The sequence below is a fragment of the Spea bombifrons genome, chromosome 2, assembly GCF_027358695.1.
Source record: "Spea bombifrons isolate aSpeBom1 chromosome 2, aSpeBom1.2.pri, whole genome shotgun sequence".
NCBI lineage: Eukaryota > Metazoa > Chordata > Amphibia > Anura > Pelobatidae > Spea > Spea bombifrons.
Window position 1 is genome coordinate 26,392,076 of NC_071088.1, and position 105,372 is coordinate 26,497,447.

At 40.5% G+C, this 105,372-nt stretch overlaps 5 protein-coding genes across 7 annotated transcripts; 2 read left to right on the forward strand and 3 right to left on the reverse strand.

The window, feature by feature from the left end:
- Window positions 1–635: 635 nt before the first annotated feature.
- On the forward strand, window positions 636–9,765 carry VPS37D (VPS37D subunit of ESCRT-I). Its single transcript, XM_053455866.1, has 4 exons — window positions 636–887; window positions 3,713–3,884; window positions 6,729–6,811; window positions 8,133–9,765. Exons 1-4 carry the CDS (start codon window positions 636–638, stop codon window positions 8,916–8,918), a joined length of 1,293 nt encoding a protein of 430 aa, XP_053311841.1. The 3' UTR covers window positions 8,919–9,765.
- A 7,401-nt stretch (window positions 9,766–17,166) lies between these two features.
- DNAJC30 (DnaJ heat shock protein family (Hsp40) member C30) lies at window positions 17,167–18,329 on the reverse strand. Its single transcript, XM_053457256.1, has one exon. The coding sequence runs from the start codon at window positions 18,283–18,285 to the stop codon at window positions 17,452–17,454; it is 834 nt and encodes a 277-aa protein (XP_053313231.1). The 5' UTR covers window positions 18,286–18,329; the 3' UTR covers window positions 17,167–17,451.
- A 326-nt stretch (window positions 18,330–18,655) lies between these two features.
- On the forward strand, window positions 18,656–24,809 carry BUD23 (BUD23 rRNA methyltransferase and ribosome maturation factor). The gene is made up of 12 exons (XM_053457254.1): window positions 18,656–18,805; window positions 19,961–19,998; window positions 20,115–20,210; window positions 20,875–20,957; window positions 21,045–21,141; window positions 21,293–21,389; window positions 21,759–21,809; window positions 22,089–22,174; window positions 22,963–23,008; window positions 23,540–23,601; window positions 23,861–23,950; window positions 24,269–24,809. The coding sequence occupies exons 1-12, from the start codon at window positions 18,758–18,760 to the stop codon at window positions 24,321–24,323; spliced, it is 849 nt and encodes a 282-aa protein (XP_053313229.1). The 5' UTR covers window positions 18,656–18,757; the 3' UTR covers window positions 24,324–24,809.
- Window positions 24,810–28,981: 4,172 nt separating this feature from the next.
- On the reverse strand, window positions 28,982–80,245 carry STX1A (syntaxin 1A). Of its 3 annotated transcripts, none has more exons than XM_053457251.1 (10): window positions 80,062–80,245; window positions 51,783–51,860; window positions 50,267–50,366; window positions 39,091–39,165; window positions 37,750–37,823; window positions 35,994–36,102; window positions 33,232–33,305; window positions 32,608–32,745; window positions 30,981–31,091; window positions 28,982–30,121 (listed from the first exon to the last, which is right to left on the reverse strand). In XM_053457251.1, the coding sequence occupies exons 1-10, from the start codon at window positions 80,089–80,091 to the stop codon at window positions 30,044–30,046; spliced, it is 867 nt and encodes a 288-aa protein (XP_053313226.1). In that variant the 5' UTR covers window positions 80,092–80,245; the 3' UTR covers window positions 28,982–30,043. The 3 variants fall into 3 exon arrangements, with proteins under 3 accessions (XP_053313226.1, XP_053313227.1, XP_053313228.1); XM_053457252.1 differs by lacking the exon at window positions 28,982–30,121 and adding an exon at window positions 31,590–31,645 and having other exon boundaries at window positions 30,984–31,091; XM_053457253.1 differs by lacking the exons at window positions 28,982–30,121; window positions 30,981–31,091 and adding an exon at window positions 31,476–31,645.
- Window positions 80,246–88,368: 8,123 nt separating this feature from the next.
- LOC128474844 (techylectin-5B-like) lies at window positions 88,369–90,642 on the reverse strand. The gene is made up of 3 exons (XM_053457247.1): window positions 90,540–90,642; window positions 89,903–90,070; window positions 88,369–89,674 (listed from the first exon to the last, which is right to left on the reverse strand). Exons 1-3 carry the CDS (start codon window positions 90,541–90,543, stop codon window positions 88,671–88,673), a joined length of 1,176 nt encoding a protein of 391 aa, XP_053313222.1. The 5' UTR covers window positions 90,544–90,642; the 3' UTR covers window positions 88,369–88,670.
- Between the last annotated feature and the right edge of the window lie 14,730 nt (window positions 90,643–105,372).

A 105,372-nucleotide genomic window follows, 5' to 3' on the forward strand; every position in this document is an offset into this window, starting at 1 on the left:
ACTGTGTAAGTCTCTGTTAGCCAATTTGTTATATTACATGCTACTTGTTATGTCCTGTCTACCCATTGTACAGCGCTATGGAATTTGATGGCGCTATATAAAACAAATAATAATAATAAAGGTGGCAGCCCCTCTTTGGAGTAAGACTATAGAATAGGCATTTTTCAGCATTTAGTTTTTTTTTTCAAGTGTTTACTGCTTCGTGTCTACTAAGCAGGCACAAACTGCATATAAACTTACAGAATATTTTTGAATTTTTTAATATTTTGTATTTGTGATAAAAAAAAAAAATTTCTTTCGGGTTATAATCAATAATTGAATGTAATGTCACCTTTTTAAAAATAAATCCATTAATAATCTACTTTATGCCAGCCATCCTGAGCGGGGCCAGTGTGATAATGAATATATATAGCATGCCTGTTGGGGAGGGGGTATATATATTTATTTATGTGCGGTGAGGGTGTATATTTAGCCCTGTGTATAGGCAGACACAGCTCCAGGCGGCAGCTCCTACTCGCCGAGCTGGACACATAGAGAAGGCACTGGGCGCCCTCTGCTGGCCGCTCCGGGTATTGCGCCCCCCGCTGCAGACTGCGGGGACCGCGGGATTGAGAGTGGACCCGGAGCCCGGCAGCATGAACCCGGGGAGCCGCTCCCATCCGTCCCCGGAGCACGATAGCGCAAAGCCGGGGGTCACTCGCCCCCATCCATCCTCAGACGCCAGCAGCTCGAAGGCCACCGCTCGCTCCGATCCTTCCCAGGAGGCCAGCAGCAGCAGCGGTGGCTCCAGCCCATCGGACCGGTTCGGGGTACTGAGCACCGAGCAGCTTCGGCAGCTCCTGCAGGACGAAGGGAAATTGCAGCGCATCGTCCGCCTGAGCGAGCAGGTACCGGGGATGCCGTGTGTCTATATGTGCCTGTGTATATGTGCTGCTATGTGCATGTATCACCTGAGACATGGAGCAGCTGCAGACCCTGCCTGTTGAGCCTGGAGCCGTCATACACCCCAACCCATGATACATACACAATGACCCTATACACCTCCTCAATGCATGCAAGGTGCCCCCATCACCTATACACTCATATGGAGTAGGCACGTAGCCCGTGTCACCTATACACCTTCCTAGAGCACAGATGGAGCCTGTATAGGCTTAAGCAACCTCCTGGTGAAAATCAATGGATCTGCTGTTATCAGCCAGTCTATGGCTACTATATTTGCAGCTGGCATCACCTACAGACATTGCTGCTGTTGTATGTAAATGGAGCAGTCATTCCCTTATTGAGTTGTATTGTGTAAACTGTACTGTACAGAGGACACCCATAAACCATGTCTTCTGCTCAGCCTGATGTATGTCTCCTACAGGGCCCTGTCATCTCTATATGTGCAACTATTGCAGCTCGATCGTCACTTATTATGACACCATTTGTACACTGTTCTTCCTATAGGGTCAGCAGCAGGCACCCATTTGCTTTGTTTGTAAATAGCCGGGGCTGTTTACGAGCACATACATCCTCTGGTGCACAGGTTCTGATTTAGTGTATCGTGTGCCTGTAGGATGCCTACACCTGTTCGGGGCCTATAGAACTGATATACGGTAGAGATTCAGACTGTATCCACACCTAGTCTGTGTGCAGAGACCTTGCAGCATCACAAGCACAGATAGAGCCAGCTATTGTCTCGCACTGGGTTGTTTATACGAGGCATGTTCCGTCCATTGTGTTCAGATGGAGCCCAGAACCTCTAGTGTATGGTACCGGTGCGCAGACTTGATTGTCATGTACACATGTAGCTTGTAGCATCCATACGTATTTGTATGGATGGTCAGAGATTGTAGCAACCCCAGACCGGGCCTGTACCACCCACATATCCTTCTTATGATTACACGCAGCCTGTAGCTACAGCACTGCCTTGTGATGTACACACAGAACCTGTAGCGTCTTTGTGATGCTTGCTTCAATGCCAGGCCTCCAAATCTGTAGCGATGTAGGCTAGCCTTGTGCAGGCTTATCTGTGTTCCTTCACTAAATGTAGAACACACGTCCGCAACACGCTTGTCACACGCAGCACAGATGTTGCTTGATGAGGCTACATTGCTATTAATTTGGCCGGCAGTGTTTGTGATGATATTGCAGGCCTGCTGGTGACAGGCTTTGTACGGGTGAACTGATTTCACCAGTCTGCCTTTTCTTTGTTTCCCCTTTTTTTCTCTCTCTATGCTTTAGCTGTCTCTTCTTTACATCTCCCTCCTCTTACATCTTTTTCTTTGTTCTCTTTTTTCTCCTCCTCGTTATTGTCTGGACTCTTTTTCTTCCCCACCGGATTACAGCACATGTCATATGTCTGTTTACCTGCGTGCTTCTGTTTATCACTTTCTGGCTCCTCTTGCTGTATTTTTTGGTGTAAAATAAATGCATTTTAATACATAGTTCTAAGTCTATGTATTTCTCTCCTTTCATGCATCTATTTTCACCCTTCTTTCTCCACAGCTTAACTCACATTAATTGTGTATTGTGAAATGAGCCCAGTGCCATCTTTTCGGCATGGCGATGTGTTCTAAAATATTAGCGTCACAAAATCCTCTTAATGTTATTGTTCCAGATGACATGAATATCTCTTAGCTCTATACATATGTGTCAGGGAATACCTATGTACATGCCTTTACATCAACGAGGAAAGGGGAAAACTCCATTATTCCAGAAGTTGGTGGGCTACTGGTTCTATCTGCCCAGTAAAGACAATGGACATTTTCATCAATCAACAAAAGGCAGCCACAAGTTGTCCAATCCCGTTCTGTACTACTGGGACCTGTCTACTAATTTTTATGTTGGCAATATTTGGGCTTAACGATGTTGGCAGTCTTACAAGCACATAATTAAGGAGATGGTACCAGGCTAGGTGTTGCTGACAATTTACATGCATCAGCAAAAAAGTGGTTATCTCGCACAATAATGTATTTTACATTAATTCTGTAAAAAAATTGCCAAGCGGGCATCTGACTCCACAATGTACTACTTGTTGTTGTGCTCATATACACTTTTTTGTTTTTTTATACTGTTCCTTTCTTTATTTTTTTCCTTTTTTATTCTACAACTTGTTCTATTCCCCTAGATTTATGAAAGGTGCCTGGTTATATCGTCCCTTATCTTCTCACGCCATAAGTAGAAGATATGTCGGCCACCTTTTATAATTCTAGGTCACCATACACTGTTTATGTATCCGGTGAAAGTACCTATGTATGTATTATATTGTCATGCGCTCAAAATGCTTCTTGGCGAGCATTATGTGCATTTATCAATTGGTATCAAAGTGATCACTGGACGCCATTAGTACTGATCAGTTCAAAGGTTCCCTTTAAAAACATGGATTCTGTGTTCCACTATTGCAGCTTAATGCAAATCCCTATCTTTTCAGGTCACCTACCTTTTTTTGGCAGTACACTTTAGGTTTCCCCTTACTAGGTAAAGGCAAATCTCTCCCCACAATCACATGCACCATTGACGGCTACCAGAAGTCACGCATGCTATTATAGTGTTTGCCCTGCTGATGGAGGGTGGGGTGTACTTCCCCGATGGTGGTGTCTGGTACAGCTGCACAGGCCGCAACCCGAACCTGGTCTTGGTTGTTCATTTCTTTTTTGTAGCTTTTTCCTTTGTACATCTGTCTCTCTTTGCCTCTGTACCTTCCTCTGTCTCTTTCTTTCCTGTCCTCCAGGTGCAGTCACTTCAAGAGGAGAGGAAGGCTTCTCTGGCTTCTAATTTTCAGCTTGCTCAGAAAAACCTGTCTCTTCGCCCACGTCTCGAGACTGGAAAAGCCAACCTGGCGATCAAGTACCAGCTGTTGCGCGAGACATGTGCGTCCTGCCGTGGGAAGCTACGGAAAATTCGTAAGTGATGTAGCTGGTGCTGTACACTAAGATCCTTTTATTACATACTTAGGAAGCCATATTTACTTTTTATCCATGGCCAGGCCTAGGACTGAAAAAGCCATGTACCAAAAAAATGCAAGATGTCTGCTGCTGGCGTCAGGCGAAAGGAGATTTCACAAGCCTTCAATTATTTATGCCACACAACCTGATTTAAAATATAATTTTCTCTAAACTGATATTTAAGAAATATGATTTTTCAGTTTCATGCATTTTAGTATATTTGGTCTATTAATGTTCTTTAAATGAAGTGAATCATGGCGGACGTTCTGTTATTTATCTCTGCTTAGAGAGATCTCACTTTGCCTCTCTTTGTGATAGGGAACACGGAACATTCTTAAAAATACATATTGTTCCTTTTACATGACACACGTAGCCGTGTAATTTGGCCTAGGCTGACCGCTCCAGAGTGGTGGTGCAATGCAGTGCAGTTTGGGAGATGAGAGACCAACATTTAACAGACCCATAATGGACGAGTGTGAGGGAGCGGAGGTCTGTGCCTAAACTGGCTCAAACACCTGTAGCAAAGCCCCCCTTATTCTGCTTGCCCTCCAAAGATACTAACCTCATAAATATGACATCATATCCTGGTCCTCAGCCTCAGGAAACAATTAAAGCATAAGTGAGCCATGCCATAGCAGTATGTAAGAGGACCTACCGCGATCAGACACCAACAAGTGTTTGGCGGTAAGGAAAGGGCCCTACATAATGTGTCACGCCTGGGTAGGTAGAGGTGTGCAAGTGACAATATCGCTAGGGACTTTGTTTTGGCCTTGTATCATGGTACTGTTGGCATACCTTCAGTTTGTCGCTTATTCTTTTCTTTCATCTTATGCATCATCACTGATGGTCAATTTAATCCCAAAGTGGCTCATTTTCTCAAGCAGAAAAGCAGTATCCATACCGATATATTTTAGTTAGGCTTTCCAATATCGGTAGCTGTGGAAAATTCTGTTATCTTGTGCAATTCTGATGACATTTATATGTCACAATGCCCAACATTTCTTTAGAATTAATTTTTATCAACATAATTACCGTGTTATTCTTTAGCCAATAGACTTCACACACCTATAAAGGGGTCATTCAAGTCCAACTGCTTCTTGACTTTCTGTTGTACTTGTTCTTGTCTCTTGAGTGTCGTGTACTAGTTTCTTTTGGTTATAGCTATTACTTTTGAGGCCTCACTATTTTGCTCCTTTATTGCTTGGTATCGGCCAATCTTTTTCTTCTGAACATCTTCTCAGTTCAACATTTCCTTTTTGGATGGAGATGTATGTCTGTGTTTCTCCTGTACAACTCAACGTCTGTCCATGTGTATCTCCTGTACCTGTTGTATGTCCCCAGTTCCATTTTCTTCAGATGCAAGGATTTTGCATGTCTCTTTCTCTGTTGTCTATTGCCCATCAATTTGCTCTATATATTAGTTTCTTGAAAATTGAAAAGAAAATTGTCCAAACTTCAAGATTTCTGACCCTGACCTATCCAACTATCTAACTATCCGTGATCATCCTCCGTTATTTTGGTCACTGTTATTCCTTCATTTGCTCTGTTGCACAGTATATATTTTTGAGGTTCCATTCCATTTTTATTTTTAATATAAATATATATATATATATATATATATATTTTTTTTTTATATATATATCTTTTTCTGTCCCCCTTAGTATTGTACTATCTACTGCCATGGCTGCTGTTGGGACCCTCCTCGAATCCACTATTCTTTCAGCAGTAAATAAGGATTGTTTAAGGATCTATAAAATGTATAATGATTTAAGTTGACAGAAGTCTCTTGCACAAACACATGCTCCCATTGAACTTTATTTTCTGCTTGTACTTTATGCAAAGGTTCATCACACATCTGATTTTAATGCATATTCCATGGACGCCAGTGCGTTTTACTGTATGCAAATCAGTGCAGTCATCCTTCAGTTCCTGGAGTTAGGGAAGGAGACTTGTGTCTACTGAAAACAGGAATCATTTTAATATATACTTTTTTGCACATGTCAAACTCCCATTCTATTTAACGTGAGCAGCGGCAGCCAAACACATCTACGCCAGTAAAACATCAGTGTTCAGCTAGCATACCTGCGATTGGCTGCTGGAGTTGGAGTCAGTGGGAATGCTACTGAGCATGTGCAAGAAGTGTACATACAAATGCTTCCTGTTTTTAGTAGAGGCATCCGTGGGAGGAGTTTAATAAGATGGAAGTCTCGTTTTCCAACTCCAATAACTTAATGGCACCTTGAAATAAAATGCATCATAGTCCATGCGAAATGGACTCCTATGTGGATGTAACATGAAAATAGTGCTGCATTTGAAATTGAGCTTTAAGGGTTCAGGAATTGGAACTGATCTCTATATACAATGGAACCATATTCCAACTTTTGCATTTGTAATGTTTCAATGTTAACTCAAATACCTGGGAACCCTCTGATTGTCATGGTTAGGAGCAACACTTTATATTAATGTGTTACTTAGTGCCCCGCACTTAGATGGTTAATTTTATGAGAAAAGGCATTTTAATTCAGTATGCTTTCCACAGCACTTTATTTTGCATGCCTAAGAAAGCTAAATCTAGGACACCATTACCTCTGTTTTCTGTCATGTTCCTAACAATACATATGTAGACTTTTTTCATATATCCTCCACTCCCTGAGGTACCCACTGCTTCATACACAAAGCTCCTGTGAGTCAAAGGCTCAATAACGGGATCAATGGAAATGAGTCATTATACCCAGTTTGAAAGCACAAGTATGTCCACAGAAAATACTGATGACTTTTCTGGTTCTTGTTCTCTCTCTCCAGAGTGCCTCTTGCAGGAATGTAACCCACACGTTGCACTCAGCCACCTGCAGGAGGAGCTGCAGAGCACCGAGGCAGAATGTGAGGTCAGTCGCTGTGTTTTAGATCATACAATCTGCACATTTGATTAATTTGTAAGTTTAATAACATAGATTAAAGCTAGAAAAATATAAAGGCTTAATACAGAACGTGATCTCATTGGATTGTATATATGACTATTGGATCGGCTCGCTCACCTTGTGTACTGGGATGCAGTGGGGACCCAGGAGAGGTGCCCTATTGGCCCTTATGGTTAGTGGAATACTTATTAGCCCTTAAGAGGACTACCCACCGTGTAGTTTATAGGTCCTGCTAGCTAATTGAATTACAATTGTACATGTAATTCGTCTAAACGCTGCAGACATGACAGTTCGACTAACATCACTTTTTTTTTTTCTACTTTTTTACTTTTTTTATTTTCTCTTTTTTTCTCGCACCATTTCACATGATGGTTTGCACCATAGACTTAAAAAGGATTGGTTCTCCATATGGCTTTATTTTGTTCATTTATTATGTACTGCAGTGTAACCTTTTTTTTTTTGAGTCCTGACAAAATAAACAAATCTACTAAGACAGAAGACACCGTAGATCAGGAGTGTTTCTTAAGTGTTGTGCAATTTAAGGTGTACTTTAAGGTTTATAGTTAAAGGGGTAGTAGGTACACTGAGAGTAGCAAGGGGTGGGCAAGACCAAACACTACTCCCCTGTCTAACTCTAACCTGTAGTACGAGGGTATCAGCACCGCACCCAGGGAGTCCAGGTCACATCTGGCAGGTTCCTAGCTACACAAAAGAGAGGCATTTACTTACTATGGTTTGGAGAGTTGGGGTAGCTCCATGGAATAGCATTGAATAGTATAGCTAAATCTTTGAGAATTACAGTCTAGATTGTTTATTGAGAATTTATCATCACTCAATTGAAAAACAAACTCTTGGAATCATTGGCTTCCACTAAGAGCAGGCCCTGACTAAATGCCAAACAGACTCTTTGGTTTGGGTTTATGTTGAAAACAGGATATAGTCACCTTTTTGTTATTTATAAATGATGTTATTTAAGAGCCTTAGCGTGCCCTAATGCCCTATTAGACAATCTGCTTCCTACTGCCACCCAGGCTATGTTCCCAGGTTCTGTAGTAATTCTATTTCTTTTTTCCAACTATCCTTTTCTGAATATTGTTCTATTTTGTATTTTGATATATAAGTCACTAACACAACTGTTTTTTTTTCTTTTAATTTTTCTGTGTTGACTTCTGTAATGTCCTGCCTACTATACTTTACCGCTCCTAATATACTTGTTTTACTTCATACTATGTTCATCCTTTATTAATCTCCGTTTCTAATCCTTCAATCTCACCCTGCCTCTCTTCAGGCCCTTTCTCAGCTGTTCCTGGAGGGTTCCCTCCCTCTTCTTGTTTTCCTGGATTCTTATCACTTGCTCCGGGCTCAGTGTCACATACGCAGGATCCAAAACGAGAAGCTGCTAGAGCTTTTGGGAGAGACTCTTGACCAGGACACATCCCCCCATACCCAAGAACTGCCTCCAGACCGGGAATTACCCCCTCAATCCACCAAATCACCCTCTGACCAGAACCTGCCCTCCAAGCTTCAAGAACTCAACCCACCGTCCAGAAAACTGCCCCCCAAGCAGGCCTTGCCCCCTCCTCAAGCCACCAAATTGCCCCCCAACCGGGATCCTCAAGTGAAGCCTCGTGATGTAGCCCCTGGGGGGCAACAGCCTTCTCGACCCCGAGAACTGCCCATCCAGACCAGCAAACTGCCCCCTGAAAGAAAACTGCCTTCCAACCCCAAGGAAAAGCCCCACAACCCCAGAGATCAGGCTTGTTCTCAGTCAATTCCTTCTCCAGCTGCCCCTTCACAGATGCCCCCTGCTGTGTTCCGTTTGCCTCCACTGCCATGCGGGATGGCGCCCGCATTGCTGATCCCAGCGGAGGTGCTATCAACGTTTCAGGGTCAGTCTGCCCAGTCCCCTGGCTGTCTCCCTCAAATGGGTCGCCCTAATGCTCAGCAGCAGCAACAGCCCCCAAGGGCGCCTCTGCGCTTCATCGCTCGTATCTACTTCCTGAGCACTCGGCACCTGAGGGTGTTGTCCAGAGCCCAGCGGCAGCAGCAGCAGCAGCACCCTCCGAAGCGATAAGTGAGGGTCTACTGAAGGATAAGGGAGTGGAGCAGTTTATGGGACGGGGGACAGGGTAGTTGTCTGTGTGTGGGTGAGTGTGTGATTGTGTCTGCAGACGTAGTATGTCTGTTTTTTTGTCAAGGAAGGATATTTTAGTTACTTTCTGTATAAGGAAGCGTTGGCGTGGGTGTGCTCGGTGTGGCAGAGCGTGTAGTCCTTTGGATGCAGTGTGTGTACCATTGCATCCACGAAGCGTGCTGAGTGCTTCTCTTTCAGTGTGTTTATTTGATTGTAGACGCAGTATGTGTGCATCATGGGACTGTGCAGATTCACTGTGTATGTCACGAGTAAACAACCTCTTGCCCTCTAACAGTTGTGGGGCGGTAATTTCATTCACCCTCACCCACGTACATGGGGTTAAGGATGATGAGTGTTACAGCCCAATAACAGTCTGTTAAACGCCTCCTTTTGTGTATGCAGTCGTGTTTCTTTAAGTGTAGATGCAACCACTCCTCTGCTTATTACGTTCCTTTATTTTATGCTAATACTTGAAGAAAGCAGAAAGATGCGTCTGGGATATTTTGACGAAATATATGTGAATATTGCAAAACTGCACCTTATCCATCAACAAAGTGTATATCATATATAATCATTTTGAGTGGTGTACTTTGGTTGGGAGCCGGCCTAGGCTTGAGAACAACATTAGTTCTGCTATGTGTCTCCCCCACAACTTGCCTCTGTGGCTACCACCGTATCTGCTGAGCGCTGGGATACAACATCGTGCCACCGTAAGCTCAAGCCTTGTCGGCCTCGGCCACAATACACCACTGATCATTTTGTGTATCTCTTGTGAAGCTATGTCTCACCACTCTCCTCTATTGCTGGCCCACTTGTTTGAACCAAATGGCTCTTTTTTTTGTAATAAGATATATAAAGAGAAAATCCTGTCATGTATCCTGAGAATGAAGGAAATCTCTTTCCGCTGTATGCATAATTTGACTGTATGAGCGTAAATACATTGTAGCCCTCAGTGTGGGTTGCAGCTGTGTGTTGTTGGATTGTATGTGGGGGGGGGGGTCAATGTTCAGCTCTTTATTACGGCACTTCCACCCTACCACCAATAACTGTACCCTATAAAGCTTAAACTAATTGTGGTAACAAGTACACAGCCTATTAGGGCTGTTGCCATTGACCAGTGAATAGAGAATAAGTTTGCTGTCAACACAGTATCTTACTCTAGAGTTCCCCTGTGTTCTGATGTAGTTGCAAGAAAGACTTGTTCCAAATTCCTCCAAGCATTCCAGGTCAGGGGGAAGTCTTCTACACATCTTCATTGTAAGTCTTCCTTCAGTTACCAACCAAAAACCTTTTATTTTACTGACTGCTAAATATTAACTGACAGCAAAATGTATTAACTGGCTGAAACGAGTATAAATACATTGACTAAAGATCAATTGGGCCTACCCAGAAAGGTTAGAATTGCAGACAGCAGCTGAGTTGGCTGAAACTGAGCAACTCATCTGTTTATTAAAGTTAACTTGACTGTCAACTTGACAACCGTTCACAAAGTTGACTCAACTGCCACTTTGCTGCAAGTTTTTATAAAATCACAGCACCCGCCTACATTCACATAAATTCATCTATAGTCAATTTGAATAAACGTTTACAACCCCAAAAAATTAACTTCTTTTCTCAGGGGGAGTTTATCGTCAAACGCAATTGGACTGCCAAATGATCTCCTCACCTGACGGACTCATTCCTGCCCATACTTGGAAGACCAACTCATGTAACCAACTTGACGGTCAACTTATTGTAGCCCGGCAATGCCCAATTTGATAGAACCCAACACCAACCTGACTTTTTGTCAATACACAAGTCTAAATATTCTAGCACTGTCAAGAGGTTTAATTTACAACTCCAACCTTACTGAACCGACATGTGGCTTGGCTCTTCTCATTGATAACCCAATTTTTGTTTACCTACAATTATAACTTTTATATCACAATTTTTTTTCTGTTTGACAACCAGACAAAATAGTGTAAATGCACAATGTAGCTATGCCAGTGTAGCTACATGCAGAACACGTGTTGGGCAGTTTGTATATTTGGTGAAGCTGTATGGGAATGCAGTTTGGGATTGTGTAAATATGAAGTATATACAATGTAGCTGAGCATATGAGTGGGATCTGATTGTATTAGTGTGTGTGTGTGTGTGTGTGTGTGTGTGTGTGTAGGTGTAGTGCAGCTTTACATCAGATGTCTCTGTGAAACTGTTTAAATGTTTCAAATTAGAAAGCCAAACCTGAGTTGTGATGTGTAGATTGAAGGAGGTATAGCCATGTTGATGAATTAGTCATAGAAACAACATTCTTCGATAATTTGATTCTTCCTTTCATATCAAGTACAATGTGTTTCGTATTCTCATAATACAAATGGCATACATGGCGACATTTTATTTATAATAATTGTTTGCTGGTTTTGTTTTTACTCCAAAAGTTAAAAAAGAATACTCCTTTATACATATGAACCAGGTGGGGCTCTTCAGAATTAGCTGCCACTCTTACCCCGACCGTTTCAATTTTATAAATTCTGTACAAATTAACATTCCTTAATTTTTTTTAATGTTTTTATTTTTTTTTATCTCAAGATCAGCATTTTAATCTGTAGAATACAAACAATTAATATAGCGGGGAAATTGTTAAAATTCAGTCCCTTTGCCTAATTGGATTTGTTTTTGCACACCAGCTTCTACCTTCGCTGCGGACTAAATTATGTTATTTGTACTAAATCTAAATCCAGTATAGATGTGTGAATATATATAGATAGATGAACCATTAGAATGCTGTGTGTTTAACTTGTAAAAATCCCCTAAAAAGTCTTACTGACTTCTGATAGCTAGAACTTTCACTTGCCCAGCATTAACCTGGTTTTGCCAGGTGGCTCCGCTATTGAAGGAGCAGTAAAAATACTTATAATAGTACATTTTTATTGGCACACTCAGTATGTGTGGTGCAGGCCTGCATGGGTGAGTATGTGTGATGGGGTGCACGTGGTTTTACTAGTCAGTATGGTTATAGCTCTTTAACCCTGAAGTCATTGGTCCGTGTGTTTGCATTAACATCTGCAGCTATGGCTCTGTTTTTGTATAGTAAAAACTGCATTTATGGGTCTTGACAGATACATTTGTATGTTTCATAATAAACCTTAGTAGAAAATCTTTTTAGCTCTTACTCTGAAGTTGAATCTCATAAAAATGTTGTTATTGTAGTTCCCATGGCAACAACCTCTTTGCTTTTGCGCCCTGTGATGATTAAGAATTCCCTGAAAAATTACGAATGTTGCAAAATTAGTTTAAAATGAATTTCTGCATTCAGCAGCGTTACCAATGATGTTTCTAATACCGGGTTTAGTATTACATTTGTTTGAGTAGCTGGAACAGCACTTTTAAGAAGTTGCACGGTCTGTGCTGTGTTTCTGAACAGTGATCCATCTTCTAGCCAGTTGTAAAAATGTACTGATCTTATTTGCCCTGCGTCCTTCTTATCTACACCTGGTTACTCTTATGGCTCCGTGTATGTGTAATGGAATCCATTATACCATCTATCATACAAAGAAAGTGTGACTGTGGCTATGCACAGTGAGATCTGCCAGTCCGCAGTGATGCCAGCAAGAATGGCTGTTAGTTTGCCAGTGTGGCCGCCGTGTGTGGGTGAATGACAGCATTTCATGTGTGTGTGCAGTGCTGTCTTGCAAGCATGATTTGGTGTGTACAGTGATGTCTGCCGGTGTGCAGTGTCATGTTAAGAGTGGGTGTGTGAGCGTGCGCGTATACACAGCTATGCCTGTGAGTGTGAACGGGTTGTGTGTTGCAGCGAGGCTCTGCAGACGTGTGTCCAGGTGCCTCTCTCTTTTTGTTTCTGTGTGTGCACTGCGCGTTGCTCCGTCTGCGCGGTAGTTTGGTTGATGTAACTCTTTATGATCCTCTGATATATACAAATAAATCCTGTTTCTTTCTCATCTCGGTTTCCAATGAACTCTCTGTTTCTTTTATTTGACGCAGGGGCAGTTCTGCGCAGCATTTAGTTAGCATGTGTTGCGCAGTGCATACCACAATCAGATCTCTCTTTTTCTCAGCAGGGGACACGGAGCCTCTCTCCTTTCCTCTAATTGCTGCCCAGCAGCTATCAGTTACTTGACTCAATCAGAGACTAATTAGGGTGTAAACGATCTGTACACTTTCGGCAAAAGGTGAGCCAAAGTACTGTTGTCCTACCTCGGTCAGCCTTTGTGCGGACTGCTGACAGAGAATTGGCGACTTGGGGAAAGATGTCTTTGTAAAGCTCCTACAATACATTGGCTCTTTTCTCTCTCTTGTTGTGAATCAGGTTTTATCAGAAAATAAAAAGGGCAATTGGCTAATAGACTAAAACATAAAGTACAAAAGAAATGGTTTAAAAGCTCTGGAATACGAAGAGGAGCTGGCTAGGTTCCTATTTCAGTGCAGCCAAAACATTGCAGGCATCCAAAGAATATATTTACTAGATGATGGACTGGTCCACCATCCAGGGACAACTGATGGGAGCACGAGAAAATGTTCTACTTAAGGCAAAAGTCTTGTAGGAGTGCGAGTCTACAATTACGCTATTGACGTTTACGCTGTCAGAAACAAAGTGATACAACTTGCACGATACACAATGCATTATGAGGGCCCACATCAGTAACCATCCAACCCATGAAGAGCTTTGCTGGCCGTGTCTAGTGCATAGTTAAACTCACCTGCAAACTCAGGGGAATAACTCACTATGTTTTGTAATCACAATAAAAAGAATGCTTAATAGCACTACAAGGTTTAGAAAATAAAAGATAGACCTATGAATGCAGAGTTACAGGAACTTTATGGAGTGAAGACCTTTGTAGTGGACACTTCATGGAGTGAAAACTTTTGTAGTGGCTAGAATGTTTCTCGATGGGAACATACGAGTATTAATGAAGTTTTGAAAAGTTCCCATGTATGGTGTTTTCATGGGCATATCTGGCTGAATTTAAGGCACACACATAAGTCAAACTACTCGTAATATAAATGGTCAGAATGCTCAGTTTTGAGTCAAGCTACCTCATATTTATTGAGTGTTAATGTACTAAATATGGTGCTTATTAAAAGGGCAATTTTCTCCTTGGCCTGGCGAGAGGTACCTGAATGGACATGGTCTGTACCTGTACCTTTATCCATGTGGCATCACATGTAATCCCACTTCTTGAAGTTGGAAATGGCAAAGCCTTCTAGTTGTAAGAGAAGCTCTTCTAGGTGTGTCTTGAGGTTCCCATTGTCACTATAAAGTGATTAATATGTTATCTTTGCATTAACACTCTGGTTGCACATTCTGATTATCCCAATTCACATGAATATGACCACTTTTTTCAATAATAGTGTCTATTTGTGATGGAACAATACAGGGCTGCTCTGAAAGAACCAGCTACTGGTAAGTTGGGGGGGGGTTGACTAAAACGTGGCCAGGGTGCTGTAAATCAGCTAGATATTAATTCTGTGGCAAATAGCATGGTTAGGGGATGTGTGCCTTTATTATACCTTCTGACAAGTAAAAGAAGTGGATCAGACTAAACAGAGACTAATCTACATACAAAACAATGGACAACACAAACACTTTGTCATCGCACAAGTACAGATCTGACTGTGGTCCATTCGGAAATGGAACCAACACTGAGGGGTTAATTCATGAAAGTGGAAGTCTGGATTTATGATTAATTCGCTGACTGCACTGTATTTAAGAAAGAGCAGAGCTGGCCCATTACAACGGAAAAGTTAATTCACTGACCTGACTTTCAATAACTCCCTCTTATTTAAGTATATATTTGACGGGGCCAATAAAGCTTTTTACCAATGGAAGCTTTCTGGACTCCCTTCATAATGCATACTACTCCAAAAGTTCCCCCTTCTCCAAAGGTACAGGGGTTGGCCACACGAAGATGTAAGAGCATTTTATGACGTCCAACTACCAATACAAGCTATGTCAATGTCAATGGACGTGTTACAAAACAACATGTCCAATGGCAAGAAAACGTGACTCCTTTGGAGTTAACTGGTTTTCTGCATTAATTGTTCATAAAAAAATTTCTGATCTACATCACAGTCACAAGTAAAGACAAACACAATGTGCTTAAACTAGTAACATACAATGCTGCGGATCAGACCTGCACATCGCTCAGGAGGAATTGTATACCATTCTTATTTTAAGAGCTGCTTAAGCTCAGCCATACTAGGATTTCCAGAGCGTATCGCTCCTCTTGAGGTTGGTCCACAGCAACCTCTAATGGGTTAAAGTCTGGGCTCTGACTAGGCCACGCCAAAAGGGTTTCACAACTGTTCTGTAGATTTACTTTGTAGTCCTGCAACTTCTACTAAGCTTCAGCTGGCAGACATGACATTATCCTGTATGATAAACTTGCTAATGTATTGACCCCCTCAACGATGGCTTGCTGCCAAGAGCTGACTCAGCAAAGCAGCCCGAAATCATGATACTCCATCCACCGTACCTCACCATTGGGATGATGTTTTTATGTGGTAAGCAGTGCCCTTTTTACACCATACAGAGTGCAGCGTGTTCTTCCTAAACAATTCAATGTTAATTTCACCAGTCTGCAAACATCTTCCCAGTAGGGTTGTGGGGTCTCAAGGTGCTCTTTGGCAAACTTCAGGCAAACAGTGATGTTAAATGGAAGAGCAGCTACTATTTGTGTAGAGTACTTCCGTGGACTCCATGCCTGTTCAATGTTTTGGATATGGTAGACTCATGAACACATATGTTAACTAGCTCCAACAATTCCTTCAATCATTTAGCTGTTACTCCATGGTTCTTTTTGACCTAATTTAACATTCTACACTGTGGCTTTGGTGTCACTTTGGCTGGGCATCCACTTCTAGGGACAGTAGACTTTTACTGTTAAAGTAGCTCTAAAATATACCTCCAATCTCGTTTTATCAATTCAACTCCAGGTTTGCCAACTCCTGACTTAAATTAGCTTTTGTTGAAGTGATTAGCCTAGGGGTTCACATAGTTTTTCAACTCACACCATGAATGTTTGAATTAGGGATGCATCGATATATTGGCAGAAAAGGGCATTATCGGCAAAACGCAGAGAAAAAAACGGCCGAAAAAAATAGTCCGCAGGGGTTGCTCACCTGTGCGTTGCTCTGTGCGAGCAGCATCTCTTGTACTGGCCAGAAGCAAAAATCCAGCCAAGTCACGTGAATGCATGTCACATGACTCTGCTCTGTTCCCTCTTCCCCTGGTGGCAGGGCACAGGGAAGCAGCAGGGCCCCTGCAGAAGTCTGTGTGAGAGTAAGTTCAGGTAAGGGGGTGGTGGGTGTTTATAAGCAAGCATGTGTGATTAAGGGAATGAATGAGTATCTGTGAATGATTACTATCTGAATTAATGAGTATATGAATGAGGGAATGAATGTTTGTGAGCGCGTGTGTGTGTGTGTGTGTGTGTGTGTGTACTGGCTGCCTGGGCATGCTAGAAGTCTGATTGCTGTTAATTATTTTTTTGTCCAGTTTTGGCGAGTTACTTTTAGTAAAAGTGAAATAATGAAATTAGACCACGTGGACTGGTTTAAAGGCAACAATGTACGTTTTAATTACACAAGGCATTAAATATTTTACATATTTTTTACAATTACTATAGTGTATTTAACACTATATAAAGTGCAGCACACCCAAATGCATGGGGGAGGTAGCATCCATATGCTAATCAGAATCAAGGGTTGGCTTTAACATCGGGTACATTAAACCCAATGTCAGGAAAATAAAATGCATAAAATAAACCAATACACCCAACACCCATAAAATTAGATTTCTTTGGTATAATGAAGTCCTAAAATCAGAATAACTGGTATGAAAGAGGACCTGGCCAAAGCAGCCCAGCAAATAAATCTAAAAACAGTTTGGCCGGTTGTGTTCAGGGCAAAGTATTGGGAATATACTCCAATCTGATGTTAGCTGCTCCGGCTCGCTTCTACTATCCTCTGTATGCTTAAACAGCGTTAAACAAAATGATGGACGGTTAAAAACTGGTAACCAGCTTGACTTTTTTGCCTCCTAGAGCAGTCCATTCAACATACAGAATGCCCGATAGGTCTCGTTCCTTACAGTTTGGAGATGTGCAAAAAGGTACTTTACTCGGGTTCATAGCACCACAAACACAACGCCCGAGCCAACGAAATAACTATCACATACAGCAACACAGAGTAACGGTGATAGCGCACACGCGCAGCCAGTACGGCCCTGGTTTTATTACATGACTTGTGAGGTCACTCTTCTAGTCCTATGTAAGATATGAGGTAGGACAGGCAGCGGACATCTTCCCCACTAAACGCCAGGTGTGATAGAGACATGTTCGCTCCGGCTGACCCCACACTTTCAATGGCCACGGTTTACATGAGGCACTGATAGTACAGACTTAACCCCTTGTACCCCGGACTGCATTGTTTCTTGTATTATTACAGAACACAGCTAAGATATCATGCATCGGCCTCATTTAAAAGACACCAAGAGCGCAGCAGCAGAGACCATGAGCAGCACAGCAGCCATATTGCCCATTTTGTCAAATTGCCACCTCTGGCTCGGCTCCCTTTTGAGTTTCCTGTACAGTTCTCTTCTCTCCTTAAGGATCCGCTCCCTCTCCAGCTGCTCCCCGTAGTGCGCCTGGTAGAAGGCGTCGAAGTTAAACATGGGTTTCACGGGGGTCTTGGAACTGCTTGACACGTCCTTTCGGCCGGGAGATCCTTTCCGTGAGGGGCTGCTTCCCTTCCCGTTAGGCCTCCGAGCCGTACGGACATCTTCGAAGCTCAGGATGCCCCGGTCATACTTCTTCCTGAGACTGACACTGCCCAGAACATGGTAGGCCTCGGTCACTTCCCCAAATCGGTAGGCAGCCTCCTCACTACCGGCGTTCCGGTCTGGATGGTAACGGAATGACTGCTTGTAGTAAGCGGTCTTGATCTGAGACTGGGTCGCGTTTCCAGACACTGCCAAGATATCATAATAAGCAGTCCGGGACCTGTACAGCGGTGGGGTCTCTCGGGCGCCATTACCGCGGCGGCTGTTTTCGTTAGAAGCCTGAAAGCAGGTGCCCTGGGAGAAAAAACGCTTTCCGGAGCCGGTAGGGGGAAAGAGGTCCTCAGCAGGCGGCCTCTTAAACAACCCCCTTCCCCTGGAGAACCGGGCAGCTAGATCAATATCTTCCCAGTCGGTATCGCTGACCTTATCCTGAGGCGTTAGGAAAGGCAAAGATAAAGCCGTAGGGACCCTCTCGGTCAAAGTTTGCAAAACTCTCCATTTCGACAACCTACGGCTGACCTCCGCCATTTTCGCCGGGGCAGAGGCCGGCACGATCTCAACCAATAGCAAGACACGCTGGTACTGTGGGCGGTGACTGGATGCGTAAGCTGCAGTACCGAATTAGTTATTGATCATCGACAAGCGCGTTTGAAGAACATCAACCAATGGCAGATCATATTTGCGGAAAACCTAATGAGAACGAGGGAAGACACGCAAACCAGTAGTGACGTCAAGCGGTTTCGTCAATTCACGGCGACTTAGAGTTCTAAATCCTAGATATCACTTCGGAAGTGTCTTCGAATGCCGAACTATAGACATATGGAGATGAGCGCGGATAATATTACTCATTGATATGTAGATGACACGCATCCCATAAACGGTTTTGTTGAAGTAGACGTGACGCTAGTGTTGGGTCTTTCTCGAGTGTTTGTACTCTGCATCACTGATGATGTAATATGTGCGCGCCGCCCTGCACATGTGTTAGAGTACTGGTGGAATCATGGCTGGGAGTGTGCGGCGCCCTGAGCAGACAGGGCCTCCTGAATTGGTAAGAAGCAGCAGAATGATCCGATTGATTGTGTTCTTTATCGTGTAATACTATAATAAATCATAGTGGCAAGAAACTCGGTCTCGGATTTCATTTTAGTGTTTAAAAGGTGCTGCCCCATTTGGGCATAACATTTATTCTATTTTCTAGCACGGGCAACTCAAAATTAGCACATCTGGCCTTTTATTCTTCCCTCTTAGAGTTTAATTGCTTCAAAGCAAAATGTAATGTTTTAAGAAGCTATTTTAGTTTCTATGGCAACAGCCTATCAGCATCTGTGCTTGTGCCACATGCCAATTTAGTGTTCCCAACAAAATTATGAGGCTACGTTTTACTTGATTAAATGCTTATTTCTGGGAAGGTTTCATTATTATATTATACTTTATTTATAAAACGACCGCAGGTTCTGTATCACTCTTATTTTAGGGGAAATAAAGCTAAATTAACAATAACCGGAAAATTAAGACATTCTATACAGAAAGACAGGCCATCCTCTTTGTGAGTTTACAGCCTCTTATAAGATGGAGAAAGAATAATGAGGGCTGAGAGTACGTATAATGAAGCCTGACTCTGGTGGCTTTCAACTAGGTCTTGGAGTGTTTGCGTGACAATTTTTGCCCATCCATCCTGTGGAGCATCTGTGAGGTCAGGCACTGATGTTGGATGAGAAGGCTTGGCTCGCAATCTCCATTCCAGTTTGTCCCAAAGGTGTTAGAGAGGGTTGAGGTCAGGGCTCTGTGCAGCCGGTCAAGTTCTTCCACGCCAAGCTCACCCAACCATGTCTTTATGGATCTTGCGTTGTTCTCTGGGGCACAGTCGTGCTGGAATAGAAAAGGTTCTTCCTCAAACTGTTCCCACAAACTTGGAAGCATAGTATCATCCAAAATGTCTTGGTAAATCCTCTTCAGCATACCAAGACATTTTGGGCAATGCTATGCTTCTAACTTGATTCTATCTGTTGAATAAAGCGGTATTAATGATGGAAACCCATTGTGCGAATCTCTGTTTCTCAACTATATATGTGTGTGTGTGTATATATATATATATATATATATATATATATATATATAATATCTTTGTCTTTGAAATCCATATATAGAATTTTGCCTAATACCTGTTGGATAAATGTATGATTTACTGGTTTTTGCCTTTCAGTTTTATAATGAAGCTGAAGCGAGAAAATATACCCAAAAGTAAGACTTTTTTGTTGTTTTTTTTGTATCAAGCATAGATTGCGTATCGTTAGAGAGTATCAAGCTCTCCTTTTAATTGCCTCCCTTATTTTGTGCTCTCTGTTTTTCCTGCAAAGCTCCCGTATGATTGACATTCAAACCCAAATGTCTGAACGTGCTATAGAGCTCTTGTGTCTGCCAGAAGATCAGCCTTGCTTTCTGCTGGATGTGGGGTAGGTTATTTTCTAAAGCTCTTTCCTTCGCTGGAACCGTTGTATCCTGCCCTTCCAATATTCTACAACAAACATATTATTGTCTTTATTTATTTTTTTCTTTTATTCCACTCATTTCATTTTATTATTATTTATTTCATAGCACCATCATATGCCATAGCACTGTACACATTTACCACATACTTGCATGCTTTCTTATATTAATTATATTTTAACTACTCTAAATTTGCTTGACTTTGTTAAAATATTAGTGATTGACACTGTAGAGAATCCCTACAGAAAGGACATAATAGAATACATGAGCAAGTAACAAAGAAATCTAAAATATATAATTTTTTGCATGAAGTCCATTAAATACAATTTAAAATTTGCAACATAAAAACCTAATACTGTGTGGAGTTTGTAATAATGACGGCCGCTGTCATTATTATGTTTTTGTTTTGAGCGCTTGGTATTTTAGATTTCCTTTCTAAATTAGCTTGCTAGGTCTTACTTTACCAGGTAAAATAGTTAAACTCAACCATATCAAATCAAGGCTGAATGTAGCGTTTCGGGGACATGAGTGTAATATCATCAGGCTGTTTAGTAGTATTTTTCACCCCGTTTCATCGTACGACTCGTTCTGTATCATCACACTGTTTGTTTGCTCTTTTCCCCGTTACAGCTGCGGCTCGGGTCTAAGTGGAGATTATGTGTCGGAGCTCGGCCATCACTGGATTGGGATAGATATTAGCTCTGCAATGTTAGGTTCGTTGCACTGGCTTTACTTTTCTTCCCGATGGAAGGGTTGTTTCTGTTGAATGTTACATCTCGCCTTTCTTACTGTTCTTCCAGATGTGGCATTAGAGCGTGAAGTGGAAGGGGACCTGATCAGAGGGGACATGGGACAGGGAATCCCATTTCGCCCTGGCACATTTGATGGCTGCATCAGGTAAGGGGTATTTAAAGTGGCCAGGCGGGTTACTGATTGTAGGCATATTGCTAATATACAGGTGTGTTTCGTAATCATCAACTAAAGCTTTCCATGTGGTCGGTTCACTAAATGGCGCATAACATGGCGTTTTATTATTATCTTGCTCTAGTATCTCTGCCCTGCAGTGGCTCTGTAATGCGGATAAGAAGACACATAGCCCACCTCAACGTTTGTTTCGCTTCTTCTCAACTCTTTACTCTTCTCTGGTGAGTGTCCCTTCGTGGTGTTTGTCCAGTTCTACCTTTTGGAGGATTTACATTACAGGAACATTCTATCCAAATTATTGCCCACTATTTCCTATTATTATTGAAGTTTTGAACTGGAAATTGCTCCTTCCTTTATGTTTATGATAGACGTGGAAAGTAATCGTCACAAACTGCTTATCTCACCTTTTATTATGCCTCAATTCCCATTATAATTTTTTTTCCAGTTTCTGTGTAAGGTACTTCCAATTAAACTGTTTTAAAAGTCACACCAAACATAACCTTCTAAGTCTTTGGGTTTGGGTTCTGCCATGGACACCTTTTAATAACGATTTCTATGTAGTCATCCTGATTATGTGTAATATCTTATAGGCACGCGGCGCAAGGGCGGTTCTCCAGATTTATCCAGAGAATGGCGAACAGGTAAAGTACAATCTTTAAAAAGTGCCCATATGCCAACAATTATGTACATAAAATGTAACATCCCCCAAAGAATGTAGTGTTTAGTATAAAGGACGGTACTCTCACCAGCTTTATCAGCGGAGCGTAAAAAAGCGTGTGTGTGTGTATATATTATTATTATTATTATTATTATTATCATGTACAAAGAAGCAAATGTTACTTGTTAAAACTTATATTAGTGTGTTTTCTGATGTGCACGTGCCTTATTCTTGCCAACCTGTCTGTCTGCTTTCTTTACAGCTAGAGTTAATTACATCTCAGGCAATGAGAGCAGGCTTTACTGGTGGAATGGTCGTGGATTATCCTAATAGTGCCAAGGCTAAAAAGTAAGATTATATTATATATATATATATATATTATAATTTCAGGTGAAATATATACCATTATAGAATGACACCAACCCTCATCAGAGGTAAAGGTAGATCTGTATAATTGGCTTTTTTATTTTTTACATGTAGTTATTGCCGAAACCCCTTTTTTGTGAACAGCAGACATTTCATCACCTGATACTTTTGCTTATCGCTTTGTGACCGCTCACTGTGGACTGATGTATAGCGTATGGAAATTGTGACATCATAGAATTTAATTTGAGATATCACTCTGAACTTGATTACCTAGGATTCTATGTCCATGTTGGCCGTATTTTATTCCGGTTTTCATTATTTATTAGGAAATAAATAGTATATTTTAGTAGCTTGGCCCCCCTAAGGGTTTCCCTGATTTGACTCGGATTTTATAGTAACAGGAATGTGGCGATAGCATTTTTCTGCCCAATAAACTCCGCTGTAAACGTCTTGTACTATTTAGGGTACTCCAACCCCACAGAATTACGTCGGCTTCCATCTTTGCTTAATGTTCTGTTTTAACGTGTGGTTTTTTTATCATTCATCTGAACTCATATGTACTGCATCTTGCATAATAAGTGCAGATTTTTTTATTTTTTTAGTACATTGCGTTAAACATATTTACTACTATCCATTATTTCAGTAAAGGTATTAGCGTTTTATTACTGCTTGTTATATTGTCAGACGCTCACTATACATAGGTGATTGTGTTCTTATCGCTAGTGCGTACATTTAGTCATTTCATGAGTTGTTTCCAATCGTGTCCGCAGGTTTTTCCTGTGTCTCTTTGCTGGAGTCTCTGGTGTGTTGCCCAAGGTAAGTCATTTGCAGGAATCATGTTCCTTCACAGAGCATTGATCTACACAGTAAGCCTTGAGAAGCATATAACCTTTACAGAACGTGAGCTTTGTTAACCATAGACTGAGGCATGGATGATGAAACTCAGTTACAAGAAACACGTTGGATCTTAAAGCATCCTAGAATTCCTCCAACAAACTTTGTCTTCTGTTTCAACTCAATCCCCCACCCCTCCCGTCGTACTCAATGCTGCACACAAGACTTTCTCAGTTTTGAGTTTCTGTGTGTTGTAGCATCTCCAACGGAGCTGAGATGAAGTTATTGTTATGACCTATTCTTCAATGACCATATACACACGGAGATATACCATAACCATAATAGTGAGCAGATCTGAATGCACACAGCATCATGATCATTTATGAATTAGTAATTGTTCGGATCTTCCAATACTCACGCGGGCTCAGCCTTGATCTTAAATTAATGGCTTACCTATTGTTACGGCGTCAGTCTCGATCAGTGGTTGCTTACAGTAACTTTGTCTTGTTGTAGGGTCTGGGTGAAGAAGGAGCTGGTCACGAAACATCTCGTCAGGTTTCATTTACCAACCAGAGGTGAGTCAGGATACCAACCAGAGAGCGTTAATTTTGAAGAATTCATAGGGTAGCTCTGTCTGTCCATATGCGCTGTAAGGAGTAGACTCCCCTCTCAGCCCAAAGACAGACGCACAGCATAAGAGGTTTACAGTCGTGGCTGCTACGAGAAGCAGGCATGTTTTCCTCCCTCTCACACTTTGGGTAAGAAGGCAAATGATCCTTGGGGGGGGGTCATTTTCTGAAAATCTCAAACTACTAATTTATTATAATGTTGCAGAACACGATTTAGAACGGCTCGGGGAAAATCTGCAAAGAAGAGCAAAGACTGGATTCTTGAGAAAAAAGAACGAAGGAGGCGTCAGGGAAAGTGAGTGTTTTCTTGCACATATTACATAATACATTTAAGAATGTAGCCTATATGGATTACATTTGGATAAAAAGTTAAATATTTACATGTTTGTAGCTAGTGTTCCTTATTGTAATGCTCCTTTTCTTGTTGAATTGATGCGTTCTTTGTTTTCTTAACCCAATGTGGAGTTCCTGCAGCTCATTCATACTATTAGATAACCAAATATATATATATATATATATATATATATATTTCTGTTTATAAATTAAATTTAATAGATTAAACAAAGATTTTAAAAATAGGTTGTTTTTTTTTTTTCTTCTCGTCTCCCTACAGAGAGGTCCGCGCTGATACAAAGTTTAGTGGAAGAAAAAGAAGACCTCATTTTTAAGAACTTCAATGACTTTCACTGCTGGAAGAATGTTCTTTGTAGTCACATAAAATGGCATAGTTTCACAGGGTTTACCCTCACAAAAGGATGTTCCAGTGTTTCAAAATGTGAGAACAAGGGCAATGAGTGGCGTTGAAGAAGGTGTAGCTGCTATTACTTCTCCCTACGGAAATCTAAGATTTATGTGGGTTCTCCAGCAGTGGACTAGAACACCGCAGACTAGCAAATTACCAATTTGTGATTTAGCTACCATATTTGTACATATTATCAGTATACTTTGAAACTGCCATTACTATTTTAATGCATTATGCTGTATTTTTCCAAATTATATTCTACTGCTTGTTTTATTCTTCATTCTTATTCTCATTCTTTTGAGCTAGTTTCAAAAGCTTTGGGGGCCTTGTTGAAAATGTGCCTTAACAATGGCTGTATTTGTAAGCAAGTATCAGAGGAATTATGCCACCGGAATACAGCTGGTGCAGTAGTTTTATACCCTGTTCCTCATTTCTAACTAATTAATAGATCTCATGGTGTTGAATATCTTCACCCTGGTCTAGTTGAGTGAATAGAGCCTTTTGTGGCTAATCGAAAGCTACGTGTGGCTCTAGCCTGTTGGAGGGCCCATTGGTGAATAAAGTTAACCAAGAAGTCATATGGTCATGTCACAAGCTGTCCCTTGTTGGGGCAGCTTGTATGGTATTGATACCTTTTCTTGTCTACACAAAGCACTACACAAAGCACAGTCAGGTTACAAAAAGAGTAAAATAACTAAAACAAGCTGCTGTTGGCAATATCCATGCACCAATTATGGCTAGATCATATTTGACATTTTCTACTTTATTTCATGTCAAAATGAATACAGTTACATTGCATGCCTTTTTATTTGCTGTGCTAAACGTCTTTATTAAGTGTGTATAGTGAATACTGTTAACTTATAAAGGTGCCCATTTCAGGTATTTTGGTTGTTGTGAATCATTTATGTTGTTACACAATCAACAAAAAAAAATAACGTGGCGAGGAGCAGCATGATGGATATCCTCCGGGAGTAACCGTGTCTAAGCTTTACGGTCACGAGAAGTGATGTAATATCACTAATACATCATGGATTTGTTTAGAGAATACAGCGATAAGTGGAGCAAAAAGCACAATTATTCTTCACACATAACCATGCTGTCTATAAATTAAGTAAAAGTGGTGCTGCCATCACACTAAAGCAATGGGACATCCCCGCAGATTGCTCCTTTATCCTTAGCAACGTTATTTAATTCTTATTATTAATTCTAGTGAAATTGAGAAACAACCCAAACATCGCTTATTCATATCATCACCGCAGGTAAAGGCTGTTGTCGACTGAGGGTGGACACCAATGGTGTTATATGCTTGTTATGCTGCTGTTTAGCCACAAAGTGATGCTCTACTCCTGTATAATAATTCAAGCAAAACACATGCAGCTACAGGCCTACAGCAAGCATCCAGCCAGTCCTTTTGGAGAAATACCTCCGCAGCATGAGCTCAGCGATACCCAGGAGTACTCCACTTCCGCCAGCTCGCAGTCGCCAGGCCTCCTCTTGTACCATCTCCCAGATGTAGCCGCGGTTTGGAGTGTGGATCCACATGATCCCTTTTTATAGCAGTGGGCAAATTGACTATAAATGTGAGCCTCAGGTAGAATTTGCATTAGCCTGAAAATGCCAACAGCAATCTTAAACCTTGCTTTCCTGCTGTCTGCGGATTACGAGCTGTATTCTGTAGAACTTTTTGTAGAAATAATGTCTGGGTGGGATAAGTTTAGCAATATGTAAATTCTGGATTATAAAATGTCTGTCTGACCACAAATAGAGTAGAGAACAGTTGGTTGCTCCATCATCATATACCTTAATTGACTATTGTGTCGTTTTAAAGCATGATTAGAGTATCTGAATTGTTCTTATCTGCTGTCAAAGCCTATGTTTGTGTTTAAATACATGACATGTACACTGCTCAAAATAATAAAGGGAACACTTAAACAACACACTGTAACTCGAAGTCAATCACACATCTGTGAAATCACACTGTCCACTCAGGAAGCAACACCGATGGACAATCAATTTCACATGCTGTTGTGCAAATGGAACAGACAACAGGTGGTAATTATAGGCAATTAGCAAGACACCCCCAATAAAGGAGTGGTTCTGCAGGTGGTGACCACAGACCACTTCTCAGTTCCTATGCTTCCTGGTTGATGTTTTGGTCACTTTTGAATGCTGGCAGTGCTTTCACTCTAGTGGTAGCATGAGACGGAGTCTACAACCCACACAAGTGGCTCAGGTAGTCCAGCTCATCCAGGATGGCACATCAATGCGAGCTGTGGCAAGAAGGCTTGCTGTGTCTGTCAGCGTAGTGTCCAGAGCATGGAGGCGCTACCAGGAGACAGGCCAGTACATCAGGAGACGTGGAGGAGGCCATAGGAGGGCAACAACCCAGCAGCAGGACCGCTACCTCCGCCTTTGTGCAAGGAGGAGCACTGCCAGAGCCCTGCAAAATGACCTCCAGCAGGCCACAAATGTGCATGTGTCCACTCAAACGGTCAGAAACAGATTCCATGAGGGTTGTATGAGGGCCCGACGTTCACAGGTGGGGGTTGTGCTTACAGCCCAACACTGTGCAGGACGTTTGGCATTTGCCAGAGAACAGCAGAATTGGCATATTGGTGCTCTTCACAGATGAAAGCAGGTTCACACTGAGCACATGTGACAGACGTGACAGAATCTGGAGACGCCGTGGAGAACGTTCTGCTGCCTGCAACATCCTCCAGCATGACCGGGTTGGCAGTGGGTCAGTAAAGGTGTGGGGTGGCATTTCTGTGGGGGGCCGCACAGCCCTCCATGTGCTTACCAGAGGTAGCCTGACTGCCATTAGGTACCGAGATGAGATCCTCAGACCCCTTGTGAGACCATATGCTGGTGCGGTTGGCCCTGGGTTCCTCCTAACGCAAGACAATGCTAGACCTCATGTGGCTGGAGTGTGTCAGCAGTTCCTGCAAGAGGAAGGCATTGATACTATGGACTGGCCCGCCCCTTCCCCAGACCTGAATCCGATTGAGCACATCTGGGACATCATGTTTCGCTCCATCCACCAACGCCACGTTGCACCACAGACTGTCCAGGAGTTGACGGGTGCTTTAGTCCAGGTCTGGGAGGACATCCCTCAGGAGACCATCCACAACCTCATCAGGAGCATGCCCAGGCGTTGTAGGGAGGTCATACGGGCACGTGGAGGCCACACACACTACTGAGCCTCATTGTGACTTGTTTTAAGGACATTACATCAAAGTTGGATCAGTCTGTAGTGTGGTTTTCCATTTTGATTTTGAGTGTGACTCCATATCCAGACCTCCATGGGTTGATGAATTTGATTTCCATTGAGAATTTTTGTGTGCTTTTGTTGTCAGCACATTCAACTATGTAAAGACGAAAGTATGTCGTACGATTAGTTCATTCATTCAGATCTAGGATGTGTAATCTTAATGTTCCCTCTATTTTTTGGAGCAGTGTATGTGTCAGCTGAAATCCCTGGTTCAATGGGTGGTTCAGATACAGTCTGTCAGTGTTCTCCATAAGAAAGGAATGGGTTCATAGGGGACTAATAATGGCACAGGGATGATGCGGAGCTCCATCCAGCACCTGTTGTAAAATTTGCTGCAGGGCCATCTATACTGCAGAATGCGTTTTATATAATGGGAAGACTTAACTATTTCAGTGCTAAACTGTGCTCGCCAGTAGCCACCTTATTAACTCCTATAAATCACTATTTGTTGTCATATAGAGCTTCAGTGATCAGGTGGGGAGACTATGCAACTAATTTACCTATTCCAATTAGTTTCTTGTTCATCATCAACCCCCCCCCAAACCCACAAGACTACAATAAATATTTTTGTATATTGATACTTGTTTCCTGTTGTATTTTCTGAGACCTGCTACCTTGTAGCAGCACCGTTAACTTTTTTTTTATTTGTAAAATACACCACAGCGTGCCTCACTGACATGGCCTCTCCCCCAACTGTGGAAGAGGGTGTTTGTGGAAGTGCTCCAGGAAGCCTGGACAACAGGGAGAAAATGAGAGTAGAACGTGAAAGTAGAGAGACAGCATTAGAGGGCGAATGACAACCAATATATTTCTTAATTGAAAAATCCCTCTGAATTTCGTTCCAAACAAAAAATTTGAATAGTTTTTGGTCCATTTGCACAACTCTCCGTTATGAAGGGCTAACCCCAGTGAGTGTCAGTGTGTGTCGTTACATTAGCGGGATTTCCTTGGTCTCCTCATCCATTAAATCAGGCGATGTGGAGGAACAGCTTAGCGCTGGAGAAACCTGTCAGCTTAGGTCCTTATAATGAACAGTAAAGCGGGGGAGTGCAAACCACAAATCTCTCTTTAACGACAAGAAAGCGTTGTGTTTGCTTCACAAATGCCAAAGGGCACAATTACAAACTTTCTGAGGGGGGGGGGTAAATCCTTCTTGGAAGTGTAAGCCTTTTAAGTGTGCTTTTCTTTCAAGCGTGCATATGTTCTTATGTGTTCCCAAGGGCTAAAATATCTCTGTTTTATAGCAAAAACAGATTAACCCGGTGATCCTTTACAGAAAATCATCAGGAAAAAAACAACATGGCTCCGATCGCTAGTATCTTAAACTCACATCTTTTATTAAATGTCACACAAGGGGTGCAGACAAAAATACATCAGTAAGATATAACACCAAATATAAAACTCTCCTCACAAAGCATGCTGGTGATTAATCCTTTCAAGGCTGGGAAGAAATGAAATGCCTTTGCAGCCCTGAAAGAGTTAACTCCCGACTGGTTCAAGCCGTAAGGCACATCAGGGCTTGGTTTACCATCACAAACTCAGCTGATGGCGTTGCACTGCCCTACTGTGACATCTTCGCAGCTTCTGTAACTGTGGACTTGCCTCACAAGTCTGCATATGTGGAGTAGAGAGACACACAGGTGAACACCTTGCACACAGAATTACCAAAAAAATGAGGATGTATGCACTTAATGTAAAAAAACAAAACAAAAAAAAACAAAAAAAACTTTATGCCCCTCTCCAGGAGAGGTGTCGGTAAAGGGCAAGGGTCACACAAAACAGGTTCCAACCTTGAAAAGTTTAACCAAACACTGAGCCCCTATCATGCAAAGGGGAGGCCAACATAGTCTTTTCCCAGCGCTCTGTCCCAAAGTATTTTTATTTTCAGAGGAGGAGGAATGTGCGGTGCGTAAGTAAAAGAAAGTGTTGACTATGCTTGGCAATGTGGCTCAACACTGGTCTCTAGTTGGCTGCGGCAGAGATAAATCTTGGTCCAAACCTGAAAGGCATCAAGTGGGCGGTGGGACAGAATATAAACATAGTATTGAATGTCCAATCTTATATTGATCTCTTCAAAGTATCGGGATGGGCCCACTGCTGAAAGGACAGCTCCTCTTGATGGAAAGAACCAAGATGAATCCACCATGTGCTGGTTAGCGGTCGGAAATCGTTACACCTGTTCCTCCCCCTCCCACACAGAATAGTGAAATCTCTCACTGGGTATGTGCGCTGGGTTACACACGGGGTTGTCATGCAGAGGGGCTCTCCATTCGGGAAGCGTGTTTTCGCCGTCAGTCCCCCACGGACGGGTAGTGCGGCTCGCACTGTTAGGCCGCATTTCTGCTATGTCCAGAATATGCGATCTACAGAGGCCCCTATGCAAAAATCCCTCCAAACGTTGATGCAATGACAATACCAAGCACCACACAACAGATAATGATCATGATCTTCTTCTGCAGGGGGAGAAAAAAAGATTGTCAGTCATTATTCAGTGATCATTCTCTATCATGAATGCCAAACTATATGTTACTTATTTGTAGACAAAACAATAATATATATTATTGGAAAGATCCTTCAACAATTTCAGTTTACCCAGATTGCTAGGTTTTGTGGCCATAGTCATTGCAGATGGTGAATTATAATATAATTTGAACTAAAAATGTGAAATAAATTATGGATCTCATGGCATCAGCATAATGTGCCCCAACTGTAACTGTGGCTCCTGAAATTAGCAAGCTTTTGCGATCTCCTAAGTAAAATGGGAACTTTTATCATGGCCGATTAATGCAGTGGGGAGCTCCCAGAAACTTTCAGTTACTAGAGGTCTGTGGTGGGACGCATTGCTACGCCAAGCTTTGTTTCAAACAAGGCGAAATCTAGACCTCATGGTAGCCTTTTATTTACCCTGAGTTGTAAGGCTTCCAAAGCCGTTAGCTTACATAGCTATACATATACAAGGGGTCACGGTGTCCCAGACAAGTTGTGATTTCGTATCACCCAAATCCCACCCCCTCTATGCAATTTATTTAGCACTATTATCCTATCTCAATCTTCTGGAGCATCCTATCATAAAACCACAATATTTTTGTAGTAATTGTCACAGTGGCATCCATCTGGTAAAAAAGCTAAAATTAAAATATTTTTCAAATGTTGAAAATAAAAAAAGCTAATTGTTAGAACTACGAATTTTCTCCTATTTTGTTGACAGAACCAAATATTCAACATAGTCTGATTGGATTTAGTGAATAATTTTTATTTTAGTCCATTAGAGATACAAATGAAAAACACCAGAGCGACATGGTAAATACTCACCCTCCTGGCTTTGCTTTGGTACTTGACAGCCTTTTTGGTGTCCGAGACGGCTCTTTCCACATAATCCACGGCATGTTCCACATTGTACTCTATGCGGTCTATCATCTCTCCCTGATGAGGTGCACAAACAGGGAGACAAGGAACGGGAGACAAAGAAAAGGCCGAAAAGAAGGAGCAGGAGAGGTTGACATCGAAAGAGAGCAGCAGAAATACGACCCAAAGTGATGAGTAGTAGGTGTGTAGATGAGTAGTAGGTGGATACAGGGTAATTGAAGATTATGAATAGGAAATTAAGTACGAGAAATAGTGTAGAGAGATATTAGAGAAAGACAAGGAAGGCATAGGGTAAGAAAAAGATCAGAGAGATGTAGTTTTCAGAAAGTTGTGTGGTTAGAATGAAAGCAATAGAAAAAACAGTAAAGGAAAAAGAAAAGATAATGCACGACAACAAGAAGAAGTATAAGATGGACAATAACCAGAACGAGAAGAAAGACAGACATAACAGAGACGCAAGGAAGTGACAGAGGAAGCGAGGGACAACAGAAGAGGGACAACGAAAAAAAGAATCTTAATATGTTGGTTATTGATTCTCCACATCACGCTTGTTACCTGTTATTCTGAGGGGAGACATTCATCCCCCACCTGCTGCTCCGATTAGTTATAACCTGCATGCAGAAACAGAATGCGTAAGCAGATGGGCATGGAAATCAGAGACAACAGTACATAAGTCAAACACAAAGCATGCAGGCTTAATAGCATGACCAAAAGTAACACTCAGCTACTCTGTGGGCCCTCTCCACAAATCCATAAGAAAGCACAAAATCACAATTTTCTATTAGATGCCAACTTAAGTTGCCAAAATTGTGTCGTCAAGGCTCAGGGGGAAAATGTCTAAAATGGTCATCCCTCAATGTGAAAATCACATCATGAAACAGTCTTAGTAGCCACCACCTGAGCCCACTCAAAATATTTAAAACTGACTGACTAAAGTTTTTGACTGCAGAATGTTAGGTATGATAGTGTGCTTTTCACATGTAGGGATGGTTATGACTATTAGGTGTAATAAGACTAAAATGTGGCATTTCCCAAATTAACTCATAATTAGGTTCTCTATATAAGAATAGACCTCTGAGATCCCGAAAGCTTATATAACTTTACATGTTTTTCATCGGCGGCCTAATAAAAGGTATCAATTTTTAATTAAAGACTCCCTTTCTGCGACCGCCTTACATGCCAGTTTTGGGTGAGAAATTGAAAGAATAGAGATAGAAGGCGGCTAGGAGCATGCTGAAATCACAGCGCACGAAAACACCACAGTAACGTAGGCAACACAAGAGCAAGTACCTACCAGCTGAGGTCTCATCCCCCACGCAGCATGGGAAGTAAACACAGGAGGGAGGGTCAGAAACCCATTGTCCCAAAACAGGACAGTATCAATCAAAGCACCTCCTCCATTTTACATGTAAATGCAGTAAAAAAAACACCATCATTTCACCAGCTGGTCTGCTTCATACTATGTCATGGGTTAACAGGGGGCATTTATCATCATGCATTGTAAATTATGCTAATATGATATAAAATTATAGGGTTTCTCCCAGACCTACTAAAAAAAAGAGGACACACGCACCTGACTCTCCACCAACATTGCCATGTCCATGAACATGTCATGAAGCTCTCGGATGCTGTTCTCTAGTTTGATGATCTCACTATGCCGAGTCTCAATTTCATTTAGAGCCTGTTTAGTGATGTTGGAGTCCATGATTATCTGTATGGAAAAAAAAATATCTTTGCTACATGCTGTGCACTTCAAAGAGGTCTCCTTGGTCTAAAGTTTGCAGAAGGTTTCCAGGGCTGGCAACAGCCCAGGAGGGAAGTCTAACCACTTACCCATGTAATAAAACAAGGCATAACACATCTGGCAAAGAACATGCTCCATGTTCACTATCCAGATCTGTCCAACACATGTTTACACAAAGAAGATATTTAAACCCCAGAAAAGAGTACAGAAAAAAGGATTCAATATCATGCTAATTCCACATCATTCACTCATTTGAAAGCTAGTCTGTGAAGAACAGGTGAGTCCAAAGGTGTTGTGGCAACATGAGGAGCACTATACTGGTGCTGGAGCGTGGCCATAATTTGTGTGAGCTTGATAAATAGAGCTAAAAGTGAAATTTAAGGGGTTGAACCACATCCTTGGCTTCAGATTAGCCAGAAAAAAAGGGAGGTTCTTGTAACATTGCCCACTTACCCCGGAAGAGAAAATGGCAGGGTTTCCACTCTCCAACATATCCTCTAGCTCTTCACTTGTCGTGGTTCTTCCAGCTGTGAAAATCAGAACAGTGGTCTGTATGGTCAACTTTCTTACACACAGCTTGTCACAGTGTAAATAAAACACTGAGGCCTCTCTTTTACTCTTTTGACTGAAAATGGGGGAAAACATCTCCTTTAGATAGTCTTCTTTGCAGTGTGGAAGGTATCAACACAAGAAAGAACAAAGTTGTATAACTGGTACAGTTACTGATTTAATGTTCTAAGCAACATACCAATTTTATGACGGCAGAATCCACTTACAAATACAGTAAATTGCAAAGTTGGTACACTTACTTTAAATAGCTTGGCTTTTCTGAGGAATACTATTAACAATGCAGGTCACGCCTAGTATTTATTAACAATACACAGTATGACAGTACACGGTACCTGGATATTCCATTCCAAAACCACGGATATTAAAATGGAGTTGATCCGAGTTTTGTAGCTATAACAGCCTCCACTTTTCCTGGAAGGCTTTCCACAAGAGTTTGGAGTATGTGAGTGGAAATTTGAGCCCATTCAGGCAAATGAGGACTTCTCAGGCCAGGCAACGATGTTGTTTGAGAAGGCCTGGTATTCCAATTTACTGCACAGGTGTTCAATGAGGTTACGACCTGGGCATTGTGCAGGCGTTCAAGTTTGTCCACATCAAACCATGTCTTTATGGGCCTTGCTTTTTGCACAGGGACACAGACCTTTCCCAAGCTGGTATTACAAAGTTGGAAGCATAAAAATGTCTAAAATGTCTCTGTACACTGTAGAATTTATATTGGAACTAAGGAGCCTAGCACAAAACCTGAAAAACAATCCCAGACCATTATCCCTCCTCCACTAAACTTTACAGTATGCCACATTTAAAAGTCACTGAGCTCTTCATTTTGACCCATTCTGCTGCCAATGTTTGTCTACCGAGGTAAGTGTTTGATTTTATACATCTCAACACACTCACTTAAACTGAATGAGTGAGTAATCGAGTGAGTGAATCAATGTATAAATGTTTGGGGGCACAGGTGGCACAGGCAAGCTGTTTAGGGGGACACAGGTGGCACAGGCAAGCTGTTTAGGGGGACACAGGTGGCGCAGGAAAGCTGTTTAATGGGGCAGAGGTGGTGCAGGCAAGCTGTTTAGGGGGACACAGGTGGCACAGGCAAGCTATTTAATGGGGCAGAGGTGGTGCAGGCAAGCTGTTTAGGGGGGCAGAGGTGGTGCAGGCAAGCTGCTTCAGGGCACTGACAAGCTTCTTGGGGGCAAAGATGACACAGACATGCTGTTTGGGCAACAGATGGCATGGACAAGTTGTTTGGGGGAAGAGATGGCACGTGTTGCTTTTGAAGATGGAGTGCTCCAAGGCAATTTTCACACCGGGGCCTTGTGGTTTCTAGTTATGCCCCTAGTGTGGCATAAGGCCACATGAGCTTGACCACACAATAAAATACATGGGGCTGGTGTCCAAATATTTCCAGGGCTGCTTTTCATTACCAGTCTGGCCCTGGTGATCAGAATAATTGGTCATCCTCAAATTCCTGAAATAACTGGTCAGTAGAGCAGTTAAAAAAATACTACTACTCCCTTAGTTACAACCTATTAAGGCCAAGTAGATGGGAATGATTTCAACACTCTGAGCTTTAACCTAGTCTAGAGGAGCCCTGCACAGATTAGTGTTCTAAATTCAGCAAAATCAATGAAAACCCAAGTTTAAGAAGCTGGCTGGTTAATGAAGAGATCAAGGATGATATTCTGCATTAACTGTACGGAGGGTAACGCTTTAGAGCGAGCCCTGGTGAGTTGGGCTGAGTGGTCTTCGAAAAAAAAAAAAAAGATCAGAACATAACTGGCTAAAAAGCCTGAAGCTACTCCTGAACCAATCTCCCATAATCCTCAGTGAGCTGACAGACTGGTTGACGACCATGGGTGGTCTAAGTGCAGCAACAGCTAGAGGTCTACCTTTCAGCCAGAACAAGTTTGGAAAATACCAAGAAATAAGTTTTTGTAATAAATATCTTGGGCTGAAATCTTTGTTTGCTGAATATAGTGGATGCCTGTTCTTTATTTACTCTTTGGCCAGCTTTGTTATTTCTGTATTAGACATACAGCAGTCATTCTAATCTGTGCCTTACCACCTGTAGCCGCGGGAGGAATGTTGCTTATTAGTGGTCCATTTCAAAAGTGTATTACTGCACTACTATCTAGCTCCAATATCACGCAATCATTTTCTCTGTAAACCCCAAGACACCCCGTGGCACAGCTCAAGGACATTTCTACCCTTGTCAGAGAATCCGCCGTCTCATTTTCGTCAGCTCCCTGTCACGCTTAGCACACTGTCACTGGGTATAAGATCTGCCAGAGATTATGTTGTTTTCATAGAAACAGATATTCCCCGTTCCTACAGATCCATTCACCGAAGACTGAAGAATAGGCTACATGTACTTTGCATTATCCAAGGGCTAAAAGCATTTGGGGATCCTGCAAAATACCCCCACCAGGCATTTTCAAAACAAACCACACACCTATGATATGCATTAAAATGCATATGATGGCTGAAATGTCCTTAATAATGCATTAATGGAAACACTGTTCATAAAGGTGAAGTTATAAATTGTGAGCACTGAAACCAAATTTTTGTTTCCTCATAAATTACTTCAGTTTAGCTTGTAAAATATGGACACACTGATCCCACCATATCGCTCGTCCAAGACTTACTGATTTCTAGTTGTCTTTGGATGCGGCCTTTGCATCGCTCGCGGTAATCGGATTGCGTGGCGTTGTATTCAGACATCACGTCCACAAACTTCCGAGACAGAGTTGAATGCTGGGATGCAGTAAGTGAGTAAAAGAAGGAAAACCGTCAAATATCAGTAACCATAATAACACGGTAGAATATAAACCAGACCAGTGTTCCTAAACTACGCGAGATACAAAAAAAGATCATACCTAATAAACAACATTTTTGGGACTTTTTTTAATGGATGTTTTTATTTACGGAGGGGTACACATTGTCTAGTCACTGATCGTAGATTTTCCAGTCAGTTTTTCAAAACGAGCTGACTGGCTAAAAGCACCAGGAATAGGTTTTTTTTTTTTAATTGTATCTGGTTTTTTTTCAGTTTCATTACCTGCTTTCACAAAAATACAGGGTATCTTGCAATTGAAGGCAGTGAATGCAATCATTTTCACATAACCATATGGACTTTTCTCATGGTGCCGCGGTGTATATTTGTGTGTATACTAAGGATTACCGACCTTTTAAATGGAATGGTTCGGCTCCTGGCTAGTAAATCATTCCAAGGTAACTAATTAGGACATATGGTGCGCTGTCTCTTACCATAGGGTAACCATATGCTCCAGAATACCCAGTATGTTGCAACACTTGAAAACACTGTCACCATTTATTTTATTACTAATGATAAAAAAAAAATAATACGTTTTTAAAATATTGTGTTTTCATAATATAATGCAGCTATAAGCTGGATATCAGCGATTTGAATGCATTCTAGCTCCTGAAGATGGAGCCAGACAGTCTACGGAAGAAAAGACTTCATTATCTTCAGTGTGGTGTACAAAATGAGATAAAACCAAGTGTTTGTCAAAGCTCATTTACATATGTACCTACCTGTTTTCATTATTGATCCCTCTTTCCCTTTATTCAATAACCCCCAGTGTTAAAAAGGTCTCTACACATTTCCACAACTTTGATTAAACTATATATTTTTTCCTTTTCTTCCTTTTTTTTTTTTACTCCTTCGTCACATTGTTTTAACAACGGGGGATGCTTGTTGATCTAGCTGCAAGTTGACTGACAATAAACGTAAAATAACACCGGCAATTTAAGATTATATCCCTGACGTCTTGCATGCTGCTAAAGTTGTGATTCTATAGCGCTGATTACACGAAGTATCTAAAATAGCTCACTGTTAGATGAATCAGCTCCGCACAAAGACATGGTGCACACTGACCTGACCGCATGCAGGGAAAAGCGACGCCTTGTTAAATTAAGGCCAGCTTGTCAATGTACAAATACAGAAAAATGGATAAGTGCAAGAAATGGGGGGAAAATGGTAAAACCATTTTTTTAACCAAACTGTATAATTTGTTTCAAGGAGCAGTTATGTACTTTTTTCAGGGATCGGTTGATTTGACCGTGTTGGTTTCACTGACCTCTGCTCACATGCTCCTAATGTATTTCCCTATGGCCTGGAGTAAATATGTGGCTCCTTTAACGGGGTAAACTCACAAAAACAATGCAAGGTAAGCTCAGATGATGGGTGGTTACATCAGAATTTAATGTTTTCGTTCCATAGTTTTGTATGAACCAAAATTCACACCTTTACTGTATGTTTGTTTATTAATCAGTTTCTTTAACATACATTTTTTCCAGTGTTTCTCGTTCACAACATTCTTTGCCTTTGGACAACAAAACACATTTCTTCCTACAGAAACATTTTTTGGTATGACCCACCTGAGTCTTGCGTATACGTAGGTCGGCAGACGAGCGATTGATTGCCTCCTCCTGCTCAATACTTTGTTCAATATCTGGGCAGAATAAAAAATAAAATTGGTGAGGTAGTATACATCAGGTCATCAAACTATCTCACAGGGTCCGTATAGCAAATTCTCACACAATTCTCAGCCATGTCCTACTTTAGCGGGGCCTGCAGGACATTATTAAATTAATGCGTAATCAAAACACAACCCATGGGACTATCACACAAGGCTCAAACAATGTGCTAAACATTCTTATGTATGACCCGCTTTGTGTAGGCATCTTTTTCCTATTGCTAACCCATTACTTGGCAAAGAGGAATGCAATTCATTGGAGTTCAAATGTAATGTATTCCTTTGGCATTTTCTTAGGTATTGTTAAGCTGTTCTCGGTTGATTGTTACTTCTTTGTACTTTAGTGATTGTATTCCCCAAACTCATGACTTTTTTTTTTTTTTTTTAATATATACTTACCCGGTTTGCCCTCTGAATAAATCTACATAAAGCTGTTATTTGTACAGAGCTGTGTGCTTGGGATTTGCTTAATTATACCAAGAGGTGTGAAAGCTTAATGTTGCAAGGGGAATACAGATGTGTCAGGAGCGCATCAAAGCATCACTTTAATACACTGGTTTGTATGAGGGGAAGGTGTGATGGTACATGATGGATTATACAGCTATAACTTCAACTTAATATTGGGATCATGAAATATGCAAAAGTTCATATAATAACATAGGGTACAACATGCAGCCTAATACATTGTGTTCTGTTAACATATATCCAAATCATGTTCAGATCAGAGAGAACACTCTATAGTCAAACCTTCCACTGTATTCAAACAAGTCGAGGAAAACACATTCACCGGTGATTTTCGAAATATTTTTTTTTTTGGTGGGGTGTGGATATTGGCACGGCTTTTTACCAAGAAGTCTTATGTAACTTTGTTACCGATTGATATCTATTGATATACACGGGTAAGGGATTTAGAATAAGGTTAATGTATGTATATTAGATGCGCATATTCTGCCGCTTCTATATAGAGAGAAGATAGGAGTTTAAGTTAATGAGATTTATCCATTTTGAGGAACACTTACACCATTACTTTTCAAGCATATACACTGGCAAAAAGAAGTTTTGTTTCCACTTGTTAGGATTGGGCTGAAGCAGGGACTCACCCTTCTAGAGCGAGGTATTTGGTAGTTACATGACCATAGGCACCGGTGTCATCCCTCACAGAACACTTCATTAGAATGTCGTCATTTGAAACATTCTTTGTTCACAATACAAGCAAATACTAGAGTCAAGATGGGGCACTCACTCTTCAGTTTGGAGCGGACCTTGTTGGCCGTCTTCTTGATATCTGACATCAATTCCTCCAGATCTGCCTTGGTTTCTACAGGAACAAAACACAGGTAAGAAATGGTGGAGGACCACTGGCAGCTGTCCTCCTGTACAAAGTATAAGAATCCCTAAGAGAGAAAGGGGGCAAGGGAACCAAAGAGAACACAGACATGGAATTTAAGAATAAGACAGACAGACGTACATAAGGATAGACAGATAGTAAGAGAAAGACAGATCACAAAACCAAAGGACATCTGATAAATATGAGGTCACAATACAGCGAGATCTGATTATACACACAATGCATTGTTCGGTTTACAGGAGAAACTGTGAAATGATGTCACAAGGACAGAGTTTTGACCGTGTAACTGAACAAAACAGACCATTTTCACATGGACAACTGTATGTTAACAAGTAAGGAATGAAAATCTCAAATTCTTTATTATTTTCATAGTACTGTTTGTTTTAGTTTTGTATTCTGTAAGTACTATAAAAACTCAAAAGAAAACTCATTCCAAATGGCATTGCTTATACATAAGTTATCTGCAGATTTAAAAAGTATATTTCATTATATTGTATCTCCTGTTATTTATTTCATTTACAAGTATCCTGTGTTAAGAGACTTCTACCACATGGATTCAAAAAGAATATAGAAGTGGTCTAGGCATGCAGGGGGCTTCATTTGTGGGAGGGGGTACAGTTTTCAAGGAATTTAAACTATACAGTAGGCAACAAATCAATAAGCCAACATTTCAGAGCCTTCACAGTAGTTTCATCATATAAATGTATACATTCACACATAATTATATATATCGGTCTCTCTACAGTATACATTATACATGAATGCATCTATAGCAGCCACAAACTCTCCTGCACTGGTTAGAGCACATGAATTATTCATATGACTGCGTGAACACAGCAGCCCTAATTTGGACACCTATATTATATCAGGATTTGACACATCGATCATGTCTTTGGTGATAAAAGGCATTGAAAATGACAGGGAAAAATCCAGAGGAACGCATGAATGGTTTCAAATAGGTCTTTTACATAGTAACTGACACATTTATATACAGATGCAGCATGAGAAATAGCAATATATTAATCCTGAAAACATCTCTATATAAACAATGAGAGGTAGAGTAAAATGGAGAGGGGATATACACCTGTATATCACTATGTGCTTATTCAACCCCAGGAGTAGAAGAAGGAGTGTGTGGCTTTAAATGAAAAGTCAGCCATTATTTTTGGACGTTCCTATCCCTCTAATGGAAACCTGTTTTGTGCGAGTGTTTCCATGCTCTGTAGTTTCTGCGTGAAACAGTTTGCAGAACCACTTGGCCAAGCCACCAGGTTGATAACACATACGCCTATTGAGCAGCCCCAATATCTGCGCATGCAGTTGCAACATCACATGCGCACGAGTAATAGACCATAGAGTCACAGAATTGTGCAGCTAAATCAATGGAGGTGACAAAACCATTGAACCACTAGAGAAAAATCTAGGCCGTCAAAAAGTTCATTGAACAAACCATATCAATGGCAGCTTTTACTAAGTGCAAAATGCTTTGCTTGCTTCTGCTTTTCCCGATTCCCCACTCATTTTGATGAGGCAGAACCTAGGTTTTGATGGAACAGAAAATATATGCTTCAAAAATAAACAAGACTAACAGGGATCAAAGGACACCATATAAATGTAATGTTAATAAACACTGGTGAGTACACATTATCCTGGAACAGATGGTTAAGTGTTGCAGGCTAACATCTTTGATGAAAGTTTGATCTAAGCATATCAAGTTCCTATAGAGTCTGCGCATATTTCAGGGCAGTACTTTGTGTGTGTGGAAACGATAATAACCGAGAAGGCAACCATAAGCTAAACAGCTTCTGCCGCTAAAGAGGATGGATAAAAAAAAAATAGTCTGTCCACTATGAGTATAAATTCGCCAACCCTAAAGAAGCCATGGATCCCATGCCAAAGAAGCTACCTGGAAGTTTGATCTCAATATGAAATGCTGCACTCGGTGCATTGGCACCAAGGGTTAATAAACACTTCATGTAATATACAAGAACAAAACCGCCACCGCAGCTTGCCATGCAAGTGTGTATCGTTTGAGCACATAATATATTCCAACACTGTCACATACAAATAATGGGATTAGAAATATTCCTGCTCCAGCGACCCACTTCCATAGCCTTACATAAAGTACTTACGAAGTGCAAACATAGACATCGACTGATTCACATTTCTGATTCACAATGATGAAATCAGATTGTGGAGACACTGGGATGTAAGAATGTGATAGAGGAAGAACAAAAAGGTACCAGTTCACCAATTATAGGCCGTCACTGATTGCTTTACAGGGTTAAGTTCCTGCATTCTCCCTGAAATCCCATACGTGCGTAAAAGCCTTCAAGTTTCATCTGGTAGGGGACATGTTACACATGGAAAAACTACACATGCATGTGCTGCAGATTAAGAATGCTTCCTTCTTTAGCAGAAGCTGGCAGAGGACAAAGAGAATGACAAAGGAGGATCATTTTCTAACTACAATAAGTAACAAGCACTTTATAAAATGCATAGGCGTGAATGCAAAATGTATTTTAACATACATTCTACTTAAATGGGGGGGGAATCTTTAACACTGATCTATACATTAATACTATTTAATTTGGTGGAAGAATTCATATGGACAGATGGGAATCACAAACAAGCTGCAATATATACACAAGGAAACCGAAACAAAACAAGCGGACGGGAAATAACAGTTATGAATCACGCATACATGGAACTGAAGCTTTGAAATGACGGAAAGGCATCAATAAAAAAAATCCAGTGTAAAAAAAAACAAAAAACAAAAAAAAACAATAACGGAAAGAATTAAAGAAAAGCAGCAAGCTGTAGAAAGAGATGTTTTCTGGAAGCCGCTGCTGAGAGTTCTTCTCTGTTAAATAATTCAGTGCTTGCTACTTACACAAAGCTCCACAGGCCCATCTTACACTCCGCTTTCTAATAAATATTAGAAGATTTGGCAGTTGCGTGCAGAAAAAAAGATGTCAAACACCACCAAGAGAAATCAACATCAATGGCATGGTCTGTACCGACATCTGGCAAAATAACTCTTTATTCAGCATTCTTTATACTATAAAGGCTGGTCAGGGAATCTTCAAAATATACACCAACTCATTTAAGAAGCGTTTTTTCATAAAAAACTTCATTCTACCTCTAGTTAAAAATGAACGATCATTGCCTGTTCCAATCTCAAGTACCTCCGAGTACTTTATGGCCATACCTGGTCTGGGACTCTTTGGACATAAACCCTGTAATAGCGTATCACTATTTGTAGCGTCTCGCCAACGGTGGCAACCCTCGCCAGACAGAACGACACACTCCGGATTTGAAGGAGGCATATGACATATCTTTTCTAATGTAACTAACATCCAGTAGGAAGTACAATATAACAATAAAATCATGAAAAGAAACATACCAAGGATTTCTAGAATGTTGATTTTTTTTATATACATTTAAAAGTACCTCTGTGAATTTTTTTTATTAAACATAAGGCAACGTATGTGTTAATTGTATTTATTCCTCTAAATTACTGAGGAGAAAACATTTTTTTTCTGGTTTTCTTTAGTCATCTCTCAAGCAGTATCGCAGTGTTCAATGCCAACTGTTTGGAGCAGTTGACGTCCTGCAGCCAGGCATGTCTCCACTCTGTAAGGAGGTGACCACATGAGCCATTTTTTCCAGGACATCCATAGATTTCACATGGTACTAGCCAGTAAACGTAACGTGCTGCACTACGACATGTATAATGTATAAACTCACAGAGAATTGCAGAGTTTTTTAAATATGAAGGTCGGCAACATGTGAAATTTTACACGTGTTCTATAAAAAGTGGTCCATGCGGCCATAGACCTTGTAGCGCGTCCCTCCGTTAGAAGACGCTAGTTAGCCCAGGAGCGCTGCGTGGGAAGCAAACAGCTCTGTAGCAGCTGGGTGCCTATTCAGTAACATCGGGCCTCCCGCAGTGAGTCACTGCCTTCCAGTGACATGCTCCGCAGCTGCCACCTGTACAAAGTCATGATTCAGATACACACACACACAAAGCCCTCGCTACCAGCGACACGGGGAACACCCACTCCCAGCCTGACACTACACGCACCCCCTCCTACTCCGTGTACACTCATCTCCTTCCCTGGCTACATAGCATCTTGTTCTGGCATTTCCCTGCTTGCTTTTAGAATAAAACAAAAACATGTTTTGATGTCTCTTAAAAAGAAATAAATAGCAACTGTTCTTTGAAAGCTAATCCTCAGGCAGGGAACACCGCCAACCGGTGCCAGCGCTTGTAATTTCAGGTTTTACAAATTGGAAATCGAATTTAGAAGCAAAACGCACTCTGTATTCTTTGTACCGGGTTTAACAGTCCGATAGCTTGTTATAAAACGTGTGTCTTTATGTGCAATCAAAGGCATACGTGATCCATGGTAAACCATCTGCACGTTATGTTCCTTACACGGTTAATGCGGTTTTGCCAATTGACAAGTGAAAGTCTACACATGACAGTGCTGTGTCACAGAGGCATGTTACATTAACTACACCTGCACCCAGGGGTACTCAGTATTGGTCACAAGACGATATCAGTGGTTCTCTGACACAGACCATCGTCACTCTCTGGTACTGTTGCTAATCAGCGAGTCTACCAGAAGGAGCAAGTTGTGGAAAGCTGTGCTGGAAGAAGCAAAAATCCTCTCTCATACCCCACCAGATCCCACAGAAGAGCTCTGTCCTTGCAATATGGGATGCAGCGCCTTCCACGCACACATCACTGCATCCCACTGCAACATGAAAGGGCTCCCCACATCACACAAAGTTAGTGGGTCTGTGTTCTGCAAAAATAAATTCTCCATTGATGCGTTATACTTCCAACAACTGCACTCATCATGAAATAAAGCCACAATATTTTTTAACGTTCAGTGTTGTGCAAACATTTGAAGTCAAGGTTTATTGTGATTCTGTTTTCAATTGTAAGAACAGAATTACAAGTAAAGCTGCATGAGTGACCTGAGGAAAGTTGAGGTTACAGAAGCACAAGGAAAATAGGCTGGACAGAGAAGACCAGAGAGAACAAAAGAAAACAGCAGCAAGGTAAATTAGTGAAGATTTAAAAACCCATCTGTTTCTTAAAACGCTTTTGCCATTGGGAACAAGAGAACACAATCACAACTCAGGATTTCGCGTCACCACGAATTGTCTGCAGGACTACAAAGAGGATGGCTTGAAAGGATCAAGTTTGAAGAGTCAAGAGGGAGAAACGACAGAGTCCAGAGAATCCAAATGGGATTGAAGCAGTGCTTTTTCCACCTAAAACATGATTTTTTTTCTATTTTTGCCACAATTTAAGCCTTCAGATCAAATTATTTTTAATATTACATAAAAGAAAAACAAATAAAACAATACAATGCTGATTTCATGTACAGAAGGAAACAAAAAGTAGTGAAAAAGTAATTGCCTTCCTAGTTACCAAGTCAACCAATTAACCAAAAGTTATTGATAACTGGGTTGAATTTCAGCAGTCATAACTGGGCATGATTACTTCCAGCCCCATTGAATCTAAACATCAATAGAACGTTGAAATGTGAAGTATGCAAAAAGGTCTCAAAGAGCAGTACAGCTCAAAAAGAAAGTCAAGAACAGATGAGAAACAAAGTCATTGTCATCTATCGGTCTGTAAGGCCCTGGGACTCAAGAGCCTCGGCGATAGAGCTATTACCTTTAAAAGGAAGAAAACTTGGAACAGTGGTGAATCTTCCCAGGAGTGGTCGCCCTACCAAACTTCCTCCAAGAGCTTATCGATGACTCATACAGATGGGCACAAAATAATCCAGACTAACATGAAAAGAACTGCAGACCTCATTTGCCTCAGTTTAGGTTAGTGTTCACTATTCCACAATAAGAAAGAGATTGTGCAAAAATGGCATCCATGGGAGAGTCTCACATTTGCCAAAGCATCTTGATGACCTCAAAGACATTTGGGATAATATTCGGTGGACTGATGAGTCAAAAGCGTAACCTTTTGGAAGATATGGTTCCCATTTCATCTGGTGTAAGGCTAACAGCATTTCACAATAAGATCATACCAACAGTCAAACATGGTAGAAGTAGTGTGATTGTCTTGGGTTTCTTTGCAGCTTCAGGACCTGGCGATTTACCATAAATTAATGGAACCATTAATTCTGCTCTCTACCAGAAAATCCTGAAGGAAAACCTCCGTCCACCTAAAGCTCAAACACAGTTGTGTTATGCAGCAGAACAATAATCCGAAACACACCTCTGAATGTCTCAAAAGAAACAAAATGGATTGAGATGCTGTGGTATGACCTTAATAAGACACTTCACGCTTAAAAACCCTCGTTTGTGGCTGAAAATATAATTCTGCCAAGAAGAGTGCACAAAAAAAATCTTCCAGGTCGTGGGAGCGGGGTCTTGACATGCCCACTCCCCGCCCATTCCACTCTTAAATGAGGGTCTCTCCTGCAACATCAGCAGGAACACCCACTGACATCAGTGAGTAGTCTGATCAATTGGTTGATGCTAGAGGAGGCCCCTGCCAGCGACCAATAGTCGTTCTTATGGACCTTTAACTCCTGTTTCCCTCCCTAGGCCAAGTTTCAGCATCAGGGGTTAAAAGGTTGGTGCGAGCGCCTCTTTTGGTCGCCGGCAGGAAGCTCCTCTGGCATCAACCAATGAAGTGCAGCTGCCCTTTATTGGTTGGTGCTGAAGGAGGCCCCTGCAGGCGACTAATCGAGTTGTTCGTACGGACTTTTAACCGGTACTTCCGAAGGCCAAAATCCGTCATCAGGAGTTAAAGGTCTGTACGAATGAAGAGCAGCTGCACTTCATTGGTTGATGGCAGAGGAGGCCCCTGCCGGCGACCAATAGAGTTGCTCGTATGGACCTTTAAAATCACTTTGAAATGACCATTTAAAAGTTGCATTTTGTGTTTACTCGTGATGTTGGTCTTTATTAAAAAAATTGGTTGGATGATCTAAAATGTTTAAATATGACAAACATAGAAGAAATCAGGAAGGTGCAAATAGTTTTTCACAGCACTGTATGTCTGTGCCTGTACTACTGTTTATTTTAAGTTAACGCATACAAAATGCATAATTACAAGACCATAAGGACAGCGAGAAACCGTGGATTACACATGACTCAAGAAGCCCTTGGACTTTGATCTTTCCATTTACAAATCATCTGGATATAGTAGTGCCTATATGTCATGGGCGTAATTACAGGACTTTATTTACATATACTTACGCACTGTATATATATTAGAATCAAAGATGATAATATATATATTTTTTATGCTTTATGGGAAAGGTGACAAACAATTTATCTTGAGGCTATTCCATCTAAACTGGAACTGCTTTTTTATTACCACAGGTCTATAAGTAAGAGACTGTACGGTCCAACTGTGTTCATTTGAAAGATCTATTACGGATCTGATATTTTTTTCCATCACACATAGTATATGTGATCTAATCGTCTCTCTTATTCCCTGTATTCTATTTTAGAATGTTTATATCCTACATAGAACAATACTGAGGTCCAGATTCAAACCATACAATAATGTCATACCAAACAGGCAGAACCTTTGTAAGGACAAATCTTCATAAAAAATCTGGAAAAAGATCCTTCGATTTCACATTTGGACCAGTGGGGCAAGTGGCATTAGCCTTTTTTTTTTTTTTTTTATAAACTGACTTGAGTGAGACGCACACTGATAAGACAGAAGTGATTGTTGGCTAACAAGAAAGTTTTTTTTAATCTAAATGCTAAAGTAAAAAGTTCTGCAAATGTTATGTTTAATTAAAAAGGTAAGATTTTTTAAAATTCTTTTTATTTCTTGGGTTTCTTGCAAAAAACAATAAAATAAACAACTTACGTGGTAAGAACACAAGAATGCTCCCATTATGTCATTTGTCAAGAATTCTGCAGAGGGCTGAAAATTTTGCATAGCACGTGGTTAACTCTAAAATTGCCTTCAGCAAGTTGATTAATGAACCATACATAAGATACTCTTGTGAGTGTGTGAACCGGAGGCCCTCCAGATGTTGTTAGACTGGAAAACCCATGAGCTTGCCATTGGTAATAGAAGTCTTAATTCGATAACAACTGAAGAACAACATGTTGCCCAACACTCCTTCAACTATACAAATATATTGGAAACGGTTCTAGTTCCAGACAAAAGATATAATAACCAGTGTTTTTCCCCCAATTTCTAAATTATTATAGTGTGCAGCCTATGGGGTTTATTCACAAAATAATAAGTTGGTCCAAGAACAGACAAATTATTACATTGTCAACATACAGTATTTAAAAAAATATGTAAAGTGGCCCTACTGGTTGCTAGTTACCCATGTTTAGAGACCTCAACTCTTCAATTCATACCTTACGGGTATTTTAGTTTTGAACCATTATGATTATTACCGGCATCTCAGTTTTCAAGACCCAGAAAGATATTCATTCACTTTTCTATATTTCAATGCCAGCTTTTGAAAAGGACTGTTGGTTGTATCCAGGTGTTTGGGTAGTAGGGCCTGTGACTTGGCAATGATTTTTTTTTCATTTTTTTTAAGCAAAATTTTTTTTTAAGAAAAATTAAAGTACTCCATTTATCAAAATCCATTATATTATTGATTCATTGAGATTCTTTATGGTGTGTCATGATCAGAGAAATCGCACCAGGTAAGAACTCCTATACTGTAGTTGGTTTCCAATTTGAAAAATGATCCTTGAATGGATCTGTTTAATTGCTGAAGGTATATTACCAGTCTGATCTTTATAGATGCCTTCATAACAAGGAACAAGAGTAGAGGATATACTTTCATAATTCTTCAACAAGAACTTGGATGAAGACTTCTTTTAAATGAAACTTATCTAATGATCAGGAACTATAGACATGTGTTCTTGATTGCTTTGGGATCTTAGGAACATACCACGTGGGAGTTGAAAGAATTCCATTTTGACCCTGCTTGCATTAGAGAGTTTAGAATCAACATTTGGAGTATCCACAGACCTCTCATCCCTTGAACGGAGTTTACAAGGGTGCTTAAACGTGCTTAAATTTTCTGGAACAATTCCACACAATTTAATAGAAATGGAAGGGCTCAGCTTTTCTTAGCATATCCTTGAAACAGATTATCAGGTTTATTGTCATTCTGTTTTCTATTGCTAACCTTCCTAATACCTTCACTGGAGGAAGCACACACAATGTGTTAGCCACTCTCTTCATCAGAACAAACCGTTTCATAGAAGGGATGCTCTGGCCTATTGCACAGAAAAACGGCTCTGTCGAGAAGTGCGGAAAATAATTTAATAACTTTAATGGCTGAGTAGGATGACTAGAGCTACTGAAAATTGGCCTATAGCTCAGTGAAAAACCAAATTACCGGTATATTCCAACTCAGCTAAGGCAAGCAGAGCGCGTTTCCTTCTTAAGGTTTTCTTAAAATTCTGTCAGGTTAAATATTTGATCTACACTGGGTCCATCCTCCCAGTTGGAGCTTAAGGGCCCTGATCAGAGTACATTCTAACAAAAATTATAAAGGATGAAGAGAACAATAAGCTGCTAAGCTAAAAAAAAATATGAATAGAGATAGTGAAAATGATAGTGTTATATGGGGCAGGAGAAAGAGAAAATATTTGTAAAAGTTCAGATTCCTGATGCCCAAGTTAAGCAGCAATTCTGAAAAATACAAATTCTCAAACTTTTTTATACCCAGTACACATGCATCCGTTATGATTGTCTCTCTATACACACGCAAACAAGCAATTGGTGAATTAGCCTAAATATAGCAGCAGGGCTTGAAATAACACTGTGGAATCTCATCGTACAAAGAGATGTGACCTCCCCTCCAAGATATGAAAATAACTGTCAAATCAAATCTGTCTACAACAAATCTATAGCCAGGGCACTTCATGCATTCATTTACTTTCCATGATCTTTCAGTGAAGAGAATTAGACATTAGAATTCTGCTGTAAACCTCAGAAGTCATAACACATCTCTTGTAAGCACATTTACCAGACTACACATGCTAAAGGTCTAGTAAGACCACCTTGATATCTCAAGTGAGCCATCTCTGATCGGTCACAGACCAATCAGTTAAGAAGTGATATCAGATGGCAGCTAGAGTTGCCAAGTGGCCCGGTATTTGACAGGCCTGGCAATATTTTTTTTTAAATGGCCAAGCCTGCTGGATACCCTGAAAGATCTATACAGAGCTCTTTGTTAGATCAGCGACCATCACTCCTGTGTTCCAATGCCACTGTGTTCACTAATCCAAGTTTAAAGTTTAAAAGGCTAATTGATCATTAGAAAAACATTTTGCAATTATGTTACAGTTAGAAATGTCCTTGTTTTCCATTAAAACAGCTAATTGACCCCAAACAATTGAACGGTAGTATACATTCGCTCACCATCACACACTCATGCCGACACTTATGTTAAAATACAATCCCGCTATCACACACCTACATACATTTGTACTCATGCCAACACACACTTACATATACAATCCAAAATACATACTCCCTCTTCAACTCCATAATTACCTCTCTCACTCTCTGCATCCTTGCCTGACTCCTTCCCTGCTCTTACGACCTCCCCTCCCAACCCCTCTAATTTCTCGGAGGCTTCTTTCTAGCTTTCACACAACATCACATTGCATTACTCCTACTGCATTCAGTCCCCGCGAGTGGGCCTTCCCAACTCGGACTGACTATTTTTATGAATGTTAAAGCGCCCCAGGAGGCCACTGGGCCAGCCTACCTCTGACTCCCAATTCCTTTTCCATAGGTTTCTCCAACAAACAACCATTCAGCGTATAATCAGCATGCTTGCTAAATGCATAATATCATGCTGCCAGCATTTCTATAACAATAGTTTGCAACAATGTTAACTAAAGTCTAAAACCACAGCTCTTCTGGTAGGCTCTGATGAGCAACGTCAGAAAAATCACACCTACCCCACACATATGGTGGGTTGTTTAATACACTCATGTGATCTCACATCAGATCCAGCGATCTAGAATTTTTCCACACACGCAATTAAAGCAATTCCATTAGCGTTAGTCCACTTACTTTCATCTGGATTAGGTGACGCCAGGATGGCGCTGTGTTTTCGCTTGACTTCTTCCACATTCTCTGCTATCTTGTCAATGAATCCTCTGATCTCTTCCACCTGAGAACATAAAGGCGCATCATCTTTAGATAAGAATTTAGAAGAATACTCTGGGCCCAAAGTAAAGGGGGATGTTCTAAAAAGTATACTGCAGGAAAGACATGAAATTAGCTGTTATACTGAAACAGTCCAGACTGGAGAAACTAAGAGACCTATTACTACCTAACAGAGATTGTCCAAAACAATATATATGCAAACTGGAGGCGACCTTCTATGCACGAACCCTCATGTGACTGATCGGCAATTAAAACATTACTTTGGGAAAATACATACTATTCACATTTTTTTTTTTAATCATGCGGAATCACCTAAGACCTCCTTAGGCTTCATTATGTAATATAACTGGGCCTGCCATCATGTATGTATACTTTTATTTATATAGTACTGACAGGTGTGCTTTACAGATTACTGTATAATAAATGATGGCACAATGAATGAGGAACATTAGTCATACAGACGTTATCAGGGAAACATCGGTATGAAAACATAGGAAAGGAGGCCCCTGCCCTGAAGGTAAAAGAATATGAAAAGAATAAAAGCCACTTATATTTTCCTAAGCCAGAGGCCATATTTTTGGGGGTTGGTAAAAGCTAATATTATCTGAGACGTAAACATAATGGTGTATCCAACAAATAACCCCCATTAGTATGTTATGAATAAATTGGTATATATATATATATATATATATATATATATATATATATATATATATATACACACACACACACACACACATACATATACCGTATATTTATATTGTATATCATAAAGGCGTTACTTTTTGTGCACTGAACAGGAGTACAGCAGAAGAGAATTTTAGTGAAACAAAGTGATCTTGATAACGCTACACTTTTGCAGGTTTTCTTTTCTGGCCATTCTGTGACTTTATGTGGGAGATGTGTAAATGACGGTGCTACATCTAACATATGGAATGCTGCCACAGACTTTTTTTTTGCCTCTATGCGTTTACACTATGTATATAGTTAGCTATATGGGTTTTATACACAATGTAAGAAGCAGGTATTGCTGCAAGCTTCTCACTCATGCATTATGGCTTTTTTTTGCACTGCACTGGGGCACCTACTGTATTAGTAATCTATATGCTGCTTTAAATTTTTGAGATATTCTGCAACAAATTCGCTGGAATTGCAGTATTTGATGACAGCCTCTTTATCCAATTATTTAGAACCCCAAGGTAGAAATTACTAATCTTTATATCCAGTATATACCGGTATGTTATCCAGTATGATTGGAATTACAGTCTGATGATTATGGGTATTGTAGAGCATCCAGGTTAGGTTTGACTATCCACATTTGTCTAGGAACCTGGTGAAAAATTGTTGATATCCCGCATGCATAATAGTTGATTTTGTTATTAGCTTTCGTCTCCATGATATATTTCACTTTTGATCTTACCTGTTCAAAAAACTCATCCATAAAGCGATCTCGATCAAGGCTGACAGCCACTTCATCATCTTCATCGCTGTCCTTTGCCTGCAGGGTAAGCAATTCTCATTTTAGAGTTAAAATAAAGAGAATAAACCACAAACACACCAAAGCCATTTAAAAAAAAAATGAAAGCAGATTTTTTTTCTGTTGGTACTTCAGTTCTCTTAATTAACTCTAAGAAACTAATTAAACTCCCAGCTCTCTTTTTCACTTCCATGGCACGACAGAAATTCTACCTCCTAAAGACGAACATTTTAACAGCCTACAAAGGAAAGGAAACCTAGGGACTAATTTGCCCTCACAGCTGCACACCAAGAATCCATATACACTGCAATTTCTTTGATGGTGACCTTGACACGAATACTAATACGACCGCCCAATAACCCATGCTTTTCATTCATTGTATTGTTAAACGGTGCCTCAGCATGTTATGTAGATGTCAGATTATAATGCTGCTCGTATAAGAGTGGCTATAAATAACAGTGGCACACTGGCCTAATGCAACAATAATTACATTTAACTTTCCTTAAGTAATCTTAAAATATTATTGTGTACATATAGATTACATTTAATCTAAATTCAATTACTTACAACGTACCATTAGGATGCATTATAGACTGTTAAAGATAGAATGGTAAAGAAATTACTGAGCTGGCAAGAGGGTAGGTCCATATAAATCCTATCCGGGAAGCTGGATTGGGCCAAATGGAATTACTTAGGTGATCAAAGGGATACTTGCGTATGATAACGGATTAATCACTTAAAATTTTCAATTGGTCTCCAGAATATACCCCCCCTCAACGCATTTGCCTCTTCTTTAACCCCCCAACCCCTAATACATGTCCTGCCTGAGAAAGTGCATGCTGGCTCTGGCTCACGCAAGATTTCCAGGTGTACAGAAAGTGCTCTCATTGACCCCAATGGAAGCACTTCCCTGCCTATAATTGGCAACTTCAAGCAGCCCGCCATGGTGTGGAAACGGGGACCGCAGAGGGGACAGGGTGCTTCAGGTTCAAGTGCTTTAGCGTGCATCCTTTGTTGGTGGAGCATGTCCGTTTAACCGGAGGAAAAAGTGACGGAGGGACTAATGCCACATTAGCAAAATAATTTCTTCATTCGATCATTTGTGTTTTCCTTGCAGAGAAGCTGCAGCTTCAAAGATGCTACAGACCACACCCTCCCCAGTACCAGATTTTTGTATCAATGTCACAAAAGCACTAATGTAGGAGTGCTTTCTGCACATGGACGGGGGAGACGGGTTCTCATTAGATCTCCTGGAGCTCTAGAGCTGGCTGGAGGGGAGTATAGCTCACTGGAGAGCAGTAGATGTGTGAGGATGAAAGCATACCCTGCAAGCCAAAAAGCTGGGAGGCAGGGAAAAAGATCAAATGCGTAGGTGGGGGATTCAGGTGAATCTCTCCATGCATTTGGGAACAACAAAAATGTATTTTGTTAAAGTGCATATGATGACTGGAGTTTCGCTTTAACTGTCATGCATTGATAGTAGGGCTGCAACTAACGATTATTTTAATAATCGATTAGTTGGCCGATTATTTTTTCGATTAATCGATTAATCGGATAAAAAAAAACAATATGCAAATTTTTCGTTTATTTAAAATAATTTAATGAACTGGATGTTAAAAAACAACTTAAAATTTACATTAACATTCTTATTTTGTTATGATGTAATAAAAAACAATATTTTCAAAGTACAAGAACCCAAACACAATATTTATGAAACAAAATAACCCCAAACATTCTGAAAAGAGGTGGACTATTACTGTTCAAGAAACTTTGCCCCAGCCCTGGCACTTTGCACCCAGCACTTTGCCCCAGAACTTTGCACCCAGCACTTTGCACCCAGCACTTTGCCCCAGCCCTGGCACTTTGCACCCAGCAAGCACTTTGCACCCAGCACTCAGCACTTTGCACCCAGCCCTGGCACTTTGCACCCAGCACTTTGTACCCAGCACTCAGCACTTTGCACCCAGCACTTTGCCCCAGCCCTGGCACTTTGCACCCAGCACTTTGCCCCAGCCCTGGCACTTTGCACCCAGCAAGCACTTTGCACCCAGCACTCAGCACTTTGCACCCAGCCCTGGCACTTTGCAGCCAGCCCTGGCACTTTGCAGCCAGCCCTGGCACTTTGTACCCAGCACTGGCACTTTGCACCCAGCACTTTGCACTGTGCCCCTGCACCCAGTCTCCAACTCTGCCCTGCACCCAGCCCTGCCCCCACATTCTGCCCTGCCCCCACACTTACACTCTGCCCTGCACCCACTCTGCCCTGCACCCACACTCACACCCTGCCCTGCATCCCCACCCCCACTCTGCCCTGCACCCAGTCTCCCACTCTGCCCTGCACCCACACTCACACCCTGCATCCCCACCCCCACTCTGCCCTGCACCCAGTCTCCTGCCCTGCACCCCCCACCCCCACTCTTCCCTGCACCCCCACCCCCACTCTGCCCTGCACCCACACTCACACCCTGCATCCCCTGAAACCCCACCCCCACCCCACCGTGGACCCCCACCCCACCGTGGACCCCCACCCCCGCGAACCGCTCTGTGCGAATGGAGCCACTCGCACAGAGCGAACCGCTCTGTGCGAATGGAGCCACTCGCACAGAGCGAACCGCTCTGTGCGAATGGAGCCACTCGCACAGAGCGAACCGCTCTGTGCGAGTGGCTCCATTCGCACAGAGCGATTCGCTCTGTGCGAGTGGCTCTGTGCGATCTGTGCACATAGACATGAAGAATACTTACCTCCGGAACGCGTCACATCCGTCACGTAGCTAGAAGGCGGAGACTGCAGAGCGTGTAGCAGAAGCGGGGAACGCTCGCGGAGGTAAGTAAAAGGAGCCGAGTGCTCCAACAACGAATCGATCACTCGATTAATCGATAACGGAAATCGTCGACAACGATTTCCGTTATCGATTATTATCGATTTTATCGATTCGTTGTTTCAGCCCTAATTGATAGGTTTACTTCCATAGAAACTGAAATAGCTTCTTACTATTATTTATACATGCCAATCATATCCTGAAGCACTTCTTAAAGGTTTCGGTGATTTTTTTGTCATTAAGCATTCAGGAGGAAAACATACAGTATGTTGACAGATCTACAAAGGTTTTTTTTGACTAGAGAGTGACATTAATGTTTCGGTTTAAGGAGAAGCGTACTTTTGAAACTGAAATACGGTAAATAATTATTAAAAACTAAATAAATACACACAGAAATGAAGAAGGCACTTAGAAAGAGAAGGGAATTGGAAGTGATCTCATTTGAGGCTTGCATGCCCATACGTAAATGGCTTTACACCAAGCTAGTTGCATCATCACCACCGCACACTTCTTATGGATATTAGAATATACCGTATTTGCTCGTCTTATATTTGGTGTCGTCTTATAATCAGACCTCAAATAGGTCTGACTATGAGACGACTAAGATCCAGATCCCTCGCAGAGCTGCAGGGGACCTCCTGTCTCCACCCCCCCCGCCTCACTTACCGGTGCTTCTGAGTCCCCAGTGTGTAGCCGGGGCAGCGTGTAGAGCTTTACGCGATTCACATACACAACTTCCGCTGCAGCCGGGAGGAGGTGCGGCTAGCAGCAGGGGTTGTCTGCGTCCATCGTGCAGACCTTCCCCGACTGTCAGAGAGAATTCACCGCACCTGACAGTCGGGGAAGGTCTGTGCGATGGACGCAGACAACCCCTGCTGCTAGCCGCACCTCCTCCGGCTGCAACGTAAGTTGTCTACGCGAATTGCGTAGAGCTCTACACACTGCCCCAGCTACATGACAGGGGACTCTGAAGCTCCGGTAAGTTTGGGGGGGTGTTAAACGGGGGGGGGCATAACGCATTTCTGTAGGCAAAAAGTGCTCTGTGAAATGCCTTTTAACCCCCTTAATGCCTCTCTGCCTCCAGAAATGCCTTTTTAACCCTCTATACGCCACTCTGCCTCCTGAAATGCCTTAAACCTCCCTATATGCTACTCTACCCCATAATATGCCTTTTAACCCTCTAAATGCCAGAGTGGCATATAGGGGTATAGGCATTTCTGGAGGCAGAGTGGCACATAGGGGGTCAAAAGCCATATCATGGGGCACAGTGGCATATAGGGTTAAAAGGCATATCATGGGGCACAGTGGCATTTAGAGGGTTAAAAGGCATATCATGGGGCACAGTGGCATATAGGGGGTATAAGGCATTTCTGGGGCGGATGTGCATAACTGGGGGGTCAGGTTGGAAAATAGAAGGAAATAAAACCAAAATATTTTTCTCAATCATAGCTTTTATTAAAAAATTGTTTATATGAATTAACATTTACTGGTAAAACTTTTTTCCTATATATCTTATATTCAGGCTGTCTTATATTCAGGCTTTTTCTTTTTTCCTAAATTAATATTCAGATTTGGGGGGGGGGTCGTCTTATAATCGAGCAAATAGGGTACTATTAGAGTGCCCAAAAGCGTCGAAATGGAAAGGAATCAGGATATATTTTTTCTTAATTCCTTTCAAATAAATGAATAAGTATGATGTCATCTGGCTCAACACAGATCCCTAGGATATTTTGCCTTTAGTTCTCTTTGTATTTGTGTTGGTCATACACATTGTTCACAACTAAAATTCATATCAGACGCTTTCAATATGTATTTGAAACAGGCAGCCCTACAAAATAACACCCAGGGTACCAAACAGCGCATAATGTATGGGCGGAATACTTGGATGCCTTGACATGATCCACGGACATAAAGGTGGCGGAGTGATGACGCAGTCCTGATATTCCCAAAGAACAGCAAGGACACCTGGCATATCTGTTCTGTTCTTGTCACTAACGAGCATAACAGGTTAAACATATATATATATATATATATATATATATATATATATATATATATATATATATATATATATTATATATATATATATCTTATATATATATATATCATTTATCATATATATCATATATTTAGGTATATACCGGTATATAGTATGTAAAAAACATGATTATGTAGGCGCATGTGAAAACAGCATTGATGCTCATTAACTATGAGGAACTATCAGTGGAAAAAGTCATTAAAGCCTCCTTGGAAACCAAACATCTGGTTTTACATTAATAAAAAATACTTCATGCATTTAACATGATCTTAATTACACATCAAGGTCAGAGGGAGACCGGATAAGGGCCCACAGCACAGCCACACACGTTCAAGCTGTACGAATCGCGAATGAATCATGCTATGATCAATTTTATTTTCTCAACGTAATATTCACAAAAATAAAAATGGTAAAATAATAAGAAGGGGGGGGTATTATCCAAGAGGAAATCTGAAATGTTCGTACTCTGCTTCGGTTGTCAATGAAAAGCAGATTAGTCGGTTTTTACTCTTTTAGCCAAGGTGAGGTAGCAATCAGACACGCAGCCGGCTGTAATTGCACAGCTGTATCAAAGCAGAGCCATGTCTCATAGACAAAGGGTGATAAAGCTTGGGAATAAAGCGTGATGTCAGACCATTGTTAAAGGAGTGGATATGGATGCCTTTTTTCCCCTCAAGCATTAAAGAAGCAAGCTGTTAAAAGGGATACCCCAGCTGTCATATATACTTTAATGCATATGATAGCTGGGTGGTCCTCTTACATCTTAACTTGGTCCCCAGTGTATAATCCCCATCTATGCATTTGTGCATTTACCCAGCTACTAAACTTGCGGAAAATGTATTCGGCAGCTACTGAGACTGCAGAAAGCGCTTCAACCAGCCAATAGCAGTGCACAAAAAGGGACAACGGAGCTCTGACGCTGCAGCTTCTCCTAAAGTTAAGTGATGAACCATGTAAGATCTAGCACATTTTTTCATAGTTTCTTGAATCTTATTGATAACGTTTCTTAATATAGCACCGACAGTTCTACTCAGACTTTGATATAGTACATTAAAGATGGCAGACTCCTATTGACAGACCAATATTTAAGGCATGTGTTCCCAAAAACACATCCTTGTGCGGGCTTTATGAAAATCCCAGACTGGGTAGTCAAAAACTTGGAGTTTTCATTGTAAAGGGGACTGGAGAATTGGCCACCTTGCTCTCCAACTGCACCACCCAAGGGACACACATGCATTATTTGTATAGCACTCACGCACAAGCGCCAAACAAATCATCTCTCTGGGGCTTACAGTGTTTTATATATATATATATATATATATATATATATATATATATATATATATATACACACACACACATATACATACACACAGTCACGCAGCCGGCTGTAATTGCATATTATATATATATATATATATATATATATATATACATACATATACATATACATATACATACACACACACATATGCATACACACACAAACCAATAAAAACACCCATGACACAGCATAGCCACAAGTGTAAGAACGGACGACTTACAAACTAAAAATGTTTGTTTGGGGTTTTATATATAAAACATGTTTCTGGTGCATACGTTTAAAAAGTAGTCTTATTGCCACAGCAACCAATTGACAGAACATTTCTGTCAATTTGTCCAAGTGAGAAGCCTACTTTTTAAACTTTCCACCGCTATCATGTTTTATACATAATGTTTCTTACAGTCCCAAGCCAATTAAATTATTTCTGTCCGCTATATCAGCCAACACCATCTGGCACACCTAATTGCTTAATTATTATAATTTAGTTATATAGTGCCACCATATTCCACAACACTGTACAAAATGCTCAATCTAATTATTTCTTATTAAAGCAGAAAAAAGAACTATGAATACATACAGGTTATAGCAGCGTCTAGTGAAAAATTATAACTGGTTTATTCCATGGCATTACAACCCATTATTAACTCTAGAGATAATTCCCATGATACTCTGCTGTTTAAATAAATCTCCAATAGAAAACCACAAATAACAATGACGTGGTTGCTGATTGACATGCGAGTTCCATAATGCAACAGACCAGTGTGAGATCTGTCAGCCATTTTGAACTCCCAAAAGACTCGAGAAGATCCATTACCTACAGCAGTATAGGCTGGGAACAGGAGAGCTGAAAATAGTATAGTAGTGCTCCAAAGGGACAATTATGGCTGTGGAAAAAAAAAAAATCAATGCTAAAAAGAATTATCACCCACAGCTGTTCCTATAAATGTCAATGACAACATCACAAGGATATTTTATTTCAGCTAATTAAACTATATGCATGCCTCATTATCTACCAATCACTGTCTGTAACTTTGCCTCAGTCTCTAGAACTAAAATATATTCTCTCGTTATTCCATTTATGATTTTTCATTAACGTTCGCTATGTTTTCTCATTGGATGTAAAAAAAAATAAAAAAATAATAATAAACAAATTTTGAGATGACATTTATGGCAAAGAAAGGCCTATTAAAAATGGAATTCCCATTATAGTATCTTGTTACTACTGCGTTTAGAAAATAGAAAGTTTGCTAATGTGTAATAGCTTACCGTAATATGGATATAAGAAACCTTTGGTCTCTCTTTTACCCTTTAAGTACTGGGGGCCTACACAAATGTTTCCCCTGTGATGCCCGGCCAAGTTACATTTAGCTTATAATTTACAATAAGCAGCTTTCACTTAACAAATGAAAACATATTTTCTCAGGATGAGTTATGCATTTAGGTAGATTGCACACGCCACCTGTGTAGGTGATAGTACACAATACAACATGTTGTAGACACACAAAAGGGGTTCAACTTTCATTTTATTCAAAATCTCCCTCTTGCTCCTTTGTAATCCATCACGAATGCACCTGCTAGACTTTTGTTCCTCACCCAACGGTTTACCGACACCTCTCAGTCAGTCTTTTTACTGTCCAGCACTCCAAAATACGATGGCGCTATATATAAAATAATAATCTCGCATCACCTTCACCGTCATTCTGACTGAAGATAATAAAAGTTGCAGTAAAAGGTAAAACAGCTTAAAACAATAAAAAGATAGAAGATCTTACAATAGATCAGCTGTCGGTAAAGCACTTTTTTTAAACTTAGGTTGCTATGGTAGCAAGCAGCCACTTTGGTTGTCTACACCATGAACTGATCCCTGTCTAACTACAGAAATCCGATTTCTCAGTCCTGCCATTTCTTTACTGTTAGTGAACCAACCAACCAGGAACATTTTATTCACTGCAAAGTACAATTATACATCAAAGACTGTTGGTTGGTTCAGAAGCCGATTGCCAGGCCCACTACACTAAAGAAGGTTTTTCTGTAGTGTAATGTCACCACGCACAAGACAGGCGGTAGGATCCTGAGCTCCGCTCTGCCAACCATGTATCATATACTGTGCTCTTTATGACACTATAAATAATGGTTACTTATTTTTTTTAAAGTCAGACCTTCACTATCCAATTCCATGAGAACGGGCTACTGAAAGGAACGTGTACAATACTCACTGTAAACCCCCTCCAGCTTTCTTACTTTAGCTAGGTAACACCGCTTCTGTGCCTTCTGTAAGATTTTGTATTTGGACAAAAAACAAACACGAGGCCTTAGTACTGTAAATTTGGATTTAAGAGTAGCCACTGTATTCTCGGTGGATTAAGCATGGCTAAACTTCAAGCCATTACATACACAATGGGAAGTTGGAATTGAAGGCAGACGTGTCCCTATGTACAAAGCAACAACGTAGTAAACTGCACTACTTTCTGTAACAGGGAGAAGGAGAACATGACCTGTAGGATCTTCCATCCAATCGTACCACCAAAACAACATGTTAAAATCATTTCCATAAACACATAAGCCATATATCTACCCTGCAGGGGTTCAATAAGGAATAAAGATGGAGTGACTTCCAGAAATAAAATGAAACTTAATTAGAAGTATACGAATATAGTTTGTGTGTCAATATCGGTCTATAGATGACACAGGTAAGATTTTTCATATTTCCTATACTTCACATGGTTCCAAAAGGATTTTTCAGATGAACCGTGTATCTAACAACCAATCTGCGGATCACTTACAAGGATTTCGAGTTATTAGGCATTTAGTTACAAAGGAAATAAGCATCAAAAGGAGAGAGACCGAGCTACTATGCACTGCAGTATTCCCCAGTGAAGAAGAACAGCCCGTGGTATATAGAGGACCAGAGAGAAACTGTCATCAAGCTATAGATGTTGTAGGAGGAAAGGCAGGGAGGCTCCCACCTCCCTTGCAATACAACAAAAGAATTGCTGGCGTGAGAGAGCAGAACTGACACTGTCATAAATCATCCTATCTAAAGGAGCTGAACTGCAGATGAATCTTTCCTCCCACTTATGTGTCACTGTGTATGGAAGGCATGCCAGGGCAGCCTGTTACACAAAGGAGAGAAACCAGGAAAAACGCTAGTCACTGAACAGTCACAAGCAAAGCCGCAAATGCACTGGAGACAGCGTCAGCCTCCCCCTCCATGCAATTTCACAGACAGACAATTATCCTACACTTTGGGTTGGGCAACTCAAATGCTTTTTGAAAATTCTTTCACGTACAGGGACGGGGCCCAGATCGGCCCCTGGATTCCCACTTCACAATGGACTGGTTACAAGAGAGGTCTCCCCAACTGGCCTAGTTACACTGTGGTTGCTGTGCCGGATCAGCATAGCCTCCAGTAAAGGCACTGCATTTCTTTTAGACATGGGGCACTTGGGACCACGAAGGGGGCAGCGGCTGGGGGTCACTGCAGTATGTCAGGCCTAGGGTGTCCTCAAAAGGTAAAGACATCACTGACTCTGCCTCATTAATATTTACTAACTTATATAGCATCATCTTATTCTGTAGGGCTGTACAATAGGTCAACAGGGCATAACAAGTTGTGCATCACGTAACATTCTGGACTTGCGGAAATGAAAAGCATGAGGATGGCCATGCTCAAACGAGCGTTACAATCTTCAATGGGATGCTGGCTGTGCACCATAAGAGATGCAGTAAAACAACAATTAAAGAGATGCTGATGCCCAAACCAGAAATCTATGTAATTAAAATAGGCAATAATTACTTCCATTTAAGCAAGGGCGCGTTACAGTGCGCCTTCTAGAGTTAGGAAGCCCGACACAGACCACTTAAAGCATGAAAGATACATTGTGGGTAGCTTAACTAACCCTTAAATGCCAAATACTTATAGAGTGGGACCCTGGCGTCCGCTCCAGAACACTTTTCAGCAGGGGAGCCAAAGCTGGACAGGGGACAACCAGGCAGCACTGGAACTTTAAGGCTGCCGATGGCTGGTTATGAGAGGTCGCATGCTACGTTTTTATGCTCAAGCCATCTCAAAATCAATGCGTCTAATCAGATGAAATACAACCAGTAAAAATGTGAAGTTTAATAATGTATTAATAGAGCCACAAAAGTGTGCAAATTGTTGTAGGGTTAGAGTTGTTATTTCTGTATAATCTTGTATTTGTGGTGATTTACGGTACAATTAAGACTCTTATAGTTACATAAAGTTGGTATTAAATTAAATTATGATTGGTAAAGTCAAGGTAATACAATTTTTACAAGTAATACACTTGTAAAAATTGTGTTGCACAGCAAAGGGTTAAATTGTTCCTAGTACACTATATTACCTCTGTGCACGCGTGCAGCGTGGCTTTTATAGCTTCCTTTACGCATTACATATCTAAAATTGAGTTTTATGGTCTAGATTGTATGTGTAAGTAGTTATTTTGCCCAATATTTAATAGTTTACTAAGATTTCTTTTCCATTGGTCTCGGTGTGGTTGACAAGCACGCTCCATCCTAATTAGCGGCAGCAATCGTATTAAAAGAAAGACATATTTAAGAATCTTATGTTTCTTTTTTTATAATATGCGTTACCAACATATTTGCCAGAGGAGACAAGAAAAAAAAATAAAAAAAAAAAAAAAGGTGAATATGGGTGTCTTGGTAGTGAAAGAGTTAAGCCTGCTGAAAAGCACGCTGGTTAAGGCTGTCTTCAAAATGAAACGCCATCTGTCCTGGGGAACATCTGGTGTAGGTTGCCGCCCATCCTTTCTCTGGACTTGTGCTGCAGGTGCTCAGAGAAGCTTCACCTATCCAGGCAGACACTAATTACACACAGGTAACAATGTACAAAACAGCTTCGTTGAGTCTGCCACGAGAGAAGCTTCATTCCCTCCCCCATCTTTTTAGTGATAGGACTACCTACCTCAGAACAGGCATTCTGTTCATACCTAGGAACATTCTAGAGGTCTCCAAACCAGTTCTCAAGACATGATAAAGGTTCAGAATTAAGAAGTTACCCCCTATAGGTTCATAAGAGCTGGATGGTTGGTGTGCCTTTTAGACAGCGTTGGGAACCACTGTCTTTAAAATATTACCCATTTTTTAATCTACTTCATAAGTTCGATTTTTCAGCTGGATCATACATGGTTGATGTCCCATTATAGACAATTTGAAGGGGTTACAGTTGCAATACATCACATGGGGTTTTTTTGGTTAAACATTGAACGTTATGTTATACATTGCACACTGCCTTTCCAAAAGCACTGAGCCAAACCCCACTATATATGGGACATCAATGATGTCATACACACCTTGACGCATAATACCCACTAACAGCCCAGATCAAGGTGACCTTAGTATTGAAGCCTTATAGAAAACTAATGAGCGCGTTGGGCCTTTTATTGTGCTGATCTATTAAAGTGATTTTAGCTTTGATAAACATTGAAAACACTGAAAGAGAATCTGCCGGCAGATAAGTAGTCTGCTCATTTCTTTTCTTAATGTAAACACCTCAAGCCTCATTTGGCCATTGGTCTTGACTTATATTCAGGATATCCTTATACCATGCGTGAATTACAGTGGAATAGTTTTTAGAGGTGCTATAGCTGTTTTGAATGTAGCATTTTCCATAATTGCTCTGCAGCCACTATAGTCTTGGGGTCTGCGGGGAAGGCTTTCCAATTTCTTTATGCCTAGGAATCCTCTCAGATGTAGATCCAGCTTTGAATTTTCATTTAGCTTGGTTTCCGCCTGGAAACATTTCTGCTGATGATCATGCTCATACTAACCTTCATCCTGTACTTCTCGGGCATGTCTCTTACGGCTGCAGCAGGATAAGAATCTTTGCAGTTATTAGTGAGAAAAGCCGCTTACAGAGCTTTAAGTAATTAATGCAATTAATAAAACAGAGGTATAAGCACACTGAGAAAACTCTTTATGCCTTAGGTGGAAAAAAATAGAATTTAGAAGCCAAGTAGATGTATTTAAGACACAACATGATTTGTTTGGAAACCAAGGAAAAAGCACATCCATATAGCTCTCAATAAAATAACAATTCAAAAAAATAGTCTTAGGGGGTCATGGCTTCATAGACTCAAAACTTTTGTATGTTCCGTGAAGTCAACAGGAAAGGACTGTGCATCTGTGTACTAACTACCCACTGGTCTGGGCTTACACAGAAAGTCCATGCGCAGTGAAGTTGTGGTACCACTAACCGTTACGGTGCACAGTCGCTGACTGTAGGCTGGTAGCCTTCCTATACAGAGGTCGAAAGCTTTGCTGCTACTGACTTTCAAAAAGGTTTAAGGGAGGTCTGGAGGACTCCGGTGTAAAGTGATTAGGTTAGAGAAGGAGGAGGATAGCAGGGTGGATGTAAAGGGAGAGAAGGTAAGCAACAGGAAATAGTGGTGGCATACATTTGAAGAATATGGGAGAGAGAAGAAAGTAATCTTGGAAATATTGGTAGAGAGGAAAAATAAAAAAGCCAAAACTTTTTAGGCTGGTTATTTTAATGACGGGCTAGTTAGATTTTTTTTTTTTTTTTTTATATAACGTCTGGTCTGCATACACGCATCGCACATGGAATATCGGATTACAAAATCCAACTGCAAAAAGGAGCGCTGGTTTAATATTAACGTAGTTCTTGTTGGCAAACCCGTACATTAGCACAAAATATTTGGGATAAAAAGGTATGCCTTCACTTTACTGATGCGTCATCAGAATTATTAACCAATAATGAACAAAAAAGGGATGCAATGGACATGAATTCATGAATCACACTCTCTCAATCCCTGGAGGCCACCAAAGGGCTCGCTGCTCTCTATAGCATACATACTTTCTTTTATCCCTTCATAGTCAATTGCACATACGAATGTTTGTCTGCCCCAGTTCTCTGCCATCATTGTGCCACCCCCACCGCATCTTGTAATGGAATTGCAGCCTTGAACATTGAGAGCCTGCAGGATCTCTGCTAACCACACAGGCCTCTCTTGGCTTTCAGAAAGATAGCAGCCTGTGACCTACTTCTGGACTGCAGTGTTTCTGAAATTCACTGAGACAGGATCCTCCTCTAGAATCATCCCCGTGCGAGCGAGCACACTAAGCATACTAACAGGGTTTAAAAAGGATGCTTAAGTCAGGGTTCATCAACCTACATCCTTCCAGGCGACTACAACTTCCATCATTTCCATCCAGTCCGACAGGAACTGGAATCCATGCTACAAAGAAACCCAGGCAAGATAACACCACCACGCCATAAGGACTGATGAAGGACAGAGACTAGATTAGCATTAACCCAATGCATCCTGAAGAAGCAGGCAACATGCAGGTACACAAGGAGTTAATAGACAAACTGTCCTTTTAATGACCTCTAACTGAACTAACAATAGCAACTGGTATGTTTGTCTAATTTATACAGGGAACGAACAGTGTAATTTCTATTTTCATTTATGCAATTACATTAGAACAGAGTTTTTTAAAAAAATGAATAAAGCTGATGTTACAAAATCAGACTAAAAATACAATACATATTATATATATATATACACACACACACACACACACACACACACACACACACACACACACACACATATACATACACACACACACAGAACACAAAAATAGGCAGAACTATAAAAAATAGTACTCGGTTATTTTTGTGCTATTTGCGGTCAGATGAAAGAAAGTAAAACGCAGGCTTTGATGGAGCCCTTGTAAGGTGAGTAATTAGATAGGGGTTGAGTCTGAACCTCCCCCAGCTGATCTCCCGCAGTCTTGTGCTGACGTGCTTTATATCCTGTAGGACTCAAACACAACAATCTGAACTGCTTTCTAGCAAAGCCCTATGTCATGGAGAGAAAACTCGGTGTATATTACTTTGTAATATACAGAATAAGTACCTTATACAAAATACATTCTGAAGGCATCGATGGTATAAATAATAAGCACTAATTGAGCGCTGTGTGCTCCCCCCATTCTTTGATCTGGCACATGAAATTGTGCCAATGTGGATGGGTTCAACCATGAAACAAGCTGCTAGGGGAGACCGAGACTGCATTGGTAACCCTTTAACATCTATGCAAACATGGGCAGGGATCCATTGGGTGGCAGCCACAGGAAAGTAAATGGGTAAATAAAACGTGGCTTTTCACATAGTGAATATAAGCCTAGTAACAACACCGATTAAACCAACAGACTCACACGACAGCAATTTCAGAACCTCGGACAGCTATTTTGTATGTGGATAGGGATTAGTTACAAAGAAACACAGAATTCGACAGCAGATATAAAGCATTCGTCCCATCTAGTGTGCCAATTGTAAGAATACCATCTTAATCAGTCCTTGAACTTGTCTTCAATTCAGGATAGATTTATGTTTAAATTCACTTACTGTATTACCACTTCTGATGGAAGGCCGTTTCACTTATCTACCACCCTCTGGGTGAAGTAAAAACGTCCTTACATTAAATCTAAACCTCTTACCTTCTAGTTTTAGACTATGACCTCTGGTCCTAACATTTCTCCCCCTTTGAAGTTAACTTCTGTACAATTCATGTAAGTATTTAAATGTTTCTATTGCATCTCCCCTCTCTCTCCTTTCCTCCAAGCTATACATATTGAGATCCCTTAGTTTCATGATCATTTTTGATCCCACAAATTAGTAGCCCTCTTCTGGACTCTCTCCAAAATGTTTCTATTCTTCAGCAGATGTTTAATTCGTTATTTAAAAATAACTGTAGAATTCAGGAGCCAGACAGGAATATTTAGGAGACAAGGAAGTCAAAATGTTAAGTAAGAGCTTTTAGCAGTGTAATTATTTTGGGCATATTAACTTTACAGAAGACTGTTGCTGGGTAAGCAAAGTGAAGATGGTATATGCCATCTAGTTATAATAAAAGGGACACTATGGCCACCGTTTGTACTTTAATGTATAGGACATCTATGTCCCCTTTAAGGAAACCTTTTAATTCTTTGCAAATGCATAGCCCACCAGCTTATGGGAGATGGGTTCAGCTAAACAGACTTCCAGATTGCCAGGGTGCATGCGTTACGCTCACTGCCAACCAGTCACGTCAAGTAGGTCTTTTATATTTATTTCTTTAAGCTAAAGAATGAATGGAAAAGTATTTGAAATGCATTATTTGTTGGTGGGGCTGCATGGGAAAGTGACATGGTCCCTTTAAATCGATCAACCCAATGACATAACTATCCAAACCCAGACAGACTTAAATGCATAATGACAGCGTGTAAATGTATGAATGTACATACATAAATATATAATGAGCAACAGAAAAAGTAATATACACTTAAATATTAAACGTGATCCCTACTCAAACACACTGAAAACAATGAGTATTTATCTGCCGAGCTGTTGCCGGCACCTTGTCGGACGGTAGATGAGAGACTCAGTTAAAAAGGAAGCATCTGTTGTGAGCAACAAGGAGATTTTTGTTTTATGTGCTTTAAATATTCGTTTACATCATACATCGATCCTGGATGGGATGAGTTTGTCACATAAGAGGCTCTCATTGTCTTAGTTTGGGGCTCAAAGAAAATAATTAATAATGTGATGGCTCCATTAGTTTTGGAGATCATTTAAAGTACACATTCACTTACAAAGAATATTTATATTTATATTTGTTTTGCAACTACTAGCATCATTCATCAGTATTGCGCTTATGGCGTAGGCATAAGGTTATCCTGAACATGAGACAAGACCGATTAAAGTTTGAGGTTCTCACTTTAAAAATTGCCGGACTAGATGGATATAAGTGTAACAGCAGAAAGTAGTTGAAGCAAGGGGAACATGGTGCGAAGGATGTCCCAACGATGATGACAACGCTCCTGGTGAAATTGGTAAAAATCGAAGCCTTCCTGAACATGATCTGTGAACATTTGAAATCAAGATAAACGTTATCAGATATCTACTGCTGCTTCTGATCCTCCTCCTTGTACTTCAGTGTTGGCAAGAAAACTGAATGCTGAAAGCATTAATTACTCTGTGGCCAACAAACCCATAAACCATGCTGAGTAACAAAAAGCTGTCTTTGTGTTGTAGGTGTATGTTCCAGCAGATCATAAGAAGTTAGAAAGATCCCTGGGCAGCTTCAGCAAATCAGACTGGAATTAACTGGGTCTTCATGGAAAATGAAAATGTCACGTTTTGCTCACCATTAGCTTACTTAATTTGTTGCATACAGTCACTGAACAGATAGTAACGTTGGCCTTCACTGATGGGATCTAACAGGATTGAAACAGGCTGTTTGTAGGTGGAAGTATCCAGATTGTGCAGTTCTACTTTACTGTGTTCTAAAGCTAAAGCTGGGAATGGCTGAAGTCACCCAATGATAGTGGCCAAACATGCAAAATAGTTGATGTAGTCAAGTCCAAATGGAGTGCACACACAGGGACAAGTGATTAAACTAGCGTATAAGGCCCTCATTAAAATGGCATTCCAAAAATATCATACAAATGGCTCCCAATCTGTGCATTGTTTACTATGACCTAACAAGTTACGCATCCTTGACAGCTGCTTTTATAACCTCTAATTTATTAGTGGTAAACTACTTTAAGTAATATTTGTTAGTAACGTATTTACGAAAGAAAAATTGGGGGACATTAACATACTGTGATTTGTCTTCTTAGTCAATAGTTCAATTTTTGTCAATATATGCTTACCTTGTGTTGATTTTTTTTGTTTTTGAAGATGCTGCTATATACTACACCTAAGTATCTACAAATTAAAGTGACAATGACAAAGTATTAATTAAACATGGCTATGGTTGTATGAAAAACAAGGAGTTAAGGTAACATAGGATTAAGTGTTTTCACCCTGCATGCTATTAAGATAAAGTAAGGCTCTTAGTCAGATGAGCCATCTTATCTGGCAGCCTTATGGTTCTCCCTACTACAAATCTCTGGAGTTTTTCACTAAAGAATGGAGTTCTCGGGGAGTTCACGCAAGAGAAAATATTTAATCTCCATTCAAAATGTCAAGGGTAACTGCCAATATTTTTTTCTGTATATTTTTAAGTAGAGTACCTTGCTGAAGAAGAAGAACTGGATAGACACAACACAAATCAACTTTCTAAAAGAATACAAGACCAAAGACATCCCCCAATGAGCATAGAAACAGAATTTTTGCAGACTCAGCTCGATAAGCTGTACTTTGCCAATGACCTTGCACTCCTTCCACACAACAAACAGCAGATGGAAAAGGAGACCAACACAGCAGTAGCCAAGCCATAACATCCTCAAGATAAATTTCATCAGCAACGACCCAGCAACACTAAATGGAAGCCTCTTGGAAGAAGTCCAGTCCTTTACCTATCAGGGCAGCACTGATGTAGATGTTAAGGCAAGGATTAGCAAAGCAAAAGTGGCCTTCTTAGAGCTCAAGAGCATCTGGCGCTCTAAAGAGGGGCAACAGAGATTTGACTGTTCAATTTCACAGTGACGCCAGTCTTACTCTATGGAGCAGAAACCTGGAGGACAACCAAAACAACCATCAGGAAGGTCCAGCCCTTCATCAATAGGATTCTCCAGATCTGCTGCCCAGACACCATCAGCAAGACACATCTTTGGGATAGAACTTGCCAACTCCTAGCAGAGGAATAAATCAGGAAGAGAGGATGGGGGTGGACAGAGACCACTCTACGCAAGCAGCCAACAATCGTCATCAGACAGGCACTAAAGCAGAATAGAGACCATCCAAGAAACACCTGGTGACACCAAAAACACCTCAAACCAGCTAGGCAGAGTAGCACATGAGAGAGGCCTCTGGAGAGATATATTTGCGACCCATAGCCTAGCAGGCCTGATAGGCATAAGTAAGCAAATAACCTAGCAATGTGTGCCAAGTAGGTAATTATTATTTGAAGTAGAAGGGCAGAAAAACAGGCATACATTTCTGCACGGGTGAACATGCATGGGGTAACATGTAGTATAGTAAATCCAGTGTTCACTACAAATGACCATCCCCTTTTGAGATGGGCTTCGGACTGTAAGGGAAGCTACTACCATTATCTAAAGTCAAGGACCCAAAACATCAAACCCTTTGTCGAAAATAAAGCTGTTTGATGCTATTTGCAGCATCAACATGTATGCTATATTGCATGTAACGTAATCGTGCAGTGTTCCAACATCAAAGAGGCTTCCAGGTCACAAGCAGGAGAGGATAATGGGTGGTTGAGTATGCGCATGACATATCGCTGGCTCATTTGTGTGCCATCCAACACTGAAACATCCATTCTGGATTCAAGCTTTTCTACCTATACTGTATTTGTTACATCCAGAGTTAAAGGTGCATTATATTATCCTAAATGTAATAATGCCTAAATAAATAAAGGTATGTCTGCTGAAAGAAGTCTTTATTATTCAGTTACAACTTGTTGAAAAAAAAAGTTATCACAAAACAATAAATCAGACTGCAGCTGCAAGATGGAATACAAGATGGCTGCCACCTGTAGTCTAATACTGGTAAAAATGGGTCACAATAAGCAGCATACTTTTCAGAAAATTTTTTTTTGGGGAAAACACTAAATGTATTTTAAAATGGGAGAAATCTGTAGTGTACAGGCAGGAGAAAATGTACAATACATTTTCTGTGTATTAGATTCTACTTCAAATTATTTTTGTGTGAGAAATTCGAATCAGTCTTATCTTGAGCAAAATCACATTTCAGGAAAATGCGTATGCAAGTTTTAAATTTTTTTTGCTAAATAATTAAGAGTGTATACTATAAACCAATAATAAAATAGTTACATCAAACGATGTAAATTGGACTGGGTTACCACTCACAAAATCTGAGGTTCTTAAACTTCCCAACGGAAAAATGATATTCCATGTGTATTCCTGTATTACGGAAAGGTTCTTCACAATCACCAACCTCTGAGATCTCATGATGGAAAATGAAGTCATGTGATGGGAACTGCATATTAATTCCAAGAGGTTAATACTGCATGACTCGTGAAGAGCTGCTGCTGATTTACCCACTAATGCGTCCTGCACACGCAAAGTGTTTAACGGCATCAGCACAAAAAGCCATTGCTAGGAATATCGAACTATTTTCACTCTTCTGCTTGTACATTTTCATATACTACAGTGTCATGTATCCACATTTTGGGACCCAAATCTGTTTGCCTCTCTTTCCTCCCCAAATTTGCTAGGAGCCCAGAACAAGCGCGACAATAGCATATATCCAAAGTGTCCTGGTTTTCGGACGCTGTCAGGCCAGCTGTCCTGTATAGCTGCTCCTCTATCTAGTTTTTGCAAGCAGCCGAGAGCACGGGCTGGTTGAGGAGATCCTCTGATATTCCCTAACCAGTGGTATCGCCAAGAAGGCCACTAGGGCTGAAGCCCGAATCTCAACGTAGCCCCAAACATGGAGACTCTTCAAACCACACCAAGTTTTCATCCGGCCTGCAGCACTATGAGCTGCCACCAGTAGGCCGCCTTACCTGGAGCCGGTCTTGAGGCCAGCCATCCCAAACTTGTATTTCTGCAGCCGTAAAAGATACATCAAATCCGGTGTGGCATTAACGTCCAGACACGCCGAGCAAGACCGCATCCCAGACCTGCAGCCAGACTGAGGGACTCAATAGCAGGCGACAGGAAGGGGAGATCAAGGCATGCTGGGAGAGGGAAAATAATTTCATTTGATCCATACCCACAATCCAGGGTTTGTAAGTGTTGCTCAGTTGATCTATACCTGCAATGCAGGGTTTGCATGTATCATTCACATGCAATCTAACACAAACACACACACGTTACCTTTCCTTGGAGTTTGTATCCCCTCCCTTACTGTAGTGAAGATGCATTAACAACAACTATATAATATATTTCTTATATATATATATATATATATATATATATACACACACACACATATATACATACATACATACACATACATGTATTTTTTAATGTGTATGCCTTCCCAAGAGCGTGAGCTTCTTTACTCCACGGCCATGAAATCTGGTATGGGGCCCGGATCATTTGGTGACCTACCACCACCCCTGACTGACCCAGAAAGCGGGAAAATTGATCGTGGTCTGAGCTGTTGCAGAACAGACCTCCATCTCAGTCCCCATGTAGCCACAATCTGAAGCTGACCACTGAAAAAAGTGGCTCTTAGGGTGACATGTGTAGGCGGCCATGGCTCCAGCTGCACCTACTACCCGGCTCCAGCAACCACTGGTGTCCCAATTTGGACCCAATCATGTGTATTTAAAAAGCAAGTAAATATTACAAACAATATCTAGTATTCTCCTAATACTAATACCTTAATCAATTACATAAGTCTATTAAAAGTCTTTGTAAAGCCTTGCCTAGTAGCCACGCCTCTACCCATACCTTATAGAGTAAAGGGTTAAACATATAGCTATACAGATCTTTGTGCCTAGACATTGTATGGGTAAACCTCCTTCCCCCCAATCCCCATGTGAGATATTGCTGCCTGATGATATTCATAGCTTAATTCAATCAGATAATTTGCAGACAGCTTCAAATCAATAATAAAAAAAGAACACCATTCTTAACACCTTCGACAGATGAGGCTCCTGTTGTATGGTAGGGGATCAACAATTTAACAAAGGTATGGTTATGTAAGCTGTATAATAGAAAGGAGCACCATTATTTATTTTTTCATTTAGATTTTATTGGATTGTAAGCCATATAACACACTTATTGGTTGGACAACACCAATGTGTATCAAAATAAAATAATAAACCATTGTAGAAGAGGGATTGTCTGATCTCTCAGTTGAGAGAAGTCATATTGGCTTGACAGTTACCAGCTAGCTTAACATATAGTGCTTTATATAACAAAGTAACATGGGAAGAGGCTTTGGTTAATGTTTTATAGCATCCTATAAGGTTCCTAAAGCTACGTGAATGCTGGTTAAATTGAGGACAAGCCAAGGCAGAAGGCCATGGCTCCCAGATCTACAGAAGGGTTTGAGGTGGCATGGACAGAGTTTTTAAAGTGTCCTCTATATAAGAGGAGGTCTGTTCATGTTATCATACATCCTTGAACTGTAGTAAAGGAATATTCATTAAGATGTTTTAACAACAGTACCAACATTTATATTAAGAATTCTATATTTTAGAAATCATGCGCGTTAAATGAGTTACACTTCACAAAGTCTTGGTTTAAGCCACAACTGGATGAGCCAACGTAGGCTTGTCAAGAGTGGAGGAGTTCTTGACTGAGCACAGCGGTCTCAAACGACTCCTCTTTCACAGTATTTCGGTCCTTGTGAGTACTTTCTTATATGCCTCTTTATATTGTGGGCGAGTCTGACGTGGTTCTCAGGCAGCTGGGCAAGTAAAGTTTGGGCCATACCATGTGCCGCCTCTCCCACACCTCTAATTTCAGTGCACTTTTGTTTTCCCTTTACCATTATTACCATTAGTGGCAGCTGCAGACATTTTCCAAGGCCTCCACCACTGATTTTGTGAAATCAAAGCTGCCATAGATGTTATTGACTTGAAGGACATCAGTCCTGAGATTATCAAACCATAAATGACAGCTCAGGGGCCAAATGTGACCTTTTTACCCTCAGTAATGACTTAAATAAATAAATCCATGGTGATCACAGCTTGAATGTTTCAAGCCCATGTGTCCCTTTGCAAGGTACAGCTATTAAGAATAACATTTTAAGAGATAACCCTATATATGTATTTATTTATTCATATACCACATAGCTTAGCTTTCAGCAAATCAACACTGCACCAGAATTACAATCCTCTTATTCCTGTCTTGTTGCGATTGATGGGACAGAGATCTACATACATTTTCAAGACTAGGGATTACACTGCAAAGATTGCTTTTTTCATATTCAAAATGACAGTGTGGTTTAAATGAGACTGGGAAGGAATAAAGAAAAAACTGTAATTTAAAAGGGGCTGCGTCATTCATCATATTCAAAATACCCTCAAAAGATCAAGTCCAACATAACGCCTTTAAAACAAATGTGTTTTTGTGAGCCGTTGGCCAAGACACAAATGTCCTGTGAGTTTGTGTATTTGTTTAGCAGAGAAGAAGATGCCTGATCTTTGATTTTTCAGTCCAACTAGGCAATTCAGTTGTAATTAGCATCACCCCTGAGAGGAGATCTGTGAAGTCTGCGGGGCCTGCCACCAACCCAGCAAGCAGATTTGACAGTAATTTTAGGGATGGCTCTTTCATTGCTTGTCGTGATGTGCTTCCCCGCGCTGTGTATGAAAATGACTATTGATGTACAAGTGACTGATGTGCCCTCGCGGTGTTCTTACACTATACGTAAAGAAAGAAAGAAAGAAAAATCCGGTAACAAAAATAGAAGACATGCCTATTCACTGTGGAATAAATAGCAGTTGCCAAAGGAGCTTAAACCCCCCCCCAGAATTTTACATACGAGTCAGCACTGCCGAGGCTTGTTCATATTCTTTAATATACTACAAAACTATGACAAATGTATACAGGTATCATGGGAAAATAAGTAAACATTATAGAAAATAAACATTTTACACAAAATATCCTAGTTGCTGCTACATTATAATAAAATAAAACAAAAGGTCTAATAATTGTTATCAATCATAGCAACGTTTGGACAACTTGGCTGTCTGGGTTATGGATTCTTTCGTCATTTCACCAGGAGAAAAAAAAGCTGGGGATTTCACTTAAACAGATACCCGCTCAACAGCCTACTCTGTGAACCTCTTTACACACAGTGCTGGACAAGCAACCAAGACGTTCTACAATCAGGCGCTGAATAGGTTAACCAGGAGCTGACATCTGGAACACAGATACTAAGATCTTCAGGGTCCTGATCTGAGAATAATTTGGTGTATATCATACATTACATTCAAAATTACAGCATTCCCTGCTGCCTTCCACAAGTGGTAAAATTAAAATTTTTCTTATATATCATAGATTGCATGATGTGTATAATTTTTTTTATTTTTTTTCTTTATCTCAGAAAGGCAAAGCTAATTGGAGTAAAACAACTAAATGTAATTGAAATATAAATATAGAAATTGTGGCTCAAGGCTTTCAGATCTATTGTACAAGGCACACTTCAATTGCAAAATTTTTATTAAAAAAAAAGTGCATTTAATGGAACTGTAGCAGAATTGCATTTACCCAGCCCAATAGTAAAACAACCCTCTATTAGGCAGTCTATTAGCCTATACGTTAAATAAGTAATCAATTTGGGCCAGCTGCTGGTTGACAGTGATGAGAGTTTCAGTCCACCAACCATTGAGAATATAGATTAACTATGCCTGTCCTAGAGGAAATGATGCACCAGCGTGTCCACGGGACATAATCTGCAAATCACCGCTTGAATTAAGCTCTCAGTTAAATATGCCATGAAGCGTTCTTCCTGTAGAGATCAACTGCATTTTAATCACAAGAAATAATTTCTCCGATAACCGAAGTCTACTCATTCATAGTACATGACTAAGAAAACCGTCAGATATGCATCGTTTGAACGTCAGATCCCCAAATCCTTCTCCAGTTCGTGGGAGTCCCCCCCTCTATAAAATGATACGTATGCATATACAGCACCAGTTCCTGAGGCCAGTAAATAGGATCATGCTAATTGCATGTTTAATGGTGCAGAAAATTAATCGGAAATCTCGTTATATGTGCGTATAATTTAAAGCAGAGCACCAACAATACAGAGAGATGCTTCACCTCGGAGGTTTATATTCACTAAACAGACAGCTTAAGCAGCTATGTATTATCAATGGCTAACCCTAAAATCACACAGAGGGTTTTTACAACTCATTGTTTAGTGAGTAAGTGCCATATGTACACTAGAGAGAGGCTAGGTTTCCACTTGGGTTTTTGTCCTGCGTTTTTTTCTTGATGAAAAACGCCAGGAAAAACGCCAAGAAAACTGCCACTGCATTTACCTGCGTTTTGGTGTTTTTTCTGGAGTTTTTTCTGGCGTTTTAGCCTTTCTGTGGAAATTGCTTTTTTTGACCTTAGGCAGTTTTTCCAGCCTTTACAAGTTAGAAGTTTCACCCAGCTAAAAGGGATCAGGATAAATGGCAAGTATCTGCCCTCTCCTGATGTCATTTACTTGGTAGACCCTGTGGTTTGTAAGGCATGCTTTATTCCGAATGTCTGCTCCTCTGGGAAGATTGGCCCCCAAATGATGGTGCAAATTGTTTGCTTTTGGCACGCAGGATCCAGTTGATGCGTTGGGTATGTTTGTTTGTAATGGCATGTTTGTTCCAAATGGTGTAAAATTCAATATGAACCAGTCCAGGACTTTGTTTTGTGTGAAACTGTTTGTTTTCAGCCTATTTCTCGTAGGACACACAGATACTGGGTCCATCCTCTGCATTGTAACTGTGGAAAAAAACGCCAGAAAAAACGCCAAGGCAATAAACCCACATGGCTTTTTCATGGCGTTTTTTCTCTCCCATAGACTTCTATTGGAGAAAAACGCCAAGATTTCTTGCAAAAAACGCCAGAGTGTCAACATGCTGCGATTTTGAAAAACTGCCACAGAGCCCAAAACAGCAGAAAAACGCCAAAGAGGACTGAAAAAACGCCAAACAAAAAAACGCCAAGTGGAAATGGCATTTTGCGATTTCCTATTGAAGAACAGCTAACATCTGGCTGCAGCCGTTTTTCACTAAAAAAACGCCAGGTGGCGCTATTGGCGTTTTTATGGGCGTTTTTAGCAAAAAAAAAAACAAGTGGAAATCTAGCCAGAGTCTAACTTCAGCATGCTTAATCTCTTTTTTCTGGTGGTCCTATACCAGACCCTCTATGCTACTGTATAGACATTGCCAGTTCACAACTGGTTGCTGCTACCATTAACTTCGGTGAGAGTGCTACACTTCATGTGCAGGAAGCATACTTAGGTACACTTCCTGCCTTCGGCAGATTTATCCAGGGGAGGATGAAAATGAGACAGAAGTCTTATTTTCTAGCTACAATACTAGCAACACTACAATACACATGGAGAAAACTGTAGTGCAGTCCATGTAAAATTAAAGTGGTTTAAGGTAGATCCAGGGGCAGATGAGGGAGCAGCCTTGTGTCAGGCTTAGGACATTGCTTCTCTAATATATACACTACATTCTACATGCACTTTCTTAGGAGACATGATTTCCAAGCTCAGGCCCACAATCAGTATACAGCATTCCCATTTAAAATCCCCGAAAGCACTGATAACAATCACTAGTCCAAGATATGCATGATTACGGCTGGCGGGCGTGTTTACTACCAAAAGCGACATGTTTGAACCATCATCACAACACTCTTCCAAGGGGCAGACACAACTAATAATTACAGACAACACAATATGTACGCCTGTACGCCTAAATCTGGTGTGTGCCCCGTAACTATCATAACACCTGTTACTTGCGCAGAAATATTAGTCAACCATTATGACATCTGTACAGCATTACTATAGTCCTAGTTTTGAATTATGTCATTTCTTGGCATTACAGACACCTGTTCCATTACAGTAGGAATGTATCATTGAAAAAGCAAAAGAATACAGCGCTCAAATGTGACCAGAAAAAAGAGAGTTGTATAATAGCCCCACAATAGATAGATAATAAGAAACCAATAAGTGAAATAACATCAATTATATTTACCAGTATATATACATACATATATATATATATATATATATATATATGCACACAAATAAGGGCTAATATAAGGAAAACAGTAACCAATAAAAGACAAAGCAGCTAGTCTTGATAAATACAGATTCTCCAAAAAGGTAGAGAAAACCTATAAAGACAAAAAAATAAAAGACTCAAAAAGACAGCGCTAAAAAATATATAAAATAATTGACATTTTTAAATGATTTTATATTTATTTTAATGCTGTCTTTTTTAGGAATGTATCATTAACATCAAAGGATTGTACCATTATGCCAGTTATAGGCGAGTAATGCTGCAAGGACTGCTCAAAATCGGTTTGAGTAATTTGGGCAGAATGAAAGAAATATTTATTACAGTTAAGGTGACCCCAACAACTTCTTTACGATCACAATCGTAATACACATATATATATGCAATTGATTACCATTTTCAATGTATCCCAAGTCATTCTGCAGCAAAAAGGCATGATTATTTTGCATTGAGCCCAGGGCTACAAAGAATAAACAGTGTCTACTTAACATAAAGCATTAAAAAAAAATCAAATTTGTGGTCCTTTTGTGCCGCTATCAATTACCAACCCACAAGAGCATTACACCATTGCGCAACACAGTAGGTAATGGCATAATGCAACAGTCCAAGGAAAAAAAAAAAAAGGTATGGCGCCCCCTGTTGCTGCTCATTTGTTACTGCTGCCTGAGGCTATTTGCTCTTTAGAAGGCTACTCCCAGACAAGAACCATTATATTGTTAGGTTAGTTACAATTGAGGATCTGTAACTAACACACACACACATTAACATATATACATATAATATATATATATATATATATATATATATATATATTATATCTCTATATAATCACTCTTTTACTTAAGACCTGTGGGCTAAAGGTGGAGAGCAAGACGCCGCAATCTAGTGGATTGAAGAACTACAGTGCTAAAGTACATTAATACTAACGAAATATCATCTCGTTCTAAGACATAGAGCTTTTCCACCCCATGTGCAATTTAAATAGGTATACATACACCATTCTACTGTGTTCCTACAAAACGTGCTCAATTCATTTGTTAAATACAGCCCAGCCAATAACAATACAGATATTCTCATATTAAATTCGCTTAACCTGCTCGAAAAAAGCACTTATGAATACATACCGCTGACGGTGTAACCTGTGCTTTATTAATAAATGTACAGTTCGGTGCTGTATTCCCTGATTTGTGGCAGTAATTGGGCTGCCATCGGCTCAGCGGGCAAAAATAAGTGTATAAACCATAGTCTATAGAAGGAAACTTCCAAAAGCTGTAACAAGCGAGCGAATAAAACCCATTACACGGCAGACATAATATCACGCGGAGTATTAACCAACAGCCAGCCGCCTGTGTAATCACAGATCCATGCATGCAAACATTGTACTGTCATTTCATGGAGAAGAGATATTTATGTGCACAGCACAGATGGTATAGCTGTGATTTCAAATATATAGGGCTGACGGGAGGCACCAGACACAGCATGGAGGATTTAGTAAGGTATGTGGCTCGCGGACAGCGTCGGTTGACTGGCATCAAGCGAATCGTGCTGTATTCCTGTAGGGATTGTATTGGAACACCTCCGAGTGCCAGGCAGTTTGCCAATAAAATGGTAAAACATGTATTTTGCCTTTTTTATTTTTTTTATTTTTTTTTGCTACGGTGTAACTTATGTGTTGGTATAGCAAGCTGTGGCTTTCTACGTAATTTAGTTGAATAATTGCAATTAAGTTAAATACTGGGGGGGAAAAAGGCTTGATTGAATTAAAAGGTGAGATGAGCTCTATTGTTTCACTGTTGCCTGTCACAGAAAGTCAACTGGTTTGATCAACAGGCATTGTCCTGGCAATGCACAGGGGACTGGCAGTAAAGGGAGATCTGTTGCATTAGCAGCCAGATAATGTTGGCAGTGTACACACATCCCAAGCTGTACCCATTGAATTGCCGATCACTTATTTAGATCACTGCATACACAGTGTGGTAAAGAGCTCACGTACGACCATTTTTAGTGCCAGATGGTCAGTGTTAAGCAGACCCCTCTGGGATATATACACATATATATATTTAATGACTGGCTTAATGTATTAATTGGAGGGGGTTACCAGTACATTTTTATTGTGTTTAACCCTTTGGATCGCCTCTCTGATTCACAAGGGTGAAGGATACTTAGTGTTCGTTCTCATGTGGCTACTGGAATTACTCATCTATAACCCCGCACTAGATGCGCAGCACTCTACTCGGCGCTGGACGTGCCTTAGATAACGCCCTGCTATAAAATCTGGCCCGAACACCCAACATGTCATCGATTCTAATCCTGCATCAGCAGCCTCTAAGGACGCAACAAGTAAATACTAAGTGATGGGTATACTCACAGCACGCAGCTCCCGGGTGCGATCCTTCATCCTGAGTCCAGTGACCACACAAGGCGACGATCAGAGCTTCCTGGAAGCAAGAGACAGATCTCCTCCACACCACTGCCTGGGTGACTGTCACTGTCTAGCTGTCATATGTTCCAGAATTACGCGAATACATGTGAGTGTGCGCTATGATGTAATGACCCCCCACTTTAGAACCCTGTGTCTATTAGACGATACAGATCTGTAATATGGTTTCTTCCTCCCTTTTATAATATATAGTTATCTTCTACATACGATTGCTACAGTCTTCAGTCCCTCCATTCACTCTTTAGCACCCCCCCTTTATACCCTAAGCGTTGCTGGAACGTATGGAATCCTTCGAGTTCTATAGCACAGAACACACTCCCGGCTGTAATCACATCCCTCCTGCCCGTGAGCTAGATGTGCTCAGGTCCCTCCTGCTATCTCATCCTCTCCCAGTCTGAGGATTGTGGGAGTGGGTGGAGCTTGCAGGGAGCACACAGCTGATAACCAACCTCCTTCATGATCACTTGCTCTAAAAGGATTTAGGCATCAGAGAGCTCTTTGATCAACTAAGAAGTAGGGAGTGATCCATCCAGATGATAGAATAAGATTAGAGGGATGGTTGTGATGGGCAGGTATATATATACACAAAAACAGGCCGCTATATAGCATATATATCCTTCTAGATTGTAAGCTTATGGGCAGGCTACGTGTCAAGCTCACTGACGGGGTCGTCAACTCCTGTTGTATGTGTAAATATATCTTGTTTATGTATTGGTTAACCTCCCCATATTTAAATTCTACACTGCTATGGAAAATGTTAGAGATGAATAAATAAAGAACAATAGGAGACAGCAGCCGTGTCTGGTTCACCCGCACCAATGGCTTAGACTCCCACTTCCCACGTGGTAACAGACAAGGCTGATTCTCGGCACTAAGCAACAAGCGAATGTCTGAACCACGACACTGGCTGAAATGAAAGGTGGATCTATCACTTTTCTCAAATATTTACCAGACTGGACGTAAAAATAGGGCCCCTGTCACTTTAAGCACAACCGCCATAAATCACAGGCAAGCGGCTGCGTCGGCACAGGCTTAGATCATAATGCGTGCGGTCAGCTTTTACATCAGCCTTCTCTACTGGATGTAGACGCGCAGCGTGCGTGTGCAGTAGGTAGCTGCATGCTATAGTATTTAATTGACCGTGTTGGCAGCCTTAAAACTATTGTCGCTGTGTGGAAGGAGAAATCCGGCTTCAGCTCACGACATATCTGGCCGGCGTGCAGCCAGTTTTACGGACTTTTATATCAGAAAATCAGTTACAATGGTACAGGATGATGTATTAACTCCACCATGCTGCCCCTCGAACATCTCCTAGCTAACGGTGGCCGATCTAGCTGTGGTCTGGCTCTCTCGAGTTGTAAGCAAGTCCTTCAACATGTGGTCACGGACCCAAAGATGATAGGGGCAGGCATTTTGGCCAGCTCGGTGTTTGTGCAAGCCCATCTCTACTCCTAAGATACCAGGGCCAAAACTTCCATGAGCCAAGAGGGCAATGTTATGGAGTTTTTACACGTATAGTGTAACACTATTTATGTTATGGAGTTACAAAGCATATGTTGTAACACTGTTTATGTTATGGAGTTATTACGCATATATTGTAACACTGTTTGCTTATGTTATAGAGTTATTACACATATATTGTAACACTATTAGTGTTATGGAGTTATTACGCATATATTGTGACATTGGTTACGTTATGGAGTTTATACTTCCTGTTTCCTGCTCCGACCTCCAACCTGGATGCAGTTCTGTATCTGAACATGGATCCTCACACACTAACAGCTTTTTGTGACTTTATTGCAATACATGAAAATCTCCGATAACAAGGACGAAACAACAGAAAACGTATGGCAAAAGCATCAACATTTTGGTCACATTTGTCCAATCGTTTGGCACGTGTGGTCGGCACCATAACAAGCTGTCTTGGCGCTCACTGATGAGGTAAAGGAGGAGGGACTGCGTATAGGAGGGTACATAGCAATGACTGAAGTAGAGAACAAAGCGGGGGTGGTCTCATTGATGGTTATGGCTGTGATTGATGGGTCCAACAGCCTGTAGATTTTTTTTCCGCATTTTTTTTTCAGGATTTACACGGGGACGGCACGCATTAGGTATATAAATGTACCGCCTGATGAGAGTTGGAGTGTCAGTGACAGTTAGCAAAGGCTGAGATTGATGCTCAATCATTACTCATCTACTGTACTGCAAGTCCATTCAATAGAGCATTGGAGAAGCTGTAGTGTACTGTATATAAATTCATTATTGATATACAGGGACTGCCGCAGACATTTCCCCCCATTTTGTGTCACTTCAAAAATGTAGTTAATTAACATGTAATTAAATTATTTAAAAATTAACAAAACCTCTAATATGTGTGCAAAACAATAACTGGTAATAATATTGGTGACAACCTTAGGCATTATGGTGTGCTTGCACACAGTGTGTTTTACTTGTTGAAAAATTGTTCCTGAATTGTAATTTAATTTCTCTGTTATATGTGTTGCTCATTTCACTCTGGAGAAGCAGCAACTGTAGGGTAGCTATACCACTCGTTCACTTACACCGGCACCAGTACCATCACCATCACTAATACACACGAACAAAAAGTATCACTACTACCTCACCTGATGTATAGTGCCTTAGTTAAGTGTGGGATTGGTTTGAGAATGTGGGCACACTGCAAGGTGTGTCACAAGGAAGTGAGCCTGGGTAAAGTCTTATGACATCTCACCAATTCTGGTATAAACCAACACCTCTGTACACACAACAGCACAGCTGCTTCAGGGGCAAACTAGAAGTGGTAGAACCTTCGTTTTTTAATTAAATGTACATTTTGGGCTCCAGCCATCATATGCACTTTAATCACTTTACATTTTCGTGTGGTCCGTAAATGCATAATCCCCCAAATGGATTTGCCACTTTCTCTACCCCTAGTTTTTGAGGGCACAAATATCCCTGCATGTAATGTGCTCACCTTAACTCGGCTTTGGCTCTGGTGAAGACTATGTTCAGGGGTCTGTTCAGGCCTCAGGGAGCATGAGTTGAAATTCCAGTGGGTGCACTTTCCTGCCACTGATTGGCTACTTGAAGCTGTCAATCATTGCCAGGAAAGCACTTCCATTGATCTTAATTGATTTGACAGCTTCAAGCAGCCAATAAGTGACAAGAAATGTTGGATCATGGAGAAGGAGTGCTTTATTTTTTAGATTTTTTTTGTTTGGAAGAATGTATGTTAAAGTACTCACAGAGTATGCATTGTTTTATAGTAGTGGTGTCAGTGACGTACTGTGGCTTTAATCCCTTGACATACTTAAAGGGTTTTATTATATCTGCCCTCTCTCTTCCGTTTTCTAAGGTGTACATATTAAGGTTTGTAAGCCTTCCCTGGTTTGGTGCACTATTTTAGTGGCCCGTTTTAAATTCTTTCTAAGTTATTTATATGCTTCTGGAGTCACAGTCTTCAGAACTGGACACAGTAATCTGAATGAGGTACAAGCAATGAGCTACAAATACGTCTTTTTTCCTGGTACCGATAGCTAGAACATACCTAGGAATTTCCCAGTGAAGGTGAGAGGGAATGCAGATGAGTTGGGGTTAGGCCATCCCCAATTGATTTAAAAGTGTAATTGGCGGAGCTTGCCAAAGAAGCCCCTCACCCATCCAGAGGCAAATGTACACATCAAGTAAGATTTCTGAAGCTTCCAGGCTAAAACCCAGATAATGTTGAGGTATACACCGTTCAGCCATAACTTTATGACCACCTTCCTGATATTGTGTATGTCTCCATTTTGGCTCCAAAACATCCCAGACCCGACGACGCATGGACTGCACTAGACCTCTGAAGGTGTGCTGTGGTATCTGGCAACAAGACGTTAGCAGCAGATCCTTTAAGTCCTGCAAATTATAGATGTGGGGCCTCTATGGATCGTGTTTGTCCTGCACATCCCACAGATGGTCAACTGGCCAAGTCAACACCTTCAGTTCGTTGTTGTGTGCCTCAAACCATTCCTGAACCATTTTTGCATTTTTGGAGGGCGCATTATCCTGCTGAAAGGTGCACATGGTCTGAAACAATGCTTAGGTAGGTGGTACATATCAAAGTATCATCCACATGAATAGCAGGACCCAAGGTTTCCCAGCAGGACAGTGCCCAAAGCATCACACTGCCTCCGTCGGCTTGCCTTCTTCCCATAGTGCATCCTGGTGCCATGTGTTCTCCAAGTAAGCAACACACACGCACCCGGCCATCCACGTGATGTAAATCCCACCCATTGACAGGTGCCATAACAACAAGATGATCGGTGGTATTCAAATCACCTGTCAGTGGTCATAACGTTATGGCTGATTGGTGTTGTTAAAAATCATAGTAATAGGGATACTATGAAATTCATATTTTAGGCTATTTCCCTCTTTTGGGGAAGTGGCTTTGCAAATCACTAGCCATGCACGGGGCAAGGCTAGACCCACACAGCATTAAATGGACATGGGCTAAGGACTCTACCCTTCCTGAAGTAAAAGGAAAGTTTCCCTTGAAAGCACCACTTCACATGGAGACTCTGGGTCAAACAAGTAGCGGCCTCAGATATGGTGTTAGGTCAAAACTAAAATACACATGAAACATTCAATTATACTAATACTAGTAACAAAACAGTTTAGTAAAGAAAACCAAATTGGATCAATTTAAAACAAAATACATTTGCAATAACTACACAGAATCACAATTTCAATTTTATTTAATGAAAGTTCCTTCTCAGTGTAATGAGTTAATAATAGGAAAAGCGTAGTGAATTCTCTCATGGAATGTCTTACAGAGTTGGCTGGAATCCTCTTCCCAGGAGGAAAATTATGTTTTTATGTTGTATGGTATAGCACAATAAATCCTGTTTTATGTAATCTGGCTTGCTGCCTATTCCTGAGTCTTTTATTTTTATGAATTCTGCACACATGATGATTCTTTAGAAGCTCATTGCATTTATGTACTGGTTCACCACATACCCATAGAGACTATCGTCATAACGCCTGTGTTCACAATTACTTCTAATGCTGTCGACTGTGTCACAAATGTGTCTTAGAAGTTCCCCTATAGCTGTGAGGCAGCATAATCTAGGTAGGGTTTGGTCCGCTTGCAGATCCACTTGAAAATGGTATGGGTGAGGCCCAAAATTGATGGAGATTTGCTTCTGTTTAATGATAACATGACCCCAAGCTCAAGGATACACAGCATGTCAATACAAGGACACAATACCAATTACAAGATTTGTGGAAGCCGTCGGTACATATAGGACATTATTTTCAAGGTGCCACTCCTAACCCCTACCCACACATTGGGCCCAAAAAGTAGAGTAGGATGACTAACCTTTGTTTCACTGAGAAAAGTCAAATCCATGTTGACTATTATAGTATAACATATATTTTTATGGTTCAATTATTTGTGTGCAAGCCTTCTTTTAAATTCAAATGCTAAGTACATCAAGCCTGCTTTTATGTCTAAATTGTTAACGGTCCCTATGGACTGGAGACAGGAAATGCTATTTCGCTGCTTTATGTTTGTGCATGTAAGTAACTTGCTGCTACTGAATTGTTTTCAGCTGGCCTCTCTGACTTGAAATAAAGGCTTTTAATCAAGGTGATTGTAAATAATGATGGATACTCTTGATTCAATTCTACTTTTAGCTCTGCTGTGTAGGTATTATGTGAAAATATTTTTTGGGATATTCAGATATTTAGTTGTAGATAAAACATAATTAAGAAAAGGAAGTGTCCGTCAGAGCTTATTTATTCATATTCAACATTATTTATATACATTAAGGGTCGATCTGCAAAAGTAGTGTTTAATATGATTTATGCAGGAACGTATTAGTCAGAATGCCAAATGTGACTAATGAATTAGAGAGAGAAAAATACCCCATCCTTTAATAGAATTAGAATCTGACAGCAGATAATAAGCATTTGGCCCATCTAGTCTGCCCATTTTTCCTGATGTAAGACTCAGGTCCCTTTCAGTCTTTGATCTGGTCTTAGATTCAGGATAGCTTTATGCCTGTCCTATGCATGTTTAAATTCCCTTACTGTATTAGCCTCTTCCGCTTCTGATGAGAAGCTATTCCAATTATCTACCAACCTTTCACTAAAGTAAAGCTTTAAGCATTTAAATGTTTCTATCGGATCTCCCCTATCTCTCTTTCCTTTCCTACAAGCTATACACATTGTGGTCCCAGTCTTTCCTGAAACACTTTTATCCTGCAAGCCTTTCACTTTTTTGTTCTTCAAACTGTCAATATCCTTATGGAGATGGCGTCTCCAGAACGGAATACAATACTCTAGGTGTGTCTGACCAGAGATCTTTAATGTGAAAGAAAGTGGCTGTACATTATGTATTATAGTTTAAAAGAGGCATACGCCATACTGGCATCTGTCCTGACATTTTTGATCGATGTTTTCTACCCATGCCCCAAGTACAAAAAGGACATTTCCGGCAGTACCTGGTGTATGTAGGCTGACATCTATGTATAAGCAGTATTTCTTTTAAGCCAAGCCAGGCTTATATGATGCCTGGTACCATTCCTAGCAGCCCAGTAATATAGGGGACATTTAAGAACTGTTTTTAAAAGCACACACTCACCAATGGTCCTGGAGCAAGTCACCTATTCGTCGACAACCTTTTACTATTGGTATGTGTGCCCATGAAAAAGCCATCCAGGATATGACAGATTGTATAAAATATGCCGATTAATTACACATTTGTCAAAGTCATGTGCAATATGCATTGTTTAAATGTTAGACATGCTGTTAAAGTTGTACAAAAGGGCCACAAGTTACATGCATTCTTGTAGGATCTTTCAGGTGACGGACCATCATTTGGATCCTCTAGGCACAAGTTTGCTATATAAAGGTTACTATATTTATGTTCCTAGTTATTACACAATCATCCCACTATTTCAAAATCTTATGTTGAGACCCTAACGTCTGGTAAAAGTAATAACAAAAACAGAAAAGGGTTCTCCCAGAAGTCTTTAACTTCTATATGTGTTGAAAAAAATTAGGCGCTCACAATAAATACACCTTTTCACATAACCTGCCAAACGTAATTGCTGATATTTCATTTGAAGATTGTGCTTTATTTGAAATTTTGCAATTTTAAAATGTCTATGTCAAGAGACATAGAAAGGCGTTTTCCATACAGAATTCTTCCTTCCACCACAAAAGAATGCAACCCAAATGAGCTGAAAAAGGACATAAGCAGGAGCAGCTGATACCATAACTCTAAATGCCCTTCCCCGTTAAGCATCTGCAAAACAACGTGGTTACCACGCACTTGTGGAAAACTAGTCCAGAACCATTTTCAATGCAATGCCAGAACAAGAAGCCATTTTATTTAATATATTAAATGTGTTAATATTTATATATAATATTTTGAAGGAATTAAAATAGGTGCTAAAAGTCATTGGCACAGCAGCCTGTGAATGTTTTAAACCTATACAATGAAGGTTATGATCATACGTGGAAACTTCCCACGCTAGGCTACCTGGAGCTTACATTGTTCTGGAAGAGTAACTTTGTAAAGAGGCAGAGCTAGCAATGCATAGGGGCAGTGCCATCATCATGTAGCGGGCAGGCAGTGGGCAGGGAGTAGGCAAACAATGCTCCCCTGCCTGGAGAAAGAAGACACTGATCTGGAGACCCTCTGGGTGTTCCCAGATATGGTTAAAGTTTTGAACCTGTAACATCTCAAAAGGATTAGAAACCTATGCATTTGGGGTATTTCTGTTTTCAAGATAAATAAACACATTTCCCCATAGGCATGCTGCACAAGGTCTACTCAGCCTTGACCGTATACGTCGCTGTTGGTATCACTATTTATTTTATATGTTATTGCTTTTTGCTACTCAACACTATGACCTAATTGCATTAAATGGCATTTGAGGCCCGAGACTATATTTTGCCTAAATAAAATTTCATCAGTTCTTTTGGGGAAAAAGTCAGCTTCATTTTTTTTATAAAGTAGAAGAAAAAAAGCAATCACTTTTGTAATTGTATTTCTCATAAACACTGATAGTAGGGTGGGCTCAGAGTGACAGCCATGCCTGAAACTTATGTCTGTTATTTTCACTAAAGAGATTATTTAAACATTTGACACCTAAAACAGAGTTCCTGGCACCCCTTGTGTTAACTGCCATCTGTGTCTGTGACAGCGAGGTTATGAATTTAAGAAAAACTTTTACTCAAAGCCACAAGTGGTGTGAAAACAAACTCATCATTTATTCTATTAGTATAGAGTGTGTCTGGATCGCTAAAAATATACAGATTGGGTTTCTAGTGTATAAAGTCATAGAATCACTCTGAGATAACATTAAAATGGTACTGGCTTCAATAAGAGGGACCAAACCAGAAAAGAAAGCTCAGTTTACAATAAATTGTGCAACACAATAAAAAGGGCAGGGGTAGGCGTGAAGATTCTTCAAACACTACCAATCCAGGAGCTTATTGGAATCATGTGAAAAAAAAAATATACATGTAATAAGAAACAATGTGTTAATTTATTTATTGTCTTCACAAGGATTAGGTGTTGGGTCTACATTCCCTCCACCACCTCCTCCTCCATCACCGCCTCCTCCATCTCCGCCATCACCACCTCCTCCGTCTCCGCCATCACCACCTCCTCCGTCTCCGCCATCACCACCACCTCCGTCTCCGCCATCACCACCTCCTCCGTCTCCGCCATCACCACCTCCTCCGTCTCCCCCATCACCACCATCACCTCCTCCACCATCACCTCCTCCACCGTCTCCGCCATCACCTCCTCCACCATCTCCACCATCTCCTCCATCACCTCCTCCACCGTCTCCCCCATCACCTCCTCCGTCTCCCCCATCACCTCCCCCATCTCCCCCATCACCTCCCCCATCTTCTGGGCAATTATACACTGGCTGTATAAGGATCTCACTGGAATAACAGTCCCCTCGACATAACTGGTGCCAGTAAATGCCAGTACCAGAGTTAAGATTAGCAAACCTACAATTGTCGTACCACCAACCACCCCCTCCAACAGATGCACAGTTCACCCCAGACAAATCATTGTCCCTGTCATAGGTTGAAAATCTCATGTTATCATGTCCCGCATTAGGTTCTCCAGAAGTCATAGCATCCCCAGCATTTCCTGAGTAGCGACCAAGCCGAATCCGATAACAACTCTGCTCCCCTTCGAGGGAGAATGAGTCATAGTGGGCAGTATGCACTGTTTGAAACGATGTGCGCATTTTAAATTGTATACGATGCAACTGTTGCATGGTCAAAAGATGAATATGCTCATTACCCAACCAATAGTCACTTCGTGGGTCTCCAAACCCCCTCTTATAGCTCTCCCAGGAAGCTTCCCATTGCTTTGGGTTCTTTCGACAGTTCTTCTGTATGACTGTCCATCCCCCTTCTGCTGCAGTTAGTTCACAGCGGACTACTAATTGCTTCCCCGCCACAGGCTCGACCACATATAGACCACTTTGACCACTCTTTATGGCACTGCAGCTTTTTGGATAAGGTTTCGCTGTGAAGCAAGTCATAGATTTTACATGAATGCAATTATTAACCAAGCAGATTACATGATTATACAGATTAGTGGCAAATCTGTAGCATTACTAAATACAAACAGACTTCCAATTACCGTTTCTAAACATGTATATCATGTGTTTGCTGAAAAAATGTTTGGTCAATGGTTGCCAAAACTAGCTTGTTATAATCACTCTTGCTAGGATTGTTCTGCTTTAATACTCACCATTGCTCTCTGTTTGATAATTCAAAATTTCTTGTACATTTATTCCATTCAGAAAATGGCTGTTTTGAATACCGACAAGCACAGTTTTCTCCAGTGGGTTTCCATACACAGAACCTAAAGCCCCTCCAAGCAAGAGCCAGAGCAAAGACCCAAGCTTCCCTTGGACCCCTGTGTAGGACAAGACACCTTGTGAAGTAATATTCATTCAGCTAGTTAATAACAGGCTTGATTGCCTCTGTAAGTACAAACTATATTAATATTGAAATCAGGCATGAAACTACGGCCACCTAAAATTATACTTCTAGGAAGTCCTGTGATTGTGAAAATAATATAGATCAACATGAGGATACAATATAATCATGTCCATTCACGTGCCTTTTTGTTATAAAAGATACTTGAATTAAATAGAAATACTGAGTTAATGAACATTGCAGTTTTATGATATAGAAATGGATGGACAATTGAACAAATGCATTCAAGTATTTTGTTCACCTGAGTAAATGCATTTGAAAAAATACAAATTAATAATGCCTAATTTGAATTCAATAAATACTATTGCAATCTATATAATTTTATTCACAGAAAGACAGAACTCTTGAATTGTTTTGCACATCACTTTAAAAGAAAAGCCACTTACCCATTATTGTCCAAGAAGAGCTGGGCTTCTGTACCTCACACCAACCCAACAGCTATTTAAACCATTTATGCAAAGGGAGGGGAGATATATTATTGAGTCAGCACAGCTGCTAACCTGGGGTAAATGGTGTTTAATAACTGGGCGTGAAAGCCCAAGATGGCATGTTTGAGAAAATCTAGATTACATGAAGATATCAGTAGAATTAGACATGGATGTTGTATAAAAATGTTGGCTGTTTTTGATATAAGGCCAGAGCAATGATTCAACTTGAAAATAACACAGAGAACTGTGCTGACTGAGAAGTGATTCTGCATCTTGCAGTGACAGAGGGAGAGAGCAAAAACAGCTGAGTAGAACAGCAGAAGAGCAGATGGTTTGAAAGAAATGTATAGCTGCAAATTGTATACTGCGAGAAAAGAGCAAAGTGAAAAATTCAATTTCAAGACCCGAACAAACCACACACATAGCCAAAAAAATACCATGTGGTGACCCCGTGAGCACAGTGACTGGTATTTCAATAGAGAGTGTAGAACATCAAGAGACCACTACACAAATTTATATTACATGGGAATTAAAAGTGCTCTCCTGGGCACCTGTCAATATCAAGATTTAGCAACTCTTTCAAAACAGGAGGAGGAGAATACTAGTACTGAAAAACTCCTGAACCCTTTTCTCCACACATTTATATATAGGTAATGTTCTAGATACACTTAAAGAAAAAAACAAAAATAAGATTGTGTTTAAACATATAGATAATTATCGGGAGCATGCAGTGGAACAGAGAAACAAGTAAATTGTAAATATGTGTGTGTGCACATATACAGTCGTGTGAAAAAGTACACCCTCTTTGAATTTAATGATTCTACATATCAGGGCATAATTAACAATCAACTGTTCCTTAGCAGGTCTTAACAATAAACCTCAGATAAACAACAGCACATGACACATTACACCTTGCCATGATGCATTCAGCAAAAATAAAGCCAAAATGGAGAAGCCATGTGTAGAAAAACTAAGTACACCTTATGATTCAATAGATTGTAGAACCACATTTAGCAGCAACAAACAGAAGTTATTGTTTTCTGTTTGACTTTATCTGTATCTCACATCATGGTAGAGGAATTTTGCCCCATGCTTTAAAACGGTGCTTCAGTTAATTGAGGTTTGTGGGCATTTGTTTATGCACAGCTCTCTTAAAGTCCTGCCACAGCATTTCTTTGCATAGGTGTTTGACTGGGCGATTGCAACAGCTTGATTCTTTTCTTTTTCAGCCATTCTGTAGATTTGCTGGTATGCTTTGGATCATTGTTCTGTTGCATGACCCCATTTCAGCCAAGCTTTAGCTGTCAGACAGGTGGCCTCACATTTGATTCTAGAATACATTGGTATACAGAGGACTTCATGGTCTACTCATTGACTGCAAGGTTCCCAGGTCCTGTGGCTGCAAAACAAACCCAAATCATCACCACTCCACCACCGTGCTTGATGTCTTTCCTCCTTGGCACTGTGTTAACACATAGCTGAATGCTCCAGACCAGCAAACTGCTAAAACTTTGGCTTTTATAGAGGTGGCCACGCATGCTGATGCTCATTTAATCAAGAGCATTTAATTAGCAACACCGACTGCTACTTTGCATCTTAATTCCTATGGCAGCAGTAAGGGTGTACTTAGTTTTTCACACACGGCTTCTTCATTTTGGCTTCTTTTTTTATTAAATCATGACACAATGTAAAATATATAAAATCATGGAATTCAAAGAGAAGTACTTTCTTTTTCACATGACTGTATTTATGTATCTATCTATACATACTGTATACTGAGAGAGAGAGAAACATAGTTGCAGGAATCCGTCTTTTGACATCCTGTAGTGTTACTGCACCACAACTTATAAAACAGATTTACATCAATTCTCTTACAGTCTTACAACCCACAAATGTGTGATCTAGGCCTGATCTAATTAAATGCCAAATAGATAAAACTATTGTGATGAGGACATTTCCTAAGCAGTTTTGTGTAAATACATTTTCTGAAGCACATCCCAGACCCTTATACCCAACTAAACAGATCCAACGTCTGTCTCGCAATCTGTATCTGTCTTTCAGCTGCATTCTGGACGGCTGTCTTTGTCTCCATTCCCTAATGGAGAAGAGTGGGTTAACAGTGGATGGTATTGTAGAACTACTATCTTCACGGACTTTATAGAGAAAGTTATTTATAGGTCAGGTGTGGGGTAAAGTGTTATAAAGGGGGGAGTGTTTTACATAGATTATGTACATTGAACAGCTGTATTCTCAGGAAGAGAGGTGCTCCTTAGCTGGTAAGAATACGTACAGTAAGTGTTCTGTGTCCCCTTCTCTTTAGGAGAAGGCCCCTGTTATGATGAAATAGAAATGCAAATATTAATTGCGGGAGGCATTCTTTTAACCACATTTCTGCTACACGGATCAGCTATTAATTACATTGTCTAAAGCATTACTTTGAGGCATGCACATAAATTCTTAGTTGCCCACCAACAAGTGAGGCACTTGCACAGGCCAAAATCAATACATAATGATTTTATTGACGCAAAAATGAGTGTAACGTTGGTGCCAAGTTCAGATGGTCAAGGAATATGATGAAACAACAAAAATATGTACAGTATTATATGTTATATTTAATCTAGCGAGGCAACAACACTTGTTCAAAGAGACAAAGATTACTGTTATCAAAACTACAATAATATACAGTATGATAAAACATGATCTTAAACACAAATCAGGGTTTTTTAAAGGATTTTCCATTTCTGTTTCATATACTGGTATATACAATGTAGGCTATGCATGAAAATGGAGCAAAAACTCAAAGGCAGTTTAATGATAGCAACCAATGGAATGGTCCAAGCAATAGTACTACAGGTTGCTAAGGTCATTAAACTGATTTTGATAAGTGGTAAATAAGGCCAATTTTCCAACTTTCCATCAGGACTACTTTTTATTCATAAGCCCTGATTTATGTATTTATATACACCCTTCATATGTGATTATCACATGTGACATTGGTTAAGGGGATTTGATATCCATAACTTCTATACCACACACACACACACCAAATGAACAAGCAGAGGTGAGCTGACACTGTTTGACATATAATCCTTTAATTGTGTGTCACAAAGATTGTATTCACTAACGTGCCTGCAAATTGGTTCTAAGAACAGGGTAGCTTCATGTTGGGAGGCAAAGCTATTCTGAATTCCCTTGTAATCACCAGTTTTCAAGCAAGAACTGTCATAAGCTATTGTGAAAAGCTCCAGTTGGATCACTTAGATTATTTAATCAAAGTAAAATAGTCAACTCCACTAATGTGTCCTTGTGGCCTTCGAATCACCTGCTAGTGTGGAGCTCATGTCCTGACTCCCTAGGTTCGTGACCTTACTTGCTCTGGCACCCACTCAGTCAAACTGCCACACACTCGTGCTACCATCATACAAAAACACCCCCGTACACACATGCTAGCACCAGTAACTGATGGTAACAACATTATCACACACATACTGTAACACCATATATTGACACACACTCACCATACTCTAACACACCGTACAGCAACATGCAAGCAATAGCATATACTTACACACGCTAACGACATGCAGTACCACACATACCCACACCGTACACATACAAATACACAATCAGTCTTGCTCTTACATCTCTCCCTCTCCTTCTCACAGCTCTTAATCTCTCCTCCTTGTAACTAGAACTATCCTACTCACAGCTCTCCAGCATAGGCACAATTGGGCTGGCAGCAGACAATTATGGGGCAAAGTATAGCAGTTCCTATTGGCTGCTCCACAACTAGAATGGCCTTTTATCCATAACCCCCCAAAGTCTGAGAGGGACATGGCTTAGAGATCCCCTAACACTGAAGCTATGATATTTTACCTCTTTGTACCAAACCAGATCATGTAGGAACACAAAGTCACCTACTTAAATATGATGATGCTTATAAACCATTGTGTGCTATCACAACTACCCAAGCAAATATAAATCAGTCAGACACGCCTAATAAAATGTAAGTATACAGCCTGTATATAGCAGTAATTCCAGTAACTCCAGCACCTGCTGTATGTTACTCTTCTGTTATATCTTATCTGCAATTTCCTCCTTCTAAATAAACAAATCTATCTGTCATGGACTAATAGGTCAACAAACTGCCACAAACTGAGGATGTTGCATGGGTGTGTAAGTACAGGGAACATGGTGTTTGACCCCTCACCCACACAATGTACTTTAAAATAGGGGCTCAGCATCATAAAGGGGACTGAAATAGGTAAAGGTAATAGAAATGCTTATATACATCAACTAAAAAAATATTTAGCTTTCTATACTATTGTAAAAATATATGTTTGGCCACAGTAGCCACCTCTCATCCTGTGCTCCATATGGAATGTAATATACCGTATATAAAAGGCAGAGCACTAGGGTGACATGAATGACTGTGACAGCACTTGACCAGGAAGCACAGCAATAGTCACAGATTCTGTAACACCTGCTCAGAATCAATGGAAGTGTTGTTTCAAATTTATTACTATATGTGTATGGAGGTGAAATTACTGTAATGGCGACACCTTATTACTTTGTATAAAGTCATGTGTTTATTGTATTCAAATATAATATTCCAAACATATGCCTAAAAAAACAGTGGCCATTCAATTATTCGCAATACCCTGACGTGCTCAGCCATCACTGAAGCGTGTGCACTAGCCTGTCATGTTTTCAGTTATATGCACTTAGTTTTAAGCTTGTTTGGTCATAGTCCCAAAAGAGTTTTTTTTAAAGCTAAGATGATGGCTGACCTACTGTGCACCCAAGGCAGGGATCTGTTTTCCACTTGTTAGCGTGGGAGCAGTCTCTGGCCAGCTCAGTGAACAGCCATCACCTTTCAATTGATTGACTGATAAATGTAAAACAAAGATTATCAGAGCAATCCAGCATTAGTGGACACAAACTACCCCAGAGTAAGACCTGATACTTCGCATTTAGTCCAAATAAGCCAGGTGAAGCCAGCAGGTAGCTCTGTGGCAAAGATTGCAGTTCTGCTCGAAAGGTATGTTGTAGACATACATCTAGAGTAACATTGCCGTAACAATTAATCCTCCAAGAGAAGCTGTTAAGCCCTTAATTAAATTGAAAGACTGTACATTATGTTGAGCCAACTCTATCCTTGACATTTTATACAGTGAATTCAGGCAAGTGCAACGTTCAGCAACACAATGAACACAAAGTAGAGAAATTATCTGAGAAGGACACATCGGAGAAACATACAATGTCCACACATTACCAAAACAAAAACTACAACATATAACTATTTTAGACATACTGATGGATTCCAGTACCCTATATGTACCACAAGATAAGGAAAAACACTGAAGAGTAACAAGGAATGATCTGCCTCCCTGCAGCCATGTATCGTATAAAATATTTAACAATTCACATTTCGGCTTAAGGATAATACTCTCTGCTGGATATATTTCAGTTAACCAGTTTGCTGCCAGATGGGCACGCAACCAGTATGAAGTAATGCCGACTTTTCTGCCAGCACAGGGGCTGCAATCTGTAATTTTAATTGCTACTCAGATATGCTGTGAGGCCATGAATTCTTAAAAGCTGTACAATCTCTATTGTTAATGACTGGTCAGTGAAATTATTGCTTTCATTATGTGCTTTCCTTTTTTTACTCGGTGTTATTTGCCATATCTCACAGCACAGCTGATTGTACGATCCCCATGTAGCTGCCCCCTCCAGTCAGTCACCCCTAACACATTGTCTTATTAGAGGAGATTTCATCCAGCGCAGGCAAAAATCCTTCACGTAGAGTTTTTAAAGCCCGCCATACTCAAAGAGCTTGTAAAAATGATTAAGGGTTCTATTTAAATGCTTCAAGGAGTTGGTTTCCAAAGACATTTCAAGTGTATTTAATCAAAAGTAGGGCACCTGTGAGAAATATATTAAACTAGGGCATTGTGTTAAGAAATGAAACTCCGCCATATATTTTTTTTTTTTTATACGTAAGATTCTCAATTAAGAAATGCCTAATTCTCATTACTTACTAGTTTAAAAAATTTAAATTTCAACTGCTGTAAAATAATTTTGTAAACAGTTCTGATAACAGATAAATAAACAGAAAAATGAAAATACATAATATTAAACACTGCATGTTCATGGGAAATCTATTTTATACAGCTGGGGACCAGAAAGTATGTTCAATGTGTGAGCTAAAACATTATCTGGACTACCAGGTGATCACCTACTCACACAAACACCCAGACAATGTGTGATAATAAAATAGAAAACAGGAAAACGGTATAAAGGAAGCCAATGTGATCATGATAACAACCAGATTAGACTGTGTATATATATATACCAACACTACCATTGCATATAAATCAAAATTCAGAGGACATTATTCTGAAACATGAAACTAATAATTGTCTCTAGTCTATAGTCAAGGATAGACAATTTCCATAGGATACTGATCATAATAAATATCATCCATGTCCCAAAATGCTGCTGTAAAGCTTTCATTCAGTCCCGTCAGAAGCACTCTATTTAGCTCCCTTATAAAGTAAGCTTCACGTTGAAGCAATTTTTTCCAGCACGATTGCCACTTCTATTTAGTAGAGGGACATGATCAATAGCAACAAATTTCATTTCTGGTAAATGATGTCTCAGTGCAAGGATGTGTTTCGCTACAGATTTGTCATTCTTGGCAACGCTAGAAGTCATTTTAATGGCAGGCCTCCTAATGTGAGCTCTGTTTTGCCTATATAAGATAAGCCACAAGGGCATGTTATTATATATATATATATATATATATATATATTTATATATATTACACACTAACTGGCCACTTTATTGGACCCCCTTTTGCCTTCAGAACTGCCTTCATTCTTCGTGGCATACTTTCTAAAAGGTGCTGGAAACGCTTCTCAGAGATTTTGGCCCATATGGACATGATGGCATCAAGTAGTTGCTGCAGGTTTGTCGGCTGCACATCCATGATGTGAATCTCCCGCATCCCAAAGGTCCTCTAATGGATTGAGATCTGGTGACTGTGGAGACCATTGGCGTACAGTGAACTCATTGTCATGTTCAAGAAACCAGTCTGAGATGGTGTGAGATTTGTGACATGGTGCATTATCCTGCTGGAAGCAGCCATCAGAAGATGGGTACACTGTGGTCATAAAGGGATGGACATGGTCAGCAATAATACTCAGGTAGACTGTTGCATTTAAACGATGTTCAATTGGTACTAAGGGGCCCACACTATTACACACACTATTACACCACACTATTACACCACCACCAGCCTGAACTGTTAATACAAGATAGGATGGATCCATGCTTTTATGTTGTTTACGCAAAATTCTGGCCCTGCCACTTGAATGTAGCAGCTGGATTGGAGACTCATCAGACCAGGCAACGTTCTTCCAGTCTTCAATTGTCCAATTTTGGTGAGCCTGTGTGAATCGTAGCCTTAGTTTCCTGTTCTTAGCTGACAGGAGTGGCACCCGGTGTGGTCTTCTGCTTCAAGGTTCGACGTGTTGTGCCTTCAGAGATGGTATTCTGCATAACTTGGTTGTACCGAGTGGTTATTTGAGTTACTGTTGCCTTTCTGTCATCTCGAACCAGTCCGCCCATTCTCCTCTGACATCAACAAGGCATTTTCGTCCACACAACTACCGTTCACTGGATTTTTTTATCTTTTTCGGACCGTTTTTGTAAACCATAGAGATCGTTGTGAGTGAAAATTCCAGTAGATCAGCAGTTTCTGAAATACTCAGACCAGCCCGTCTGGCACCAACAATCATGCCACATTCAAAGTCCCCTTTCTTCCCCATTCTGATGCTCGGTTTGAACTTCAGCAAGTTGTCTTGACCCTGTCTACATGCCTAAACACATTGAGTTGCTGCCATGTGATTGGCTGATTAGCTATTTGTGTTAACAAGCAATTGAACACATGTACCTAATAAAGTGGCCAGTGAGTGTATATACACTGTATACAACGCATTCTAAAAACAATCTTTACTTTGGCAGTGATAAGGCTGTTTCTTAACTGTAAGTATAAACCACTTGGAGACTTTCACGTGTATAGAGAATGGGTCTCCCTGGTGTAACCCCTGCTGATTTACTGAAAATACAATTTGTTACAGCAAAGTTTAAATTACAGCCTCGATGGGTTTACTATATACAGTAAGCTGACTTAAATTGACAGTCTAATTTCCCTGACACCTCCTCTAAAGAAGAATACATATTAAGGCACTCTGTGAGTACTTTAATATGCATCTACTCTGTGGTCCAACATTTGTTGCCATTGATTGGCTGCTTGAAGCTGGTTGATTAAAATTAATTGGTTTGCTGGTCATGCATGTGCAAAGGGGTCTGACAGGACTTCAGGACTGCAGCTTTCCCCAAACCGCCCTGGAGTTGGCTGGAGGTGAGTATATCACATGCACGGAGAATACATCTCCTGAACAGAACTTAGATGGGGGGGGGCAGGAAAAGGGGCAATGCATATAGGGAGGATTCTGTAGAATTCCCATACGTTTGTGGAATGGACACCATGAAAACGGGATAAAGGGGCTCTGCAGCTATCACATGCATTAAAGTGGCTGAAGTTTTTCTTTAAATACTCCTATAACTAGAAAAGGCAAGTTATTCACTTGAGGCCAAATCTCAATGAAGCCTGAGGCAAGTTTTCAGTCATCTTTGGTTTAAATGCAGAAAACAGTTAAGGAAATGGACCTCCTTATGTTTTATTTTTAAGTTTTTACAATAGTACCAAAACATCAAATATCTGCCTTCAGAGATTGATCCAAAACATTTAAGGACCAGACTATTTAAGGCATTATATGCATACAGACACCTTCACATCAAAAGACCACATTATGGACATTTCATGTAATCATAGCTGTAATTAATGTAATGTAACCCAACCTAAATTTGGGATCGTATATTTCAATGTTTACATTATTTTCCCTTGTTTAGTTTTTTTTAATTTACTTAAATGCCATTCAAAAGACCAAAATATAAATTCAATAAGTAGTGTCAGTCAGTGCGGGGCAAAGGATTTGACAGGTAATTCAGTATGTAGGGTTACCAGACTGCTCATTGAAACTAGACCCCTATGATTCTGGATGGTATGGCCCAGGAAGCCCTTGTAAAAAGCTTTAGCCTTCTGGTATGTAGGATGCCCAGACCCAGTTTTCAAAGGATTACCTGGCAACCCTGCTGAGAAAATTCACATTTCTAAAAAAAGGTAACTGCCTGGGCCACCTATGATGGTTACATCACAAGTGAAGATCAACCATAGACTCACTTTGATATTTAAAGACAGACACATGCAGACAGAAATTATCTGACATGTTAAACCATAAAGAACTGATCACTCACCCTTTTCTTAAACTAGAGCATTAGCAAAAAGAGACTATGACAGGCTCCACTTAAGCACAGAGCACAGCATTGTATTGTCATTCTGCTGATCTGGTGCCAGAAAGAAACAAGTACGGTTTAAAACCACAACATTCAAGATACAATGAATAGGTGATATGGACCCCAAGAGCAGTGTGCTTTGTTGACTCATATTAAATGTTTTCCCTTTTAAAAGCCTATTCTAAGAAAATCAACTCTGAATCTACTGCTGCAAATGAACCCTTAGTGCATACAAATCACCACTTGAAATGCATTTGCGTCATCACTGGTTGATATATTATACAGAAAATTATTACAGCGTCTGACAAAAGATTTTAACCTTACCCTGTACTCACCATCTAACTGAAAAAGAGAGATAATGGCAATACAACAGTGCTTATTAAAGACAGTAAGCTCGCCCTCGCCTCCTTTCGTACCAATATGTCTTAAGATGTGTTAATGTTATTGTCAATCCCGTATAGGGTCAAATTTAATGTCATTGTTAAATATTTTCACTGTTCTCGATTGCAACAGCACTAAGAAATCTGCTGGCGTTATATAAATAAATGTTATATACATTTAAGAAAGTGTTCCATTCCCAGATAACTCTGGATTTGATGTTAACTATTTGATGTCTCTGAGGCAGCGTCTTACCATATATTCAACTGTTACCTCCCATATAGCGGATACCTGAATTGTATACAATACACTAGACTTGTGCATTCGTATTTGGGCGATCATAAAAACGAACAGGAATAGTGTGCTTTTGTTATTCAAACCAAATACCGAAGAAACGAACAAGGCGGCGGCAAAAAGTACACGAAGACGAAGACGCACAAAACGAAGATTCTTTGTTTCTTCATGTTCGTCTTCGTTTTCACGGCGCGCCCCCCAATTTTTCAAAGAAGAGGATTGATTGAGTGAGCGGATCTTCGTTTGTCCAATCAGCTCCCTCTTGTGACATCATGCTGAGGGCTCGTCCAATGTCTGTGCTGCTTTTTTTTTTTAATAGGAAACAGCCTTTATAAGAGCAGAGCTTGCATGAGATCCATTCATTTTCGCTGTGACTGCTTTTGCAACGCTGCTGTGCTGCATCAGAGCATTACAGAGACAGGAGAGATTGTTCTGTGTGAGACTGGTAATAGCCTCAGCCTGCCATTTCTCACAGTGTACTTTACTGAAGTAGGATTTTTTTTCCCAGTGCTTCTGTGAAACTGTCAACTGTGTAGTGCTGTTGAGCTGACAGTTTGCTGCACACAGTGCCTCACTGGCACCGCCGTGTCCTGGCCCTGGGCTGACCGTGCCCACGGCCTACTGCTTGCCTACTGTCTTCCCTTAGTTTTTTAAAATCATTTTTAAAACTTGATTTTGTAATTTCAGTTCAATGATAAAAGGGTTTGTACCGTGTTAGTCATTAAGAAAACAGGAGAAAAGTATAGTTAAAATGATACAATTGATTGGCTAACTGAGAGTTTAATTGCATGCTTTCGAGACCAAGTTGTAGGACACATGGTCACGTGTTTTGAAAATGGCAGTGTGGAAAATACTTTTTTTTAAAAATTATTGTTGTAGCTTAGCCCGTCTGGTGGGTGTCAGAGCCTGTCCTGGTGTGTGTGTCTGGGTGTCAGTGTGTCAGAGCCTATCCTGTGGGTGTGTGTTTGGGTGTCGGTGTGGCAGAGCCTGTCCTGGTGTGTGTGTCTGGGTGTCGGTGTGGCAGAGCCTGTCCTGGTGTGTGTGTGTGTGTTTGGGTGTTGAAGTGCAGAGCCTGTCCTGATGTGTGTGTGTTTGGGTGTCGCTGTGGCAGAGCCAGTCCTGGTGTGTGTGTCTGGGTGTCAGTGTGTCAGTGCCTGTCCTGTAGGTGTGTGTTTGGGTGTCGGTGTGGCAGAACCTGTCCTGGTGTGTGTGTGTTTGGGTGTTGAAGTGCAGAGCCTGTCCTGATGTGTGTGTGTTTAGTGTGTCGGTGTGGCAGAGTCTGTCCTAGTGTGCATTTGATCATCTGTTTCCTGGCACTTTACTTTCTGTAGGAATAAATTGAGCTATAGTCAATTTAAAGGACTATGGGCCACTTGACTAGACTTGCCCCCCAGGCGGTAGGCAGTCAGCCCTCCCCTGTCTACAATACACTACAAAGGGTTGTGTTTCACATCATTCATATTTTTTTGGCATCACGCTCCCTCATCATGTGGGTTGCATGTGTACATGACAGTTCCACACTCCAGATGCCTACCTAACAAAAGCTCCATACACCAGTCCTACATTACCCAGCACCTCTGTATTAATTGTGATTTTAGCCCCGTTGTGGATCTACATTTCTGTCTTAGCTTGTCTTCTCGCGTCTGGTAGCAGCCTCTCCTGACTATAGCCTGTTATTGTTTATGCTTTTAGATTTCCCTTTGGTGCCACTAACTTGGTATTAATACAGACATTATTACTGACTAATCAGTATGGCCACTGCTGGCTATCACCTCTTCATTGTGAGACCACCTTAGTGCCGGAGAGATGACACTTTTTTAAACTGAAGATGGGGCAAGCATTTAGCCCCATCTCCACAAAGTTTATCCCCTTACTTATTTGTCCACTGCAGACCCACACTCCAATAGTGATTCCACTAGACTCTACCTCCTGTCTCCATATGAGAAGTAGTGGAGCCAGGTGATGGTCCCCTAACCGCCCTCTTCATTCCTCCCATGAGATGCGGCTCTCTTCTACTGTCATAACCTCTTCCCACTCCTGTATTCAGGAGTTTGCCCGTGCTGCATCCATCCTTCCCCATTTCACCAGACTTTCTCCCTTGTACACAACTATCAAAAGATCTCTGAAAACCCACCTTTTTCGAGAAGCGTACAACATTTCTTCCTAATACTCTCATCATAATCAAGCCATGATCAACAACTTCAACAGATCATCCAGACCCCATTAACTCATCCCCATCCAAGCAGCCCTCTCCTATTGTTTCACTTCCCCTCAACCACCGACTAGATTGTAAGGGCAGGGCACTCTTCTCCTTTTGTACCAGTTTGTTTGTGTGTGACATTTAATTACAGAATCTACTGGCCCTATATAAATAAATGTATTGCACAGATGGATACAGAAGGTGGAGACAGTCACTATTGAAGTGTCTCCACTTCCTTCGATAGTCAAAGGTCCCGGTTCCACTACTTCTAACCGTCATATGGGGCAGGCCATGAAACAATCTGGGAAGCAAAGCTAGGAAGAGACATGTGCATGCTTGGCCAATAAAAATAAATTGAGATGCTGTTTCCAGTAGTCAGTTATTTGGTTTGGTTGCACTAGTTCAAGTAATCAGCTGTTCCAGGTCAACGTGGCAAATGCCATTTTAAGTATTTGGTAGGTTAAGTGGACTTAACTCATAGTAAAGCAATGGTCAAAATGTATAGCAGAGCTCCTTGTTCTTTTTCCAGCAGGATGAAACTTGCATGTGCTCGTAATTAAAAAAAGAAAGCTTGTATCAGTATATTATATACACAATATATATATATATATATATATATATATATATATATATATAATCTTATAATAATGCACATTCAAACTCTAGTTGTTTAAAATAAGGTGATTTTAAAACTTGAAGGTACTAGAAACAACTTTAGCCCCTTGAGAAGCTATGATTGGTTATGATCTTTAGCTTTCTTTGAGTTGTGTTTATAAAATGTTTGATTTTTTTCTCTCTCAGCGCAATATATATTTTTAATATCTTTTTTGAAAGATGTTTGTGAAGGATCTGTTGACAGTGCTTGTGTTAAAAAGAAAATGAAAAACAAAACAAATACATCATCCTAAGTGCTAAATGCATATCGTGAGCTGTCTTTTGCCAATCTGCTGATAGAAAGCGATGAAGGCCTTCCTTATGTGAAGACAGTTTGAGAAGAACATATAAACCAGGATAAAAATAAACAAACATTTTTGGTTTATTATTTCAAAGAGCCGGTGAAAAACACAAGAGGAAAGGATTGCAGAATTTGAGGGCCCAACAGACATTAAATGGACCAAACCTGGACAAAGTTGGCTGCACTTGTAGAAGCAGCAGATGTCTTAAGTGATATATATATATATTATAATTATTTTTTTTCCCTAAAATATACTGGTGTCAAAAAAATCCAAAGGAGTAACACCTAGTCAAAGGGTGGAGGAAAGTTATAGATTTGCTCAGTTACCCTGCAGTATGTGGGATATATAAATTCACAGAAGTGAATGATGGGAATTTATCTATACTGATCAACAACACATGAATTCTGTATGGGTACCAAAAAATGACCAATGTAATCACCCTAGCAGAGACAAATAGATTAGGCGGCATAGTGAGGAGGAATGGGTAACTTTTATTGTAACAATCAAAATAACAAGATGCTGTAGTGCTCCTTAAACTAGGAACACCGCCAGTATTGAGTACTCATTGCTACACTGTACTTAGGAACATATGTATATGACATCGCTGATTCCAAGTATTCAATACACAAAGCAAGTACAAGTCACAAAACTACGAGTACTTGGCTAGTTAAATGAACTCCCAGGAGTAATCATTCCAAGGATTGTAATCAGCACAAGAACAAGCAAATAGCCCAGTTCCTGGCAAATACATAAGGGAGAAGCGAGAAGAATGTGGACAGCTCCATGGCAGGAGATTAGGAGTGATGTCTTTATTACTGGCAGTCAAAAGAAAAAATGAACCTATGACAGAATGAACTAGAACACATAGTTCCAAAATCTAGAAAAGATCACATGATAGAAGTATGGAATAAAGAGTAAAGTCTTAAGCTTTCTAGAAGTGCAAAAGCAGACATTATGCACAAAACTTTCTATCTGAGAATAACATTGTGGTTGTGGAAAAAGTCCCAATTTGCAAGTGGTCTGTGTGTAAATAAATGTCTGACATGTGTTTGCTTAGTCAAGCTCTACAGATCAAACACTTCTAGATAAAAACAGCACTGTCTTCTACAAGCACCCTGAGAACAAATATATGGAAAAAGAGGAGAAAATGGTAGTGGTGCCCCTCTCCAGAGTAAGCTTTAATGGAAGGAGAGTGGCAGTTACAAAGTAAGAGAAATATGTTACAGGAGTCACTTATATCAAAGGGTGAGAAATATGGGAACTGAGGCCTGGAAAATATTCCAGCATAAGCAAAGAAAGAAAAAGAGGTGAGGAGGTCTTTGAAAGCAAACATGAAGCTGTAACTACTGAGGAAAACTTTTTTAACATGACCATCTGGCAGAAAACAATTCTATGGTGTGCAAAGGATCGCCTATTTCAACAATAACATGCTGTAAAAAATAAATAAATGGAGAATATCAAAAGTGATACAAGATACGGCGACTAGACATAATATTTCTGGTCATAGATGACACTATGGCTGGTGAAACTGATTTTA

Coding starts and splice junctions, on each gene's coding strand:
- DNAJC30 (XM_053457256.1), bottom strand. CDS start 18,285: ATGGCGGAGGTCAGCCGTAGGTTGTCGAAATGGAGAGTTTTGCAAACT.
- STX1A (XM_053457251.1), bottom strand. CDS start 80,091: ATGAAGGATCGCACCCGGGAGCTGCGTGCT. Junction 51,861..80,061: donor GCACCCGGGAGCTGCGTGCT/GTGAGTATACCC, acceptor CTTACCCTGCAG/GCAAAGGACAGCGATGAAGA. Junction 30,122..30,980: donor ACCAAAGCAAAGCCAGGAGG/GTGAGTATTTAC, acceptor CTCCCCCTGCAG/AAGAAGATCATGATCATTAT.
- BUD23 (XM_053457254.1), top strand. CDS start 18,758: ATGGCTGGGAGTGTGCGGCGCCCTGAGCAGACAGGGCCTCCTGAATTG. Junction 20,958..21,044: donor TATTAGCTCTGCAATGTTAG/GTTCGTTGCACT, acceptor CTGTTCTTCCAG/ATGTGGCATTAGAGCGTGAA. Junction 21,142..21,292: donor ACATTTGATGGCTGCATCAG/GTAAGGGGTATT, acceptor ATCTTGCTCTAG/TATCTCTGCCCTGCAGTGGC.
- LOC128474844 (XM_053457247.1), bottom strand. Junction 89,675..89,902: donor TTATCAAACAGAGAGCAATG/GTGAGTATTAAA, acceptor CTTGCTTCACAG/CGAAACCTTATCCAAAAAGC.
- VPS37D (XM_053455866.1), top strand. CDS start 636: ATGAACCCGGGGAGCCGCTCCCATCCGTCCCCGGAGCACGATAGCGCA. Junction 888..3,712: donor TCGTCCGCCTGAGCGAGCAG/GTACCGGGGATG, acceptor CCTGTCCTCCAG/GTGCAGTCACTTCAAGAGGA. Junction 3,885..6,728: donor TGGGAAGCTACGGAAAATTC/GTAAGTGATGTA, acceptor CTCTCTCTCCAG/AGTGCCTCTTGCAGGAATGT.